We start from the raw sequence: 119,551 nt of genomic DNA on the forward strand, positions 1-119,551 counted from the left end.
CTACTAAAAACACAAAAATTGGCCAGGCGCAGTGGTTCACACCTGTAATCCCAGCACTTTGGGAGGCCAAGGCAGGTGGATCACTTGAGGTCAGGAGTTCGAGACCAGCCTGGCCAACATGGTGAAACCCCGTCTCTACTAAAAATACAAAAATTAGCCAGGCATGGTGGCAGGTGCTTGTAATCCCAGCTACTTGGGAGGCTGAGGCAGGAGAATTGCTTGAAGCTGGGAGGCGGAGGTTGCAGTGAGCCGAGATTGCGCCATTGCACTCCAGTCTGGGTGACAGAGAGAGACTCCCTGTCAAAAAAAACCACAAAAATTAGCCAGGTGTGGTGGAACGTGCAGTAATAATCCCAGCTATTTGGGAGGCTGAGGCAGAAGAATCACTTGAACCCAGAAGGCAGAGGTTGCGGTGAGCTGAGGTTGCGCCACTGCACTCCAGCCTGGGCGACAGAGCAAGACTCCATCTCAAAAAAAAAAAAAAAAAAAAAATTTTAGGCTGAGTGTGGGTTATAAGATTACACAGGATGAGGTGTATTAAGTAACTAGCACAAGATGGGTTAATCTATGCTAGTGCCCACACCTGGTAAATCATTTTGAGTTCAGCCAGCTTCTGGTCAGCCCTGTGCCCACCCATGATTCTTGATTCTTACTCTGTTCTTACTGAGTGCAAAATAATTCATAGATTTTTGTTTTTTGGTTTTACAGTTTTTTTGTTTTTTTTTTTTGAGACAGGCTCTCACTCTGTCACCCAGGCTGCAGTGCAGTGACACAACTGCAGCTCTTGTAACCTCAACTTCCCAGGCTCAAGCCATCATCCCACCTCAGCCTCCCAAGTAGCTGACTCCAGGAACACACCACCACACCCAGCTAATTTTTATATTTTTTGTAGAGATGAGGTCTCACTATGTTACCCAGGCTGGTCTCAAACTCCTAGGCTCCAAGTGATCTCTCACCTCAGCCTCCCAAAGTGTTGGGATTACAACCACACCCATCTGTATTTTCTTTTCTTTTCTTTCTTTTTTTTTAAAGACAGATCTCGCTCTGTTGCTCAGGCTGGAGGGGCAATAGCACGATCTCAGCTCACTGCAACCTCCGCCTCCTGGGTTCAAGTTATTCTCCTGCCTCAGCCTCCCGAGTAGCTGGGACTACAGACATGCACCACCATGCCTGGCTGATTTTTGTATTTTTTAGTAGAGACAGGGTTTCATCATGTTGCCCAGGCTGGTCTTGAACTCCTGACCTCCAGTGATCCACCCACCTAGGCCTCCCAAAGTGCTGGGATTATAGGTGTGAGCCACTGCGCCTGGCCTGTTTAAATCTTTGATCCGTTTAAAGGTATCCTGATATCAGTGTGAGAGATGGATTCAGCTCTCCTTTTTTCCAGATGACTACACGCTTGTCCAGATAGTATTTACTCACAGGTCCATCGGCAGCCCCCTGCGAGCAGGTGCGTTCTGTATAATGAGTGTCCATGTCCTCTGTATACTGGGGTCCTGTTTCTGGGCCTCTGTTACTCTGCAGTCTGTCCGTGGGCTAGTGCCGCACACTAAGTTTCTGATGTCAGATCGGCCATTCTTTTCCCATTGCTCTTCTCAGTATGTCCTGGCTCTTCTTGTTTATCTTTTCTTTCTTTCTTTTTTTTTTTGGAGACGGAATCTCGCTTTGTTGCCCAGGCTAGGGTGCAATGGCGTGATCTCGGCTCACTGCAACCTCTGACTTCCTAGTTCAAGAAATTCTCCTGCCTCAGCCTCCCGAGTAGCTGGGATTACAGGCACCCGCTACCACACCTGGCTAATTTTTGTATTTTTGTAGAGACGGGGTTCACCAGCCGGCATGGTGGCTCACACCTGTAATCTCAGCATTTTGGGAGGCCAAGGCGGGCAGATCACTTGAGGTCAGGAGTTCGAGCCTGGCCAACATGGTGAAACTCCGTCTCTACTAAAAATCCAAAAATTAGCCAGGTGTGATGGCACACGCCTATAGTCCCAGCTACTCAGGAGGCTGAGGCAGGAGAATCGCTTGAACCCACGAAGCAGAGATTGCAGTGAGCTGAGATTACGCCATGGCACTCCAGCCTGGGCAACAAAGCACGCCTCTGTCTCAAAAAAAAAAAAACGGCCAGGCGCGGTGGCTCATGCCTATAATCCCAGCACTTTGGGAGGCTGAGGCGGGCGGATCACCAAGTCAGGAGATCGAGACCATCCTGGCTAACACAGTGAAACCCCATCTCTACTAAAAATACAAAAAATTAGCTGGGCGTGGTAGTGGGTGCCTATTGTCCCAGCTACTTGGGAGGCTGAGGCAGGAGAATGGCGTGAACCCGGGAGGCGGAGCTTGCAGTGAGCCGAGATCGCACCACTGCACTCCAGCCTGGGCAACAGAGCAAGACGCCGTCTCAAAAAAAAAAAAAAGAGAGAGAGAGAGGAGATGAGGTTTCACCATGTTGGCCAAGCTGGTCTTGAACTCCTGACGACGTCATGATCCGCCTGCCTCAGCCTCCCAAAGTGCTGGGATTACAGGCATGAGCCACCGCGCCTGGCCTTGTTTATATTTTCAATGTAAACTTTAGCATCAGCTTGTTTCCTTCCAGAAAAAAGGCTCTTCGTGTTTTTATTTGGATCATGTTAAATTTGTAAACTAAGAAGAACTGGCGTTTTGTGATGTTGAGTCTCCCTATCCGAGGACTTGCCATGTCTTTCCAGTTTCATGTCCTTTGGGAACATTTTCCTTATGGAGATTTTGCATGTTTCTTGTGACATTTGTTCCCAGATATTTTATCATCTTTGTTGATATTTTAAAGCAGACCTTATCTTCTTCCATCTTTTTTTTTTTTTTTTTGAGATAAGGTCTTGCTCTGTCACCCAGGCTGGAGTGCAGTGGTGCGATCATGGCTCACTGAAACCTCCACCTCCTGGGCTCAAGTGATCCTCCCACCTCAGCCTTCCATGTAGCTAGGACTACAGACATGTGCCACTGCACCCAGCTAATTTATTTATTTTTGTTTTTAAATTTATATCTATCTATTTATTTATTTATTGAGTCATGGTCTCATTTTGTTACCCAGGCTAGAGTACAGTGGTGTGAACTCAGCTCATCCCAGCCTCGACCCTCTGGGTTCAAGCAATCCTCCTACCTCAGCCTCCTGAGTAGCTGGGACTATAGGCAAGTACCACAGAGAAATCAATACCTTCCCATAGACAAATGACAGCTAGCTAGAAAATGGGAGGCCGGGCATAGTGGCTCCCACCAGTAATCCCAGCACTTTGGGAGGCTGAGGCGGGTGTATCACTTAAGATCTGGAGTTCAAGACCAGCCTGGCCAACCTGTAGAAACTTCATCCCTACTAGAAATACAAAAAATTAGCTGGGTGTGGTGGCAGGCACCTGTAGTCCCAGCTACTCAGGAGGCTGAGACTGGAGAATTGCTTGAACCCGGGAGGCGGAGGTTGCAGTGAGCTGAGATCGCACCACTGCACTCCAGCCTGGGTGACACCGTGAGACTCCGTCTCAAAAAAACAAATAAAAACTATTTTGTTCTGAGTAAGGAATATAAGTTGTTTTTCAAATGCCTTCTGACCATAAGGCTGCTCTTCCAAACACTTTTGCAGCCTGAGAAAAGTAATCCATGGGAAGAAGACCTCTCCCCCTCAGCTGTAGAACTCAAAAAGTGCAGATGGGTGAGGAGCATGATCTCAAAAGAAAACACAGGGCAGCCAGGCCAGCACCGTGGGAGGCCGAGGCGGGGAGATCACTTGAGGTCATGAGTTTGAGACTAGTCTGGCCAACATGGTGAAACCCCATCTCTACTAAAAATACAAAAATTAGCCAGGCGTGGTGGCAGGCGCCTGTAATCCCAGCTACTTGGGAGGCTGAGGTGGGAGTATCGCTTGAGCCTGGGAGGCAGAGGTTGCAGTGAGCCAACATCATGCCACTGCACTCCAGCCTGGGCGACAGAGACCGTGTCAAAAAAAAAAAAAGAAAAAAAGCATATAGCACCTCTCCCTTCGCTCTCTTTCTCCTGCTCTGGCCGTGTAAGATGTCCCTTCCCCATCACCTTCCACCATGATTGTAAGTTTCCTGAGGCCTCCCCAGCCATGTTTCCTGTACATCCTGCAGAACCATGAGCCAATTAAACCTCTTTCCTTTATAAACTACCAAGTCTCAGGTATTTTATAGCAGGGAGAACAAACTGATAACACCATTGCATTGTGGGGTTAGGGCCTCAAAGTATGAATTTGGCAGTGGGGGGGTGCACAAAAAATCCCACAGACCTGGGTTCTTGGTCCTAGCTCCAGATCCTGCTAGTTATGTGACCTTGGGCGAGGTGGCTGATGCCTCTGAGCTTGTTTCCTCAGCAGTATGATGGAATGTGATGTTGGCCTCCTAGGGTTTTTGGGAGACATGGCTAATGTATATAATATCCAGCCTGGACAGGCACAGTGGCTCACACCTGTAATCCCAGGACTTTAGGAGGCTGAGGCAGGTTGATCACTTGAGGTCAGGAGTTTGAGACCAGCCTGACCAACATGGTGAAACCCCATCTCTACTAAAAGTACAAAAAATTAGCCAGGCCTGGTGGCCCATGCTTGTAATCCCAGCTACTCAGGAGGCTGAGGCAGCAGAATCGCTTGAATCCAGGAGGCGGAGGTTGCAGTGACCCGAATCGCATCATTGCACTCCAGCCTGGGCGACAAGAGCGAAACTCCATCTGGAAAAATAAAATAAAATAAAATATCCAGCCTAATGCCAGAGGAATCATATACTTCCTCAATAGATGTTTCTCTTCATCTATCCATCTGGGCAGACATGTTTTCTGCCACCTTCCCCCCTCTTCTTCCATAGTGGGAAAATGCCCAATTATTATTATTATTGACAAGGTCTCACTCTTTCATCCAGGCTGGAGTGCAGTGGCATAATCTTGGCTCACTGCAACCTCCGCCTCCCGGGTTCAAGCAATTCTCTTGCCTCAGCCTCCCAGGTAGCTGGGATTACAGGCACCCACCGCCACGCCTGGCCAATTTTTGTATTTTTAGTAGAGACGGGGTTTCACCGTATTGGCCAAGGTAGTCTCGAACTCCTGACCTTAAGTGATCCACCCACCTGGGCCTCCCAAAGTGCTGGGATTACAGGTGTGAGCCACCATGCCCAGTCAGAGAATACCCAATTTTTAGCTTGCATATGACTACCCAGAGTAAAGACCACCTGTCCCAGCTACTGACATTTAGGTGCAGCCATGTGACTCAGCTCTGGCCAATAGGATTCAAGTAAAATTTTCATATGACGGCCCCAGATAACCTTCCTGGAACCCCTTTCTCTTGCAATCGTGTCTCCACCCTGTTGCTTCACTACCCATGTGATGTCTGGAGCTCTGGCTGCTGACACTGAGGGCCACACCCTAGGGCAGCGGTCCCCAACCTTTTTGTCACCGGTTTCATGGAAAACAATTTCCCATGGTGAAGGGGGAATGGTTTTGGAATGAAACTGTTCCACCTCAGATCATCAGGTATTAGATTCTCATAAGGAGCGTGGAAGCTACATCCCTCGCATACGCAGTTCACGTAGGGTTCGTGCTCCTGTGAGAACCTAATGCCGCTGCTGATCTGACAGGAGGCGGGAATGCTTGCTCGCCCGCCGTCATCTCCTGCTGTGGGGCCCAGCTCCTTACAGGCCACAGACCCGTACTGGGTTGGGTCCTTCTGCCCTAAGGGTTGTGGCATGGTGGGCTGCAAGGGGCCAGTGCTCTGCTCCTGGGAAGTTGATGGAGACAGTGGCTGAACCAGCCCTGGTCAGCTTACTGTGGACTTTGATGAATTCAAGCCACTATTATTGTGGGGCTCTGTCACTTTTAGGGCAGCTGAATCTAGTCCTGATACCCCATCATTCATGCCTGTCTACCAAGCAGCCAATCCCCATAGTCCCTGACATCTCCAGAATCCCCACCGCAAAGGGGAGCAAAGAAAAGACGTCTGTGGACATTTCCCATCTTTCTCTACTCAACCCTGCTACGTACGTAGTTCTCCACTCCCACGATTCCCTGTCTATAAATACTTCCATGGGGTGGAGGCAGATGAGGATGTGGAAGGGGGAAATCACTTCACTCTGAGCCATGCTGGGTGGTGTGTCATCTCCATCCCTGCACTCTAGTGTCTACTGAGCCGTCGAACACAGGCCCAGGTGCTGGAGACAGAGATGCATAAGAAAGTTACCAAACACCAGCCCTCAGGAAGCCGGAGATACCGTGGCAGATACTGAGCAGTAATCCATCCCAGAAGGCAGCGGGGCAAGGAGAGCAGAGGGGAGGCCGACTTGGATGGGGTCAGGAGAGACTTCAGAGAGACGGTGACTCCAGAGCTGAGGCGTGGGGAAAGGAGGGAAAAAGGCTCATGCAGAAGCATGTGAGCCTCCACCAAAGAAAAAACATCGAGTGTTAGCGGGGATGGCGAGGAACTGGAACCGCAGACCTTGCTGGTGGGAATGTATTAATAAGATGGTGCTGGCCAGGTGCAGTGGTTCACACCTGTAATCCCAGCACTTGGGGAGGCCGAGGCGGGTGGATCACTTGAGGTCAGGAGTTCGAGACTGGCCTGGCCAACAGGGTGAAACCCTGTCTCTACCAAAAATCTGAAAATTAGCTTCATGTGGTGGCGGGTGCCTGTAATCCCTCCCCACCCTCGGGAGGCTGGGGCAGGAGAATTGCTTGAACTTGGGAGGCGGAGGTTGCGGTGAGCCAAGATGGTACCACTGCACTCCAGCCTGGGCAACAAGAGCAAAACTCTGTCTCAAAAAAAAAAAAAAAAGCTCTGGAATTGGATAGTGGTGATGATTGCACAATATACTTAACAAACCCCACGAAGCTGTGTATTTTTAAACATACTTTTTTTAATGTTTTTTAATATTATGTGAATTATATCTTAATACAAATAAGCTTTAAAAATCATTATGAGCCAGGTGCAGTGGCTCATGCCTGTAATCCAAGCAGTTTGGAAGGCTAAGACGGGACAATTGCTTGATCCCAGGAGTTGGAGACCAACCTGGACAACATAGGAAAACCTCATCTCTACAAATAATAAAATAAAAATTAGCCAGGCATGGTGGTACACACCTGTGGTCCCAGTTACTCAGGAAGCTGAGGTGGGAGAATTGCATGAGTCTGGGCGGTCAAGGCTGCAATAAATCGTGTTCATGCCACTGCACTGCCACTGGGCAACAGAGCAGGATCTCATCTCAAAAAAGAAAAAAAAGATCATGATACAACCAACAAAAGTTATACTTTATGAAAAACTTAAAAAACATGGAAAACATCATCATAGTACAATGTTAAACAAAAGCACATAATCTTACATGTACAGTAGGATTATAATTGTGTTAAAAACAAAAACACATCACTTAAATACAGGAAAAGCCCCGTGGAAAGAAATGTATCAATACTGGGACAGGAGAAAATCTGTTTCTGTCTTGGGAGTAATGACATGACCACCCTGCCTGATTTGCTATGGATTTGAGGAGGCTTTAGGCCCATTTTCTCATAGCCTGCTTCTTAGATTTGGAGATCCCAAAAGTAGTCATCTTTTTTTTTTTTGAGATGGAGTCTCGCTCTGTCATCCAGGCTGGAGTGCAGCGGTGCGATCTCAGCTCACCGCAAGCTCCACCTCCGGGGTTCACACCATTCTCCTGCTTCAGCCTCCCAAGTAGCTGGGATTACAGGTGCCCGCCACCACGCCCAGCTAATTTTTTGTATTTTTAGTAGAGACAGGGTTTCGCTGTGTTAGCCAGGATGGTCTTGATCTCCTGACCTCATGATCCGCCTGCCTCAGCCTCCCAAAGTGCCGGGTTTACAGGCGTGAGCCACCTTGCCTGGCCCATTTTTTGTTTTTGAGAGGGGGTCCTGCACTCCCAGGCTGGAGTGCAGTGGCATGATTTTGGCTCACTGCAGCCTTGACCTCCCAGGCTCAAGAGAACCTTCCACCTCAGCCTCCCAAGGAGCTAGGACTACAGGCGCGTGCCACACATCCGACGTTTTTTTTTTTTTTTTTTTTTTTGGTAGAAACAAAGTCTCACTATGTTGCCCAGGCTGGTCTTGAACTTCTGGGCTCAACTAATCCTCCTGCCTCGGCCTTCCAAAGTGCTGGGAGAGGTAGTCATCCTTGAGTCAGGAACTGTAAATTGTCAGGGAAGAAGACATGGTCTGTGGCTAGGCGCGGTGGTTCACGCCTGGAATCCCAGCACTTTGGGAGGCCGAGGAAGGCAGATCACCTGAGGTTAGGAGTTCGAGACCAGCCTTGCCAACATGGTGAAACCCTGTCTCTACTAATAATAAAAAATTAGCTGGGTGTGGTGGCGCGTGCCTGTAATCCCAGCTACTCAGGAGGCTGAGGCAGGAGAACTGCTGAAACTTTGGAGACAGAGGTTGCAGTGAGCCAAAATTGCTGCCACAGCACTCCAGCCTGGGCTACAGAGCGAGACTCTGTCTCAAAAAGTAAAAAATAAAAGAAGACATGGTTTGCGGTGGATGTGGGACATGTCAACCCTTCCACACACAGACACCTCTACCTTCACGACAGGGCTGCACTCTGTTCTCTGCGTGCATTTGATGGCAGGCAGGGTGAAGATGGGCTTCCCACAGACACAGCAAAAATTCCTTTTTTTTTATTTTTTGAGACGGAGTTTCGCTCTTGTTGCCCAGGCTCGAGTGCAGTGGCGTGATCTCGGCTCACTGCAACCTCTGCCTCCCAGGTTCAAGCGATTCTCCTGCCTCAGCCTCCCGAGTAGCTGGGATTATAGGCACCCTCCACCACCCCTGGCTAATTTTTGTTGTATATTTAGTAGAGAAGGGGTTTCACCATGTTGGCCAGGCTGGTCTTGAACTCCTGACCTCAGGTGATCCACCCACCTCGGCCTCCCAAAGTTCTGGGATTACAGGCGCCCTCCACCACACCTGGCTAATTTTTGTTGTATTTTTAGTAGAGACAGGGTTTCACCATGTTGGCCAGGCTCGTCTTGAACTCCTGACCTCAGGTGATCCACCCGCCTTGGCCTCCCAAAGTGTTATGATTACAGGTGTGAGCCACCGTGCCCAGCCAGAAAATTCTTTCTCACAGAAGCTCAGAAACAGGTGATGAGTGAGGAGGCGTGGTCACCCACAACAGTTGATGATCTGGTCAGAGAGAACCAAACGCCGAAAACCACAAAGCTGGAAGCCTTGAGACCCTTCAGCAAACTTGGGAACCCTTCTTCTCTGGCCTGGTATTGACATTTCCTGTAGCCTCTTTTTTTTTTTTTTTTGGGACGGAGTTTCGCTCTTGTTGCCCAGGCTGGAGTGCAATGGCGCGATCTCAGCTCACAGCAACCTCCGCCTCCCGGATTCAAGCCATTCTCCTGCTTCAGCCTCCAGAGTAGCTGGGATTACAGGCAGGTGCCACCACGCCCAGATAATTTTTATAGTTTTAGTAGAGACGGGGTTTCACCATGTTGGCAAGGCTGGTTTCAAACTCCTAACCTCAAGTGATCTGCCTGCCTCGGCCTCCCAAAGTGCTGGGATTACAGGCATGAGCCACCTCACCCAGCTAGTTTTTTATTATTAGTAGAGACAGGGTTTCACCACGTTGGCCAGGCTGGTCTCAAACTCCTGACGTCAGATGATCCGCCCGCCTCGGCCTCCTGAAGTGCTGGCATTACAGACGTGAGCCACCGCACCCGGCGCCCTGTAGCCTCTTGATGTTTGACTCCCCTGAGAAGAGCAACAGAAGAAAGTCAAAATGCATAAGAAATCAGCTATTGAAAGTTACTGGACAGTGAATCCTCTCTTTCTTTCTTTCTTTCTTTTTTTTTTTTATTTTAGTTTACTGGTGTTTGAGTCATTTGCTGAGTAAATCTGAAAGAACAAAAAAAAAAAGGAACTGTTGCCAAGGTGCCCCTATCTTTGGGGCTTGCAGCCTATCAGAACTTCCTCCAGAATCCTCCAGCAGTGGTTGGCTTCTCATTATTTCCTCAGCTCTTTAGCTCTATTAAGTTTTAAAAAATAAAATGGAGGCCGGCCATAGTGGCTCATGCCTGTAATCTCAGCACTTTGGAAGGCCAAGGTGGGTGGATTGCTTGAGGTCAGGAGTTCAAGACCAGCCTGGGCACACCCCGTCTCATTTAAAAATAAATAAAATAAAATAAAATGATGGAGATTTATATCCATGCAGAAACCTGCACATGAAGGCTTATGGCAACTTTATTCATAAATGCTAAAGCTTGGAAGCAACTAAGATGTCCTGTTTTTTTGGGTTTTTTTGAGACGGAGTCTTGCACTGTCACCTGTGCTGGAGTACAATGGCACGATCTCGGCTCACTGCAACCTCCGCCTCCCAGGTTCAGTCAATTCTCCTGCCTTAGCCTCCTAAGTAGCTGGGATTACAGGCGCCCACCACCATGTCCAGCTAATTTTTTGTATTTTTAGTAGAGACAGGGGTTTCACTATGTTGGCCAGGCTGGTCTCGAACTCCTAACCTCGTGATCTGCCCACCTCGGCCTCCCAAAGTGCTGGGATTACAGGCATGAGCCACTGCACCCAGCTAAGATATCCTTTAATAGGTGAATGGATAAGCACACTGTGTGCTGGAACCGCACAATGAAATGTTATTCCGCACCAAAAAGAAACACACTATCAGGCCAGGAGAAATTGTGGAAAAACCTTAGCTGCATATTGCTGAGTGAAAGAAAGTCAGATCCAAGAGGGCAAGAATTCTGATTGGTTCACTGCTGAATCTCCAACATCTAAAACAGTGTCTGGCCAAAACAGGCCCTCAATATTTGATGATTTTTTTTTTTTTAAGTCCAGGCATATGGTGGCTCAAACCCTTGACCCCAGCACTTTGGGAGGCTGAAGCGAGGCCAGGAGCTCGAGACCAGCCTGGACAACATAGTGAGACTCCATCTCCATTAAAAAAAAAGAAAAAAAAAGGCCGAGCACAGTGGTTCACGCCTGTAATCCCAGCACTTTGGGAGGCTGAGGCAGGTGGATCACGAGGTCAAGAGATCGAGACCATCATGGCTAACACGGTGAAACCCCGGCTCTACTAAAAATACAAAAAATTAGCTGGGCGTGGTGGCAGGCGCCTGTAGTCCCAGCTACTCGGGAGGTTGAGGCAGGAGAATGGCGTGAGCCCGGGAGGCGGAGCTTGCAGTGAGCCGAGATTGCGCCACTGCACTCCAGCCTGGGCGACAGAGCGAGACTCCGTCTCAAAAAAAAAAAAAAATGCAGATTATATTTTAGAACTGTGGAGGTGCAGAGGCAGCAAGGCTTGACCTACCCTGTAGTCCAACTCCATCTGAACAGATGAAGGAACTGCAGCCCAGAGAAGGAAAGTTACTTGCCAGAGACACACAGCAAGTTGCCTTCTGACTTTCAGGCCTCTTACAGAGAGCTGACCAACTCAGTTAGATGTTAAGAGACTCATTTGCCTCAGAAGCATCAGCTCAAGCAGCTGCTAAATACCAACTCTATTTGGTCAAGGCCAAGGAGATATTTACTCCTTCTTAGGAGGTGGGGGAAGTCCAAAGGAGCTTTTTATAGGCCTCTTTAGGGTAAGTGTTGGTGAAGTCACAGAAGGATTCACTTCCCCAAGCTGACGGGAACCGTTACTTTCTGGTTTCTCTTTTCATATTTACTAAACATATTTAACTTAAAATGAAATGGCCAAATTTGAAATATATAAAAACTACAATCCGGGTCAGCCCAGGAAAACTAGCATCTACCTCCAGTCTCATCTCATCCCAGCCACCAATTTGCCACCTGACCTTGAGGGACTGCAGGCACATCTCCCAGTCCTTCTGGGCCCCGGCCAGATGAAATGACCTCCATGAATCTTTCCAGTTCTGACCATCTGTGGTGCCCTGGGTCTAAGTCACTCTACAATTAGCCTGTAGTCAAAGGTCCTTCCTGGCTTATCTGCTGATTGGCCTTTGAAGAGGCCCATTCTAAAATGTGGGTTTGCTCTAGTTCAGGAAAACAAAGTAGGGCCAAAGATCTCCTTAGCCAAAGAGATGATCTGGAAAGAGGTTAGCAATCAGTTCACAAACTGACCTGGACAACAGAGATAAAACATGAGGGCTGCACTTGCATGGGGAAATAAGGCAATCCCTAAGCAAGGAGACAGAGGGAGTGAGGGAGGACAGTGCAGCCCAGAAGACCACAGGAGGGACGCTTTCGACTAGAACAGGAAGTCAAATTTCTTTTTTAGGTTCTGCCCATTATGGGCCAACTTAACATCTTTATTTTTATTTATTTATTTATTTTTGTTTATTTTTGAGATGGAGTCTTGCTGTGTTGTCCAGGCTGGAGTGGAGTGATCTCGGCTCACTGCAACCTCCGCCTCCCAGGTTCAAGTGATTCTCCTGCCTCAGCCTCCTGAGTAGCTGGGATTACAGGTGCCCACCACCACGCCCAGATAATTTTTGTATTTTTAGTAGAGGCGGGGTTTCACCATGTTGGCCAGGCTGGTCTCGAACTCCTCACTTCAAGTGATCCACCTGTCTCGGCCTCCCAAAGTGCTGGGATTACAGGCGTGAGCCACTGCACCAAGCCACCTTAACATCTTTTTTTGTTTTTTTGGTTTTTTTTTGAGATGGAGTCTCACTCTTGCCACCCAGGCTGGAGTGCAGTGGTGTGATCTCAGCTCACTGCAACCTCCGCCTCCTGGGTTCAAGCGATTCTCCTGCTTCAGCCTCCCGAGTAGCTGGGATAACAGACACCTGCCACCATGCCCAGCTAATTTTTGTACTTTTAGTAGAGATGGGGTTTCGCCATGTTGGCCAGGTTGGTCTTGAACTTCTGACCTTAGGTGACCCACTCACCTCGGCCTCCCAAAGTGCTGGTATTACAGGCGTGAGCCACCGTGCCCGGCAATATCTTTAACTATCTTTTTCCTGTGTGGACAATGCTTATCATTACTTGCATTGAGTGAAAAAAGAAAAAAGGTCATCATTTTGTGTACACATGAACTGATTTTCAACAAACATGAACAGAGCAGTTTAGTGGAGAAAGAATAGACTTTTCAACAAAAACAGAGTTCCATGTACTAGAACAATTAAATATCCAAATACAAGGAAAAAAACCTTCAATATCTCATACCAAACAAAAAATAACTAAAAATGGATCAGAGACCTAGATGTAAAACCTAAAACTATAAAATTTCTATTAGAAAACATAGGAGAAAATCTTTATAACCTTTGACTAGGCAAAGATTTCTTTGGTAAAGGCCAGGCATGGTGGCTTACACCTGTAATCCCAGGACTTTGGGAGGCCCAGGAGTTTAAGACCAGCCTGGGCAGCACAGGGAGATCCTATGCTGTCTCTACCAAAAATTAAGGCCAGGCGCGGTGGCTCATGCCTGTAATCCTAGCACTTTGGGAGGCTGAGGCAGGTGGATCACCTGAGGTCAGGAGTTCGAGACCAGCCTGACCAACATGGTGAAATCCCATCTCTACTAAAAATACAAAAATTAGCCGGGCATGGTGGAGGGCATCTGTAATCCCAGCTACTCAGGAGGCTGAGGCAAGAGAATTGCTTGAACCCAGGAGGCAGAGGTTGCAGTGAACCAAGATTGTGCCACTGCACTCCAGCCTGGGCAACAGAGCGAGACTGTCTTTACAAAAAAAAAATCAGGCCAGGCACAGTGGCTCATGCCTGTAATCCCAGCACTTTGGAAGGGCAAAGTGGGCAGATCACTTGAGGTCAGGAGTTTGAGACAAGCCTGGCCAATGTGGTGAAACCCCATCTCCACTAAAAGTACAAAAATTAGCCAGGTTTGGTGGCATGTGCCTGTAGTACCAGCTACTCAGGAGGCTGAGGCAGGAGAGTCGCTTGAACCCTGGAGGCAGAGGTTGCAGTGAGCCAAGATCACACTACTGTACGACTGTACTCCAGCCTGGACAACACAGGAAGATTCTGTCTAAAAAAAAAAAAAAAAAAAAAAGGCTGGGCGCAGTGGCTCACGTCTGTAATCCCAGCACTTCGGGAGGCCAAGGTGGGCAGATCATGAGGTCGGGAATTTGAGACCAGCCCAACCAACATGGGGAAACAACCCCGTCTCTACTAAAAATACAAAAATTAGCTGGGCGAGGTGGCACATGCCTGTAATCACGACTACTCAGGAGGCTGAAGCAGGAGAATCGCTTGAACTCAGGAGGCGGAGGTTGCAGCGAGCTGCGATTGCGCCACTGCACTCCAGCCTGGAGGACAGAGTGAGACTCTGTCTCAAAAAATAAAGAAACAAATTTAAAAAATCAGGCCAGGTGCAGTGGCTGACACCTGTAATCCTAGCACTTTGGGAGGCTGAAGCAGACAGATTGCCTGAGCTCAGGAGTTCAAGACTGCCATGGGCAACATGGCAAAACCCCATCTCTACAAAAAATACAAAAAATTAGCTGGGTGTGGTGGCGCGTGCCTGTAGTCCCAGCTACTAGGGGGTGAGGCAGAAGGATAGCTTGACCCCAAGAGGTAGAGGCTGCAGTGAGCTGAGATCGTGTCACTGCACTCTAGCCTGGGAGACAAAGTAAGACTTTATCTAAAAAAAAAAAAGTCAAACCCAGTCTAATCAAACCTCTTAGATCTAATTACCAATTAGCAGAGAACACAAGGGGCACAGGGGCCAGGTGTGGTGGCTCACGCCTGTAATCCCAGCACTTCGGGAGGCCAAAGCAGGCAGATCAGCTGAGGTCAGGAGTTCGAGACCAGCCTGGCCAACATGGTGAAACCTCATCTCTACTAAAAATACAAAAATTAGCTGGACATGATGGCGGGTGCCTGTAATCCCAGCTACTTGGGAGGTTGAGGCTGGAGAATCCCTTGAACCCAGGAGGCACAGGTTGCAGTGAGCCGAGATTGCACCATTGCACTCCAGCCTGGACAACTGAGTGAGACTTTGTCTCAAAAACAGCAACAACAACAACAAACAAACAAACAAAAAACACAAGGGACACAGGAAGATGTGGAAACAACTCCATGGGGATGCTATCAGCAAAATCCAGACTAGGGAAAATGCCACAGCATAAACCACTTAATTTCTTTCTTTTTAAAAATGTATTATTTAGTTTTTGTAGAGATGGAGTGTTGCTATGTTTCCCAGGCTGGAGCACAGTGGCTATTCACAGGCACTATTTTTGCGCACTACAGCTTTGAACTTCTGGGCTCAAGGGATCCTCCTCCCTCAGTCTCCCTAATATTGGGTATACAGGTGTGCACCCCCAGCCTGGCTCTATCTAGTTTCTTAAAAAAAAACAAATAAAATAAAATAGAGAAAGAAAAGAAAATGAAAGGAAATGAAAGAAAACAGATTTCAAGTAAAAAAAAAGTAAAGTGGAGAAAAACAATAGATTTTTAAAAGGACTTCCAGTTGCAATGTTCAGTTCAGATCTCAACTCTTTTTCTTTTCTTTGAGACGGAGTCTCACTCTGTTGCCCAGGCTGGAGTGCAGTGGCACGATCTCGGCTCACTGTAACCTCTCCCTCCCAGGTTCAAGTGATCCTCCTGCCTCAGCCTCCCAATTAGCTGGAATTACAAGCGCCTACCACCATGCCTGGCTAATTTTTGTATTTTTAGTAGAGATGCGGTTTCACATGTTGGTCAGGCTGGTCTTGAACTCCTGACCTCAAGCAATCCACCCACCTCAGCCTCCCAGTGCTGGGATTACAGGTGTGAGCCACTGCACCCAACCAAGATCTCAATTCAGACAAACATTTTTGTTTGTTTTCTGAGCTCTGTCACTTAGAAAAGCAAACTTGTGGCTGGGTATGGTGGCTGACGCTTGTAATCCCAGCACTTTGGGAGGCCGAGGCGGGCGGATCACGAGGTCAGGAGATCGAGACCATGGTGAAACCCCATCTCTACTAAAAATACAAAAAATTAGCCGGGCGTGGTGGCGGGCGCCTGTAGTCCCAGCTACTCGGAGAGGCTGAGGCAGGAGAATGGCGTGAACCCGGGAGGCGGAGCTTGCAGTGAGCCGAGATCGCGCCACTGCACTCTAGCCTGGGGGACAGAGCGAGACTCTGTCTCAAAAAAAAAAAAAAAAGAAAAAGAAAGAAAAGCAAACAACTTGTTTTAAGAAGGACATTTCAGCCAGGCACAGTGGCTCACGCCTGTAATCCCAGAACCTTGGGAGGCCGAGCTGGGTGGATCACTTGAGGTCAGGAGTTCAAAACTAGCCTGGCCAACATGGTGAAACCCCGTCTCTACTAAAACTACAAAAATTAGCTGGGTATGGTGGTGCAGGCCTGTAGTCCCAGCTACTCAGGAGGCTGAAGCAGGAGAATCACTTGAACCCCGGAGGTGGAGGTTGTAGTGAGCCGAGATCGTGCCACTGCACTCCAGCCTGGGTGACAGAGTGAGACTCTTGTCTCAAAAAAAAAAAAAAGTTTGAGACCAGACTGACCAACATGGCAAAACCCCATCTCTACTAAAGATACAAAAAATTAGCTGGGCATAGTGGTGCACGCGTGTAATCCCAGCTACTCGGGAGGCTGAGGCAGGAGAATCGTGTGAACCCCAGAGGCAAAGGTTGCAGCGAGCTGAAATAGCACCATTGCACTCCAGCCTGGGCGACAACAGCAAAACTGTCTCAAAAAAAAAAAAAAGAAGGACATTTCTTTCATTCAGAAAAGTGTAAACACTAATTCATATTTGATATTAAAAGTTTTTTTGGGGGGTCGGAGTGACAGTTTTGTGTGTGTATGAAGCATAATGTATACGTATTAAAAAGGGAATGCTTGTCCTTTAAAGACGCATACTGAAATATTTACTGGTGAAAACACATGATGGCATTTACTTCAAAATAACGCTGGGCAGCGGGTGCGAGGTGGGTGCAGAAATAGAGGAAACAAAGATTGCCCCATGAGTCGCGTAACTGCTGAGGTCGGAGAGCGACTCTACGCGGCTTCATCGGGTTATTCCACTTCTGTGTATCTTGAAATTTTCTACAATAAAAATGTCTTAAAATTGTGCGTCAAAATGATAACACGAATATAAAAATGCAATTAAAAAGTCAGGAGGCAATACTGTCGCGCAAAACCGTGACGCTAGTTGTGTGCGGGCGGTAGGATGAGTCATTTCCTCCTTCGTTTCTATATTTTCTGTCTACATACTTTTAATATTACTTTTATAATGAGAAATACTAAAACTCGGGGTGAGAGGGGGGGACACTCGTGTTTTTGCCTTCCCCGTCCCCGAGGGGACTGTCCTCATCTATTCTCTCCCCGACGTCCTCCAGCTTTTTGCTAGGCTTCCTGCCATCTTTACCAAGTTGAGATTATCCGGGTTCTGGCATTAACAGAGTTTGAGGAAAGCGGGTCAAGTCTACCGCGCCCTAACCTTGGACCCCGCCTGCAGGCTGACTTTCGAGTCACACGCCAGAGCACGGCGACCCCTAAGGTCGCAGCCCGGCTTCGCAAGCCGCCTCCTTCTAACTCGTCGGTCGAACTCGCACGCCCGCGAGCAGCCGGACTACATCTCCCAGGAAGCTGTGCGCCGTCCAGCGGACCTGCCCTTGGTCGCGAAGGACTACATTACCCGGTGATACCTTGCGGGAGGCGGTTGCCAGACCTCAAGCGCACAACCATTGGTCCAGCGTCTGGCGGGGAGCTGCACGGTGATTGGCCCAGGAGCCCGCCAGTTTCGTCCGAGCTCAGTAGAGTTTTGCTGTTAAGACTGCGCGAGGAGCTAGAGAGAGCGGAGCCCGCGGAGCCGGGCCGCACCCGCCGAGCCGTGTGAGTAACCTCTACCTCCGTCCTTCTCGCCGCCCTCTCGGGGACCAGCACCCTCGCTCCTCAGGGTGGTCGGGAGGGAGCACACGCACCCGGGCGCTCACGAGAGGGCGGGGACTGTGTACACACGTGTCACACCTGACCAGAGAAGCATCTCCAGGGACACCGGCGGCCGAGCCCCGCGCACGCCCTTGAGCACCTGAGCTCCAGGGCGTCCCCTCGGACTCAAGGAGAAAAAACACACCCCGAGGCACACGTGGACACCTAGGTACCCACACGGGGACCTCTGCAGATTTGCTCAGCTGAGCCCTTGGGCACATGGGCACCCGAACACCAGGAAGAGCCTGGTATGCTCCGGTCTCCTGACAGCGATCCAGGACACCTGCCACTCGGGCTTGCTCCTCCTTCCTGCCCAGATGGGCGGGAAACTGACGCTGCTCCGTGTGACCTGAGCGGTCCCTGGGTAACCCCTGGAGAGGTTTTGCCTCTCAGTCGCTTGCCGCGTGTTTAAACTTCCTCATGGGCGCCTGGGGAGGAGTTCCAGGGTGGGTGAGAGGAGAAAAGGAATTGATGTCTGGGGTGGAGGCTGCCATCCTGTGGGTAGTATCTCCCCTCCTCCCCCACCCCCACCCCCACTACTACAAGTATTCAAGAACTAGGGTAATTCTGAAGTCTAGTTTTAGGGATTTTTTTTTTTTTGCCATAAAAAATTCAAACAATGTAGAATTATCTACATTATCTACCTTCCTTTTTCCCTTCCCAGCCCCTTTCCCTGTGATCAATTACCAACTACCTGTTGATGTGTGTGGTTACAGACTTCTTTCTATGCTTTGTACAACTCTACAGACCGTATGTAGGTATTACTGGTTTTGTTTTTTGTTTTTACAAAAAAGGAAAAAAGTACATCTCCTGGAAGGGATGCTTTTTAGCTGAGCTCTAGTGGATGAGAGGAGCTAGCCTTGAAAAAGTGAGTAGGGGCTGAGAGTGGGGCTGCATTTCAGACGTAGGGAACTGGAGGAGTAGAGGCAAGGCAATTGATAGGAGTGCTCGCCGAGTTTTCCAGGAACTGGGCAGAAGCAGTCAGACCACTCTGGTTAAATGAGGGAAGGGGAAGAGTGGTCCAGAGTGAGGCTGAAGAGGTCAGTAGGTCTGAGTTAGGGGAGCCCAGGAGCGTCATTTTCTTTTTTGTTTTGTTTTGTTTTTTTGTTTTTGAGACGGAGTCTCACTCTGTAGCCCAGGCTGGAGTGCAATGGCGTGATTTCGGCTCACTGCAACCTCCGCCTCCCAGGCTCACGTGATTCTCCCTCCTCAGCCTCCCAAGTAACTGGGATTACAGGCGCCCACCACGACACCCAGATAATTTTTGTATTTTTATTAGAGACGGGGTTTCACCATGTTGGCCAGGCTGGTCTTGAACTCCTGACCTCAGGCGATCCACCCGCCTCGGCCTCCCAAAGTGCTGGGATTACAGGCGTGAGCCACCGCGCCTGGCCAGGAGCATCATTTGCTAGCGTAGCATGGCCCCACTGTGCTGGGGCGGTCTGAGGTGTGTGCAGGAGGGGAAAGGGAAAGGTGAAGGGGCTCAGGGTCTCAGGGCTCTTCCTTTGGACAGTGGGGGATTGTTAAAGAATCCCAATCCCTGTTCTCTAGCCCTGCACGTCCTTCAGTCCCTCAGCATTACACTTGAGTGGACTCACTCAGTGAGCAGGAGTTTGCTATAAAGTTGCCAGATGTCTTGGAAAACCAGTTGATCTCTGGGACCAACAATTGCCTATCAAGCCTGTTCATTCGATTCTCAAATATTATTAAGCACTTACCATGATGGGCTCTATTCCAGGAACCGGAAATTTACGAGTGAACAAATGAGACCAAGGTCGTGTTTCCACGGGCTTACATTCTAGTCAGGGAGAGAGACAAGAAACAAATGTACCGTATAAATAACCCATGGCGTGCCGGGCGCTGCGGCTCATGCATGTAATCTCAACAATTCAGGAGGCTGAGGCAGGAGAATCACTTGAGGCGAGGAGTTCGAGACCAGCCAGGGCAACATTGAGACCTTATCTCTACAAAAATAAAAAAACTTAGCCAGGCCTGCACCTGTAAGTGCCAGCTAATTGGGAGGCTGAGGCAAGAGAATCACTTGAGCCCAGGAGTTCAAGGCTATAGTGAGTTATGATGGCACCACTGCATTCCAGCCTGGGCAGCAGAGTGAGACCCTGTGTCTAAAAAAGTAAACAAATATGCCATAGTAATAAGTACTGTAAAGAGGAATAAAACAAGTGCTATTTTATTTTATTTTTAAATTTTTGTATTTTTTGTAGAGTTGGGGTTTTGCAGTGTTGCCCAGGCTGGTCTTGAACTCCTGAGCTCAAGCAATCCGCCCACCTCGGCCTCCCAAAGTGCTGGCATACAGGCATGAACCGCTGTGCCCAGTCCAAAAGTGAGTGCTATTTTAGACAGTCTAGTCAGGGAGGGCTGCTCTGAGGAGGTGATATTTGAGCAGAGACCATAAGAAACTTGCCTGGTGTTTATTCCGTATCTCTTGCATTTAGCTTGATACTGATGGACATTGTGTGGGCCAGAGGCAGGGATGGTTGGCTATGACCCCAAACCAGATGGCAGGAATAACACCAAGTTCCAGGTGGCAGTGGCTGGGTCTGTGTCTGGACTTGTCACTCGGGCGCTGATCAGTCCCTTCGACGTCATCAAGATCCGTTTCCAGGTACTGTTCCCCTTTTTCCATGCAATGGACTGGAGGACAAGTTCAGTCTTCCTTGCAAAAGCAGTTCCTAAAACTTGGAATTCTATCCAGATGAAGGGCTTGCCTTTTCTGAAAGTTCCCCTTCACATTCCAGCCCACCCCACTGTCCTGACCTTTTTTATTTTGATTCCTAGCTTCAGCATGAGCGCCTGTCTCGCAGTGACCCCAACGCAAAGTACCATGGCATCCTCCAGGCCTCTAGGCAGATTCTGCAGGAGGAGGGGCCGACAGCTTTCTGGAAAGGACACGTCCCAGCTCAGATTCTCTCCATAGGCTATGGAGCTGTCCAAGTAGGTGGCAGGGGACCTGGCCAGGCCTCTGGGGTCACATTGCTCAATGGAGGAGCAGAGGGAGGGTGAGGCAAGCAGGAATGCCGCGCAGGGCAGGACGGAAGAGGCAGGCCCCACGCTTCCCACCTGCCTCACCCGGGAGCCTTCCTGACCAGCAGTACCGTAGGCATTGCCCTCCGCCATGTCCCCGCGTCTATCCTGTGTGACTTAGGTGTTGCATCTTGGAGACCGATTTGATGTCATGCCTTCTGTGAGGCTTGGCGAAGGACGGCACTAATGCATTTCAGTTTTTGAAATACCACCTTCACATATGTGGTTCATCTGAACTTCACTGCACCGTCACGAGGAGGGCAGGGTAGGTGTCATGTGGATCTCAGGGAGGAGAAGTCAGCTGTCCGAGGCCACACAGCCTGCACATGGCGGGGCTAGGGTTAGAACTCACGCTTCGTTCAGTGGAGTACTAGTATAGTCATAGTGCACAGCATGTGATTCTATGCAGTAGATGTGTTTAAGAACCAGCCCTGTACAGTGCAAACCATGGGCCAGGCCCCTGTTGGAAGCACTTCACATATACTCTGTCACAGCAGTCCTTAAGGTAGGGGCTGTTGTCCCTCCCATGTCATGCATGAGAAGACTGAGGTGGACAGAGCTTACATAATTAACCCAACCAAAGTCACTGGCTAGAAAATGGCAGAGCCACGACCCCCACCTAGGCAGCTAGTGCCAGAGATGTCCCTGCCTACTCTTCCTGTGACATCACAGTGACCGCCCAAGTCAGGTGCTTACTGGCTGGGCATGCCCTGCGATCCTGTCTCTGCACTTGTCTGCAAACAGATATTGCAGCATGACGAATAAATACAGCAACAGGATAGTCTCAAGAAGCCAGGCGTGGGCCGGACTCAGTGGCTCACACCTGTAATCCCAGCATCTGAGCCCGGGAGGCGGAGGCTGCAGTGAGCCACGATCATGCCACTGCACTTCAGCCTGGGCGACACAGCCAGACCCTGTCTCAAAAAAAGAAAAGAAGCCAGGCCATCTTCAGTTGGCTGAAGGAAGATCTGAGCATAGCCCTGGTATAATGGCTCACACCTGTAATCCCATCACTTTGGGAGGCTGAGGTGGGAGGATGGCTTGAGCTCAGGAGTTTGAGACCAGCCTGGGCAACATTAGGGAGACCTCCTCTCTACTAAAAATAAAAAAAAAGTTAGCCAGATATGGTGGTACACACCTGTCGTCCCAGCTATTCCAGAGGCAGGAGAATAATTTGAGCTAGAGAAGTCAAGGCTGCTGTGAACTATGGTCGAGCCACTGCACTCCAGCCTGGGCAAGCCTGGGCAACTGAGCGCAACCTTGCCTCAAAAAGCAAAACAGGGCCAAGCTTGGTGGCTCATGTGTGTAATCTCAGCCCTTTGGGAGCCCAAGGCGGGCAGATTGCTTGAGCTCAGGAGTTTGAGACCAGCCTTGGCAACATAGTGAAACCCTGGTTCTACAAAAAATACCAAAATTAGCTGGACATGGTGGCATGCGCCTGTAATCCCAGCTACTTGAGGGGCTGAGGTGGGAGGATCACTGGAGCCCAGGAGGTTGAGGCTGCAGTGAGCCGTGTTTGTGCCACTGTACTCCAGCCTGGGTGACAGAGAGACACTCTTGTCTCTAAAAACAAAAACAAAAAAAGAAAGATCTGAATGTAAGGGGGTCGCCCTGTGGAACATGCTCCCAAAAGAATCTGCCCCAGAAAAGAATGATCCTCGAACAGTACGGCCACCAGGTGCCGCCGCCAGCTGCACTGAAGGGGTCCCTGCAGGAATCAGAGCATGGCCGTCTTTCCCAGTTCTCAGAAAACTAAGTTAGCCAGTGACATTTTCTGATATACATTGTTCTCATGTATCTTTTTTATTTTTTCTTGAGACAGAGTCTCACTCTGTTGCCCAGGCTGGAGTGCAGTGGCGCGATCTCAGCTCACTGCAACCTCCGCCTCCTGGGTTCAAGCGATTCTTCTGCCTCAGCCTCCCAAGTAGCTGGGGTTACAGGCCCACGCCACCATGCCTGGCTAATTTTTGTATTTTTAGTAGAGACAGGGTTCCACCATATTGGCCAGGCTGGTCTCCAACTCCTGACCTCATGATCTGCCCACCTCGGCCTTCCAAAGTGCTGGGATTACAGGCGTGGGCCACTGCACCCAGTCTTTTTTTTTGAGACCGAGTCTTGCTCTGTCGCCCGGGCTGGAGAGCGCAGTGGCATGATCTTGGCTCAATGCAGCCTCCGCCTCCCGGGTTCAAATGATTCTCCTGCCTCAGCCCCCCAAGTACCTGGGACTACAGGTGCCCGCCACCATGCCTGACTAATTTTTGTATTTTTAGTAAAGACAGGGTTTCACTGTGTTGACCCGGCTGGTCTCGAACTTGTGACCTCGTGATCTGCCTGCCTCGGCCCCCCAGATTGCTAGGATTACAGGCGTGAGCCACTGCACCTGGCCCCCATATATCTTCTTAACTCTTTGAGTGTCTGACTCTACTCAAGTATCAAATGGCATCTGAGTTTTGCATAGAATGTTATATTTATCATATGCTGTCACTGCTCAAGAAGAACATTTCCTGACCTTTTCCTCGCCCCTCCACCTGGGCCCCAGCCGGGTCACGGGTGATGTATTTGGGGAGTATTTGGTCCTCACCCTCATCCTTTGGGCTGTCAGTGACTTCTTCACTTACTCTTGCAGTTCTTGTCATTTGAAATGCTGACGGAGCTGGTCCACAGAGGCAGCGTGTACGATGCCCGGGAATTCTCAGTGCACTTTGTATGTGGTGGCCTGGCTGCCTGTATGGCCACCCTCACTGTGCACCCCGTGGATGTTCTGCGCACCCGCTTTGCAGCTCAGGGTGAGCCCAAGGTGAGTGGCCAGGGGCCAGACCGGGGAAGCCCAAATAAGGAAGGTGTTGTCACAGGGGTAGCATTCTTTATTATTTATTTATTTATTTATTTATTTTTGTTTTGTTCTGTTTTGTTTTGTTTGAGACAGAATCTCGCTCTGTCATCCAGGCTGGAGTGCAGTGGTGCGATCTTGGCTTACTGCAAGCTCCGCCTCCCGAGTTCAAGCAAGTCTCCTGCCTCAGCCTCCCGAATAGCTGGGATTACAGGCACCCGCCACCACGCCTGGCTAATTTTTTTTGTATTTTTAGTAGAGACGCGGTTTCACCATGTTAGTCAGGATGGTCTCGATCTCCTGACCTCACGATCCGCCCGCCTCGGCCTCCCAAAGTGCTAGGATTACAGGCGTGAGCCACCGCACCTGGCCTATATATATATTTTTTGAGACAGTGTCTTGTTTTGTTGCCTAGGCTGCAGTGCAGTGGCATGATCACTGCTCACTGAAGCCTCAACCTCCTGGGATCAAGTGATCCTTCTGCCTCAGCCTCCCCGGTAGCTGAGACTACACCTGGCTGAGTTTTGTATTTTTTTAGAGACGGGGTTTCGTCATGTTGCCCAGTCTGGTCTCGAACTCTTGAGCTCAAGCCGTCTGCCCACCTCGGCCTCCCAAAATGCTGGGATTACAGGCATGAGCCACCGCACTCGGCAGAGGTTGAGTTCTTGTCCTTGCAGAAAGCAAAGCTGGGAGAGGTTCAGGTTTTCAGTTTGTCTGGCAGTCGGTTTGTAAAACCCATGACTGTGGGCAGCACTGTGCGGGGTGCTCTATGTCCCTGCCTCAGAGGAGCTCACAGCCTCCCTGGAAGACAGAACCTACCGGTATGAAACAGAACAAATAATTACCCAGCAGTGGGCTGGATCAAGGACTGCCCACTCGAGAATTTATTGCTGGATTATTATGAGAGCGTCTTTGTTTTTTTGTTTGGTTGGTTGGTTTTTTGAGACAGTCTCACTTTGTCGCTCAGGCTGGAGTGCAGTGGCGCAATCTCAGCTCACTGGAACCGCTGCCTCCTGGGTTCAAGCGGTTCTCCTGTCTCAGCCTCCTGAGTAGCTGGGATTATAGGCACGTGATGCCATGTCCAGCTAATTTTTATATTTTTCGTAGAGACAGGGTTTCACCATGTCGGCCAGGCTGGTCTCAAACTCTTGACTTCAGGTGATCCCCTGGCCTCGGTCTCCCAAAGTGCTGGGATTCCAGGCATGAGCCACCGCGCCCGGCCAATTGCGAGTGTCTTTGGTTTCCACAAAGAATGGGGTGGTGGAAATGGGATAGACTCGAGGAAGAATTTACTGAGTGAAAACAAGGGATTAAATCCTGAAATAGACCTCCCCACCATGATCTCTGTTTCCTGGACATATTTAAGAGTAGCATCATATGTGTGTGTGTCTGTGTGTTCTCAACCAAGAAAGAATAATTTTATTGTTATATTTATATATATTTTTTGAGACAGGGTCTTGATCTGTCACCCAGGCTGGAGTACAATGGCTGCAATAGCTTGCCGCAGCTTCGAACTCCTGGGCTCAAGCAATCTTCCTGCCTCAACCTCTCAAGTAGCTAAGACCATGGGTGTGTGCCACCACACCTGACTAATTTTTTATTTTTTTATTTTTTGTAGGGGCAGGGTCTCATTATGTTGCTCAGGCTCAGGCTGGTCTTGAACTCCTGGTTGTTGTTTTTTTTTTTTTTTGGTTGTTGTTTGTTTGTTTTTGAGATGGAGTATGGCTCTGTCGCCCAGGCTGGAGGCACAGTCTCAGCTCACTGTGACCGCCTCCCAGATTCAAGTGATTCTCATGCCTCAGCCTCCCAAGCAGCTGGGACTACAGGTCCGCTACCATGCCCAGCTAATTTTTTTTTTCAGATGAAGTCTCACTCTGTCGCTGAGGCTGCAAGCTCCACCCCCGGTTTCAAGTGATTCTCCTGCCTCAGCCTCCCAAGTAGCTGGGATTACAGGCGCCCACCACCGCGCCTGGCTAATTTTTGTATTTTTAGTAGAGACAGGGTTTTGCCATGTTGGCCAGGCTGGTCTTGAACTCCTGACCTTGTGATCCACCCATCTCTGCCTCCCAAAGTACTGAGATTACAGGCGTGAGCCACCGCACCTGGCCATGCCCGGCTAATTTTTATATTTTTAGTAGAGATGGGTTTTTGACATGTTGGCCAAGCTGGTCTGGAACTGCTGGCCTCAAGTGATCCGCCCACCTGAGCCTCCCAAAGTGCTGGGATTACAGGCATGAGTCACCATGCCTGGGCTTTTTTTCTTTATTTTTAAGGCAGAGTCTCACTCTATCATCCAGGCTGAAGTATAGGGGTATGATTACAGCTCACTGCAGCCTCCACCTCCTGGGGTCAAGCAATCCTCCCACCTCAGCCTCCCAAGTAGCTGGGACCATAGGCACTTGGTACCACACCTGGCTAATTTTTGTATTTTTTGTAGCGATGGAGTTTCACCATGTTGCCCAGGCTGTTCTCGAACTCCTAGGCTCAAGCGATCCTCCTGCCTTGGCTTCCCAAAGTGCTGCGATTACAAGGCTGAGCCACCAGACCTGGCTTAGAAACAATAATTTTTCCACTGTCTCAACTCTGCTTTAGGATACTATTAGTGGGAAAGGAAGGATACTTTGTTTAAGAGTTTGATGTGGGCAACATGGCTCTCTACAAAATACAAAAAAATTAGCCAGGCATGATGGTGTGCACCTGTAGTCCCAGCTACTTGGAAGATTGAGTTGAGAGGATTGCTTGAGCCTGGGGAGTGAGCCATGATTGCACCATTGCACTCCAGCCCAGGCAACAAAGTGAGATACCCTGTCTCAAAAAAAACAAAGAATTGGGCTGGGCGCGATGGCTCTCGCCTGTAATCCCAGCACTTTGGGACGCCAAGGCGGGCTGATCACAAGGTCAGGAGATCGAGATCATCCTGGCCAACATGATGAAACCCCGTCTCTACTAAAAATACAAAAATTAGTTGGGCGTGGTGTCAGGTGCCTATAATCACAGCTACTCGGGGGGCTGAGGCAGGACAATCGCTTGAACCTGGGAGGTGGGGGCTGCAGTGAGCCAAGATTGTGCCTAGGCAACACAGCAAGACTTCATCTCAAAAAAAAAAAAAAAAAAAAAGATAATAGCATATTACCTCTAGCTTAAACTATTGACATGTTGGATTTTAGATTCTAGAATGATCAGAGAATATCTGGTCATGAAAGTGAGGGGAAGAGACCTGGTTAAAACCTACAAGACTCTCCACCTGCCTTAAGACTAGTCACAACCATATTGTAAACCTGATCTTGAACAATAAAAAATTTTACAACATATAAGATGTATCAAGGTTACAAAGACAGTTCTTCATGAATTATAATTTTAAAAAATACCAGCCGCTCCCTGATTCCGATCCCCAGAGGCGACTATTTTTACTACTTATAGTTGTTTCTTTGATTATTTCGTCCCATAATTCTAAGTAACATGCTTGGCCGGGTGCAGTGGCTCATGCCTGTAATCCCAGCACTTTGGGAGGCCAAGGAGGAAGGATCACTTGAGGTCAGGAGTTCGAGACCAGTTTGGACAACATAGCAAGACCTCCTCTGTACTTTATTTTTATTATTTATTTATTTATTTATTTTTGTTTTTGAGACAGAGTCTCCGCCTGTCACCCAGGTTGGAGTGCCGTGGTACAATCTCAGCTCACTGCAACCTCCACCTCCCAGGTTCAAGCAATTCTTGTGCCTCAGCCTCCCAAGAAGCTGGGATTACAGGCATGAGCCACCATCCCCAGCTAATTTTTGTATTTTTAGTAGAGATGGGCTTTCACCATGTTGGCCAGGCTGGTCTCAAACTCCTGGCCTCAAGTGATCTGCCTGCCTCAGCCTCCCCAAAGTGCTGGGATTACAGGCGAGAGCCACCGCGCCCGACCGCACCTTCCTGTTTTAACAGCTGCACTATGCGCTCGTGAGCTGGTGTCCCATAATTCACGTAACCAGCACCCACAAATGGACATCGCGTCTTTAGCTCTTCCCCAGGACGCTGCAGTGACTCCTGGACACATACTTTTGTGCACACCTGTGGATATAACAGTGGTATACATGTGTAGAAGGGGGAGTTTCTGGAAAATGCCATCCTTCGAATCTCTGTACAGCATTTCCCTTGACTGTCTTCCTGGCAGGAGGAGTTTTGCTCCTGGTAGCTGGTATTTTAGGCGAGGGGACAGAGCTATGATGGGCTGTTCCAGGGCTAAAACCACTTCACTGAGCTCATTCAAAGTGTGCGTGTATGTCCAGGTCTATAATACGCTGCGCCACGCCGTGGGGACCATGTATAGGAGCGAAGGCCCCCAGGTTTTCTACAAAGGCTTGGCCCCCACCTTGATCGCCATCTTCCCCTACGCCGGGCTGCAGTTCTCTTGCTACAGCTCCTTGAAGCACCTGTACAAGTGGGCCGTACCAGCCGAAGGAAAGAAAAATGGTGAGGCAGCCCTCACACGAGAGGGAACCCTCCCACCCCAGCCGCCAGAACGCCCCCTTCCAAATCACGAAGGAGCTGAAGTTCTCCTGTCCGAATCAAAGACCGCTGGTCTCTGTACCTGGCTCTGTAATGTGGCAAACAAAACAACTGCAGCTGCTTGGAGAGGACTTGATTTCTTCCAGCTCCTGCCACACCCATCACTGGCATTACTGAAATTTACTTCCAGTGATTGGTCATGGTTTTCATTTTTGTCAGAAGTCCAAATTGCAAATTGCTTGTTTTTTGGTTGAGGTTCTTCAGTTGCTTTTTCCAGGCAGGGGGAGTGGGAGATGGGGGCAGGGGGAGGCTGGGGAGGGGTGGGGCATCCTGGTCCCTCTCCAGCCCTGAACTGAGTCATGCTGCAGAGCCTGAGGCCCATGTTGCCTCCAGCTGGGGGACTGCGGCCTCCAGCCCTTCCATCCCAGATCACTCCACCAGAAGTGGCCGTGTCTGGCTCTTCTCCCCCTAGATTACATTCCTTTTTGGAATGGGAGGACCAGTGGAGGTCAGATAGAAGTGCGCTTGTGGGGTTTGGTTTGTGGTGGAGGATTAGCCCTGACGCCTTTTAAGTTGTCACCCATAAACTGCGTTTCTCTCATCCGTTCTCCCAATCCCACTTCTCTGGTTCAGAGAACCTCCAAAACCTGCTTTGTGGCAGTGGAGCTGGTGTCATCAGCAAGACCCTGACATATCCGCTGGACCTCTTCAAGAAGCGGCTACAGGTTGGAGGGTTTGAGCACGCCAGAGCTGCCTTTGGCCAGGTGAGCCGTTCACTCCCAGGCAGACAGCTCTGACCCTTGCCATCACTGGGCACATGAGGGAACCAGTAGTCACCTCCTACCCATTGGGCAACATCACCCCTGGCCATGGCCCCTTCACCTCCAGTCCATCCCTTGAGATCCCTGAGCATGTGGGAAAGCTGCATGCAAGCCCTGGGTCCTGAGCACTGTGGAAGGATCTGGGCCAAGGACATACAGTGTCTACTCTTTTTTTCTTTAAAATAGAGGCAGGGTCTCACTCAAAGGCAGGTCAGCACTTTGGGAGGCCAAGGCGGGTGGATCACGAGGTCAGGAGATCGAGACCATCCTGGATAACACAGTGAAAGCCCATCTCTACTAAAAAAAAAAAAAAATACAAAAAAATTAGCCGGGCGCGGTGGTGGGCACATGTAGTCCCAGCTACTCGGGAGGCTGAGGCAGGAGAACGGTGTGAACCCGGGAGGTGGAGCTTGCAGTGAGCTGAGATTGCGCCACTGCACTCCAGCCTGGGCAACAGAGCAAGACTCCAGCTCAAAAAAAAATATGTCCAGAGGCTGGGCGTAGACGTGGTGGCTCACGCCTGTAATCCCAACATTTTGGGAGGCCGAGACGAGTGGATCACCTGAGGTCAGGAGTTCCAGACCAGCCTGATCAACATGGTAAAACCCTGTTTCTACTAAAAATATAAAAATTAGCTGGGTATGGTGGTGGGTGCCTGTAGTCCCAGCTACTCGGGAGGCTGAAACAGGAGAATCGCTTGAATGTGAGAGGTGGATGTTACAGGGAGCCACGATCGCACCACTGCACTCCAGCCTGGGCAACAGAGCAAGGAAGGTCCCCAAATATTAAAGCACACAGAAAAGGGGTTTTGCTGTAACTGTTCTGGAATTGGGTGAATTTGAGCAACTAGGTTATATATATATGTATTTTTTTGTTTTTGTTTTGAAACGGAGTTTTGCTCTTGTTGCCCAGCCTGGAGTGCAATGGCATGATCTCAGCTCACTGCAACCTCTGCCTCCCGGGTTCAAGCAATTCTCCTGCCTCAGCCTCCCAAGTAGCTGGGATTACAGGCGCGTGCCACCACGCCCAGGTAATTTTTTGTATTTTTAGTGGAGACGGGGTTTCACCATATTGGCCAGGCTGGTCTCGAACTCCTGACCTCAGGTGATCCACCTGCCTCGGCCTCCCAAAGTGCTGGGATTACAGGCATGAGCCACTGTGCCCAGCCATATATATATATATTTTTGAGACAGAGTCTTGCTCTTTTGCCCAGGCTGGAGTGCAGTGGCGTGATCTCGGCTCACTGCAGCCTGCGCCTCCCTGGTTCAAGCGATTCTCCTGCCTTAGCCTCCGAGCAGCTGGGATTACAGGCGCCCGCCACCATGTCCTAATTTTTGTATTTTTTAGAAGAGACGGGGTTTCACCATATGAGACAGGGTTTCACCACATTGGCCAAGGTGGTCTTGACTCCTGACCTCAGTTGATCGGTCCGCCTCAGCCTCTCAAAGTGCTGGGATTACAGGCATGAGCCGCCACACCCGGGCCTAAGTTGTATTTTATGTGCACTAGGAGAGTTGGCCATTAAGAGAAGCCCCGTGCTAAGTCATGTTGTAGTCTTAGTAGTCACTCCTCAGTTGGTCAGATTTTTACATACTCCCTTTCTTTTGGTCAGTGGGTAGGGTTAGGGGTAGGCTAAAGATGGGCAATTCCAGGCCTTTCCCCTCTGTATCCTGGGAACCTGAGATGCGGAGGCGTGAAAAAATATGCCTGACAATGTCAGAGGAGAGGGATGGCATGGAATGGGAGGCAAGGTAGGGAGAGAGCATTCCTTCCTTGGGGGAAGAGAAAGAGCTGGGTTTATAGGTATAATGCATTTTCTTTGTAGGAAACTTTAGAAAATTTAAGATAGACAAAAGAAAGACCAAGCGAACTGCAGTGGATCACGCCTGTGATCCCAGCACTTTGGGAGGCCAAAATGGGAAAATCAGTTGAGGCCAGGAGCTTGAAACCAGCCTGGTCAACATAGCAAGACCCCATCTCTACAAAATAAAAATCAAAAAATTAGCCGGGCATGGTGGTGTGTGCCTGTAGTTCCAGCTACTAGAGAGGCTGAGGCAGGAGAATTGCTTGAGCCCAGGGGTTTGAGGCTGCAGTGAGCTATGATCACACCACTGCACACCATCTTGGGCGACAGAGTGAGACTCTGTCTCAAAAAAAAAAAAAAAAAAAAAAAAGACCAAAATCCCTTGTAATTTCACTACCACAGATAACCACATGGAACCTTTCAGTGTAGTTTTATTTCTTTTCATAAATACACATGTACATTTTAACAAAAATAGGGATACACTGTATACAAGGTTTGTAACCTCCCTTTTCCACTTACCAACTTGTCCTGAAGGGAGAGTTTGTTTTCTTTTCTTTCTTTTTTTAAATGGGATATCGCTCTGTTGCCTGGGCTGGTCTCGAACTCCTGGGCTCAAGCGATCCTCCCCTCTCAGCCTCCCAAGTAGCTGGGACTGCAGGCATGCACCACTGCACCCAGCATGAAGGGACAGTTTGAATTTGGACAGGGAGCGATGGTGAGAGCCCAGGATGGCAGAGGGAGGCCTTACTGCTAACAAAGACTAGTGTAACCCAGTTTGGCCGGAGGTGGGAAGGGCACGTGGGAGGACCAGTGGAGGTCAGATCAGGGAGGGAAATCAAGGCCAAATGGTGCAGTGCCTTGAACGGCAGATCTTGGGGTTTGGACTTGATTTCTCATGATGTCGTCACTAGGAGTTACTGCAGCTTTTGGAGGGAAGCCAGGCTTGAGGAGGGTTGTGCCTGGGGATGAATATCTGGCAGCAGTGTGTGAGGTCAGCTGGAGAGGGTGAGGCTGGAGGCAGGGAGGCCCAGCTGAGAGCTACTGAGGGCCAGGTTCAGATCTGCTGCCCAAGGGGGATCAGGTGGGATGGGATGAAGGGTCAGAGACGCCTCTGGGAAGAGGTTCTGGAGCCATTGCTGGATCCTTTGGAGCCACAGGCAGCCGTTCTTCCCGGGCAGGAAGGAGCGCTGTCCAGCTGCTGATTTCTAGGCCTGTCATCTATTCAGTCTTAACCCAATTACAGTAGAAAGAATGAAATTAATTTATTTGCTATTTTGAGCTGGGCATGGTTGTCCATCCCTGTAATCCCAGCACACTGGGAGGCTGAAGCAGGTGGATCACCTGAGGTCAGGAGTTCAAGGCCAGCCTGGCCAACATGGCAAAACTGCATCTCTACTAAAAATACAAAAAATTAGCCAGGCGTGGTGTTGTGTGCCTGTAATCCCAGCTACTCAGGAGGCTGAGGCAGGAGAATCACTTGAACCTGGGAGGCAGAGGCTGCAATGAGCCAAGATTGTGCCACTGCATTCCAGCCTGGGCAACAGAGTGAGACTCTGCCTCAACGAAAAAATAAAATAAAATAAAATAAAATAATTTGCTATTTTGCATTCATTTCTTTGTCCAGCAAGTACTTCTTAAGATCTGTGATGTGCCAGGGGCTGTGTTGACGGGAGCAGAGCGGGCATCCATATTTTCATCCCTTTCCTCTCCCCAGGTGCGGAGATACAAGGGCCTCATGGACTGTGCCAAGCAGGTGCTGCAAAAGGAAGGCGCCCTGGGCTTCTTCAAGGGCCTGTCCCCCAGCTTGCTGAAGGCTGCCCTCTCCACAGGCTTCATGTTCTTCTCGTATGAATTCTTCTGTAATGTCTTCCACTGCATGAATAGGACAGCCAGCCAGCGCTGAGCGCAGGAAGGACCCCAGGTCTTCCCTGGAGGCAGCCTCCTGAAGGAAGGAAGATTCAGTCTCCACTGAGAGGTGCCGTCTGGCCCTTCCCTGCAGGTCAGCTGCCCCGAGCGGGGTGGCAGCCTTGAACCCACCCAGCTGGGACACCACCAGAAGGTCCAGGGCTCTCCCCATGAGAGAATCAGAGGGAATGCAGGACGTGGTCTATGGTGAGCCAACGACACAGTGAGAAGGAGCAGGAAGTTGCTGTTTCTCCTCTGACCAGCCCACACTCCAAAGGAAACAGACGCCATCCTACACCTGTCAGCCCTGCCTGCCAGGAGAACAGAACACACTCCTGGTCTGGATGGGGCTGCTGCTTGAGTGCAGAGGGCTGCGGTAGGCCCTTTGCAGGAGTCAGGTGCCTACACTTGGCCTGTTTTTCCCAACCTATTTAATAGACATTAAAGCTAAACACACATTCCTTATTTTACTCCATCTCCCCTGGCACATCTGCCTACTCACAAAGTATGAGGGAAAGGACTCCTGCCTTCCTCAAATCCCATGTTCTCCATAGCGGCAGCCCTTGGCAGCTCTGCTTCTAGTGCTGGGGGAGACTCCAGGCTGAGCCAGTCACTTTCTGGGCCCCGTGCCCAGATCTTCCTGTCTGCAGACACACCACCACCCAGGCTGTCCTCTCCCAGGACCAGGCTGGTCATGGCCGTGGGGCTCCGTGGAAAGCAGATCCCAGCGCCCGTGCAGGAAGTGGATGGGCCATGCTGTGGGCAGGCGTGGGTGAAGGTGCAGCCTCTCCCCAGTCTACCTCGCTGGGTCCTCTTTCACCCAGAGCTGGGTCAGCCTTGCTGGGTGAAGAGCTGTCGGCAGGACAGGTGGCATCAGCGCCCACTGCCTGCTCCTCGGTGCAGAGCATGCTGCGGGTGCATCCTCCCCTGTAGCCCCAGAAGGGCCGTGGCTCTGAAGCAGCCCACTGATGGGGATGGCAGAAGGAAGGGGCGGGCACGTAGCCTGGTGAGGGCACAGCTGGTGCCTGGGGTGTTACCAGAGCACAGGGACACCCACAGGCGGAGAGGCAGAGGAGAAACCAGTTCCAGGCTGAGGGGAGGTCTCCCAGAACATCACCTGCACCCTTCCCTCCATCTGCCCGGCCTGTAGGGTTGCTCCGACCTGGGAAGCCCTCCATTCTGCCTCCCTCTCCAGCCTTGGAAAGAGGCACCCACTGGGAGCCGGCGCTGGTCCTGGCCCTGGCGTGTGGGTCCTGGGCTCCTCCTCGCACCATCCTTCCCTGCCTCTGGTCTGGGATTTTGGGGTCTGTCTGGGCCCTGAATGCTGGGGCTTCCTGGCTCTGGGCTGCTGGTTCCCAAGGTCCAGGCTGCGGCGGGGGCCACGAGGATGCAGCTGCCTGAATGCATTTTTTATGAAATTCCGTTAAAGTTTCTTTTCTTCATCTCTCCTGCCCATTGGTTTCTTTTGCTGCAGCTGAGCGTTCTCTTCCTCCTCCGTTTTCGGTGACCACTTTGGCGGTTCTTTTAAAAGGAGGCGAGAACGCGGGCAGCGCCGGCAGCGCTCCTCCCGGTCGCGCGGCAGGAGCGGCGGCAGTTCTTCCCCCACTTCTAGGTGCCCTCCTGTCACCCAGGGCAGACGCCGGGCGGTGGGGTCCGCGCCACTTCAGGGGCATTCGCAACAACCGACGGCCGCGAGTTGCCCATGGGGCCCCTTTCTCGGGGCTGCCCCTATGACCTGAAACTCGCTTCGCCCATGTCCTCCTTGGAGCGGGAGAGGGTTGTGGCTGGCCCCGGCCCTGCAGCCCCTGCCTTCTCGACCTGGGTTGGGGGAGCGGGGAAAGTGGTGCGACCAGGGCTGATGCTGTTCCTCCTGCCACCAGGTCCCCACCACGCCCTCTGCAGGCTCCTCCCACGCCGCGCAGCCCAGCGGTGTCCCCCGGCCCAGTGCACCTGAGCTCCGGGGAGGGCTGGGTGCGGGGCCACGCGCAAGATCGAGGGTCCGGCGGGTCCGGCGTGGGCCTGGACACGGCCCAGGCGCACCGGGTGAAGGGGTGACTAGCCAAGCGAGTTCCGCCTGCGGCCGGGTGGCAGCGTCGCAGGGTCCCACGCAGGCGGCGCGGTTTCCGGGGCGGCCTGGAGGCCTGGGCAGTGCCCCGGGGGCCCGGCAGGTGGCGCGGGCGAGCCGACCCTTCCCCGGCGCCGCGCGAGGAGATGAGCTCACGGCGGCCCGCAGCGCCGGACGCTGGTTGCGCGCTCCCAGGCGCCGAGCGGCCCCGGGCACGCGCGCGCGCCACCGGCCCGGCAGGTGGGTCCCGGCGCCCACGCCGCCTCTCCCGCCCGCGGGACCCTGGGCCGTGGGCTCCGCAGCCCGCCCTGTGCCTCCGGGAGGGGCGTTCCGGGCGCGGGGGAACGGCCGAGGGCTGGAGACCCTAAAGGCGCCTCCTACGGCCAGAGGGGAGCCTCCGGCGGGAGCCACCTCTCCGGGGCGCATCATCCTGGCCCCCAGTAAGAGGAAGGCTCCAGAATGGAGCTCAGGAATTAGGAGTCTCGAGTGCGTAGGGCCGGGTTACTGCCACTCGGGAGCCGATCCGACCAGCCTGTCCCGGGGAGAAGCTGGCACGGGTCTGGGGAGTTCAGGCTGCTCCCGGCAGGGGCGGCGGCGGACAGGGCGCCTGCGTCCCCACCCACGCAGGCCGGCCCCATCCGGGGGATGCAGCGGCGGGTGTTGAGACCGAAGGACTCGGCGAAAGCCAGAAAGAGAGGGTTGGGGAGAGGGGCTCGGAGACTTGCTGGGGACAGAGTCGCACCGCTTGGAGTTCCCAGCCTGGCCCTCACCCGGCATCTTCCTGGGCCAGCAACGTCAGGCCGGTTTATTTAAGCAACTGTAACGTCCGCCCGCACACACCCTGCCCCAGTCTACTCCTGCCTCCTGCTGGGACTGGAGGGTGGGCGCTTTCCTGCTTCAGCTTCTCGCTCTTGTGTAATCCCACAAGCGAGGGATTTCTAAACTGAGCAGCAGGTGCCTGGCTGATGCCCAGTCCCCACCAGAAGCCAAGCCTGGTGGGCCTTCAGCCAACCACCGCACGCCACGGACCGCCCAGGAGCCCCTGTCCCGAGGGCCGTCAGCCTCGTCTAGGGCCTGCAGGACGGAACCCGCCCTGCGCTCCACACCTGAGGCCGCTCCCTTCGCCTCTTCTCCCCAGGTGCTGTCCTTATTCCCAGCCCAGTCAAGAGCTACCGGGGCTGGCTAGTCATGGGGGAGCCCAGTAGAGAGGAGTATAAAATCCAGTCCTTTGATGCAGAGACCCAGCAGCTGCTGAAGACAGCACTCAAAGGTGAGCACGGGACCCCTCCTGAGCTGGGGTCAGGAGCCACAGAGAAGGGCCCCTGTGGGCAGCACCAGAGGCTGAGCCTGGTGAATGCCTCCACCCCTCCCCTCATTCTCTGACGATAGGAGTCGGCAACGTAATTCTTGAACTGGAAGACAAGCTACATTGAGGCCATTATTTTGGAGTATGAATCACAGTCACCTCTCAGACTGTAAAGACTTTTTAAAAAGTTTAACCATAGGGCTAGGCGCAGTGGCTCATGCCTGTAGTTCCAGCACTTTGGAAAGCCAAGGTGGGCAGATTGCTTGAGTCCAGGAGTTCAAGACCAGTCCCGGAAACATGGTGTAAACCCCATCTCTACAAAAAAAAAAAAAATTTTTTTTTTGAAAAATTAGCCGGGCATAGTGGCACGCACCTGTGGTCCCAGCTACTTAAGATGCTGAGGTGGGAGGATTGATTGAGCCTGGGAGGGTGAGGGTGCCATGAGCCATGATCCTGCCACTGCACTCCGGCCTGGCTAACAGAGCGAGACCCTGTCTCAAAAAAAAAAAAAAAAAAAGTTTAACCATAAAAAAAAGAACATGGCTCCTGCCCTTGAAGCGCTTACATTTGAATTGCTGGTTTCTGTGCTGCCATAGCCCCGTCTCTTGAATGCACAGTTGCCTGCTTTGAGACAGAAGATGGAGAATATTCCGTTTGCCAGAGGAGCTATAGTAATTGCTCTCGCCTGATGCCTTCCCGCTGTAACACGCACTACAGAGGTTTGTCTTCAACTAATAATTAGCAACACCCATCATGTGTCAAGCCGAGCCTGTTGGGAGGCCCTGTGTGGCCCTCTCTTGTCGGGGGTTTGCATGTGTGTAGTGTAAGAACACTTTTTCTTGTGAAATTGCTGTTGGAGGCATGTCCTGGTCAGTATTCCTTCCTCAACCTAGTGCCAGGAAAAGATGTGTTTCCTGAGAAACTACATTCTTACTTTGATTGGTCCCTACTAGCCACATAACCCTCCCCATTTTCTCTGACTGGGCAATCAGAAGACAAGACAGCTAAAGCTGTTTGTTTGTATGGTTACTGTCCTCTGTATGGTTTCTTTTCCCTTGTTTTTTTTTTGAGACAGTTTCGCTCTTCTTGCCCAAGCTGGAGTGCAATGGCACGATCTTGGCTCACTGCAACCTCCGTCTCCCAGGTTCAAGCAATTTTCCTGCCTCAGCCTCCCAAGTAGCTGGGGTTACAGGGGCCCGCCACCATGCCCAGCTTATTTTTTGTATTTTTGTAGAGACGGGGTTTCCTCATGTTGGCCAGGCTGGTCTTGACCTCCTGATCCTGACCTCAGGTGATCCACCCGCCTCAGCCTCTCAAAGTGCTGGGATTACAGGCATGAGCCACCACACCAGGCCCTCTGTATGATTTATTTTTCTTTTCTTTTTTTTTTTTTTTGAGACGGAGTCTTGCTTTGTCGCCCAGGCTGGAGTGCAATAGCATGATCTCGGCTCACTGCAACCTCCGCCTCCCGGGTCCAAGCGATTGTCCTGCCCTGGCCTCCCAAGTAGCTTGGATGACATGAGATGACGCATGAGCCACCACACCTGGCTAATTTTTGTATTTTTGGTAGAGATGGGGTTTCACCATGTTAGCCAGGCTGGTCTCAAACTCCTGACCCCAGGTGATCCAACCACCTCGGTCTCCCAAAGTGTTGGGATTACAGGCATGAGCCACCGCGCCCGGCCATGATTTCTTATAAGAACCATGCGCTAACCAATTGCACCGCTGGAGCCACTGTCCTCTGTATGATTTCTGATCTCTTTCACTTCAAGCATATGAGTGCTCTACTGTAAATATCTCAAATTCTTAGAAGCGGGTGGACACAAATGTGATAAAGCAGCAGCTCTAGACTCCCCTCCTATCTCTACCCCTAGATCCGGGTGCTGTGGACTTGGAGAAAGTGGCCAATGTGATTGTGGACCATTCTCTGCAGGACTGTGTGTTCAGCAAGGAAGCAGGACGCATGTGCTACGCCATCATTCAGGTTGGGGGTTGGGAGAGGAAAGGAAGCTGCTTTGAGGAAGGTGCTTCAGGAGTGGGCAGAAGGCCTGGCCTGCAGGACAGAGATGCACAGGGTCTAGCTGAAAGACAGAGAGAGGCATAGGATGGGTGGGGTTGCAGGGGCACCGCCCCCCACCCTTCACCTTCCTCTCCCTGGCTCACAGGCAGAGAGTAAACAAGCAGGCCAGAGTGTCTTCCGGCGTGGACTCCTCAACCGGCTGCAGCAGGAATACCAGGCTCGGGAGCAGCTGCGAGCACGCTCCCTGCAGGGCTGGGTCTGCTATGTCACCTTTATCTGCAACATCTTTGACTACCTGAGGGTGAGGCCCCGGCAGCCACCCTGGGAGGCAGACATGGCCTGTTTCCCGAGGCCCAGGTTGGACTGCTCCCCTTGGCCACTAAGCCTGGTGCTCTGACCTCTCCTCTTCCTCACAGGTGAACAACATGCCCATGATGGCCCTGGTGAACCCTGTCTATGACTGCCTCTTCCGGCTGGCCCAGCCAGACAGTTTGAGCAAGGAGGAGGAGGTGGGTGGCCCCAGCCCTGGCACAAGCACAGAAGGCTGCAGGATGGACAGTCCAGCTCAGCCGTGTGTCAGCCCACTGCTCACGGAGGTCTCTGAGGACTGTGTCACTTCTGGGGCAGGACTGTGGGGGTGGTTAAGGCCTGTCAGAGTTATAGGACAAGTTGCCAGGTCTGGAATTTATCCAATAGAGAGCAGCCAAAACCTACTGGCTCAGTAGCTTCCTTCTCAGTCAGAAAGCCAACCTATGATGGCAGCTGTGCAAGCCATGGCTAGCTGTGGGTACAGACGGCCCCAAAGCCAAACCAGGGTCAGGCAGTGTGTGGGAGGCAGGAGAGTGGGATGAAGAAGTGGTTTGGAGACAGGCTTGAGTGGAGCCTGGCCAGATGAGGGACCTCAGGCAAGTCCCGGAACTCATTTCTTTCTGTGTAAGATGTGGAAGTACCCACTGGATGGTAAGGAGGGAGCAAGGGAACGAGTGTAAAGGCAAAGCACAGCACCTGACACTTGGCAAATGCTGTGTGAGAGGCTGGCACTGCCCCAGTTCACTTGTGTTACCCACACTGTCCCCTGCAGGTGGACTGTTTGGTGCTGCAGCTGCACCGGGTTGGGGAGCAGCTGGAGAAAATGAATGGGCAGCGCATGGATGAGCTCTTTGTGCTGATCCGGGATGGCTTCCTGCTCCCAACTGGCCTCAGCTCCCTGGCCCAGCTGCTGCTGCTGGAGATCATTGAGTTCCGGGCGGCCGGCTGGAAGACGACGCCAGCTGCCCACAAGTATTACTACAGCGAAGTCTCCGACTAGGCCTCCAGATCAGGGCTTCCTCACCAGCACTGGCCTTTCTTCTACCCACCTCTAAAGCTGGCAGTGGAGTCTCTACCTCACCCAAAGACTTTTCCCTTCCAGACTTTGAGTGTCTTCGCTTCTAGACTTTCCCATCTCCTGGTGAGATGTTTCCCACTTATGCCGTGGTCCTGCCCTGAGCCCCTTTCCCCACCACAACCCACCAGGGCCAGGCAGAGAAGGGCAACTCCCAAGAGCCACTGCACTGTGTAACCGTTAGTGCAACTACTACCTTGGTGCCTCAGTTTACCCATCTGTAAAATGGGTAAGCATAGCCACTGGTGGGATACTCTGGGATGTCAAGGGGTGGAGGCAGAGCACAAGTCACACCAGAAACTGCTTTTTATACATTTTGTACAAGGACAACTCTGGAAACAAGCCCATTTCCTCCAGCCAGTTTCACTGAATGCTGCACCACATGCTACACCAGTTCAGTGTGAGAATTTTCTAATAAATCTTTTCTAATGCTAAAACTGCTTCCTTTATATATCCAAAGGTCCACCCCAACCTAAGGGAAGAGAAAACAGCCCTGAGTTTCCTGGAGGAAATTCCCAAGTCAATGTGCTCCCTCTTTACAAGGAAATGGGGGCAGAGAGAGCAAGTTCCAGCCTCAAAGAAAGAAGGATTAACGGATAGTGAATATGCTGCTACATCTTTCTTATGAGGCCTGCCCACCCTTACAAAGGAACTACATCCTTAACCCACAGGTAGTTTTCAGCGTGGCAGTAGCTCACACTGTTTCTTGCGGCAGAGGGCCCTGGGCTCCTCCTGGAGACTTTACCACCAGCGGTAGTGGGCCAGGGCACGGTTGGCCTCTGCCATCTTGTGCAAGTCATGCTTCCTCTTGATCACGGGGCCCTGGTTATGGAAAGCCTCCAGCAGCTTGTGTGACAGCTTCTCCGGCATCAGTGTCCGCTGGTGCTTTTTATCCCGGCACTCAGTGATCATCCACTTCATGGCTAGGAAGCGGCGACGCCGGTCGGGTAGGGGTACAGGGACCTGGGTGAGACAGGACATAGGCAAGTTGGTCCAAGAGTCTGCCAGGGTTTGGGGCCTCCTGCCTCCCTGAATTCTAAGGAGTAGCCACATGTTCTCTCTGGACCAGCCCTGGTCAGGCCTGGGGAGAAGGGCCTGTCTTTTCTTCTTTGAGCTTCCCTCACCTTCAGGTGACCCCAGTGTAGCAGACATAAGAGGCATTCATTCAGCAAATACTAATTAAGCACTGGCCTCTCCCGGCACTGTGGTTCACACCTGTAATCCTAGCACTTTGGGAGGCTGAGGCAGGAGGATCGCTTGAGCCCAGGAATTCAAGACCAGCCTGGTCAATATAACAAGACCCTGTCTCCATATATTAAAAAAAAAAAGGCCAGGCGCAATGGCTCACGCCTGTAATTCCAGCACTTTGGGAGGCTGAGGCAGGCGGATTACCTGGGGTCAGGATTTTGACACCAGCCTGGCCAACGTGGTGAAACCTCGTCTCTACTAAAAATGCAAAAATTAGCTGGGCGTGGTGGCAGGCGCCTGTAATCCCAGCTACTTGGGAGGCTGAGGTAGAAATGCTTGAACCCAGGAGACGGAGGTTGCAGCGAGCCAAGAATGCACCACTGCACTCCAGCCTGGGCAACAGAGCGAGACTTCGTCTCAAAAAAAAAAAAAAAAAAGAAAAAGAAGAAAAGCACTGGCCATTTTCCCTCCTAAATGGTAGTCCTACCAAGTTGTTATAAGAACCAAATAGGAAAAGCCCCATTAGCTGGGGTGACTAATCCACCTCAGACCATAGGTACCTAAAAACAAGACCCCTTCAGTCTTCAGACACAGCAAAACCCTGTCTCTACTAAAAATACAAAAAAATTAGCTGGGCATGGTGGCGGCCACCTGTAATCCCAGCTACTTGGGGTGGGCAGGGGCTGAGACAGGAGAATCTCTTGAACCCAGGAGGCGGAGGCTGCAGTGAGCCGAGAGCCGAGATTACGGCACTGCACTCCAGTCTGGGCAACAAAAGCGAAATTCCATCTCAAAAAAAAAAAAAAAAAGTTAAAAACAAAAAGACCCTATAAAAACAGTTAAAGAAAACCAAAAAACAAGACCCCGTGTCCAAAAATCATTTGTCAGGCCCTCACTATGCGCCAGTACCATGCCAGACACGAGAGTGCAGACAATAATGAAGAAGTCCCTACCCCATGCAGTTGATATTGAAAAAGGAGAACACAAGAAAACTCAGGACAATAAAATATAATTAAATGCTATGAAGGAGATACCTAGTACTGTTCAGCAAACACTGATGAAGCATCAGTTATCGGTCAAGCACTATGCCAAACACTGGCATACAAAGACAGGATATGAATAGTCCCTCACCATGAGAATTTTACAGGTTAGGACACACAGGATGCTTGACAGAAGAAGGCGAAGGGAGGTGGGCTCCCAGATGTCACTTAGATACTTCTTCACTCTCTTCCACCTTCTGCCTATAATTTTTACGCTACAGCACTCAGACGAGTGGACCGTGACAGTCTCAATTCTTTTTTTTTTTTTTTTTTTTTTTTTTGAGATGGCGTCTTGCTCTGTTGCCAGGCTGGAGTGCAGTGGCGTGATCTCGGCTCACTGCAACCTCCGCCTCCTGGGTTCAAGCGATTCTCCTGCTTCAGCCTCCCAAGTAGCTGGGATTACAAGCATGCGCCACCACACCTGGCTAATTTTGTATTTTTAGTAGAAACAGGGTTTCTCCATGTTGATCTCGAACTCCCCACCTCAGGTAATCCACCCGCCTCGGCCTCCCAAAGTGCTGGGATTACAGGTGTGAGCCACCGTGCCCAGCCGTTTTTTTTTTTTTCTGAGACAAGGTTTCTCTCTCTTGCCCAGGCTGGAATGCAGGGGCGCAATCATAACTCACTGCAGCCTTGACCTCCTGGACTCAAGTGATCCTCCTACCTCAGCCTCCTGAGTAGTTGGGAGCACAGGTGCACACCACCACACCTGGCTAATTTTTTTGTTTTTTTTGTAGAGACGGGGTCTCCCTATGTTGCCCTGCTGGTCTCTTAACTCCTGAGCTCAAGCTATCCTGCATTAGGCTCCCAAAGTGCTAAGATTACAGGTGCAATCCCACTGCACCAGCTAGAAAGCTATCAATCTTGACCCAACTCCCAAACACCACCTATCTTGTTTCACATGTGGAGGGCCTTGCTTTCTTGCCCTGGCCATTCATTCACCTGGTAGAAACGGCCTCCCTTGAGGATGGGTACCAGCCCAATCATAGGCTCACAGTTTTTCAGTGCTTGATGGAAGATGGTGTAGGGGTTGCGTTCGATGGTTGCCTGTTCCTCTGCAGAAGCGGCATGGTACTTCTCAAACTGCTTCCTTTTCACAGCTTCCAGAGTCTGCAAAAGAATATGGTGGAAGAGGCTGCCCCAGGCTCCCTAAAGGGTTTACCCAGCCAAGCTAGTACCTTGCCCTTTACTCCCATCCTCTGGTTCTGCACTGGCAATGCAGCTCCTCTCACAGCACATCCAAAACAAAGTTTTTAAGTGCCTCCCCCTTTGCTAGACTAGGACAGAAAGAGTGGATTGAGATTTGTGGCGTGGAGGGGGTGGGGGGTGAGATGGGGAATGGCAGTTGTTTTATTTTTTATTTGTTCCTTTTTTTTTTAATTGTGTGTTTATTTCCGAAACACCAAGGAATGGCAGTTGTTGACTCCTACAGGGCTTCATTAAAGCCCGTACACATGCAGGGAAGTTAATCTGAATAATAGATACATGAATCCATTTGCTCTTAAGCTACACTGAAAGTACCAAGTACAAGGCTACGGGGTAGGGGGGCAAGAAAGATGACTGAGGAGGGAAGTGCTGTTTACCTGAATCATGAGGGATCTGGCCAGTACTTTGTTTCCTCCTATCATCATCATGTTGGTGAATTTACTTCAAAGAGAAAAGCAACACGTTTAGCTCTCCAAGGCTGTATCACAGAATCCTCACCAGAAACCCTCCCTGGGATATCCCAGTTCATGTAACAAGTGTTTGTTTCCATCTAACCTGATGACTGGGTCTTCAAACACAGAACTTGTTTTCCCTGCTGGAGCAGCTTTGATGAGCTGAGTCTTCTTGAGCTCCCGATCATACTTCTCCTCCTCAGTTAGCTCCTCCACAGGCTTGCGGTAATATTCCTTGTCAATCAAGGGATCCTTGAATTCAGGACTATAGCGGCTCCATCTCACCTGAGTTAGCCTGGGAGGGGGGAAAAGGAGGAGGCAGGCAAAAGCTGACTCCACAAGCGAGTAGGTTTGACTTAACAATAGGCAGGACTGCCAACGCGCCGACGAGGGAGAGCGGCGCGGAGACCGCGAGCTAAACCTGAGCCACAACAATTCAGGCCCTTGTCCCAAGTAGGAGGACATTCCCCAAGCAGGCGGGTAAAGTCTCCTCCTGGTCAAGTGCTAACGGTAAGGATGGGCTTGGCGCCTACACACCCATCCCAATTCACAGGCGATCCCAGCTCTGAGCTCTTTAGCAGAACCGCACTTTCAGCTCCGCGTTAGAACCCTAGATCAGCCAGACTCCTTAGTCGAGAGGTAGTCACTAAACCTTCGGATTGGCCCAGGGTCACGCAGCTAACTTAGAAGCTTGAATCCAGATACTCCGGCCCCCAGGGCAGTGCTCTCTCTAGGGGCCCACGCGGCCTGCCTGTGGCCCCCTTCCTTCCTCGCAGCGCCCCCCCGCTGCCCGCCACCCTCTCACCCTGGAAGCTGCAAGACAGCCCGCCTTACGCCCAACGCCAGGCCCGACCATCCTCGGGCAACCTTCACTGCGGGGGCAGCCATCTTGGCTGGCCACGAGGACCCCCACAAGGACTGCCCTCGGCGCGCCTGAGCGAGTGACGGGAAACGGGTGAAAAAGACTCCTCAGGGTCCTAAATCTGCGTTTCTCTCCACTGATCTAGACGTTAGAGTTTTTCACTCCGGGGTCCAAAGGGAAGCGCCAAAAGGAAACACTTGCCCTCCCAGTATCCGTCGCAGTCTGGCGCGGCCCTCGGTGACGGCACTCACTCCTCTCAGGACCCCATGCAGGCCCCGCCCCGTCTCAGCTCGTGCAGACTCTCGCGAGTTCCGAAGCCGCGGGGCCGGGCGGCTGCAATATGGCGGAGGCGGAAGGGGAAAGCCTGGAGTCCTGGCTCAGTGAGTACCCGCGGCCGTTTCTGCCTGCCCTCGAGCCGCTGGGCTGCCCCTGTCTTCACCCCCACGTCCCCTTCCCGGGCTCCACGGCGTCGCCTCTTGGCAGCCCACGCCCGGGCTCGCCCTCGCCGCGAGCAGCCTGCGATCACGCCCCTTCCCTATCAGGGCGCGGGGGCCCCAGTCCGGCCCCCACTTCCCTCGCTGCGGCGCGTCCTCTTGCTCTGGCGCGCGGCGGCGTGAACTCGGGGTCCCGTCGGGCACCGCAGGCTCGGGGAAAGGCGACAGCCAAGATCTTCGGGCTGACATGCTTCGGCGCTTTGGGGAGATTGTGGTGGGGTCGCCGGCCGGCGGTGACTCCAGGAACCCAGCGCCCCAATCCCTGACTAAGGGAGAAGCTTCGGATTGGGGCTGAGTCTCCGGTAGTGGTGGGTGCTGCCGACTGCGTTCAGTCGCCTGGCAGCTTCAGAATTGTGACCATGTGTTGGAGAAGTGACGGCTTCGCTCAGGCAGAATGCTTGAAGTGAGAATAATATTCTAAAGAGAGCGACGATAGAGAACAGAGAGCTCTACCTTTTTCCTGCAGTGACCACAGAAGCATGGTGAAATCGGTGTCGGGAACTCCCCCCACACACACATACATATACCCCCTTGAACATCCTAACGAGTCAGTGTTGATAGCCTATTCTGAGTAAGGCTGAGGAGCACAGTCTGAAGCTGTAGTTATAGAAGCGTATTGCTGTCATTGCACTGTGAATTACAGTGCTACGAAGGAAATGTGTGTTAACCTGGTTAGCAGGTAGTACTCTGCCTGAGGGTTAATAAGTGAACTTTCCTGTAGGCTAGACCTGGAAGCCTCCTTTAAGTGGAGAAATTGGACTGGTAATGGGATAGGTGAGATACCTAGTATTGCCTTGTTCTGAGGTCTCTTATTTAGTACTGCTTCCGGGATCTTGGAGGTGATAGCTATTTCCTCAAATTGTCTGATTTTTCCTAGTAAGAAACCCCCTTCAGGAGGTTGAGCTTCAGTTTAAAGGGGAGCATATCCCAAAAGAGAGAAAAAGTAAGATCACGTTTGCAAAATCTGCAGTTGCAGGCAGGTCATAAGGCTTCTTTATATATGGAACTGTTCTCCAAGGAGCTCAAAGTACTTTACAGATATTCATTAAATTAGTTTACCAAGTATCCTAGCAAAGCAGGCACTACTGCCATAATTTCACAAAAAGAGGACATCCTGACTCCAATCAAACCACTTGCCCAGAAATGCCTAACTTGCTATAACCACAGTGGAATTAGTTTGCTTTGAAGGTATTAATATGGGTATTGAATAATTTAAATGATCTAAGCTGAGTTTAATAGGCTACATTTAGAGTTACATTTTGTTTTTGTTACTTGTTTTTGAGACAAGAGTCTCACGCGCTGTTGTCTAGGCTGGAGTGCAGGGGTGCGATCATAGCTCACTGCAGCCTTGAACCCCTGTGCTCAAATAAGTCTCCTACCTCAGCCTCCTGAATAGCTGGGACTATAGGCACACGCCACCGCGCTTGGCTAATTCTTTTGATTTTTAGTAGAGATGAGGTCTTGCTGTGTTGCCCAGGATGGTCTCAAACTCGAGTTCAAGTGATCCTCCCACCTTTCCCTTACAAAGCGCTGGGATTAAACACGTGAACTACCGCACCCAGCCTAGAGTCACATTATGAAATGAGAGGGACACACTTGGTGGGGGGGAGTCACATGGTATCTGTAGAGACATAAGCTTCACAGTTGTTATGACTTAATAATGTGAACTGTACCAGTTGAACAAACCAGCAGTTGGGGTTCAGCGTCGTCTCAGTCAGGGTCCTTGTCACCCCACGTTTGCCTGAATTGTTGCAGAAGCCTCTGCTTGGCCCGGAGACCCAGGTCTCTCCCGTCCTCACCTCTCCTCAGTCCATTCTGCTCCCAGAAGCGCACTTGTGTTGAATCAAGTCATTCCACTGTTGCCTGTAATCTGGCTTTGGTTGTTCCAGGCCTTTTTCTCTGTGGCTTCTACGTTTTCCTGCTCTACTCAGTCTGATGTTCTTGGTTTACCAATACACATTGCTCTCCTTACCTGGAAGCCCTGCTCCCCTTTCCTCAACTAAATGCTTGAAAACCCATCTCAGATTCTCTTTTTCACAAACCATCTCTTGATGACTTCAGTCTTCTTTCAAGTCCCACCATGATCAGTCAATCAATGTTTAATGAGTACCTGCTACGTGGGGTGTTATAGGAGTTAGGAAGTTTAAGAAGATTTTGCCTTTAGTTGGATGGAGGTGATGCTGGAGTGGATGAAGAACTCTTAAAAGATAAAGATACAAGGCAGTGCTGGCCGGGCGCGGTGGCTCACTCCTGTAATCCCAGCACTTTGGGAGGCCGAGGCGGGCGGATCACGAGATCAGGAGATCGAGACCATCCTGGCTAACACAGTGAAACCCTGTCTCTACTAAAAAATACAAAAAAATAGCCAGGCGTAGTGGCGGGCGCCTGTAGTCCCAGCTACACGGGAGGCTGAGGCAGGAGAATGGCGTGAACCCGAGAGGTGGAGCTTGCAGTGAGCTGGGATTGTGCCACTGCACTCCAGCCTGGGTGACAGAGCGAGACTCCGTCTCCAAAAAAAAAAAAAAGATACAAGGCAGTGCTAAAACGCAGGCATTCTCTTTAGGGAACTGGGGATGGGGGAAGAGATGATTCAGTGAGGATACTCCATTTGAGCTAGCCATTAAAGAATGGGAAAAGTTGGGAAAAAAACACTAGATGGTGATGTGGAGAGAGCAGACCTGTTTGGGGCACACAGTAACAGAGGTGTTTGGGAATGAGGGAAGATAAGGCTGGGAAGTTAAAACCAAATTCTACCAAGTCTCCAATTTCCAGCCCAAGAAGTTTATTTTATTTATTTATTTATTTGAGACAGAGTCTTGCTCTGTCACCCAGGCTGGAATGCAGTGGCACAATCTCGGCTCACTGCAACTTCCGTTGCTTGGGTGCAAGCAATTCTCCATCCTCAGCCTCCCAAGTAGCTGGGACTACTGGTATGTGCCACTACACCTGGCTAATTTTTGTATTTTTAGTAGAGATGGGGTTTCACCATGTTGGCCAGGCTGGTGTCAAACTCTTGACCTCAAGTGAGCCACCTGCCTCAGCTCCCTCCAAAGTGTTGGGATTACAGGCTTGAGCTACCATGCCCAGCCCAGCCGAAGAAGTTTAAATTTCTGCAGTTATCAGGCCCTCATTCCTTCTGTACTAGGTGAAATCGGTGTTTTGGTGTCTTAAGAGGCTTGATTTGATATAGGTTTCATGCGCGTCCGTGTGAAGAGCCTACCAAACAGGCTTTGTGTGAGCAACATGGCTGTTTATTTCACCTGGATGCAGGCGGGCTGAGTCCGAAAAGAGAGTCAGCAAAGGGTGGTGGATTATCATTAGTTCTTACAGGTTTTGGGATAGGCGGTGAAGTTAAGAGCAATGTTTTGCGGGCAGGGATGGATCTCACAAAGTACATTCTCAAGGGTGGGGAGAATTACAAAGAACCTTCTTAAGGGTTGGGGAGATTACAAAGTACATTGATCAGTTAGGGTGGGGCAGAAACAAATCACAATGCTGGAATATCATCAGGTAAGGCTATTTTTACTTCTTTTGTGGATCTTCAGTTACTTCAGGCCATCTGGATGTATACGTGCAAGTCATAGGGGATGCCATGGCTTGGCTTGGGCTCAGAGGCCTGACAATAGGGACTTTACATAGGATTAGGATGGATTAGAACAGAAGTTCTAGAAGCAGGTGAGAAGGAGTAGAGGGTAGGGATAAGGAAGGAAGGGATTTAAGAAGACATTGAGAAGGAAAGGACCACAAGACTGAGAGGAATGGATGAGGAGAGAGGGAAGAAGGAGTCAAAAAAGAGGTGGGGGAATAGGGGACTTTTGGAAGGTGCACCATTTATAGGAATAGTGACTTAATAGACCACATGCAGTGGCTCATTCCTGTGGTCCCAGCTACTCAGGAGGCTGAGGTGGGAGCATCGCCTGAGCACAGGAGTTGGAGGCTACAGTGAGCCATGATCGCCTACTGCAGCAATAGAGTGAGACCCCCATCTCTAAAAAAAGAACAAGCACACGCCTGTGGGTGGTCCCAGCTACTCAGGAGGTTGAGGTGGGAGGATCACTTGAGCCTGGGAGGCAGAGACTGCAGTGAGCTGTAAGAGCCACTGCACTCCAACCTGGGTGACAGAGTGAGACCCCGTCTCAAACAACAAAAAAGAAAAAAAAAAAAAAACGAAAGACGCCAGGCACTGGGACTCACACCTGTAATCCTAGCACCTTGGGAGTTAAAGGCAGGCAGATTGCTTGAGCCTAGGAGTTCAAGACCAGCCTGAGCAACATGGCAAAATTCTGTCTCTACCAAAAGTACAAAAAATTAGCTAGGTGTGATGTGAGTGTCTGTGGTCCCAGCGAGGCTGAGGTAGAAGAATCATCTGAGCCTGGGAAGTTGAGGCTACAGTGAAGCCATGATCGCACCACTGCACTCTTGCCTGAGTGACAGAGTGAGACCCTGTCTCAAAAAAAAAAAAAAAGAAGAAGAAAAAGAAATGGGGAAGTCAGGAAAAAGATGTGATGCTTTTTTTTTTTTTTTTTTTTTAAGGAGTCTCACTCTAGTCGCCCAGGCTAGAGTGCAGTGGCACAATCTCAGCTCATTGCAACCTCTGCCGCCTGGGTTAAAGCGATTCTCCTGCCTCAGCCTCCCAAGTAGCTGGGATTACAGGCACCTGCCACTTCGCCTGGCTAATTTTTTTTTTTTTTTTTTTTTTATTGATCATTCTTGGGTGTTTCTCGCAGAGGGGGATTTGGCAGGGTCACAGGACAATAGTGGAGGGAAGGTCAGCAGATAAACAAGTGAACAAAGGTCTCTGGTTTTCCTAGGCAGAGGACCCTGCGGCCTTCCGCAGTGTTTGTGTCCCTGGGTACTTGAGATTAGGGAGTGGTGATGACTCTAAACGAGCATGCTGCCTTCAAGCATCTGTTTAACAAAGCACATCTTGCACCGCCCTTAATCCATTCAACCCTGAGTGGACACAGCACATGTTTCAGAGAGCACAGGCTTTGGGGTAAGGTCACAGATCAACAGGATCCCAAGGCAGAAGAATTTTTCTTAGTACAGAACAAAATGAAAAGTCTCCCATGTCTACCTCTTTCTACACAGACACGGCAACCATCCGATTTCTCAATCTTTTCCCCACCTTTCCCCCCTTTCTATTTCACAAAACCGCCATTGTCATCATGGCCCGTTCTCAATGAGCTGTTGGGTACACCTCCCAGACGGGGTGGTGGCCGGGCAGAGGGGCTCCTCACTTCCCAGTAGGGGCAGCCGGGCAGAGGCGCCCCTCACCTCCCGGACGGGGCAGCTGGCTGGGCGGGGGGCTGACCCCCCCACCTCCCTCCTGGACGGGGCGGCTGGCCGGGCAGAGGGGCTCCTCACTTCCCAGTAGGGGCGGCCGGGCAGAGGCGCCCCTCACCTCCCGGACGGGGTGGCTGGCCAGGCGGGGGGCTGACCCCCCCACCTCCCTCCAGGATGGGGCGGCTGGCCGGGCGGGGGGCTCACCCCCCCCACCTCCCTCCCGGACGGGGCGGCTGGCCGGGCAGGGGGCTGACCCCCCCACCTCCCTCCCGGACGGGGCGGCTGGCCGGGCGGGGGGCTGACCCCCCCACCTCCCTCCCGGACGGGGCGGCTGGCCGGGCGGGGGGCTGACCCCCCCACCTCCCTCCCGGACGGGGAGGCTGGCCGGGCAGAGGGGCTCCTCACTTCCCAGTAGGGGCGGCCAGGCAGAGGCGCCCCTCACCTCCCGGACAGGGCGGCTGGCCGGGCGGGGGGCTGATCCCCCACCTCCCTCCCGGACGGGACGGCTGGCCGGGCGGGGGGCTGACCCCCCCACCTCCCTCCCGGACGAGGTGGCTGCCGGGCGGAGACGCTCCTCACTTCCCAGACGGGGTGGCTGCTGGGCAGAGGGGCTCCTTACTTCTCAGACGGGGCGGCTGCTGGGCGGAGGGGCTCCTCACTTCTCAGACGGGGCGGCCGGGCAGAGACGCTCCTCACATCCCGGACGGGGCGGCAGGGCAGAGGTGCTCCCCACATCTCAGACGATGGGCGGCCGGGCAGAGACGCTCCTCACTTCCCAGATGTGATGGCGGCCGGGCAGAGATGCTCCTCACTTTCCAGACTGGGCAGCCAGGCAGAGGGGCTCCTCACATCCCAGACGATGGGCGGCCAGGCGGAGACGCTCCTCACTTCCCAGACGGGGTGGCGGCCGGGCAAAGGCTGCAATCTCGGCACTTTGGGAGGCCAAGGCAGGCGGCAGGGAGGTGGTTGTAGCGAGCCGAGATCACGCCACTGCACTCCAGCCTGGGCGCCATTGAGCACTGAGTTAACGAGACTCCGTCTGCAATCCCGGCACCTTGGGAGGCTGAGGCTGGCAGATCACTCGCGGTTAGGAGCTGGAGACCAGCCCGGCCGACACAGCGAAACCCCGTCTCCACCAAAAAAATACGAAAACCAGTCAGGCGTGGCGGCGCGCGCCTGCAATCGCAGGCACTCGGCAGGCTGAGGCAGGAGAATCAGGCAGGGAGGTTGCAGTGAGCTGAGATGGCAGCAGTACCGTCCAGCTTCGGCTCGGCATCAGAGGGAGACCGTGGAAAGAGAGGGAGAGGGAGACCTTGGGGAGAGGGAGAGCTAATTTTTGTAGTTTTAGTAGAGACAGGGTTTCACTATCTTAGCCAGGCTGGTCTTGAACTCCTGACCTCGCAATCCACCCACCTCAGCCTCTCAAAATGCTGGGATTGCGGGTGTGAGCCACCGTGCCTGGGCCATACATTTGTTTTTACACTCATTTCTGTACCAAATTAGCCCAATTATCTACTGTCTTGTTTTTTGAACTGATTTTTTTTTTTTTCATGTATTGAACCAGGAGAGCACAGCCTCCTCAAGGGTAAAATCTGTGTCTGGAACTTTTTCTGTAGTCCCTCCAGGGTCTGGCATGCTGACATGCTGTTTACTTCATTGTCTGCGGGTGCTTAACAAAGACTTGGTGATTGACTAAGTTTGTGTTTCCATTCAGGACCCTAGTGAAGGTTGACCTTTACTCCCTTTCCAGCCCATGTTCTTGCTTCTGCTTATTTGTAAGTCATTTGTTACGTAGATTTATCTTTTTGGATATGGAGCCTCACTCTGTGGCCCAGGCTGGAGTGCAATGGCCTGATCTCAGCTCACTGCAACCTCTGCCTCCTGGGTTCAAGTGGTTCTCCTGGCTTAGCCTCCTGAGTAGCTGGGATCACAGGTGTGCGGAACCATGCCCAGCTAATTTTGTATTTTTAGTAGAGATGGGGTTTCACCATGTTGGTCAGGCTGGTCTCGAACTCCTAACCTCACTCAGGTGATCCGCCTGCCTCGGCCTCCCAAAGTGCTGGGATTACAGGCATGAGCCACCGTGCCCAGACCATATGTATATAATTTTTTTTTTTTTTTTTTTTTTTTGGAGATGGAGTCTCACTCTGTTGCCCAGGCTGGAGTGCAGTGGTACAATCATGGCTCACTGCAACCTCTGCCTCCTGGGTTCAAGCAGTTCTCCAGCCTCAGCCTTCAAGTAGCTGAGATTACAGGTGTGTGCTACCGTGCCCAGCTAATTTTAGTATTTTTAGTAGAGACAGGATTTCACCATGTTGAACAGGCTGGTCTTGAACTCCTGACCTCAAATGATCCACCTGCCTTGGCCTCCCAAAGTGCTGAGATTACAGGCGTGAGCCACCGCATCCAGCCTGCTATGTAGATCTTGTTTTCTCTGGAATGTTTGAGCCGTGCTGGAATGGGGTACCCAATGCTGCTGTTTCCATCCCCACATGACGTTTTAAGTCCCACGAGAGTAGGCTAGCGATGGAGTGAAGCTGAAAAATGAAAGCAGGAAATCCAGAGACACAGAAACAGAGGAGGCTTTCAACAGAGACTCGAAAATAGACAGAAACCATGAGTCAGAGCAGAGCCCGGAGGGGTGGTTCGGGAAGGCAAGGTCTATAGGGGAAGCTTGGGTGTCACCTCTATGCCAGGTGAAGGAAATGTTGAGTGGGTGGGAGGCTGTGTGCATCTGCTGGGGAGGCAGTAGGCAGATGGAAAGATCAAGTCACCCAGAATTATCCCCAGAGGTTCCTTCCCGTTCCTGTGGGCGGATGAGCTCTGCTTTCTGAGCTGCCCAGAGAGCTGGAGGAGATAGACATGGAACTGACCATTGCAGAAACTAGGGCTTTTTGTGCCCGTGAGTAGGCAAAGAGCTCCCTGTGGATTTGCCATAAAAAGGTCTATCAAGGTGGAAGAAAGTGAGATTCTAGAGAAATTAATACAAGTGAAAAGTGGGCAGGAGTGTTCCTGGAAGTAGAAATGCTGTTGGAAGTTTAATAGGCTTGGGAAGAAGATAACGTATGGTGAATACCAGTTGCTTCGGGGGTTGGGGGGATCCACATTTTACTCTGTACTCAGAAGATGCTTTTCCGCGTGCAAAAAGTGAAAGTGAGTGGGCCAATTTTTCTTCTGTCACAAGGTGTATGACTGTTCCCAAAATAATAGCCCTGGGGGATGGGGATTGCTTCTCAGACCATTCAATTTTTGTACCCTGCAGCCTTTTGGTGTTATGTGAGAACTTTAAGCACCTGATAGGAATTAGTAACAGAGCTACGCTAATGCCTGAGAAAGTTTCAGACAATTGGTGGGAGAGACTTGGCATTTGGAATGTGATAGCTGGTAGGCTACCATACAGTAATGCAGGATTGCCAGACATTTCTTTCCAAATGGCTACCCTTGATTACATTTAACTCCCCTCCTTTCAAGCTCCAGATTTTGAAGGACCTGTTAATTCTCTTTCAAGATTGAAGACAGACACCTTCTTTTCTTCTAAAGAGGAACCTAGGCGGGGTGCAGTGGCTCCCACCTGTAATTCCAGCACTTTGGGAGGCCAGGGCTGGTCTTGACCTCCTTACCTGAGGTCAGGAGGCCTGGCCAACATGGCGAAACCCCATCTCTACTAAAAATACAAAAAGTAGCCAGGCATAGTGGCGCATGCCTATAATCCCAGCTACTCGGGAGGCTGAGGCAGGAGAATAGCTCGAACCTGGGAGGTGGAGGTTGCAGTAAGCCTAGATCGCGCCACTGCGCTCCAGCCTGGGTGACACAGCGAGACTCAATCTCAAAATAAATAAATATGAACCTAAACCATCAGAATCTTCCCCTTGCAGCCACAACAGAAACACTGCCGGGGAGGCCGAGCCCCGACCTGGGAAGCAGGGTGATACACTGGGTGCCACGGGCCTTCCCTCTGCCTGGCAGCTGTCGCTACTCAGATCCCTGCAGCCCTGTTCCCAGTGAAGGAGCTGGAGTCTCTGTTATGATTTGTTCATCCAGCTGGTGAGTTTGTTTTTTTTTTTTTTTTTTTTTTTTAGACAGAGTTTTCACTCTTGTTGCCCAGGCTGGAGTGCAATGGCACGATCTCGGCTCAAGGCAACCTCTGCCTCCCGGTTTCAAGCGATTCTCCTGCCTCAGCCTCCTGAGTAGCTGGGACTACAGGCATGTGCCACCACGCCCAGCTAATTCTGTATTAGTAGTGATGGGGTTTCTCCATGTTGGTCAGGCTGGTCTTGAACTCCTGACCTCAGGTAATCCGCCTGCCTCAGCCTCCCAAAGTGTTGGGATTACAGGCGTGAGCCACTGCACCCGGCCCAGCTGGTGATTTTTTTTTTTTTTTTTCTGAGACGGAGTCTCGCTGTCGCCCAGGCTGGAATGCAGTGGTGCAATCTCAGCTCACTGCAGACTCCGCCCCCCGGGTTCACACCATTTTCCTGCCTCAGCCTCCCGAGTATCTGGGACTACAGGCGCCTGCCACCTCGCCCAGCTAACTTTTTGTATTTTTAGTAGAGAGGGGGTTTCACCGTGTTAACCAGGATGGTCTCGATCTCCTGACCTCATGATCCGCCCGCCTCGGCCTCCCAAAGTGCTGGGATTACAGGCGTGAGCCACCACGCCCGGCCCCGTAGCTGGTGATTTTTTAAGTTAACGAAATACAATTATGAGAAATCAGAATTCAGAAAGTAATGACAGAGAGGGGCTTGTCGGGAGGGGCTCTAACACCCTGCTTTGGGCCCTCATAGAGATCTGGGGAGGGAGCAGGAGTGTTTTAAGGGGTGTGCGTCTTCAGCCTTCCATTTGTCTTCGGAACCCAAAGCCCTAAATTTAGCAAACAGCTGGAGAGTGCTTTCTGAAGAGGGAGGCTCTGGATCTGAATCAGAGATGGGAACCCATGTAACCACCCTCAGCTGGGCTCTTCAGTGTAATCACAGGTTTGGGAAGGTAACTGAGGAGAGCCCATGCCAAATATCAGAACTTTGCATTTGGTGCCTGGATTTTAAATCCCAGGGGCCCTCTGAGAACTCTAGTACACTTGTGTTTGTGCTTGACCATGGAAGGCCATTAGAGCCTGGGGGTGCTAGATACTCAAGCTGCAATCCCAGGCAAGTTGCACGGTGACCAGGGCTTAGTAGGGGCTAAGTAAATTTTGTTGGCTTGACAATGATGAGCATTATGTGCAATTTCAGAAACACTTAAAGCATTATGGAAGGCTAGGTCTGGAAAAACCTTTTGACAGGTATGTGGAAAATATTCGCTGGGCGCGGTGACTCACGCCTGTAATCCCAGCACTTTGGGAGGCCAAGGCGGGCCGATCACCTGAGGTCGGGAGTTTGAGACCAGCCTGACCAACATGGAGAAACCCCGTCTCTACCAAAAATACAAAATTAGTTGGGCATGGTGGTATGCACCTGTAGTCCCAGCTACTTGGGAGGCTGAGGCAGGAGAATCACTTGAACCCGGGAGGCAGAGGCTGCAGTGAGCCGAGATCATGCCACTGTACTACAGCCTGGGCAACAAGAGCGAGACTCCATGTCAAAAAAAAAAAAAAAATTCATGGTTATAAATATGTATTTTTTTTATCTAGTTCAATCTGATTTCAGTTTCCCCAAAAACCCTTCTTGACCATCTCCACTTGCTCAACACTGAGCTCATTTTTAATAGCTGGAGTTCCCTTTATTATATTTACATGTTTCATGTAGGCATTTTTTTGGGAATATTTTAATTATTTGTGTTTGTCCTTTTGACCTTGATTCCACTCTAAGCTTCACGAGACAGAATTTGTTTTCTCTTTTATTTGTGACTTTCAAAATACTGGACAGAAAGCAGTATTTGTATTTGCTCTCCGACTGAACTTTTTTTTTTTCTGTCTCCTTGCTACTGACTGTTCTACTGAGGCTTCTCTATTAGAGAGTAGAGTTGAAAGCAAACTCTTAGTGCCTAAAACTTGCGAAGAAAACCTTCCATTGCATCCTCCTTGCTCTTCCTAACACTTGTCCTCTTCTTTGTTGTATTGCAAGATAAAGCCACCAATCCTTCCAACCGCCAGGAGGACTGGGAATACATAATTGGCTTCTGTGATCAGATCAACAAGGAGCTGGAAGGGTGAGTCTCAGCACTGTGGGGGCAGCTGAGAGGGAGCGGACTGGGAAGGGGAACAACCATGGCCAAGGAGGGCCAGCCAGGTAGCCCCAGGCTTAGTGCACTGGAGTGTGTTCTGCTTGTCCCCCAGGCCACAGATCGCCGTCCGACTGCTGGCCCACAAGATCCAGTCCCCGCAGGAATGGGAGGCGCTCCAGGCCCTGACGGTAGGTCCTTCACTCTCCGGAGGTGGAAACCGCAGCCCTTCACCTGCCCACGCCATTCCTCGTGTCCCCATAGCGGTTCTCAGGGCTCATGCCAAAAGCCAACAGAAAGTCCTTGATACAGACTAGATAGATCTCGAATCTGTTCAGCCAGCTGTTCCACAAATGTGTGTGCATTGTGCCAGGCCCTGAGGCCTCAGAGGTGACTGCAGTGCCGTCCCTGCCAGCACGGCCACATGGTTAGTGTGTGAGGCAGAGGGGCTAAGGAAAGCAGCCCAGAGTCAGGGCCCTGAGCCCCACGTGGCGCAAGAGAAGGCTTGGTGAAGAGATGCTGACAGGGCTGTGTTGATAGTTCAGAGCTGGCCAGCTGAAGAAAAGAGGGGTCGGTCCAGTTCATTCTGTAGTTAAACAGTGCCAGTCACTAGCGAAGGTGTCGCACTGATGGCTGAGGCCCCTAGGGCAGATCCTGGTGTCTGTTCAGACTGAGGGAATTTAAGGTGTGGAATGGTGCCTGGCCCTCAGTGCCTCCACATGCTCCGAAAACAAAGAGCAGCCGAGATCTGAGGAATCCGGGGCTCTAGCCTGACTGCATTCACGTCCTGGAAAGAGAAAAGAGGAAATATCATCTGGTTCACATGCACCCCTCAGTCATATTTGCTGTAGAACGAATTCCTTAAAACAGTGATTCTCAGCGGGGCACGGTGGCTTGCACCTATAGTCCCAGCACTTTGTGGGGCCTAGGCCGGGAGGATCGCTTAAGGGAATTCAAGACCAGCCTAGGCAACATAGTGAGACATTGTCTCTACAAAAAATAAAAAAATTAGCCGGGCACGGTGGCACACACCTGTGGTCCCAGCTCCTCGGGAGGCTGAGGTTGAAGGATGGCTTGAGCCTGGGAAGTTGAGGCGAAAGTGAGTGGTGATCACACCATTGCACTCTAGCCTGACCAACATAGCGAGATTCTGTGTCAAAAAAAGAAAAAACAAAAACAGGTAACAAAACCCAGTGATTCTCAACAGGGCCCTCCAGGGAACATTTGGCAGTGTCTGGAAACATTTTTAGTTGTCACACATTGGGGTGGGGGTCCTCCTGGCATCAAGTAGGCAGAGGCCAGGGATGCTGCTCGACACCCTATAAAGTGCAGAGTGGCCCCCCACAACGAAGAATGACCAGCCCAAAATGTCAGCCAGGCCTCACCTGAGAAACCTTGCTTTAAAATGCAGAAGCCAAGAAAGAGAGCCTGGACAGTGCACTCCCCCTTAGAAACCGCGGTGCCAGGGACCACAGGCAGCACAGGAAAGCCAAATCGTGAGTTAGGGAGATAAGCGGAGGGAGGAGAAATATCCTGTCATCTTTCCCACAGATAATAGGATTTAAACATCCCTACCATTCCCTGCACAATTGTTGGTGAGCTTGTGGAAAGAACCCGGGACACTGAGTCAGAGAAACTTTGTCCCTGGACCTCACCTCCCTCATTGTAAAACACGAGGCCAGAATCTTTAAGGAAGGCACCTTCCAGGACTGGTATCCAGGCCTTCTTGGGGTCGGGGTCTCGGGGTTTCTTGCTTTAGTCCCTGCCCAGCTTCCCCAGCAGAGGTTTGCAGTTGAAGGGACATGGTCTGTGAGTGATCTCGTTGCTTAATTACACTGTCCCCGGGCAGTGCACACCGCTTTTCGTGATGAGCTCCTTCCTGTGGGCGTGTTTATTCAGTACTCTCTGGGTGCCAGGGATCTTGCCAGTGCCAGGTTCCAGCCCCGAGCGTGCCCTCACTGAGCGCCTCTCCTCTGTGCGGCTACAGGTGCTGGAGGCATGCATGAAGAACTGTGGGAGGAGATTTCATAACGAAGTGGGGAAGTTCCGCTTTTTGAATGAGTTAATCAAAGTCGTCTCTCCAAAGGTCAGTCAGCGGCAGATTCCTCGCTTTTAGGGACTTCTTTTGTGTTCATTCCCATCTCCCATCATACTGGCTTTCACTGCCCATCCAACATCTCCAGGGAGCTGAGATTATTTGTGTCTTGTCCTTAGAGAGCTAGGCCCCGGAGGTAACGGGATGACCAAACAGGCCACAGGGACCGGCAGCTTTTTCTGAAGCGCCCTCAGCCCAAATCTGACAGGTGATGTGGTAGTGGCTGTGTGTTTGTCCAGGGTGAGGGCCCATGTAGTGTGGGACTCTAGGCGCCTGGCACACGGCAGTTGTGGGTTTTGTGGGTTTTCTTGGCCTGTGTCACGTGGATACGGGGAGCTGGCCTCCGTCATTGCTCCAATGCTCAGCTGGCCGTGTTCTGTTGCACGCTGGTGTGGCGCAGCTCTGGGCCCCCACTTAAAGCAGAGGGAATACTTTTCCATGCTAAAGACATTCTCATGAACACCCCCAAGATAAAATGCAGTTGTGTTTCTGGCAACTTGTGCGTGAAAATGCACTTTCCTCAGAACTCAAAATATCCACCCAACCATGGCCTGCACCACATGGGCATCAGGGTCACAAGGAAGCCTCTCTGTCTTGATGTCCCCAAGGTAGTAAGGAAAGGGAGAGAGCAGGGGTGAGCACCGAGGGCGTGGTCTCTGGTGTCAGACTCAGGTTTCCATCCGGCCCTTACACCCTGGGCAAGTCAGATGATCCCAGGCGGCAAATGGGGACGCCACCCCTACTGACGTGGCTGCTGTGCAGATGAGTAAGGTCATGAATACACTTACAGGACACTTCCTGGACAGGAGGTGATGACCTCCTGGCCCCCTGCCTATCCACAGACTGTATCCAGATGGACACAGCCACACCACAGGGAGTCCTTCCCCTCCCCACGCTGTCTCACACACACTTGGACACCTGCAGATTTTGAGTAGGACCATAGCTGCTGAGCAGCCACGCCATTGCTGTGGAGGGAGCCTTACACTTTCTCTGCCTCCGAACTGCACTTAACTAGGTCCTCTCATTTTCTTTTGCCATGTAGTACCTGGGGGACAGGGTGTCTGAGAAAGTGAAGACCAAGGTTATTGAGCTGCTGTACAGCTGGACCATGGCCCTGCCAGAAGAAGCAAAGATCAAAGACGCCTACCACATGCTGAAGAGACAGGGTACGTGTCTGCCTGCCCGCAGCCTCCAGGCAGCCCTCGAAGGCTGGCCCAGGCAAGGAGAGAAGGGAAGGTTTGGGATCCCCGGGGTCCCTCCTGAAGAGAACAGCATTTGTCCCCAGGCAAGGCTGAGTCGGAGTTGGATGGGATAAGGTGTAGCAGCCTGCCCTCCACCCTGCTACCCTTTGCAGGTCTTGATCACAGGGACGTGGCCCTTGGTGTATGAGGAGGGGTGACAAGGCAACCACAGCCTGAGTGCACGTGCTGCCATGTCCCCTTTCAGGCATAGTGCAGTCTGACCCACCAATTCCTGTGGATAGGACGCTGATCCCCTCTCCACCACCTCGTCCCAAAAACCCTGTTTTTGATGATGAGGAGAAGTCCAAGGTAAAGGACACCCTGGGCCTGGGATTTTCTCATATGAGAGTGGGTGGCAGCAGGGGAATGTGGTTTGCACTGTGCTGCGGGGAGCCTCTGGGGTTTCCCTGGGGTACAGGTGCTGCCTCTTCCCTTCACCTCTGATTTCCTCCTCTCTCAGCTTTTAGCCAAGCTGCTGAAAAGCAAAAACCCAGATGACCTGCAGGAGGCCAACAAGCTCATCAAGTCCATGGTGAAGGAAGTGAGTGGGCCCCGGTCCTTCAGGCACGGGGTGGAGGAGCCCATGGCCACACAGCAGAAGCCGCTTTGCCCCGGACACGGGCCTGTTTTGTTCTCCCCTGCTGCCAGCTGCCCTACCTGTGCCCCGGCGGCTGAGAGTGGGAGGAGGAGCACAATAGCTTCCACGGGAGCACGGAAGAGAGGAGTGGGTTGGGAGCAGTGTTGTGAAAGCAGAAGTATAGACTGGGCCTCAGGCACCCCACACCGAAAGGAGCTTCCGAGCCTCTGTACTTGTGTTGTGGGGTAAGGTGTGACCTGGCGGAAGTGGAAAGACAGTCAAGTGACGCTGTCTTTCTCTTGAACTTCTTCACTGGGGCAGGACGAGGCACGGATCCAGAAGGTGACCAAGCGTCTGCACACGTTAGAGGAAGTTAACAACAACGTGAGACTGCTCGGTGAGATGCTGCTTCATTACAGCCAGGAGGACTCTTCGGACGGGGACAGAGAGCTGATGAAGGTGGGACCGCCGACGGCAAAGGCTGCTTCCCGGGGCTGCGCTGCCCTCCAGGAGCTCAGCCAGCATTTCCTGAGCACGTGCCTTGTCAGAGACATGGGCTGTGCACTTGGCAGTGTATTCATGACCTTACTCATCTGCACAGCAGCCACGTCAGTAGAGGGTGGCGTCCCCATTTGCCTCCTGGGATCAGCTGACTTGTCCAGGGTGTAAGGGCCAGATGGAAACCTGCGTCTGACTCCAGAGACCACACCCTCGGTGCTCACCCCTGCTCTCTCCCTTTCCTTACTACCTTGGGGACATCAAGACAGAGAGGCTTCCTTGTAACCCTGATGCCCATGTGGTGCAGGCCATGGTTGGGTGGATATTTTGAGTTCTGAGGAACTTGCCAGCCTGGAAGGCAGGAGGGGACTGACTTCCCCTGACCCATCCTGGTGACTGCTACCTAGACAAACATCCTGGGTGATGTGGTGTGGTGGTGGTGGCTGGTGGCAAGAAGACGTGCGCTGTGATCCCAGCTTTGCTGGTAATTGACCGTGGCAATTGGCATATCCCGGTCATTTTCTGGGCATGAACCCTGAATGAATCAGATGATCTCTAAGGGCCTTTGTGGTTTGATTTTTATGTCTGAATCTCTTTCAGGAGCTGTTTGATCAGTGTGAGAACAAGAGGCGGACTTTATTTAAACTCGCCAGTGAGACTGAGGACAATGATAACAGTTTGGGTGAGTGAAAGAGCGACGGTCAGGGATAAGCCAGGCGTTTGGATATGTGGGTGGGAACTGTCACAACAGGAGTGAGAAGTCTCTCTTTCCTGCTCCAGGGGACATCCTGCAGGCCAGTGACAACCTCTCCCGGGTCATCAACTCTTACAAAACAATTATTGAAGGGCAGGTCATCAATGGTGAGGTGGCTACCTTAACCCTGCCTGACTCGGAAGGTGAGATGCTCTGGTCCCCAACTCCAGACTCCTCCAGACCAGCCTCAGGCCCCTACCATGAAGCTGCGGGTGTAGGCTGGCCAGCGTGGTGGTGTTGCACAAGGCCCAAGGGAGTTCTTTGCCATTCCAAGCAATCCTCCGGCTTCCCGGAGACCTGGAGATGTGGGTGGGAATTTCCCCACCTGCTTTCTCAGGCTTGCTTTGCAGCATCCTCTGGCGGAGATGCCATTGGATTAGGCCAGAGGCTGTAGCAGTAACCTCTGTGCCTAGGGTGCTGCCTCCTGCCACACAGCCACTAGAAGACCCCTAATTATTCCTGTTCTGCTCTGTTGACCCATCCAGGAAACAGTCAGTGCAGTAACCAAGGCACGCTCATCGACCTTGTGGAGCTGGACACGACAAACAGTTTGTCCTCCGTGTTGGCCCCAGCACCCACTCCACCCTCTTCAGGCATCCCAATCCTCCCTCCACCACCCCAGGCCTCAGGACCTCCACGGAGCCGCTCCTCTAGCCAGGCCGAGGCCACCCTGGGGCCCAGCAGCACAAGCAACGCCCTCTCCTGGCTGGACGAGGAGCTCCTCTGCTTGGGTGCGGCCCACAGGGGGCATCAGGGGCATCCCCTGACAGGGCTCTGGGAGGAAGGGTGTGTGGAATTAGGAGCCCTGAGCGGGGCCCCAGTGTGACTGTTGGGGTGGGCAAAGAACCCAGAGTTGGAGGTACTCAGTGAAGTTCAGCGACCCTGAGGGCCCCAGGGCCGTCCTCCCGGTGGACTCTGCCTCCTGCCCTGCACCCCGCCCCACAGGCCCCCCGCTTCTGCATCATGGACTGGAGGGCTCCATTACCCTCTGGAGGCTGCCTGCAGAACAGTTTCTCCCTGCGCCTTCACCCATTGATGTCACTTGTCACCTGACCCCTCCTCAGGCAAGGCGGGGCTAGGGCTGCCTAGCTCAGAGCCTCTTCTCATCCGGTTTTCTTCTCTATTGTCAGGCCTCGCCGACCCAGCCCCTAATGTTCCTCCCAAAGAGTCAGCTGGGAACAGCCAGTGGCACCTGCTCCAGGTAGGGGCACAGGATCGGTGACAGCACTACTGTGCCAAGGACCTCCACTTTCCAGCGTCATGTCTCCTGGGCTGCAGTTAGCTGTCCTTCCCCTCCAGAGCGTGCCAGCTGCAGCGGGGAACAATGAGTGCCTCCGGGGCTGTCTTCCGTGCAGTCCTTGGAGGGCTGCGCCCCGTTCCAGCAGCAGGCCCTCCCCACCCGCCCTTGGCTCACCACCCTTTCTGTTGCTCATAGAGGGAACAGTCCGACCTGGACTTCTTCAGCCCCAGGCCGGGGACCGCTGCCTGTGGCGCCTCCGACGCTCCTCTGCTCCAGCCCTCAGCCCCCTCCTCAAGCAGCTCCCAAGCTCCACTGCCGCCTCCCTTCCCAGCTCCTGTGGTCCCAGCCAGTGTTCCTGTCCCCAGTGCGGGCTCCTTCTTGTTTTCTACTGGAGTGGCCCCAGCCTTGGCCCCAAAAGTTGAGCCCGCAGTCCCTGGGCACCATGGCTTGACGTTGGGCGACAGCGCGCTGCACCACCTGGATGCCCTTGATCAGCTTCTAGAAGAGGCCAAAGTGTAATGAGTGGGAGGAGATGTGGGGTTGCTGAGGGTTGGGCCTGAATGTGTCAGAACCAGAGCTAACTTTGAAGGGGTGGGGGTGCCTTGTAGTCCCATCAGTCAGGCTGGAAGGCAAGGGGTGGGCCTGGGTAAGAGCATGGTCAGGGGCCTTGGGTGAGAGTCCTGCAGCTCTGGCTGGCTCTCTGACGTGCTTTCCATCCTTCCTGCCTCCCAGGACCTCGGGCTTGGTGAAACCCACTACCTCCCCTCTCATCCCCACCACCACCCCAGCCAGGCCCCTCCTGCCCTTCTCCACGGGGCCCGGCAGCCCGCTCTTCCAGCCACTGAGTTTCCAGTCCCAGGGCAGCCCCCCGAAGGGGCCTGAGCTCTCCCTGGCCAGCATCCACGTGCCCCTGGAATCGATCAAGCCTAGTAGGTGTTGGAGGATTGAGGTGGGTGGGGCGGTGGGGCCTACAGCCACAGAGCTGTAGGACATGCGACAGGGATGGATCCAGGCAGTCTTTGCAGGGGGGTCCCTTAAAGCCAGGCAGGCCTCCCTGCCTGCATTCTCAGTCTTAAGCTCCTCACTGAGTGCCTCTCCCAGATTCCGTTAGGAAGCACTGGACTCATCATGACCACGGAGTAGCCCTTTTCTCCTCACCGCCGGGGCTCTGTTGGGTGTCTCTGGTGCTGCTCCTCCCACACTCACATGTCACGTTCTTACAGGCAGTGCCCTTCCTGTGACAGCCTATGATAAAAACGGCTTCCGCATCCTCTTCCACTTTGCCAAGGAGTGTCCCCCAGGACGACCTGACGTGCTGGTGGTGGTGGTGTCCATGCTGAACACGGCTCCCTTACCTGTCAAGAGCATCATGCTGCAGGCTGCAGTGCCCAAGGTACCAGTGTCTCCCTGGGGCCAAAATGGCCTTATCTTGACCCTGTTGTGTAGAGGCCTTTGCAGCCAGCAGGTGGCAGTGTGTGTGTGCACTGCAGGTTCCATCTGGGGCACCTGCCAGTTCTCTTCAAAGGAGCTTCTCTCTCTTTAGTCAATGAAAGTGAAGTTGCAGCCACCTTCTGGGACAGAACTCTCTCCATTTAGCCCCATCCAGCCACCTGCAGCCATCACCCAGGTCATGTTGCTGGCCAATCCACTGAAGGTGAGCAGCAAAGAACCCAGGGGTCCCAGCCTGAGGCCCCAGCTGCCCCAGATTAGGACCTCAGGCCCACCACCTCCCAGCTGGAAGTGTTTTGACTGTAGGATTGACACATCCCTTTGCTGCCTTAGGTTAAATGTCTGAGCATGGTTGGGGGTTGCTGGGAAAAGGGACCATTCCTCTAGCACAGAGAGGGTAGCAGAATAGAGGGCGTCCTGCCGAGGGGCCGCCCGGGCTGGATCTCACTTGCTGCCCTCTGTCACAGGAGAAGGTGCGGCTTCGGTATAAGCTGACCTTCGCCCTGGGGGAGCAGCTGAGCACAGAGGTGGGCGAGGTGGACCAGTTCCCTCCTGTGGAGCAGTGGGGGAACCTATGACCCCAGAGGACGCTGTGATCTCCACCTTGAAGCCAGGCAGGCTGCCCTGAGACGAGGAGGGCTCTGGTCCTGTCACGCTCCATGCCCTGACAACAGTGCTTGTAGCTTTGATGTGGAACAGGGGCCCTGGGCATTTCTGCTGAGAACCAAACTGCTGCTGTGATAACCTCTCTCCTTTGGCCCCTAAAAGGACCTGTTTTTATCTACCTGTGTGACTTGAAGTGGCCATATGCTGTCAGGGGTGGGGAGTGGCCCCTGACTTCACTGCTGTCCCGGGAACATGGACCCCCAGGCTTGGCGTAGGTGTTTGCTTCCTTCTACTGGCATTCACTGAAGCCACTGGGGTGGGGGGGTGGGAGTCTCTAAAGAGAGACTGTCATGGGTCATTCCCCACAAGAGCCACATCCTCACACCTGACAGATGCACGGCCCAAGGGGCTGCAGCCCTGTTGCAATTCCATGCTTCCCCCGCCAACCAGCTCCTGCTGCCATCCCCAGGGAGGTGGCCCAGGAAGGTGCCTGGCCCAGAATAAGGAACTGGCATACTGCAAAGTCCCCAGCCTTGCCTCTGGTGGACAGCATTGTCCTGGAATGGCCATGGAGTGATGAGTTGTGTGCTTGTCCCTGGCAGTGGCAGGCTGTGTCCTATGGACATCTTGGCAGGACATGGAATTTGGCCTCATGACAGGCCCAACTAGGGATAGGAAAGAAAATGAAGAGAGCCAGTATTTCCCCTTCTCCAGAAGCAGGTACTCAGCTTTCTGGGAAAAGTGTGCCTCCAGCCATGGGGACAGGCCATCCTACTGACTACCTCTTGCTTGGCATGAAATAAACTGCTATCCTCCCCTTGGAATCTACCGCCACTCTACATCCTACTGCTTTGGCCTCCCTCTCCTCTCACCAGATGGCATGTGGTGTGGCACCTGTGGCTGGACACAGGAGGCCTCAGGATCACAAATGTTAACACTAGACATATGTCCTAATGTGCTGCCCAGAAACCTCAACTGTTCCCCAGCTACTGAGGGGCACTGTCAGCGAGATGTTGGGTCTGGAGGTGATGAGATCGGGCCACACTTGAGCTGAGTCACCAGACCCTATTGCTTCAACAGTGCTTGGCCCCCGCCAGCTTGTCCCGGCCACTCTAGCTGCTGGATGTGATCCTGGGACATGTACTCCAAGCCTCCCTCACAGAAAAAAAAAAAAGAAAAATCACCAGCTGCCATAGACACGGGGGAAGCTTGCGGAGCTCAGGTGAACAAGCTCAGCAATCGGACATCTCTGGAGAAAAGAAGGTGGCACAGACCACATTCCCTGGTTCCTCCCTGCCCCTTGCCAGGCTTCCTTATTCCTTACTATGGAAGAGGTCACATCCCTTCCCTGCCCCTCGCTGTCTTTAGCAAGCAGGTTTCACTGCTTCATTAGAAGAGGACAAGTCAAAAGTGAATCATTTTTCACTACTTAAGGAATAAATCCAAGAGCTTTCCAGAGACTGGCCGCTGCAGCCCTGGGAATGTCTGTGGAATTACTATGTGGAAATGGAACTTTGTGTTACGCTCTAGACATTACAGTTATTTGAGTGTTACTCGTTACTATTGAGGTCAATGCTTCGTGGCAAATGGCTGTACTGGATATACCAACTCTGCCGCCCTTGTTTTGCTGCATGTTAAATAAAACCATTTTCACTGTACTTGGAATCTTCCTAGTACAGACGCCATTCACCCTGATGGAGGAAAAGGTACCACCTATGAATTCTAGATATACATGAGGACAGCCTATGATAGAACTGCCCAAGGTTTTTGTTAAAAGTGCGGGTTCCTGTACGCTTATATTTTAAGGGAACTAAATAACCAAAATGTTAAGTGTTCCAGAAGAGGTGAGGTAAGATTTCAGAAGCACAAGTATACCACCAAGCGTTCTTGTTCAGATTTCCAAGACACTGCAGTCACCACAACTTTGGGGGTTTCTTTTTTTTTTTTTAACAGAAATGGAGTCTCCCTATGTTGCCCAGGTTGGTCTCAAACTCCTGGGGTTGAGGGATCCTCCCAAAGTGCTGGGATTACAGGACGTGAGCCACTGCACCCGACCTGGGGGTGATTTCTTATCTAAGGAGGCACAGGAAGGCAGTTGCGTGTCAGATAGAACATAAAACAAGGCCGGGTGTGGTGGTTCATGCCTGTAATCCCAGCACTGTGAGAGGCCAAGGCGGGCAGATCACAAGGTCAGGAGTTCGAGATCAGTCTGGCCGACACAGTGAAACCCCATCTCTACTAAAAATACAAAAAAATTAGCTGGGTATGGTGTGCACCTATAATCTCAGCTACTTGGGAGGCTGAGGCAGGAGAATCACGTGAACCCTGGAGGCGGAGGCTGCAGTGAGCTGAGATCGTGCCATTGCACTCCAGCCCAGGCGACAGTGCAAGACTCCGTCTCAAAAAAAAAAAAAACGTAAAACAAGCATTTTTTAATCTTACTACCTCAGGTTCAGACTAGACATAAAAAATTCCCTGGGTAGACTCTAAGAACCTACATTTGCAAAACAACATTTATTCTTTTAAAAAATCTATATACATTGCCATACAAAGATACCACATTGAAGCAGTTCTCAGGAACCTTCCAGTGAGCCTTCTCTTATAATTGCCCGAGCAAGATTTCGTGCCAGAGAAAGTCTCAGCATTTCCACCTTGGTGGTCTCTATGTCATCATCCTGCAAAGCAGAGAGCGCCAGCATGAGCTAAGAGCAGGAAGGAGCCCTTTCACACTCCCGAAGGTTCTAGCTAATCCAAAGGTAGAGGGCACTTAACATTCATAGTAGCTTCCAGCAAATGATTGATGTAAAAGAAAGCAATACCAAACGGCCATACTGGAAATGATGAACAGCAAAGAACAAAATGTAGAGATCAGAACACTAGAATCCCTGATTCTCTCCTAAAAGAAGGTGGTGTGTGAATTACACAGGTTAAGGGGAATAGAGGCACATGTGTCCATAGGAGCCAGTGTTTCTGGAGGGAAGGGGAAGCCTGAGATAGAGGGAGCCTTTTCCCACCTCCATGTAGAACCATCAACCCAAAAGTGAAAATGACCTGGAGCTGCTCGGTATCAGATTCTCCATGCACAGGTCTTCTTGACGTCAAGTCCTCCAGACACCGCATCAACTCATAAGTCTGTTCTGCTGAGAAAATCACCTAGGGAAGAGAGCCTGCCTTGCTTGGCTGCCCCCAGCCCTGCCCTGCACTGGTTGGGGCAGGGGCCCATGTTCGGACGTTCTTCCTTTCATGCCCTTCGCAATAGTGTGCTTTGTATACGAATACCTCATTTCAAATCAAGCAGTGCTTCCTGTGTGAGTCTGGAATTCCAGAGAGGGTGCTAAGGGGAATACACGCGCACAGACAGAACGACAAAGGAGGAAACACGCACATTGGCAACAGCTATACAACTAAGCTCCAGCAGGGACTGACAAGCAAAGAAAACCACCGCTGCTGCAACCTTCACCTGTTTCTGTTCCAAAAGGGGCAAGGCATCTGTCAGCAGAGTCATCCAGAAAGACCGAGGGGCAATCCGAGACGTCATCAAGGACAGAAGGAGAGAAGCTGCGTCGGCAAAACGCTTCTCCCCGTACATACGGTGGAACTCGCGATACTTTCCTATGGCGAAACAAGAGCACTGAGTAACCTGCATATTCCCCCAAACTGCCCAAGTGACACCTACAAAAGTCACCCTGGCCCTAAACAAGAAAAACCTCAGACCAGCCACTCCACAAAGCAGGAGATTTTTTTCTCTCTCCAAACTCATAGGTCCCAATGAGATGCAGACCAAGAGCATTCAAAGCAGACTTGGAAGAACTCCGAAGAGCCAAATCTGGGGAAACATCAGAGTCAAAATACATAACAAGAGTCATGGATTAAAAGAGATTGACTAGGCCAGGCGTGGTGGCTCATGCCTATGCCTGTAACCCCAGCACTTTGGGAGGCCGAGTCAGGTGGATCACCTGAGGTCAGGAGTTTGAGACCAACCTGGCCAACATGGTGAAACCCCATTTCTACTAAAAATACAAAAATTAGCCAGGTATGGTGGCATGCACCTGTAGTCCCAGCTACTCAGGAGGCTGAGGAGGAAGAATGGCTTGAACCCGGGAGGTGGAGGTTGCAGTGAGCCAAGATCACGCCACTGCACTCCCAGCCTGGGGGACAGAGTGAGACTCCATCTCAAAAAAAAAAAAAGAAGAAACATGGAGGCACTGGCCAGGCGCAGTAGCTCACACCTGTAATCCCAGCACTTTGGGAGGCCGAGGCGGGCGGATCACTTGAGGTCAGGAGTTCCAGACCAACCTGACCAACATGGTGAAACCCCATCTCTACTAAAAATACAAAAATTAGGCGGGGCGCAGTGGCTCACGCCTGTAATCCCAGCACTTTGGGAGGCCGAGGCAGGCGGATCACAAGGTCAGGAGATCAAGACCATTCTGGCTAACACGGTGAAACCCCATCTCTACTAAAAATACAAAAAATTAGCCGGGTGTGGTGGCGTGCGCCTGTAGTCCCAGCTACTTGGGAGGCTGAGGCAGGAGAATTGCTTGGACCCGGGAGGCGGGGGTTGCAGTGAGCCGAGATCACGCCACTGTACTCCAGCCCGGGTGACAGAGTGAGACTCTGTCCCCAAAAAATAAATAAATAAAATACAAAAATTAGCCAGGTGTGGTTCCGCATGCCTGTAATCCCAGCTACTTGGGAGGCTGAGGCACGAGAATTGCTTGAAGTCAGGAGGTGGAGGTTGCAGTGAGCCTGGCAGCCTGGGCCACAGAGCGAGTAAGATTCTGTCTCAAAAAAAAAAAAAAAAAAAGAGAAAGAAAGGAAGGTAAGAAAGAAGAGAAAGAGAAAAAGAGAAAGAGCAAGAAAGAGAGAGAATGAAAGAAAGAAAGAAACAAACAAACAAACAAACATGGAGGCACTAAGGAGATGTGACAGCCAAACTCATGATCCTGGACATGACGGAGGATGTTTCTGGGACCACTGATGCAATGGGAATACATGAAGGAAGAGCTGGGAGAAGTCTGATGTGATCCCTTCAACCTCCCCAACTACCCACTTGTGCCCAAAGCACAGGGCACAAAACCCAGAGACTCACCCAGGAATGTCAGTCGGTCACTGAGCATCATGGCTGGCCCCAGGTTGTCAATGAGATCCAAATCAGAAAAGCAGCCTCTCTCACAGTAATCCCTGAGGAACCTGCAGGGCCCAGCCCAGAGATCAGAGCAGCAGTCTCAGGCCCACCTCAACCACCCAGTCCCTGGGAAGCCAACACTAGCCGCACCCACCTGTCTGACACGAGCGTGGCAAAGGCGGCATCCTTAGCACGGATGCTCCAAGAGAGGGCAGAACCCAGGCGATTGTTGCGGACGGCTCTCATGGCTAAGATCTTACAAATGCTGCGAACTTTGCAGGGGAAAAGAAAAGGTAAACGGCTTTCACTCCACAAATCACCCTATTCCTGAGCCCTGTGGGGACCGGAGTGGCCTCACAGCCTCACTCCACCGCAGAGCCACTCTTTGGGCTCTAAATGCAGCTGGATCGGCAGAGCTAGAAACTCGGCTGATTAACAGTGTCTGGGAGCTGCTAAGAGTGTAAGTGCCCATCACGGCAAGACTGGCTCTATGAGTGTATGTGGCTTCAAGGATAGCAAAACGTTGCTCCTTACATGTCAGCTCTTCTATTTTTTTTTCTCCCTACGTGTTTCTCCCTACGTGTCAGCTCTTCTATTACCTCTCCAGATGCCTCAAATCACATCTTCCTGTGGATCGTGAATACCATATGCTTTCAGAAATGGTCGTGAACATGCAACTGCCTCTCTGCAGGGTAATAACTCATGTTTACATTACTCAGCAGTGAGGGGAGAAATGAAGGGGCAGACTTGGTCATCCTCATTCCACCCTCTCTGCTTTTCTGGAGCCACCTCCAGCACTGCTTCCCCACTGAGCCAGGCTGAGCTAGCAATAGCAACCCACCTGGACAGGGAAACAGCGCCAACCCCAGCCCTGACCTCGTGGAATCAAGTGTGTGAGAAAAGGGGCGGCTCAGGCCTTTCCAGATGGTGTGTAGATTTTGTCTGGGTTCCAGTGGATCCCTAGCTTTCCTGTCCCTCCCAAATAATTATCCCATCTCTTAGTTTACCTCTTGGCGTCCACAGCCCCAAGTCTCCAGTGTGGCTTGTGAGGAGAAGGATGGCCGGGGTAGGCATAAAGTGTGACCTCAGGATCCCCTGACTCCTGTGTCCCACAGATGGTAGGCTGGGAGCAGGGCCAGCTCACCTTGTTCAGTCATCTGCCGCTGCTCACAGATCCGCAGCACCTTCAGGGCTTTCTGCTCGGTGTTCAGAGGTATCCGCTCAATGTGCAGCTCCAGGGAGACTCGGCCCAGCTCGGGGCAGTAATCAAAGTAATCGACCCCCAGCTGCCACAGGCTGCAAAGGTTTGAGGAGGACAGACATGAGGTGCTGCCTCATGGCTCCGAGGACTGGCACCTGCAGCTCCCTTTCACTGACCCTTCCGAAGCCTTCAGGGAGCCAACTGGGAGAGAACAGTCCAAGCTCCAATGGCATCCGCATGCTGAAGAGCACCCGCATAGCCCACACCCATGGGGTCCTTCCTACCTGGGATGAGCAAACAGTCCCGAGGCGTACTCCAGCAGGAGGAACTCTCTCATGTTGGAACCGAAACTGGAATAAAACAACAAAAGACCAAGACTCCTGGCCTGCCCTGTTCAGGGCCCCCTTAGCCCAACCTCCCTTTCAGGCATTCAGTTCACCCCACCCTCGAGGGCCTAGTGGTAAAAAAAGGAGGATCGGCGCCTCCAGGCCACTTACTAGAGGTTGTGTGACTGGAGGAGCTTGCAGTGGTCCAGCAGGTCTGTCAGGTGGGCCACAAACCACCAGTTGCTCAGGGCAATGCTGCAAATTCAGACACCAAGGCAAGAAGGAAAATCAGGGCACAGGCCGCATCCCACAAGAGTGGGGGTGAGCAAGAACCCCACATGTCCTGTCCCTCAAAGAGATGGGGCTGGGCGTGATGACAGCTCATGCCCGTGATCCCAGTACTTTGGGAGGCCAAGGCAGGCAGATCACCTGAGTCCAGGAATTTAAGACCAGCCTGGGCAACATGGCAAAACCCCATCTCTACAAATACAAAAATTAGCCAGGCATGGTGGCACACACCTGTAATCCCAGCTACTCGAGAAGCTGGGGTGGGAGTATTGCTTGAGCCTGGGAAGCAGAGGCTGCAATCGGCCGAGATCACGCCACTGCACTCCAACTTGGGTGAGAGAGCACAACCATAGCCCAAAAAAAAAAAAAAAATCGCTCAGAAAGTAGTTGAGATGGAGTCTTGCTCTGTCACCCAGACGGGAGTGCACTGGTGAGATCTCGACTCACTGCAACCTCTGCCTCCCAGGTTCAAGCAATTCTCATGCCTCAGCCTCTTCAGTAGCTGAGATTACAGGCATGCGCTACCACACCCAGCTAGAAAGTAGCTTTTGAATGTTCTCACCACACGCACCCAAAAGGGTCACTATGTGAGGTGACAGATGTCACTAGCTTAATTTCACAATGTATACGTCTATCAAAACATGTTGTTGGCCGGGCGCGGTAGCTCACACCTGTAATCCCAGCACTTTGGGAGGCCGAGGTGGGAGGATCATGAGGTCAGGAAATCGAGACCATCTTCACTAACACGATGAAACCCCATCTCTACTAAAAGTACAAAAAATTAGCCGGATGTTGTGGCGGACACCTGTAGTCCCAGCTACTCTGGAGGCTGAGGCAGGAGAATGGCATGAACCTAGGAGGCAGGGCTTGCAGTGAGACGAGATCACGCCATTGCACTCCGGCCTGGGTGACAAAGTGAGACTCCATCTCAAAAAAAAAAAAAAAACAAAAACAAAAAAACATGTTGTACACCTTGGCCGGGTGCAGTGGCTCACTCCTGTAATCCCAACACTGAAAGGCCGAGGCAGGTGTATCACTTGAGCTCAGGAGTTCGAGACCAGCCTGGCCAAGATGGCAAAACCCCATCTCCACCAAAAATACAAAAGTTAGCTGGGCGTGGTGGCGTGTGCCTGTGGTCCCAGCTACTCGGAAGGCTGAGGCAGAAGATCGCTTGAGCCCAGGAGGCAGAGGTTGCAGTGAGCTGAGATCGTGCCACTGCACTCCAGCCTGAGTGACAGGGCAAGACTGTCTCCAAAAAAAAAAAAAAAAAAAAAAAATTTGTACACCTTAAATACATACTACTTTGTTAATCACACCTCAATAAAGCTGGGGAAAAAAATGGGAGGGAGTGGACTGGGCCAGGGGAAAGGACACCTCAGCTTCCCAAAACAGCTGTTGCTACCCAGATTTCTAGCTGATGGTTATGTCGAAACCATTGGAGAAGCCAGTGAAAAGGCTGTAGGGGACCCAGGCTAAGGGAGCCAAAGCCTTAGCCTGCACGAAAGCCACCAACAAGTGGAAGGAAGGGCTGAGACAGTGCCCGGTGTCTTCCCAAAGGATCCAGCAGCCTCCAAGGCTGGAAGGCAGCAAGCACTGAGAGCAGAGAACTAACAACACAACTCAAGTGACGGAGACCAGACATAGTGCTGCACAAAGCCACCACGGTCTCCCTACAGGGCCCAGCAGGCCTGAACCACACAGTTAGGTCTTAGATCACACACGCACACACTCCCACTCTCACTCTCTCTGTCTCTCTCACTCTGAAGGATTCTGAGTGAGCAGCCGAGACACAGAGCAGGTGGGCATCCTTAACATTCAAGGCGGGAAAAGCCTAATTATCAGCTCCAAAGTAGCCCTCTGCTGAAAACGAGAGAATGCTGCGGAGTTGGGAAGACCAGCTACGGTGAAGGTGACCCCTCTAAGCAACTGTAGCCCCAAATGAGCTGTTTGTCCTGTACTAAGGTCACTGTCAACTCCTTACCCCGGCCCCATCTTGCTTGTTGGGGGCTCTGGAGTAATCAAAGCTCCAGTGCCTCTACATGCTATTCTGGAAATGGGGTGTGAGGTTTGTAAACACTGCTGCACCCTGCATCCAAGATTGTGGGCTGGGCCAAAATACAAGTCAGAAGATTCTAGATTCAGCAGACATTAAGCTGGAACTCTTCTTGGTTATTGAAGGAAGACTTGTCACCTTTTAGCTCGATACTTTTGGAGGACTTGAAAGGCACCAGGAAACTGCTGACATCTTGCCCAACTCCCAGTGAAGTGCACCCCAGCTGTTTCCTCTTGCCAGACAGCAAGGAACTGGCCCGTCTTCAGAGGAAGCTGTAAGCCAGGAGGGAAGAAGGGACCCTGTGGAGGACTCCTGCCATCTCCTTTCAGCTAAGGGGTTAGCAGTCAAGCATGCCCACCCAGGCACTGAGAGACAAACCCCTGGCCCTTTAGCAGGGCTGACGAACTACAGCCTCTGAGTCAGGATCCCCTGGCTGCCTTTTCTGCCCCTTAGGGTCTGGCACGATTATTGACATAGGAGTAAATCAGGGGCCCACTTAGAAACCTCCCTTCTCCATGTTCATATGAAGGTGGTGTGAACAGGAAAGGAAAAAAAAGAAAGAAACCTTTTTTCTAATGCCTTTAAAAAGGCATGCCAACAGCTCACTGGCTCAAGTCCAGAAAGAGACACACTTCCCTGCTGCCCAGAATTGTGCATGGGTCTGACCGATACATCCCATGAGAAAACAAGTGCCCACAAGACCCCAATTCAACCTTTCCCCAGAGCCAGGAGGGCACACTTCCTAAAACTGCTACTGCCTCTGAAGACATTGCAGCCCATTTCACAATTCCTGGGACAAGCTCTGCTTTTCTGTTCCTCTTTCAAAACAGGATAGGAGGTAGCCTCGTGATCAGAGAAATGCAAACTCCAAGATTTCCCACTAACAGAGCTCAGATCCCTTCCTGCTTGTGAGAGTGGAGAGAGGCTGAGACTGGGGGACTGCAAGCCTAATCCTTCCTTGTCTGTGTCCGGCACGAGAGTGATGTTGTTCACCCCTCTTCACTGGTACTTCTCTTTCTCTTCTGCCACTGGAAACAGCAGGATGCTTTCCCCTTTTATACTCCCTGCATCCAACAGACTTCTGCTCAAATCTGTTTTATTCCTAAAAATCCAGATACAGGGCTTATAAAGGAAGCCCCGGTGAAACTCACTCACTGTTATAACACAGGAAATTTAGAATACTCAACTATGGGCAGAGACACCAACAAAGCCAAACGATGGTGTGTTTGTGTGTTTTTAAGTTATTCTCACTAATTCTTCCATGCAGGGACTTCTCACAATGTTTACAGGCCTGTGAAAATATTGACACAAAACTTGACTTTCAGGCCGGGCATGGTGGCTTATGCCTGTAATCCTAGCACTGTGGGAGGCCAAGACAGGCAGATCGCTTGAGCTCACAAGTTCAAGACCAGCTTGGGCAACATAGTGAAACCTCATCTCTCCAAAAAAAAAAAATAATTAGCCAGGCATGGTGGCGCACACCTGTAGTCCCAGCTACCTGGAAGGCTGAGGCAAGAGGATCACTTGAACCCAGGAGGTCAAGGCTGCAGTGAGCTGAGATCACTCCACTGCACTCCAGCCCGGGTGACAAAGTGAGACCCTGTTTCAAAAAAAAAAACTTGGCAGGGCGTGGTGGCTCACGCCTGTAATCCCAGCACTTTGGGAGGCCGAGATGGGCAGATCACCTGAGGTCAGGAGTTCCAGACCAGCCTGCCTAGGCAACATGGTGAAACCCTGTCTCTATTGAAAAACACAAAAATTTGCTGGGCGTGGTGACGGACACCTGTAATCCCAGCTACTTGGGAGGCTGAGGCAGTAGAATCGCTGGAACCCAGTAGGCGGAGGTTGCAGTGAGCCAAGATCACACCACTGCACTCCAGTCTGGGTGACAAGAGCAAAACTGTCTCAAAAAAAAAAAAAAAAAAACCCAGAAACAAACACACAAAAAACTTGTTTTTCATTCCCCAAATCTAGTATCATTTTCTTGAAGCCCTGGCATTCTTTTGGCCAAAACAAGAAGAGCAGGTAGGGCGAAGGAAACTCTTCCCATGCTCAGATCTACAAACAGCCAGTTGAGGTCAGTGAATCTGACACCTGATCAAGGCCATCTTCTGCCATTACCCACTTCCTCCCTTCCCAGCACGTCTTCAGTGCAATGCCTACCATCCAGGGTGCACAAGAAGGGGACCTTCTTTCTGACTTACCATATATGGAGAGTTCTGGAAAGGTTTACCTTTGATTCATTATGTTTGGCACTCCCTTTCCTGCCTTGCTAAAGATTCAGTGCAATCATAGAACACCCTCTTTTGGATAGAGGGCTGGAAATTCTGAATAATACCCAGCCTGAAGCCCAGTGGTTCGGTAGCTCACGTCACTGGAGTGAGACTCTTGGAACACGCCATCCCATAAGGTGACTACGTGTCCATTAGGTGCCAAGAAACAGGCTTGCTGGCTTTTTCTAGATTTTAAATGTCAAAGTAGTTTCCCGCAATGTTATTTTAAATAAACATCCCTGAAATGGAAACAGTTATGTATATGTGGTAGCCCTCAAGCCTCCAGGAAGTCCCTAAGCTCACCCAGAGAAAAGCCATTATCTACCTGTGGCAAGTCAAGCAGGGGAGCAGATGCTATGGTTTGAAGGGATCCCCTCTAAAACCCCAGTTTTGCCAATGTGATAGTATTAAGAGGTAGGGCCTCTAAGAGGTAATTAGGCCAGGAGGTGATTAGGCCACATCCTCCCTCATGAATGTGATTGGGTGCCCTTATAAAGCGACTTGACGAAGGGAGTTTGTCCTTCTTGCCCTTCCACCACATGAGAACACAGTGTTCAAGGTGCCATGTTGGAAGCAGAGAGCAGCCCTCACCAGCAACATTGCCAGTGCCTTGATCCTGGACTTCCTAGCCTCCAGAACTGTGAGAAAATAATCTTTTTCTTTATAAATTACCTGGTCTCAGGTATTCTGTAATATCAGCGTGAGATGGACTAAAATAGCAGGTCTGAGGGAAGAAGGGTAAGGAAGGAACAGGCCACTCTAGAAACGCAAGGTGGTGATATTTGTAAACCTAAAAATGGTTACAGTGGGGGGTGGGAGAGATCCTACCTGCACTCTTTGATTACTTGATGGATGTCAAACTCAAAGGCTGCCAACAAGATGTTGTCCAGGGGTTCTGGGCTGCTCTCACCTCCCAGAAACAGGTCCAGGCTGGACTGTGGAAAGGTGATGAGACACTCAATCCCGAGGACGGAAGCAGAGACTCAGGGGGCAGGCAGGGCTGCTGTATAAGGAACCCCAGGGAAGGTGCCTTGTTCTTTCACTAAGGGCCAAAGGAAAGGGTCTTCCTGTTCCTCAGGGAGGAATTCAAAGAGAATGACCCATCAGGGCGCCCCCAGGACTCCTACCCCCACCCTTGCCCACCCCGAGCTCACTCACCTGGGCGTAGTAGTGCAGATCAATGGGTTTTACTGTGGGATTGGAGTACAAGAGCCGAGTCACTAGGAAATGATACCAATTACTCAGAAGTTCCTTCTGCTCTAACAAGGCAGCTTCGTCTCCCAGCATAATCTGAGGAGAGACATTTGTGCTGAACTCTGTCCTCCTCTCAGGGGTACCTTCTCCATAATGCTCCTGCTCTCAGCTAAGGGCACTGGATTTCAACTAGTCTGAAAGCTCTCGCCATCATGGCAGAGCGACAGACAGCCCTATCCAAGGAGGACCAAGCTCCTGCCACTGCTGCACTGGATGCCACAGCCCCCATAGGAAGCCAACATGGATGCAATCTGAACTGCTTCCCAGACCTTCAAGAGAGACTCCAGGTGAGGGCTGGTGGCGAATGTGCTGTCCTGGAGGTACCGCTCACATTCCTCGTGCCAGTGCTGCCACTTCAGCTCCAGCTCTGTCAGTGTCTGGGTGTTCCCGGGCTAAGAGAGAGACCAGCCATGAGACGTCATCCCATCCACACCCTTTATATTTAGTGAATCATGCATCTCCTGTGACCCAGCAGAGCAAAGCTACCCCCACGTACACTGAGAATGGGCATTGTCCTCATCAGGTCCCCCATGATTCGGCATATGCCTGCAGAGGCGGGGCTGGCATCGGCTTCCTTGGAGAGCATCTGTCGGGCCTCATCCAGCCGGCCCTGCAGCACCAAGATGGTCACCTGGGAGGAGATCCGGGCCCATGAGCATTGGCAGGAGGCCTGGCCCTGCCGAGGCGTGAGGAGGCCAGTCCCCTCACCCCACACTTTGGCTTTTTAACTCTTCACACACAGGCTTCTTTCTGCCCCTGAGTCTGCCCTGGGAAGAATGATGGCTCTTTCCCTCCAGAAGTAATCCATCACATCCAATCTCATGGCTTTGTCACCTCCACTATGTTTTTCAAACAGCCAGCTGTAGTCCATTATAGCCTGTGACCACCTTTTTTTTTTTTTTCAGAGTTCCGCTCTTGTTGCCCAGGCTGGAGTGCAATGGCATAATCTCGGCTCACTGCAACCTCCACTTCCCGGGTTCAAGCGATTCTCCTGTCTCAACCTCCCGAGTAGCTGAGATTACAGGCGCATGCCACCATGCCCAGCTAATTTTTGTGTTTTTAGTAAAGATGGGGTTTCACCATATTGGCCAGGCTGGTCTCGAACTCCTGACCTCAAGTGATTCCCCGCCTCGGCCTCCCAAAGTGTTGGGATTACAGGCGTGAGCCACCACGCTCAGCCCCAGCTTTTCAAAAATAAAAGAAACAGAAAAACATGTTCCTCTACCTGCTTCCCCCCACCCCTTCTCCACCATCATGGTGTGTGCTGTTGATTATTTCTCCCACCATCTTCTCACAAAACGTCCAGGATCATGCAATTCCTGGCCAAGAAACAAAAGCAAAATCGTCCCATTCACCAGTGGATTCAGATTAAAACTGGTAATACAGGGCTAGGCGTGGTGGCTCATACCTGTAATCCCAGCACTTTGGGAGGCCAAGACGGGCAGATCACAAAGTCAGAAGATCGAGACCATCCTGGTTAACATGGTGAAACCCCATCTCTACTAAAAATACAAAAAATTAGCCAGGCGTGGTGGCAGGCGCCTGTAGTCCCAGCTACTTGGGAGGCTAAGGCAGGAGAATCGCTTGAATCTGGGCGGCAGAGGTTGCAGTGAGCTGAGATTGCGCCACTGCACTCCAGCCTGGGCGACAGAGTGAGACTCCATCTCAAAAAAACAAAACAAAACAAAATAAAACAAAACTGCTAATACAGTTAGCTATAACCCCAAGAGGAAGGACTGGAGAAGAACCAAGCTGGGTCTGCCAGGAATTACACATGAGATGAGTCTACACGTAAGACTATCATCTTATCACATCAAGCTGAAACTGTCACCACTATCTGGAAAGGTGGACATACTTTGTTGAGAAAATGGTTTTTCTCTGATTATAAGCTCTACAATAGTAGGTTGGTTCAATAATAAATATGTGAGAAGTTTTGTTTGGAAAAAAATTAAAATGAAATAATAGAAAATATCAGAATGCATTAAATAAAATGGTTCACAAAAGTTTCAGTTCAAATATAAATATGTAAAATAAATACACTCAGGCCAGGCGTGGTGGCTCACGTCTGTAATTCCAGCACTTTGGGAGGCCGAGACGGGTGGATCACCTGAGGTCAGGAGTTCGAGACCAGCCTGGTCAACATGGTGAAACCCTGTCTCTACTAAAAATACAAAAATTAACCGGGCGTGATGGTGCATGCCTGTAGTCCCAGCTACTCGGGAGGCTGAGGAACAAGAATCATTTGAACCCGGGAGGCAGAGGTTGCAGTGAGCCAAGATCACGCCACTGCACCCCAGCCTGGGTGACAGAGTGAGACTCCATCTCAAAAATAACATAACATAACATAAAATAAAATATACACTCAATGCAAACAGTCTTCACTGTTCAGTCTTTATCTGTGAATCTGCCTACTCACTAAAATTTATCTGTAACCCCCAAATCAGTATTTGTGGTACTTTCAAATCAAAATTAAGAGTGGCAAGAATATTGAGTTGCTTGACACACACTAAACAAGGCTTTATCGTGATGCCACATTTTTTTCATTTTTGTACATTTTGTACATTTTCTTGGGTCCCCACGTGTAGTACTGAAGTGCTTTCTAGTGTTGCTAAGTGCAAGAACTATGGGAGGTGTTAGATAAGCTTCATTCAGACACGAATTATAGTGCTGTTGGCCCTGAGTTCTTTTTTTTTTTTTTTTGAGACAGAGTCTTGCTGTCGCCCAGGCTGGAGTGCAGTGGCGCGATCTCGGCTCACTGCAAGCTCCACCTCCCAGGTTCACGCCATTTTCCTGCCTCAGCCTCCCGAGTAGCTGGGACTACAGGCGCCTGCCACAATACCCAGCTAATTTTTTGTATTTTTAGTAGAGATGGGGTTTCACTGTGTTAGCCAGGATGGTCTTGATCTCCTGACTTCATGATCTGCCCGCCTTGGCCTCCCAAAGTGCTGGGATTACAGGCGTGAGCCACTGCACCTGGCTGACTTCACTGTTAATGAATCAACAATATTATGTCAAGTAAGTTGTCTCTAAACAGATACACACATAAAACAAGTGATCGGTTATATATTGATTGGTTGAACAAAATATGACCAGAGGCTTGCAGGAACCTAACCCTGTATTTCCCCTAGGAGCAATGGTTCGATATTCACTAATTCAGTATTCAAGGCACTGCACTCCAGCCTGGGCAACAAGAGCAAAACTCTATCTCAAAAAAAAAAAAAAAATCACAAATATATATACATATACATACGGATAACTCCCAACTTTTCCTCTCTAGCCCAAACTTCCTTGTCTGAATTCCAGCTTTGTATATCCAAGTGCCTAGTCAACATCTCCACTTAGATCTTGAATAGGCATCTTAAAACGTAACATGTCGGACAGGCATGGTGCCTCATGCCTGTAATCCCAACACTTTGGGAAGCCAAGGAGGGTGGATTGCTTGGGCCCAGGAGTTTGAGACCAGCCTGGACAACATGGCAAAACCCCGTCTCCACTACAAATACAAAAATTAGCTGGACATGGTGGCACGCCTTTGTAGTCCTGGCTACTTGGGAGGCTGAGGTGGGGAGGATCACCTGAGCTTAGGCGGTCAAGGCTGCAGTGAGCTGTAATCTGACCACTGCACTCCAATATGGGCAACAGAGACTTTGTCTCAAAAAAAAAAAAAAAAAAAAACCACACACACGAGAGAAACATGTCTAAAATTAAATACCAGTTTGCCTCCAATTCACCAACCTTATCCTCCCACATTCTTCTATTTCTTGCATGCCCACATCAAATCAATCCATCAGCAAACCCCATCAACTCTCTTCAAACATATCTAGCCTACACCACCACCATCTTTTACCTGGCTTAGTACAGCAGAATCCAGACTGGCCTGTTTCCATCCTTGCTGTAGTCTCAACATGGCAGCCAGGACAGCCTTTGGGAACCTAAGTAAGATCTCGGGCTTCCTCTGCTCAGCTCTCCAATGCCCCCTCACCCCATACGGCTTAGAAGTAAAAGACTAGCTTTTACTGTGCATCAACCATGTCAACTACCTCACCCACATTTATGTCCTTTAACTAATTTAATGATCACAACAGCCCCATGGGACAGGTATTATTATCTCCACTGGACAGATGAGGACCCTTAAGGCCGTTAAGTAGCTCACTCAAGATCTCACACCTAGTGACCGGGCACAGTGGCTCACACCTGTAATCCCAATACTTTGGGAGGCCAAGGCAAGAGGACTGCTTGAGGCCAGGAGTTCAAAAAATAAAAAAATTTGGCTGGGCATGGTGGCTCAAGCCTGTAATCCCAGCACTTTGGGAGGCTGAGGCAGGTGGATCACTTGAGGTCAGGAGTTCGAGACCAGCCTGGCCAAAACAGCAAAACCCCATCTCTACTAAAAATAAAAAAATGAGCCAGGCAAGATGGCGAGAGCCTATAATCCCAGCTGAGATCGCCCCACTGCACTCCGGCCTGGGCAACAGAGTGAGACTCCGCCTCAAAAAATAAATAAATAAAAATAAAAAATAATTGGGTTAGCCGGGCGTGGTGGCTCACGCCTGTAAACCCATCACTTTGGGAGGCCAAGGCAGGCAGATCACGAGGTCAGATCGAGACCATCCTGGCTAACATGGTGAAACCCCGTCTCTACTAAACAAAATAAAAAAATTAGTCAGGCGTGGTGGCGGGCGCCCGTGGTCCCAGCTACTCGGGAGGCTGAGGCAGGAGAATGGCATGAACCCGGGAGGCGGAGCTTGCAGCGAGCCGAGATCGTGCCACTGCACTCCAGCCTGGGCAACAGAGCGAGACTCCAGCTAAAAAAAAAAAAAAAAAAAAAAATTGGGATGGTGGGATGGAGGGAGGCAGGCAAATCACTTGAGGTCAGGAGTTCAAGACCAGCCTGACCAACATGATGAAACCCCATCTCTACTAAAAATACAAAAAACAAAACAAAACAAAACAAAAACCAGCTGGGCATCATGGCGTATACCTATAATCCCAGCTACTCGGTAGACTGAGACAGAACTGCTTGAACCAGGGAGGCGGATGTTGCAGTGAGCTGAGATAGTGCCACTGCACTCCAGCCTGGGCAACAGAGAAAGACGCCATCTCAAAAAATAAATAAATAAATAAATAAAAACTTTAGCTGGTGGTGGTAACACATGTCTGTGGTCCCAGCTACTTGGGAGGCTAAAGTAGGAGGACCACTGGAGACCTGGAGGCCAAGGCTACAGTGAGTGGTGATTGTGCACTGCAGCCTGGGGAACACAGTGAAACTGTATTTAAATAAAAAAAAAAAAGGCCAGGCATGGTGGCTTATGCTGATAATCCCAGCACTTTGGGAGGCCAAGGTGGGCGAATCACGAGGTCAGGAGTTTGAGACCAGCCTGGCCAACATGGTAAAACCCCATCCCTACTAAAAATACAAAAATTAGCTGTGCATGGTGACGCGCGCCTGTAGTCCCAGCTACTCAGGAGGCTGAGGCAGAAGAATCACTTGAACCCCGGAGGCAGAGGTCGCAGTGAGCTGAGATCGCGCCACTACACTCCAGCCTAGGTGACAGAGAGAGACTCTGTCTCAAAAAAGGAAAAAAACCCACCTCACAGCTAGTAAAAGGCAGAGCTGGAATGCTAACCCAGGTAGTGTGGCACCACAGACCATGTTGTTAGTCACCCTGCTATGTACGCTGCAAAAAGCTAAAGTCTCAGTGACAGCCCAGGGGGCTGTCTCAGACCTGGCCTGGTATCGCTCTGTCTTTATCTCCCCAGCTCATCCCTCCCACCTACCCCTACACAGCACAGCCCCTCCTGCCCCACCCTGGCTCTAGAACACAGCATCTACAGGCCCTGCTATCTGGAATGCTTTCTTCAGCCTAGCTCTCCTCACCTCCTTCAGGTCTCACCTCCAATCTCTCATGAGGGAGGCCTTCTTTGACGCCCCTCCAGCACTTGCAGCCTCCCTCCCTTCTTGGCACCTTGCCAGAGCATTTCACTATGTGCCAGGATACATGGTACTAGCCTATGTGTTGCTGTTCTTTCTCCACACACAGGATATAAACTCCATAAAGGCAGGAATCTTTGCCTGTTTTAGTCATGGTGTCTCCTTGGTGCCTTGCAAATAGTAGGGACTCAATAAATACTCAGTGAATGACCAGGAATGGTGGCTCACACTTGCAATCCCAACACTTTGGGAGGCCAAGGTGGGAGGATTGCTTGAGCCCAGGAGTTCAAGACCAGCCTGGGTAATACAGTGAAACCTCACCTCTACAAAAAATAAAACTAGCCAGGCGTAGTGGTGTGCGCCTGTAGTCCCAGCCACTCAGGAGGCTGAGGTGGGAGGATTGCTTGAGCCCAGGAAATCAAAGGTGCATTGTGCCATGGTCGCATCACTGCACTCCAGCCCAGGCTGCAAAGCGAAACCCTGTCTCTAAACGACAACAACAAACCTTAGCGAATCAATCAGAGACTCAAACATTTGGCCCACTACTTCCTGTGAGCCACCGTGCCGGGCCGAATTCCAGGTTTTCTTTTCTTTTCTTTTTTTTTTTTTGTCCTCACAATCTGTTCTCAATTTCAGGCTTTATAAGTTTAGTTGACTTTCCATTAGCCCAGTCAACTAGCCGTCTCCTCCCTGCCACCTCCCAATTGGGTCAGTCAGCAGAGGTGAATGGAAATACCTAACACATAGAAAATACATCCATATACACACATACAACATGCTGACTTCGAAAATGATGATCCAAAGTAACGTGCAAGCTCATTTACATCCAACCCTGTATGCACCCCAGCCCCTGTCAATTGGTTTTATATCATTAGCCAGGCATGGTGGTTGGCACTTGTGGTCCCAGCTACTTGAGAGGCTGAGGTGGTAGGACCGCACAGGAGGCGGAGGTTGCAGTGAGCAAGATCAGGCCACTGCACAACAGCCTGGGGAACAGAGTCGGACTATCTTTTCTCTTTTATATTTTTATTTATTAATTTGTTTTGAGATGGAGGGTCTCACTTTGTTGCCCAGGCTAATCTCAAACTCCTGGGCTCAAGAGATTCCTGATTTGGCCTCCCAAAGTGCTGGCTGGAATTACAGGCATGAGCCACCGCACCCAGCCGAGACCCTGTCTCAAAAAAAAAAAAAAAAACGGTTTTGTATTCCTTTTTGTGTATTCTCTTCCTTAGATCCACAAAGAAATCAAATTTCCTTTTACCCTGGAAAGTCTTCAAAGCATTATTTTTCTTACATGGTACCTCGGTTTTAGACTCTCCCATAGAGCAGGGAAGAAAAGATCCAAAAGAGTCTCCATAGTAACAGACTCCAAAAGCCAGCCTACTGCTGGAGGCTCAGTGGGTGTCCTCAGACCCACCCGGCAGCACCAGGGACAGTAGGACACATGGTGTGAGGTGGGGGCCCGGCCTGTCTTACCAAGTTCCAGAAGCTGTCATGTTTGCTTGGATTCTCACTGCCCAGAACATCTGCCGACAAACTGTCCACCTCGCACACATGGAGCCGGACCCAGTCAAGGAGATGGAGGAGGAGAGGGCCAGCTGGGAGGAGAGACTCTCATCACACACAAAAGCCTCAGCTTCATCTGCAGCAAGTTCCTTTATCCAAGGAACAGAGAACTTTAAGGCAGACAAGCTGACTACATAGGTTTATCCCTTTTAAGCAGTCACACACATGGTCCTGAATGAAGGACTGTGCTAGGAAAAAGCAAATGCACTTTCACCAAATATTACTACTGTGTCAGGCAGCTCCATCTTTAACTGACCCCAGAAAGGGGTGAACATGGAATGCAGACCTCACTACCCCACACTCCAGATTCTTCACAAATACTTAATAGCTACATAAGTAATGGCCGTTTAGGAACCAACAATGACTAGCTAGCAAGCAGCCAGGTATGCAATGATGATAAAAACATATGGCCAGGGGGCTGGTGGTGCACACCTGGAATCCCAGCACTTTCGGAGGCTAAGGCAGGTGGATCATCTAAGCTCAGGAGTACCAGACCAGCCTGGACAACATGGTGAAACCCTGTCTCTACTAAAAATACAAAAATTAGCCGGGCGTGGTGGCGCATGCCTATAATTCCAGCTACTCAGTTGGCTAAGGTAGAACTGCTTGAACCCAGGAGGCAGAGGTTGCAGTGAGCCAAGATCGCACAACTGCACTCCAGCCTGGGTGACGGAGTGAGACTCTGTCTCAAAAAACAAAACACAACAAAACATATGGCCGGGCATGGCAGTTCATGTCTGTAATCCCAGCACTTTGGGAGGCTGAGGCAGGCAGATTGCTTGAGCCCAGGAGTTTGAGACTAGGCTGGGCAACATAGGGAGACCCCATCTCTACAAAAAAAAATAAAAAATTAGCCGAGCCAGGAATGGTGGCTCACGCCTATAATCCCAGCATTTTGCGAGGCCAAGATGGGCAGACTGCTTGAGCCCAAGAGTTCAAGAACAGCCTGGGCAACATAGCGAAATTTCCTCTCCACAAAAAATACAAAAATTAGCTGGGCGTGGTGGTGCAGGCCTGTGGTCCCAGCTACTTGGGAGGCTGGGCAGGAGGATTGCTTGAGCCCAGGAAGTCGAGGCTGCTGAGCTGTGATCACGCCACTGTACTCCAGCCTGGGTGACAGAGCAAGACCCTGTCTCCCCTCCCCCAGCATATACACATAAAAAATTAGCCTAGCATGGTGGCACGTGCCTGTAGTCTCAGCTACTCAGGAGGCTGAGACAGGAGGATCGCTTGAGCCTGGGAGGTCCCGACTGCAATAGCCGTGATTGTACCACCACACTCCAGCCTAAGTGACAGAGTGAGAACTTGTCTCAATCAATCAATAAAAATAAAATGAAATAAAATGGCAGAGTACAGCCAGCACTCTGTATCCATGATGTAGAACCTGCAGATACAAACAGCCAACTGTAACCTCCTCAAAAATCCACTGGAGAAGGGAGGCCTCTGAACAACCAACTCTAATTTCAAGTTCCTCACTTCTTTAGCGAGAGTATGAATAAAATGCTAGGGCTACACAGAGGTTACTACTCATTTATGGAAAATAGCAAACATAAATCCTTAAAAGAAATGCAAAAAAGCTGCAGCAGATCCACAGAGAGCTCATACAGGCCATGACACTATACTGACCACAATTTAATTCAAGATTAACAGAAGGCTGGGCACAGTGACTCACACCTGGAATCCCTGCACTTTGGGAGACCGAGGCAGGCAGATCACCTGAGGTTGGGAGTTCGAGACCAGCCAGACCAACATGGAGAAACCTCGTCTCCACTAAAAATACAAAATTAGCCAGGCGTGGCAGCGCATGTCTGTAATCCCAGCTACTCAGGAGGCTGAGGCAGGAGAATCGCTTGAACCCAGGAGGTGGAGGTTGCGGTGAGCTGAGATCACGCCATTGCACTCCAGCCTGGGCAACAGGAGCAAAACTCTGTCTCAAAAAAAAAAAAAAAGATCAACAGAAAAATTCCCATTGGCAGAGTTAATAACCATTGGCAGAGTTAACACACAGAGTTGCCCTGTCCCAATGATTCATGACAGAATTCCCAGTGTGACTTTGCCTCTCACCACCTAATCCTACCCCACATTCATAAAACTTTCTTAAGCTTGGCCAGTCCACGATGTTAACACTGACACCCCCTTTCACACACTAGTTTAATATTTCTCAGTACTTGTCAGGGTTTAGGTTTCTTGGAGGCACTCTGCATGATTCTTTTTGCAGCACCTGACAAAATGGTCAGGTTTCTTTGGGTGTTTTCTAATGACTTCCCGTGGTTATAATGATGGAAAGAACATTCTCAGGAATAAAACACTCATCACCATGCACAGGAAAGATGAGGAAAGAGCAGAAGATGGAAGGGGACACCTATGACATTATGGTGAGATATTCCACGCTTACCTGGGGCCACTTCAATAAAAAGAATCTCACACAGGTTCCAGATGAGCTCCATTGCTGACAAAATGGAGACCTAAGGAAGAAATGGGGACAGGTTTCACCTGAAATGATTCCTGAGCTTTGCTCTCAGACCCAAGGGATAAAGCAGACTTTGACTCACATGACAGTCATTCCTTAACCCAAAGGTTACTGCAATCCTACTGGAGGATTTCCCACAGGGGAGCCAGCGTGAGGATGTTAGGTGGTGGGATGGAGACCAACACTATTTTGTTTTAGTGGTTGTGATTTTATTTTACTGTGCATTACAAAAATAACTTGGCCAGGTGCAGTGGCTCACGCCTGTAATCCCAGCACTTTGGGAGGCCAAGGCAGGTGGAATGCTTGAGTCTAGGAGTTTGAGACCAGCTTGAGCAACATGGCAAGATCCTGTCTCAACAAAAAATATAAAAATTGGCCAAGTGTGGTGACATATCCCCTCAGTCTCAGCTACTCAGGAGGCTGAGGTGGGAGGATCACTTGAGCCCAGGAAGTTGAGTCTGAGTGAGCCATAATCGTGCCACTATTCCAGCCTGGGCAAGAGCGAGACCTTGTCTCAAAATTTAAAAAAAGAAAAATATATAACTTGCATGTCACCAGTTATTATTTATTTATCTTTTGAGATGGAGTCTGGCTCTTGCTGCCCAAGCTAGAGTGCAGTGGCATAATCTTGGCTCACTGCAACTTCCGCCTACCGGGTTCAAGTGATTCTCCTGCCTCAGCCTCCCCAGTAGCTGGGATTACAGGCGCCTGCCACCACGCCCAGCTAATTTTTTGTATTTTTAGTAGAGACGAGGTTTCACCTTGTTGGCCAGGATGGTCTCGATCTCCTGACCTCGTGATCTACCTGCCTCGGCCTCCCAAAGTGCTGGGATTACAGGCTTGAGCCACCGTGCCCAGCCAACACCCAGTTTTTTATTTTTTTTTTTTGTTTGAGACAGAGTCTCACTCTGTCAGTCAGGCTGGAGTGCAGTGGCATGATCTCGGCTCACTGCAACCTCTGCCTCCAGGGTTCAAGCAATTCTCCTGCCTCAGCCTCCCAAGTGGCTGGGATTACAGGTGCACACCACCACGCCTAGCTAAATATTGTATTTTTAGTAGAGATGGAGTTTCCATGTTGGCCAGGCTAGTTTCGAACTCTTAACCTCAAGAGATCCACCCACCTCGGCCTCTCAAAGTGCTGGGATTACAGGCGTGAGCCACTGCGCCCAGCCTATCTCGATGAACTGATGCTTTAGCAAGGTGCTTCATTTGAGTAAAAAGAAGAGACAATATTTAGAAGAATATTCAGTAGATGACACGAAACACGTAGACAGAGCAAGAATTGTGAAGTTGGTATTCAAAGGACCGAAGTTTAGGAAACAGTCTATTAACGGGAAAGCCCAATGTAAGACCCCGAAATAAATCAGACCTGGACCTTGCCCTTAGGAATACGCAGGCTTCCCTTCCTTACCATCCTTCAGTCCACAGATACCACGATGACTTGTTCATAAGGGTACTTCAGAGACAGTGAATTACTACCTAGTCACTACTGACTTTGAAAAGTATCTAATATGAAGCATCTACTAAGGAAAAAGATACTGTAAGTCATCTTCCAGCTCCAAGTAAAGTAGAGCCACTTGCAACTCAGTAAAAATGTTGAGTTTAGCCGGGCGCAGTGGCTCACACTTGTAATCCCAGCACTTTGGGAGGCTGAGGCAGGTGGATCACGAGGTCAGGAGATCGAGAGCATCCTGGCGAACACGGTGAAACCCCCTCTCTACTAAAAATACAAAAAATTAGCCAGATGTGGTGGTGGGCGCCTGTAGTCCCAGCTACTCGGGAGGCTGAGGCAGGAGAATGGCATGAACCTGGGAGGTGGAGCTTGCAGTGAGCCGAGATTGCGCCACTGCATTCCAGCCTGGGCGACAGAGCGAGACTCCGTCTCAAAAACAGAAAAACAAAACAAAAAAAACTTGAGTTTCGCCAGGTGTGGTAGCTCACACCTATAATCCCAGCACTTTGGGAGGCCAAGGCAGGAGGATCACTTGAGCCCAAGAGTTCGAGACCAGCTTTGACAACATAGAGAGACCCTGTCTTTCAAAAAAAAAAAAAAAAAAAATGTTGAGTTCAAGAAGTGAGTAGTGTTTATGAGACCGAGCAGTGATCTCACAAGATTACTTCTCCATTTCAGGTGACAACCCCTCAACACAATTTGGTCAGGACATATATGTTCCATAAGAACGGAACATTCAGGGCCAGCACGGTGGCTTACACCTGTAATCCCACCACTTTGGGAGGTCGAGGCGGGTGGATCACTTGAGGTCAAAAGTTCAAGACCAGCCTGGCCAACATGGTGAAACCCCATCTCTACTAAAAATGCAAAAAGTAGCTGGGCTTGTTGTGGCATGCACCTATAATCCCAGCTACTCGGGAGGCTGAGACAGGAGAAATGCTTGAACCAAGGGCACTCCAGCCTGGGTGACAGAGCAAGACTCCATCTCAAAAAAAAAAAAAAGGAACCGAACATTCACTCAAGTATTTAACAAGCACTTCCTTGTGAGCTACACCTTGAAGGCGGCAAGACAATCACTGTCACCCAAAGGAGCTGCCTATCTACCTGAAAAGAAGAGACTTCTGCCATAACAGGAACTGCAAAGCCACCCCAGGTGGGCGCCCAGGACACAGGACACAGTGGTGCTAAAACAATAAAGGTGACTCCCCTTACCTGGCTGCTGAACTGGCGGCCATTGGCTGGATCTTTAGCAGCAACTAACAAAACACAAAACATTTTAAGTGAGCAATGGAACTCTTAGGCTTATTGTCATAGCTGAATATTCCAGGGTCTATGGCTTGAGCCTTTGTTTATTTTAATGAGAAAAATTAAAAGACATTATAATCTCTTTTAATTATGGATTTTTTTGTTGCTGTTAATGCTTCATATCCCTTCAATTCTCAAATCAAAAGCCCTCAAGTTACAAAATGGCACTTTCAACTGCAACACAGCCACCATAAAGGTCTCTGACATGCCAAGCACAGTGGCTCACACCTGTAATCCCAACACTTTGGGAGGCTGATGTCAAAGGACTTCTTGAGCCCAGGAGTTCAAGAACAGCCTGGAAAAATTAGGGAGACCCCGTCTCTACAAATAATTTAAAAATTATCAGAACAAAGGTCTCTGAGGAAAAGAGGGGACAAAAACTGTTTAAATTAGCTGGGCATGGTAGTACACACCTGCAGTCCCAACTACTTGGAAGGATGAGGTAGGAAGATCACTTGAGCCCAGGCGGTGAGCTCATGACTGCAGTGAGCCATAATGTGTCTTTGCACTCCAGCCTGGGCAACCTTGTCTCAAAAAAAAAAAAAAAAAAAAAAAAACAAAAAAAAAAAACGTCCAGGCACAGTGGCTGACTCCTGTAATCCCAGAACTCTGGGCTTGGTGGTATACAACTGTAGTCCCAGCTACTCAGGAGGCTGAGGCTAGAGAATCGTTTGAACCTGGGAGGTGGAGGTTGCAGTGACCTGAGTTCACGCCACAGCACCTCAGCCTGGGCGACAGAGCAACACTCGGTCTCAAAAAAAGAAAAAAAAATACTCTAAATGATTACCAAAAAAGTAAGGATTATGAAAGATGGAAAAATAAGTTTTGGACTGGAATATCAATCAAACTTTACCTCACAGTATTTATGCATAGACAAATACTCAAAATACCAACACACACACACACACGCACATGCGCACACAGTCCTTACTTGCAACCTGGTGCATTTCCTCCATACATGCTCTGATGACTGATCGGTAGTTTTTACTCACTCGAACCAATCTACAAAAAATGAAATAACACACAAGATGAGCCTGGAACATCTTGTAGTGCCACAAAGGAAGGAAACACTCAAATAAATGCAGAAATTTGCTGAAAGAAAGAGGAGAGCCATTGTGAAGGAGCTCCTAACCTTCTGAAGCTGGAACAACTTGGACAACAAAATAAAACGCCACAAAACAACCCATGGGCTAAAGTTAATATCCACAAACCCATACTGACATTAATTGTTGCAGATGAAATCTACTGGTCAGACCTTGTCCCAAAAAAATAAAAAAGATACATAAAGATATTTACTGGCCGGGCCCGGTGGCTCAGGCGTGTAATCCCAGCACTTCGGGAGGTGAAAGTGGGCGGATCACCTGAGGTCAGGTGTTTGAGACCAGCCTGGCCAACCTGGTGAAACCCTGTCTCTACTAAAAATACAAAAATCCCAGCTACTCGGGAGGCTGAGGCAGGAGAATCTCTTGAACCCGGCAGGCGGAGGTTGCAGTGAGCCAAGATCATGCCATTGCACTCCAGCCTGGGCGACAGAGTGAGACTCCATCTGAAAAAAATAAAAAAGAATAAGACAGGGTCCCCTGCCAGCAAGGAATTACAGGACTTTTGACATGTTTTTTTCCTAGAAGTGACAATAGATTTCTCAAACTCACCAATATTCTCCACCAGAGTCCCTTAAAACCAATAATCAGGCCAGGTGCAGTGGCTCACTCCTATAATCCCAGCACTTTGGGACGCTGAGGTGGGCAGATGACTTGAGGTCAGGAGTTCGAGACCAGCCCGGCCAAAATGAAGAAACCCCATCTCTACTAAAAATGCAAAAATTAGCCAGGCATGGTGTCACGCACCTGTAATCCCAGCTACTCAGGAGGCCGAGGCAGGAGAATGGCTTGAACCCAGGAGGCAGAGGTTACAGTGGGCCAAGATTGCGCCACTGCACTCCAGCCTGGGTGACAGAGTAAAACTCTCTCAAAAAAAAAAAAAAAACAGGGCCAGGCACAGTGGCTCACGTCTGTAATCCCAGCACTTTGAGAGGCCGAAGCAGGTGGATCACGAGGTCACAAGATCGAGACCATCCTGGCTAACACGGTGAAACCCCGTCTCTACTAAAAATACAAAAAATTAGCCAGATGTGGCGGCAGGCGCCTGTAGTCCCAGCTACTCTGGAGGCTGAGGCAGGAGAATGGCGTGAACCCAGGAGGCAGAGCTTGCAGTGAGCGGAGATCGTGTCACTGCACTCCAGCCTGGGTGACAGAGCGAAACTCTGCCTCAAAAAAAAACAGAAAAACAACCAATAATCACTCTTGCACACACTCACACAGAAGCTGACCTGGGTCTTGTCCAGAATGATTCATTTGTGAAAAGCTTATCAAGGAAGTAATATACCAACACTGCCTGTTTCCTAGCCATCCATGTGAAGGGACGCTGACAAAAATCTAACACAGGAGTTCTTAAACTTCAGTGTGCTGGAGATTTTAAGATCCAACCACGGAGATTTTGATTTTGATGATCTGAGGTGGGTCCCAAAAGTCTACAATTAACAAGTACCACTCTGATAATGATGAAGTTATGAACTACAATTCAAGAAAATCCTAATCTATAAATAGTACAAGAGTTTTCTGGTCTGTTGTCAAATAACATCTGAATCGTAATTTTTTAGAGACAAAACTGTTAGGTTTATATTAATTTTCAAATCTCCCAACAATGTGACCTCATTCAACGACTCTCACATGCTTGTGTGGCCTAAATTTTCTTCTTTAGAGGGTAAGTAAAATATGAATATAAATAAAGCTTGTCAAGCCAGCCCATCAATAGCATTTGCATATTCCCGCTAAGTCTTCCCATCACTGCTAATGTACACTGTCCAGTACTCATGCCTCAACTAGAACCAGGAGTCTCTTATTTCTTTACGCAACCCATAAAACACACAAAAAGACAACAATGTATTTCATTTGGCTTTCCACAGTGTAGTGTGGGCTTCAACACCAAACAGCAACCAACTTACTGAGATTTTCTGGATTTTCCAGTCAACTCTTCGTCAATTCTCTGGAGGCCCAGAAAGATTCCATGGGATTCATTGAAGAGTTTTCTCAAGATTTGAGAGTAAACATCTACATCCTTACGGATGATATAGATAAAGGGGCAACTTGGCACCATCTCTGATTTTTCTGAAACCAAACAGAAAAAAAAAATTTAATATCTATTATGATCATCTCCAAAAGTGAATCTACCGTAAAAAAATTTTCTGTGGCCGGGCGTGGTGGCTCTTGCCTATAATCCCAGCACTTTGGGAGGCCAAGGCAGGCAGATCACGAGGTCAGGAATTCGAGACCAGGCTAGCCAACATAGCAAAACCCTGTCCCTACTAAAAATACAAAAATTAGCTGGGCGTGGTGGCGCATGCCTTCATTCCCAGCTACTCAGGAGACTGAGGCAGGAGAATTGCTTCAAACCGGGAGGCAGAGGTGGCAGTGAGCCGAGATCGCACCACTGCATTCCAGCCTGGACAGAGCGAGACTCCATCTCAAAAAAAAAAAAAAGAAAGAAAATCAAATGTCAAGATTCCAGTTTTATCATTCTACTGGAAGGAGACTGTATCACTGTATCAGGAAAAGAAAAAGATTCACATCCTATCCAATAGCTGATGGAACTTAGGAAAATCAAGCCAAGGACAAGCTATGTCACTCTCCAGCTCCATCTGTGCCTTGGATGCTACGGCTCAGCTCAGCCTACAGAACTATTATTCAGCTGAATCCATGCTGTGGACACAAAAGTGATGGCCAAGCATCTGCAAGGTTCACAATAAGGGAGCTACTGATAGGAATTTGGTCACTTTGGACAAAGAAAAAGGGATAAAAAGCTTGACATTTTAAATATGAAGAAAATTTTTCATGAAAACTATTAATTTTTTTCCGGGATTCAACATCTTCAAGATCTCAAAAATCAATGAAAATCTAAAATAGCTAACATTTCAAAAATAAAAATGCCGAAATGCAACAGGATCGCTTGAGGCCAGGAGTGTGAGACCAGCCTAGGCAACAAAATGAGACTCCCATCTCTACAAAGAAAAAAAAATTAGCTGGGCGTGGTGTCATGGTGACCTGTAGTCTCAGCTACTAGGAAGACTGAGGCAGAGGATCACTTGAGCCCAGGAGGTAGAGGCTGCAGTGAGCCATGATCACACTGTACTCCAGCCCAGGTGACACAACAAAACCCTGTTGTATCTTGAAAACAAAATCGAGAAAATTAAAATAGTACAAAATAAATTCAACTGTTTCAGTCCACAACTAGTAAAATCTGAGGTAATAAACAGAAAAACAACCAAATGTGCCAAGATGGATAATCTGGAAGAAAAAAAACCCTACCTTTTTTGTTGAAGGAGGTTTCACATACCAGCATCTCCCCTGGACCCCAGTCAAAACACATTTGGTTCTTCTTGGAATTCACGCCTGGAATCAACTAGTAAAATAAGGCATAGAAATCTAAAATGAAAAATGTTCTTCGTACTGAAGTTGTTCCATTCTTTTTTTTTTTTTTTTTTTTTGAGACAAAGACTCACTCTAACAGGCTGGTGTACAGTGGTGTAATCTCAGCTCGCTCCAGTCGCCGCCTCCTGGGTTCAAAGGCTTCTCCTGCCTCAACCTCCTGAGTAGCTGGGACTACAGGTGTGTGCAACCACACCCGGCTATTTTTTTTTTTTTTTTCATTTTTAGTAGAGACGGAGTTTCACCCTATTGCCCAGGCTGGTCATAAACTCCTGAGCTCAGGTGATCCGTCCGCCTCAGCCTCCCAAAGTGCTAGGACTACAGGCGCGAGCCACCGTGCCCGCCCTGCTGAAAAACACTTTAAGTGAAGAGCACAGCTGGTCCTCTAATAACACTGTATCCTTCAATAACATTTCCTTATAACACTGGTAAGAAAAATTCATTTTGGGCCGGCAGCGGGGTGCCAAGCACTTTGGGAGGCTAAGGCGGGCAGATCATCTGAGGTCAGGAGTTCGAACTCTTGTTGCCCAGGCTGGACTGCAGTGACGCAATCTCGGCTCACTGCAACCTCTGCCTGCTGGGTTCAAGTGATTCTCCTGCCTCAGCTTCTTGAGTAGGTGGGATTACAGGCATGCGCCACCAAACCAGGTTAATTTTTGTATTTTTTTAGTAGAGACGGGGTTTCACCATGTTGGCCAGGTTGATCTCGAACTCCTAGCCAAGCGCGGTGGCTCATGCCTGTAATCCCAGCACTTTGGGAGGCCGAGGCAGGCTGATCACGAGGTCAGGCTTTGGAGACCAGCCTGACCAAGATGGTGAAACCCCATCTCTACCAAAAATACAAAAATTAGCTGGGTGTGGTGGCACGCACCTGTAATCTCAGCTACTCAGGAGACTGAGGCACAAGAATCGCTTGAACCCGGGAGCCAGAGGTTGCAGTGAGCTGAGATCACGCCACTGCACTCCACTCTGGGTGACAGAGTGAGAATCCGTCTCAAAAAAAGGATGAGGCCAGGCGCAGTGGCTCACACTTGTAATCCCAGCACTTTGGGAGACAGGCCGGCAGATCACCTGAGGTCGGGAGTTCCAGACCAGCCTGACCAACATGGAGAAACCTCGTCTCTACTAAAAAAATACAAAAATTAGCCGGGCATGGTGGCACATGCCTGTAATCCCAGCTACCCAGGAGGCTTAGGCAGGAGAATTGCTTGAACCTGGGAGGCGGAGGTTGCAGAGAGCCGAGATCGCACCACTGCACTCTAGCCTGGGCGACAAGAGGGAAACTCCGCCTCAAGAGAAAAAAAAAAAGGCCACATATCTCCCCAGAGAGCTTCCCTCACAAATTGCTCACAAGGAATTTCCTTGTGAGCCTCTAAAATTTTCAGGATACACATCGCCCCTATAAACTAGTCCTAAAATCAAGATCTGTTGATTCTGACAATGTCAACTACCAGCTTATCTTCACAAGTAAAAGACCAGAAATCGGCCGGGTGCGGTGGCTCACGCCTGTAATCCCAGCACTTTGGGAGGCCGAGGCGGGCGGATCACGAGGTCAGGAGATTGAGACCATCCTGGCCAACACGGTGAAACCCCGTCTCTACTAAAAATACAAAAAAGTACAAAAAATTAGCCGGGTGTGATGGCGGGCACCTGTAGTCCCAGCTACTCAGGAGGCTGAGGCAGGAGAATGGCGTGAACCCGGGAGATGGAGGTTACAGTGAGCCGAGACCGCGCCACTGCACTCCAGCCTGGGAGACAGAGCGAGACTCCGTCTAAAAAATAACAATAACAATAATAATAATCCCTCTACCTACCCTGAGATAAATGCATACATAAAATTTTCCTCTGCTCCCTCTTTTCACAGGTAAAATGCAGATTTACTGAGGCTAATCACCGACTCACAAGAATGTAATCATTTGCCTCCTCACTGCCTAACCTCCCTTTTTTGCCCCTCCTACTAGCTCTAGCTCCTTCCTCTTTAACTGGTGATGTTCCCAAAACCATCTTTGGAAAAAGCACAGGTCTCAGATCCTCCTGTGACCTGTGCTTTTTCCCGGTTGGATCCTCAACCTTAGCTAATTAAACCTTTATCGGTTGAGACCTGCCTCAGTCACTTCTGGTTAACAAGAGGGAAAACAAGAGCAATCCAAGTAGCAGAAACGGTAGGTATCTCGTACATAAAGCGCGTGAATTTTTTTATACACATCACAGATCATCCACAGTTGACATACTGTCTTCAAAGTTCAAATGGAATTGAATGCACAGCGATAAAACAGGAATAGTCTCCTGAGAGAATACGTTGAATAAACCTTAGGCCACACAGGCAGAAGCTCAATGTGCCGCGATGCAGAGCTTAATACGGCTGGAATAAAAATATAAATTCCTCTGCTTGGGCTGAACCCACTCTAATGCCCAAGAGGAAAAGCAAGGGAAGTAAAAAGGCCAGGAACACAAAGGAAGGAAAGGGACGGAGTGGGACCTTCGAGGCCGGGGTTTGTGACTGGTGGCAGAAACCCCGCGACCACTGCGACCCTAGGGCGGGCACCTCGTTAACACTGCGACCTCCGGAAAGTGGCAACTGAGTCGAGGGAAGGGGACGAGCGCCTCGCGACCACTAGGGAAGCAGACAAGCCTGAAGTAACTAAGCAGACGCAGTTCTCAACCCGCAAGGACGAGCAAGCCTGTTCGGGGTACCCTTACAGTGACTGTTGGCTCGCCATCGAGCTCCTCCATGGCGCCGAACCCCAGCCTCCTAGAAGTCGCTCGGACGCCAATGCTTCCCGCTCAGGCCTCCCGCTCAGAGCTGGCTGCGAGACAAGACTCCGCCTGGGCGTCTCCTGCAGCGCCTGCAAGCCCAAACCCTCAGTGCTGCGGCGCTGTCTCCTCTCAGCCACGGCCACCCCTCTGCGGTCCTCTGCACGCGTCCTTCCTTCCTGGCGTCGACAGCAAATCAGGGAAAACAGCGCCGAGGACTGACTGCACTCACAGTACCGCGCTAACAGGATCAGGCGGCGCCGCGGACACCCTGGTGCAGAGCGGAGAAAAGGCCCCCGGAGACGGCGGGAGGGGCAGGAGGACCCCGGGGCCGGAGACGGTGCGAATGCGCGTGCGTGGGCTGGGGCGGCGGCACTTGGGTGGGAACTCGTGCGGGATTTAGGTCCCAGTAAGCGTACAACGTCTCCCAACTCTGGGAGTCCTCGCTCCATCCCGGTCTCCACCTAAGTGTCGTCGCAGCCACTTGTCCAAACCCCGACAGTCAAACGGGCTTGTGCTGGAAAGCAATCGCCTCCACTTCCCCACTAGAACACACACAAGAGGCACGGGAACAAAATCGATACCCCTGAAGGCCCGGCGCTGTGGCTCAAGCCTCTAATCCCAACACTTTGGCAGCCCAAGGTGGGTGGATCACTGGAGTTCAGGAGTTCAAGACCAGTCTGGCCAATATGATGAAACCTCGTCTCTACTAAAAATATAAAAAATTAGACGGGCGTGGTGGCGGACACCTGTAATTCCAGCTACTCGGAAGGCTGAGGCAAGAGAATTGTTCCAACCCGGGAGGTGGAGGTTGCATTGAGCCAAGATCGCACCACTGCACTCCAGCCTGGGAGACAGAGCGAGACTCCGTCTCAAAAAAAAAAAAATTAGCTGTGCTTGGTAGCGCGCCTGTAATCCCAGCACTCCGGGACGCCGAGGTGGTTGGATCACCTGAGGTCAGGAGTTCAAGACCAGCCTGGACAACATGGCGAAACCCCGTCTCTACTGAAAATACAAAAATTAGCCGGGAGTGGTGGCGGACACCTGTAATCCCAGCTACTCGTAAGGCTGAGGCAGGAGAATTGTTCCAACCCGGGAGGCGGAGGTTGCAGTGAGCCAAGATCGCGCCACTGCACTCCATCCTGGGCGACAGACTGAGACTCCGTCTCAAAAAAAAAAAGAATTATTTTGCTGAGTCTCAAAAAAAAATTATTTTGCTCTTTTTCTCTTAATAAGTTTCCGTTATACCTCAAGTTGGAGTTATCGCCTGTGTAATTGAAAACTTTTCCAGAGTTAAATACAGTTTGAGAGTTAACCACTCTAGAGAGAGGAAGGGGAAAAGAGAGGGGAAGGAGCCACACTCTTTTAGAGAGAGGGGAGGAGAGGAAAGAGAAAAATAAGTTGTAAGATAATTGTTTCATTTTTCCAACCGTTTTCCATTAGGATTAACTGAAAAAGAAGGATACATAAACTACTTCATCAAAACCTTATTCTTAGAAATCTATAGAAAGGTTGAGGAAGGAAAAGGTCCATATATAGTATGCGTAGTCAGTATATAGAACAAGGATAGGCCGGGCGCGGTGGCTCACGCCTGTAATCTCAGCGCTTTGGGAGGCCGAGGCGGGTGGATCACGAGGTCAGGAGATAGAGACCATCCTGGCTAACACGGTGAAACCCCATCTCTACTAAAAATACAAAAAAAAAAAAAAAAAAAATTAGCCGGGAGTGGTGGCGGGTGCCTGTAGTCCCAGCTCCTCGGGAGGCTGAGACAGGAGAATGGCGTGAACCGGGAAGGCGGAGCTTGCAGTGAGCCGAGATTGCACCGCTGCACTCCAGCCTGGGCGACAGAGCGAGACTCCGTCTCAAAAAAAAAAGAACAAGGATAGCTCTATTAGCTGTAGTTTTCCTTTTTCGCCCTTGTATTACTAAGCCTATTTGAATGATTGGGTTAAATGGTTGGTATATAGCAGTATTAGACCAAAGAATATTGCCAATACTTTTTCCTCAATGTTATCTAGCTCTTGGTCAGGCAATTTAACTACTTTTATTATCTTAAATGGCATTTTGTCAGCCTTAAAATAAAAATAATCAAGGAAATATAGCACTAAGATCTAACAAGCTCTCTCTCTCTTTTTTTTTTTTTTTTTTTTTTTTTTTTGTCTTTTTGAGACAGAGTCTTGCTCTGTAGCCAGGCTGGAGTGGAGTGGCACGATCTCGGCTTACTGCAACCTCCGTCTCCCGGGTTCAAGCGATTCTGCTGCCTAAGCCTCCCGAGCAGCTGGGACTACAGGCACACGCCACTACGCCGGGCTAATTTTTTATTTTTTAGTAGAGACGGGGTTTCGCCATACTGGTCAGGCTGGACTCGAACTCCTGACCTCAGGTGATCCACCCGCCTCAGCCTCCCAAATTGCTAGGGTTACAGGCATGAGCCACCAAACCCAGCCTGGTAAAGTCTTAAGTGGATACATTTCATGCAGCCTAATAAAACTAATGCTCCTGAACCGGGGGCAGTGTACATTATTAAACAAAATCTCTGGCCTCAGCCTGGGCAACAGGGCAAGAGCAAGATGCTATCTCAAAAAATAAAAAATAAAAAAACGCCGGGCGCGGTGGCTCGCGCCTATAATCCCAACACTTCGGGAGGCCGAGGCGGGCGGATTACCTGAGCTCAGGAGTTCAAGACCAGCCTGGGCAACAAGATGAAACCCTGTCTCCACTAAAATACAAAAAATTAGCTGGGCATGGCAGTTGTGCGCCTGTAGTCCCAGCTACTGAGGCTGAGGCAGGAGAATCGTTTGAACCCTGGAGGCGGAGGTTGCAGTGAGCCAAGATCATACCACTGCACTCCAGCCCGGACGACAGTGTAAGACTCCCTCTCAAAAAAAAAAAAAAAAAAAACTCTAGCTGGGACTAGTGGCACATACCTGTAGCCCTAGCTACAGCAAGAGGAAGGAGACTGAGGCCAGAGGATTTCTTGAGCCCAGGAGTTCAAGTCAAGGCTGCAGTGAACTACGATTGTTATAGCACTATACTCCAGCAAGACCCTGTTTCAAAAGCAACAATATGGCCAGGCGCAGTGGCTCACGCCTGTAATCCCAGCACTTTGGGAGGCCGAGGTGGGCGGATCACAAGGTCAGCAGTTCGAGACCAGCCTGGCCAACATGGTGAAACCCCGTCTCTACTAAAACTACAAAAATTAGGCATGGTGGCAGGCACTTGTAATCCCAGCTACTCCGGAGGCTGAGGCAGGAGAATCACTTGAACCTGGGAGGCGGAGGTTGCAGTGAGCCAAAACCATGCCATTGCATTCCAGCCTGGGTGACAGAGGGAGACTCCGTCTCAGAAAGGAAAAAAAAACAAAAACAAAAAAACAGGCTGGGTGCGGTGGCTCACACCTGTAATCCCAGCAGTTTGGGAGGCTGAGGTGGGCAGATCACCTGAGGTCAGGGGTTCGAAACCAGCCTGGACCAACATGGTGAAACACAGTCTCTACTAAAAATACAAAAATCATCTGGGCTTTGTGGCATCCGCCTGTAATCCCAGCTACTAGGGAGACTGAGGCAAGAGAATCGCTTGAACCCAGGAGGCAGAGGTTGTGGTGAGATGAGATCACGTCATTGCACTCCAGCCTGGGCAACAAGAGCAAAACTCCGCCTCAAAAAAAAAAAAAAACAAAAAAAAAAAAACACCCCACCAAGAACAAGAACTCCAACTTCTGACCTTTACCCACTAGATGCCAATAACATCCCACAATTGTGAAAACTGAAAATATCTCCATATATTCCCAGTGTCCTCTAGGGGGCAAAATCACCTCTGTTAAGAGCTGCTGGTATGTATGTTCAACCGTAGAAGGTAGCTAAATAAATTATATCAGTGAGATGTTACTTTACTCACCTGTTTAAAATAACTATGAAGACTGACAGGACATGAAAAATTCTTTCAAAAAGTTCGAAAATGTTCATCTTTTTGTCCTCATAATTACACTTCCAAGAAATAATCAAGAGAGATGTGTTTTATGTAAGCACCAAAAAGGAGATTTAAATGAATAAAAGAAGTGCCTCACAAATAATTTTTATGCAGAATTCTTATTAAAAGGTTATTTGGGGCTGGGCACGGTGGCTCATGCTTGTAATCCCAGCACTTTGGGAAGCCGAGGCTGGCAGATCACCTGAGGTAAGGAGTTCAAGACCAGCGTGACCAATATGGTGAAACCCTGTCTCTACTAAAAATACAAAAAATAGCCAGGCATGGTGACCCATGCCTGTAGTCCCAGCTACTCAGGAGGCTGAGGCAGGAGAATCGCTTGAACCTGGGAGGCAAAGGTTGCAGTGAGCTGAGATCATGCCACTGCACTCCAGCCTGGGCGGCAGAGCACGACTCCGTTTCAAAAAAAAAAAAAAAATGCCAGGCACGGTGGCTCACACCTGTAATCCCAGCACTTTGGGAGGCTGAGGTGGACAGATCACCTGAGATCGGGAGTTCAAGACCAGCCTGACCAACGTGGAGAAACCCAGTCTCTACGAAAACTACAAAAATTAGCCAGGCGTGGTGGCGCACACCTATAGTCCCAGCTACTCAGGAGGCTGAGGCAAGAGAATCACTTGAACCTGAGAGGTGGAGGTTGCAATAAGCCGAGGTCATGCCACTGCACTCCAGCCTAGGCGACAGAGGGAGACTCTGTCTCAAAAAACAAACAACAACAACAACAAAAAATGCTGTAGAGACAAGATCTCATTATGTTGCCCAGGGTGATCTCTAACTCCTGCCCTCAATCGATCCTCCAACCTTGGCCTCCCAAAGTGCTAGGGTTATAGTCAAGAACCACCTCGCCTGGCCTATTTAGAGACAGAGACTTGCTCTGCTGCCCAGGATGGAATTCAGTGGCTCAATCATAGTTCACTGCAGCCTCATACTCCTGGATACAGTGTGTGTAATCAATTATTGAGAGAAGATAGAAGAGTACAGATAATATCTATATTCACACAAATCTGCAAAATATAGCTTTATTCATATTGTTTCTGTTCATTTTATGAAACAAACAGCTTCAAGTCATTGGGCCTCATTTCAGTGCCCTATGTGAATCCACTAATGTACAGAGAGGTAGGATTTGAGCATTAATCGGCCTAGAACTTGAAATTGTCATATCAATGTTGAAGCTGTGTAACTGACAGGCATTTGGGAGACCCTGTTTAAGCATTTTTGGCCTTCTCATAAAAAGTACTGGCTGGGTGCGGTGGCTCACACCTGTAATGCCAGAACTTTGGGAGGCCAAGGCGGGCAGATCACTTGAGGTCAGGAGTTTGAGACCAGCTGGCCTACATGGTAAAACCCTGTCTCTACTAAAAATACAAAAAATTAGCTTGATGTGGTGGCAGGTGCCTGTAATCTCAGCTACTAGAGAGGCTGAGGCAGGACAATCACTTGAACCTGGGAGGCGGAGGTTGCAGTGAGACAAGATGGTGCCACTGCACTCTAGCCTGGGTGACAGAGTCACCAGACTCTTGTCTCAAAAAAAAGAAAAGTACTACACAAAGTTATTGCTGCATCAATAAGTCAATGAACACTTATTGATTACTGGCTCTCAGGACTTTGCTATTTGCTGAGACTACAAAGGTGAAAGGCAATGATACCTGCACACAAAAAGCTTACAGGACTGTTCTCTTAAGTTATGTTTGTACAATATGTATATCAATAGGCAGTGAATATAAAGTATCGTGTATGTCAGTGTTCAGTGAATGTATAATATTGTGAAATGTGACACTATTTCCCTGCATTCGATATCCCAACTGACATATTAGACGGACTGTATATATATAATGAGACCTCATCACTATAGAAAACAGCAAAATTATCCAGGTGTGGTAGCACGTGCTATAGTTCCAGCTACCCAGGAGGCTGAGGTTGGGGTGATCGCTTGAGCTCAAGAGGTAGAGGTTGCAGTCAGCCGAGATCCTGGCACTCTGATGACAAAGTGAGACCCTGTTTCAAAAAACAAAAAAAGAAGAGAGAGAGAGAGAGACAGAAAAGAAAGCAAGAAAGGAAGGAGGGAGGGAGGGAAGGAAAGAGAAAGAAAGCAAAGGTGGACTGGGTGCTGTGGCTCATACCTGTAATCCCAGCACTTTGGGAGACTGAGGTGGGAGGATCGCTTGAGCCCAGGAGCGTGAGACCAGTCTAGGCAACGTAGTGAGACTGTCTCTACCAAAAATAACAAAATTAAGAAAAAAAAAAAAAAAGAGCTGGGCGCAGTGGCTCACGCCTGTAATCCCAGCACTTTGGGAGGCCGAGGCGGGCGGATCACGAGGTCAGGAGATCGAGACCATCCTGGCTAAAATGGTGAAACCCCGTCTCTACTAAAAATACAAAAAAAAGTTAGCCGGGCGTGGTGGTGGGCGCCTGTAGTCCCAGCTACTCAGGAGGCTGAGGCAGGAGAATGGCATGAACTCGGGAGGCGGAGCTTGCAGTGAGCCGAGATCGCGCCACTGCACTCCAGCCTGGGCGACAGAGCGAGACTCTGTCTCAAAAAAAAAATTAAAAAAGTAAAAAAAAATTTTAAAAATTAAAAAATTAGCCGAGCATGGTGGCACATGCTTGTGGTCCCAGCTACTTGGGAGGATGAGGTGGGAGAATCGCTTGAGCCCAGGAGGTTGAGGCTGCAGTGAGCCATAATGGTGTCACTACATTCCAGCCAGGGCCAAAGAGCGAGACTCTGTCTCAATACAAAATAAAATAAAATTTAATTAAAAAAAAAAAAAAAGGCCAGACACGGTGGCTCACACCTATAATCCTAGCACTTTGGGAGGCCAAGAGTTCAAGTCCAACCTGGCCAATATGGTGAAACCCCATCTCTACTAAAAATACGAAAATTAGCTGGGCGTGGTGGCACGTGCCTGTAGTCCCAGCTACTCGGGAGGCTGAGGCAGGAGGATCATTTGAACCCAGGAGGCGGAGGTTGCAGTGAGCTGAGATCATGCCACTGCACCCCAGCCTAGGCGACAGAGCGAGACTCCATCTCAAAGAAAGAAAGAAAGAAAGAAAGAAAGAAAGAAAGAAAGAAAGAAAGAGGCCAGGCGCGGTGGCTCACGCCTGTAATCCCAGCACTTTGGGAGGCCGAGGCAGGTGGATCATCTGAGGTCAGGAGTTCAAGACCAGCCTGACCAACATGGTGAAACCCTGTCTCTACTAAAAATACAAAAAATTAGCCAGGAGTGGTGGCAGGCGCCTATAATCCCAGCTACTCAGGAGGCTGAGGCAGGAGAATCTCTTGAACCCAGGAGGCAGAGGTTGCAGTGAGGTGAGATTGCGGCATTGTACTCTAGCCTAGGCGACAAGAGCAAAACTCTGTCTCAAAAAAGAAAGAAAGAAAGCCAAGGTATCAAGTGTGGAATTTTCCACTTGTGGCATCATGTTGGTACTCAAGAAGTTTTGGAATTTGGAATATTTCCCATTTCAGATTTTCATATTAGAGATACTCAGCCTGTACTAGGTTCTTGGCATTCACTGTGAGTACAATCTTGGGTCCCATCATTTTTGCCATGACACTGGTAGAAAGGGTTTCTTTCCTTTTTTTTTTTTAATTACTTTATTTATTTTTTGAGATGGAATCTGCATTGTCGCCCAGGCTGGAGTGCAGTGGCAGGATCTCAGCTCACTGCAGCCTCTTCTTCCCATTTTCAAGCGATTCTCCTGCCTCAGCCTCCTGAGTAGCTGGGACTACAGGCACACACCACCACATCCAGCTAATGTTTGTGTTTTTAGTAGAGACGAGATTTCACCATGTTGGCCAGGCCGATCTCGAACTCCTGACTTCAAGTGATCTGCCCACCTCGGCCTCCCAAAGTGCTGGGATTACAGGCGTGAGCCCCAAAGCCCAGCCAATAGGGTTTCTACAATATCATCACCATTCTGCCTCCAGGCTTCCTGCAGTATTGAGAAATTCATGATTTTTTTTTTTTGAGACAGGGTCTCTCTCTGTCACCCAGACTGGAGTGCAGTGGCAGGATCTCAGCTCACCACAACCGCTGCCTCCCAGGCTCAGATGATTCTCCTGCCTCAGCCTCCTGAGTAACTGAGATTATAGGCACATGTCACTATCACCTAGCTAATTTTCATATTTTTAGTAGAGATGGCATTTGGTCATGTTGGCTAGGATGGTTTTGAACTCTTGACCTCAAGTGATCTGCCTGTCTCAGCCTCCCAAAGTGGTGGGATTACAGGTGTGAGCCACCGCACCCGGCCAGAATTCAGTATTTACATTCTTACAGTATTCACAAACAGCTGAAGTACTCAACTAAACTATGTTATAGAATGAAGGAAATTTGATGGTATAAAGTACACAAGTTTAGTCACCTGTATTATAAATTTGGTATGTGTTCAGGGGTTCTGGCAGGGACTTAAAGCTCTAAACGAACTCTGTGATTCTTGTTCTCCTACCCCTTTTAGATTTTATTTTGTTTATTTTTATTTTCTTTTCTTTGAGACAGAGTCTCACTCTCTCACCCGGGCTGGAGTACAGTGGCATGATCTCGGCTCAATGCAACCTCCACCTCCTGGCTTCAAGCAGTTCTCTTGGCTCAGCCTTTCCAGTAGCTGGGACTACAGGTGTGTGCCACCATGTCTGGCTAATGTTGTTTTTTTTTTTTTTTTTTTTTTTTGAGATGGAGTCTAGCTCTGTCGCCCATGCCAGAGTGCAATGGCACGATCTCGGCTCACTGCAACCTCCGCCTCCCGGGTTCAAGTGAGTCTCCTGCCTCAGCCTCCTGAGTGGCTGGGATTACAGGCATGGGCCACCACACTTGGCTAATTTTTGTATTTTTAACAGAGATGGGATTTCACCGTGTTGGTGAGACTGATCTCAAACTCCTGACCTTGTGATTCTCCTGCTTTGGCCTCCCAAAGTGCTGGGATTACAGGCATGTGTCACCATGCCCAGCCCTCTTACCCCTTTTAGGAATGATGTATTTTTCTTTTTTTTTTAATTTTATTATTATTATACTTTAAGTTTTAGGGTACATGTGCACAACATGCAGGTTTGTTACATATGTATACATGTGCCATGTTGGTGTGCTGCACCCATTAATTCGTCATTTAGCATTAGGTATATCTCCTAATGCTATCCCTCCCCCCTCCCCCCAAGAATGATGTATTTTTCTTTGGCAGCTGATCCTGCGGAATTCTGGCTAGTTCACCCCCCCTTTGTGTGTGTGTGTGTGTGTGTTTGATGGGGTTTCACTCTGTCACCCAGGCTGGAGTGAAGTGGTGCAATCTTGGCTCACTGCTCATTTTTTTTTTCTTTTTTTTTGTAACATACATGGGGTTTTGCTATGTTGCCCAGGCTGGTTTTGAACTCCTTAGCTCAAGAGATTCTCCTGCCTTGGTCTCTCAAAATCCTGGGATTACAGGCATGAGCCACTGCACCCTGACAGTTCATTCTATTCTTACTCTGCATTTCTTTTTCCTTTTTTTTTTCTGAGACAAAGTGTCACTCTGTTGCCCAGGCTGGAGTGCAGTGGTGCCATCTCGGCTCACTGTATCCTCTGCCTCCCAGGTTCAAGTGATTTTCCTGCCTCAGCCTCCCAGGTAACTGGGATTACAGGCATATGCCAACATGCCAGGCTAATTTTTATATTTTTAGTAGAGACAGGGTTTCATCATGTTGCCCAGGCTGGTCTTGAACTCCTGACCTCAAGTGATCTGCCTGCCTCAGCCTTACAAAGTGGGATTACAAGCGTGAGCCACCATGCCCGGCCCTTACTCTGTAGTTTTTTTTTTTTTTTTTTTTTTTTTTTTTCTGAGACGGAGTTTTGCTCTTGTTGCCCAGGCTGGAGTACAATGGCACGATCTCGGCTCACCACAACCTCCACCTCCTGGGTTCAAGCGATTCTCCTGCCTCAGCCTCCCGAGTAGCTGGGATTACAGGCATGCGCCACCATGCCTGGCTAATTTTGTATATTTAGTAGAGATGGGGGTTTCTCCATGTTGGTCAGGCTGGTCTCGAACCCCCAACCTCAGATGATCTGACCACCTTGGCCTCCCAAAGTGCTGGGATTACATGCGTGAGCCACCGCACTGGGCCTCTTACCAGAGTTTCTAGTTAACCGTTAATGGTACAAACTGCTCACTGCACAACTCTCTCCCCATTGATTCTTTTATTTACCTAGTAGGACCCAGAAACTGCTTGCTGCTGGAAATAAAAGTGTGGTAACACAGACAGACCTCTGCTTCTGTGCAACTTCTATTCTACTGGAGGAGACAAAACACACACACACACACACATACACACACACAAACACACACACAAATTTAGGTCACAACAACTTGACTGGTGCTCCTGGTACTATTCTAGGATTTTTTTTCCTTCCTTCGGTATGTTTTCTCTCCGTGGCTTTCCACAGCAGCGGTTCTACAATAATTAAGCACTGGGCTCTGAGTCAGAAGATCTAAATTCCGTACTGGCTCTGCCACTTCAAGTGAGGTGACCAATTTAACCATCCTCTCTCTATCTCACTTTTTTCATCTGTAAAATGGGGATAATTATAACAGAGGCTTTGGGCCGGGCGCGATGGCTCACGCCTGTAATCCCAGCACTTTGGGAGGCTGAGGTGGGCAGATCACGAGGTCAGGAGATCGAGACCATCCTGGCTAACACGGTGAAACCTCGTCTCTACTAAAAATACAAAAAATGGCCGGGCGCGGTGGCTCACGCCTATAATCCCAGCACTTTGGTAGACCGAGGCGGGCAGATCATGAGGTCAGGAGATCGAAATCATCCTGGCTAACACGGTGAAACCTTGTCTCTACTGAAAATACAAAAAATTAGCCGGCCGCGGTAGTGAGCGCCTGTAGTCCCAGCTACTCGGGAGGCTGAGGCAGGAGAATGGCACAAACCCGGAAGGCGGAGCTTGCAGTGAGCCAAGGTCGCGCCACTGCACTCCAGCCTGGGCGACAGAGCGAGACTCTGTCTCAAAAAATAAAATAAAATAAAATTATAATAGAGGCTTTGTGAGGATTAAGGGTTTAGCCCAGAGTTCCACTTAGTAATTACTCAGTTCTGAGGTGGGAGAATCACTTGAAGTCAGGAGTTCAAGACCAGCCTGGGCAACAAAGTGAGAGCAACACCAACTCCATCTATACAAAACAGAAAAAATAGGCCGGGCACGGTGGCTCACACCTGTAATCCCAGCACTTTGGGAAGCTGAGGCGGGCAGAGCACTTAAGGTCAGGAGTTCAAGACCAGCCTGGCCAACATTGCAAAATCCTGCCTCTACTAAAAATACAAAAATTAGCCAGGCATGGTGGCAGGTTCCTGTGGTCCCAGCTTTTCGGGAAGTTGAGGCAGGAGAATCCCTTGAACCAAGGAGGTGGAAGTCTTAGTGAGCCAGATGGTGCCACTGCACTCCAGCCTGGGCAACAGAGCGAGACTCCATCTCAAAAAAAAAAAAAAAAAAAAATTAGGGCCGGCATGGTGGCTCACACCTATAATCTCAGCACTTTGGGAGGCTGACACGAGCAGATCACGATGTCAGGAGTTCAAGACCAGCCTGGCCAACATAGTGAAACCCCGTCTCTACTAAAAATACAAAAATTATTCGGGCATGGTGGCATGCACCTGTAGTCCCAGCTACTCGGGAGGCTGAGGCAGGAGAATCGCTTAAACCCAGGAGGCGGACGTTGTGGTGAGCTGAGATCATGCCACTGCACTCCAGCCTTGGCAGTTTTATTGTTTTTTAAGAGACAGGTTCTTGGCCGGGCACAGTGGCTCATGCCTTTAATCCCAGCACTTTGGGAGGCTGAGGCGGGTGGATCACGAGGTCAGGAAATCGAGACCATCCTGGCTAACACAGTGAAACCCCGTCTCTACGAAAAATACAAAAAAATTAGACGGGCATGGTGGTGGGCGCCTGTAGTCCAGCTACTCGGGAGGCTGAGGCAGGAGAATGGCGTGCACCCGGGAGGCAGAGCTTGCAGTGAGCCGAGATGGCGCCACTGCACTCCAGCACTCCAGCACTCCAGCCGGGGCGACAGAGCGAGACTCCATCTCAAAAAAAAAAACAACAATAAAATTGGCCTGGCCCGGTGTCTCATGCCTGTAATCCTAGCACTTTGGGAAGCCGAGGCAGGCAAAGCACAAGGTCAGGATTTCCAGCCTGACCAACACGGTGAAACCCTGTCTCTACTAAAATTACAAAAAAAAATTAGCCAGACATGGTAGCGCTCGCCTGTAATCCCAGCAACTCAGGAGGCTGAGGCAGGAGAGTCTCTTGAACCCAGGAGGCAAGGTTGCAGTGAGCAGAGATCACGCCACTGCACTCCAGCCTGGGCAACAGAGGGAGACTCTGTCTCAAAAAAATAAGATAAAATTACTCGGGCTGCGCACAGTGGCTCACGCCTGTAATCCCAGCACTTTGGAAGGCTAAGGCAGGTGGATCATCTGAGGTTGAGAGTTCGATACCCCAGCCTGACCAACATGGAGAAACCCCATCTCTACTAAAAACACAAAATTAGCCAGGTGTGGTGGCACATGTCTGTAGTCCTAGCTACTCAGGAGGCTGAGGCAGGAGAATCGCTCGAACCCGGGAGGCAGAGGTTGTGGTGAGCCGACATCGCGCTATTGCACTCCAGCCTGGGCAACAAGAGCGAAACTCTGTCTCAAAAATAATAATAATAATAATAAAATAAAATTAATTAATATCTGCTTTTTTTTTTTTTCCATGTATGCCTCTCCTTTCCCAACCTGGTCTTGAACTCCTGGCCTCAAGTAATCCTCCTGCCTCAGCCTCTCAAACTTTTGGGATTACAGGTGTAAGCTATCTTCCTTGTTCTTTTCCTTACAAAAATAGTTTTGGCCATGCACAGTTGTGGTGAGGCAGAGGTTGTGGTGAGCCGAGATCACACTATTGCACTCCAGCCTGGGCAACAAGAGCGAAACTCCGTCTCAAAAAATAAAAATAAAATTACTCAATTAATATCTGCCATTGTTATTTTTTTCCATGTATAACTCTCCTTGCCCAACCTGGTCTTGAACTCCTGGCCTCAAGTAATCCTCCTGCCTCAGCCTCTCAAAGTTTTGGGATTACAGGTGTAAGCTATCTTTCTTGTACTTTATTTTCCTTAAAAAAAAAATTTTTTTTTTTTTTTGGCCATGCACAGTTGCTCACGCCTGTAATCCCAGCACTTTGGGAGGCCAAGGTGGGCGGATCATTTAAGGTGAGGAGTTCAAGACCAGCCTGGCTGACATGGTGAAGCCCCGTCTCTACTAAAAATACCAAAATTAGCTGGGCATGGTGGCACACATCTGTAATCTCAGCATTTTTGGAGGCCAAGGTGGGTGGATCACCTGAGGTTGGGAGTTTGAGACCAGCCCAGCCAACATGGTGAAACCCCATCTCTACTAAAAATACAAAAACTTAGCCAGGTGTGGTGGTGTGCACCTGTAATCCCAGCTACTCAGAGGCTGAGGCTGGGGAATTGCTTGAACTCAGGAAGTGGACGTTGCAGTGAGTTGAGATCGCACCATTGCACTCCAGCCTGGGCAACAAGAGTGAAACTCTGTCTAAAAAAAAGAAGGTCAGGCGTGGTGGCTCACGCCTGTAATCCCAGCACTTTGGGAGGCCGAGGCAGGCGGATCATGAGGTCAGGAGATTAAGACCATCCTGGCTAACGTGGTGAAACCCCGTCTCTACTAAAAATACAAAAACAAAATTAGCCAGGCGTGGTGGTGGGCACCTGCAGTCCCAGCTACTCGGGAGGCTGAGGCAGGAGAATGGCGTGAACCTGGGAGGCGGAGCTTGCACTGAGCCGAGATCACGCCACTGCACTCCAGCCTGGGCGACAGAGCGAGACTCCATCTAAAAAGAAAAAAAAAAAAAAAGGCCAGGCACGGTGACTCACACCTGTAATCCCAACACTTTGGGAGGCCGAGGCAGGGAGATTGCGAGGTCAGGAGTTCGAGACCAGCCTGGCCAACATGGTAAAACCCCATCTCTACTAAAAATACAAAAAAAAATAAAATTAGCTGGGCATGGTGGCGCGTGCCTGTAGTCCCAGCTACTCGGGGGAGGCTGAGGCAGGAGAATGCCGTGAACCTGGGAGGTGGAGCTTGCAGTGAGCCAAGATTGTACCACTGCACTCCAGCCTGGGTGACAGAGCGAGACTCCGTCTCAAAAATAATTAAATAAATAAATTATTTGGGTGTGGTGACACACGCCTGTAATCCCAGCTACTCGGGAGGCTGAGGCAGGAGAATTGCTTGAACCTGAGAGACTGCAGTGAGCTGAGATTGTCCAGCCTGGCAACATTGCAAGACTCTGTCTCTAAAAATAATAATAATAATAATACAAAAATTAACCAGTCATGGTGGCATAGCCTGTAATCCCAGCTACTCAGGAGGCTGAGGTGAGAGAATCACCTGAACCCAGGAAGTGGAGGTTGCAGTGAGCCAAGAGGCCACCATTGCACTCCAGCCTGGGTGACAGAGCGAGACTCCGTGTCAAAAAAATTTTTTTTATTCTTATTTTTATTGATTTTATTTTTTATTTATTAGAGACAAAGGTCTTGCTATGTTGTCCAGGCTGGTCTTGAACTCTTGGCCTCAAGTGATCCTTGTGCCTTGGCCTCCCAAGGTGCTGGGATTACTGATATGAGCATATGAGCCACCGTCTCCTAGTCCACTTTCTTTTTCTTTTCCTTTTTTTTGAGATGGGGCCTCATGTCATCCAGGCTGGAGAGCAGTAGTGCGATCACAGTTCACAGCTCACTGCAGCCTTTGCTTCCTGGGATCAAGTGATCCTCCCATCTCAGCTTCTTGAGTAGCTCCGACCACAGGCAAGCGCCACTATGCCTGGCTGATTTTTTGTATTTTTTTTTTTTTTTTTTTTTTGAGACGGAGTCTCGCTCTGTCACCCAGGCTGGAATGCAGTGGCACCATCTCGGCTCACTGCAAGCTCCGCCTCCCAGGTTCACGCCATTCTCCTGCCTCAGCCTCCTGAGTAGCTGGGACTGCAGGTGACCGCCACTGCGCCCAGCTAATTTTTTGTATTTTTAGTAGAGACGGGGTTTCACCGTGTTAGCCAGGATGGTCTTGATCTCCTGACCCCGTGATCCGCCCGCCTCGGCCTCCCAAAGTGCTGGGATTACAGGCGTGAGCCACCGCACCCAGCCTGATTTTTTGTATTTTTGATAGAGACGAGGTTTCACCATGTTGCCTAGGCTGGTCTCGAACCACCCAACTCGGCCTGCCAGGCATGCCAAAGTGCTGGGAATCCAAGGGTGAGCCACTGTGCCCAGACCCACTTTATTTTTCCAAAGCATCCTTTTTCAGTGCACAGCTATCCCTTTCCTCCCACCCCTATAAAAATGATGGAGGGAGAGATGCAGTGGCTCACGCCTGTAATCCCAGCACTTTGGGTGGCCGAGGTGGGCGGATCACAGGGTCAAGAGATCGAGACCATACTGGCCAACATGGTGAAACCCCATCTCTACTAAAAATAAAAAATTAGCTGAGCGTGGTGGCGCGCACCTGTGGTCCCAGCTACTCGGCAGGCTGAGGCAGGAGAATTGCTTGAACCTGGGAGGTGGAGGTTGCAGTAAGGTGAGATCACGCCACTGCACTCCAGCCTGGCTACAGAGCAAGACTCCATCTCAAAAAAAAAAAAAAGATGGAGGGAGAATATTAATAGGAAATTTCTATCTCTTCACAATTTTTTCCTGGAAATTGCAAAAGGATTTTCAGAATATAATTTCAGTACATTGCCTAGACCCAGCTCCCAGAATTTCAATGTGCCCTTGAAATATATATTGCTCAGACATTTGAACATGTATTTTTTTTTTTTTGAGACGAAGTTTTTCTCTTGTTGCCCAGGCTGGAGGGCAGTGGAGTGATCTCAGCTCACTGCAACCTCTGCCTCCCAAGTTCAAATGATTCTCCTGCCTCAGCCTCCCAAGTAGCTGGGATCACAGGCGCCCACCACCACACCCAGCTAGTTTTTGTATATTTAATAGAGACGAGGTTTCACCATGTTGACAAGGTTGGTCTTGAAGTCCTTACCTCAGGTGATCCACCTGCCTCGGCCTCCCAAAGTTCTGGGATTACAGGCGTGAGCCACTGTGCCCAGCTATTTTTTTTCTTATTTTTTTAGATGAAGTTTCGCTCTTGTTGCCCAGGCAGGAGTGCAATGGTGTGATCGCAGCTCACTGCATCCTTCACCTCCCAGGTTCAAGCAATTCTCCTGCCTCAGCCTCCTGAGTAGCTGGGATTATAGGCGTGCACCACCACACCTGGATAATTTTTGTATTTTTAGTAGAGATGGGGTGTCACTATGTTGTCCAGGCTGGTCTCGAACTCCTGACCTCAGGTAATCCACCCGCCTCAGCCTCGCAAAGTGCTGGGATTACAGAAGTGAGTCACTGAGCCCGGCCTTGAACATGCAGTATTATTATTATTATTATTATTATTATTATTATTATTATTTTTAGATGGAGTCTCACTCTGTCGCCCAGGCTGGAGTGCAGTGCGGGATCACGGCTCACCACAACCTCCGCCTCCTGGGTTCAAGTGATTTTCCTGCCTCAGCCTCCCAGGTAGCTGGGATTACAGGCGCCTGCCACCGCGCCCACCTAATTTTTTGTATTTTTGGTAGAGATGGGGTTTCACCATGTTGACCAGAATGGTCTCGAACTCCTGACCTCGTGATTCTCCCACCTTGGCCTCCCAAAGTGCTGGGGATTACAGGCGTGAGCCACCACCCCCGGCCGAACATGCATCTTATACGAATTCCTCCTTTGCCTGAAGGTGATTTTGTAATTTAGTGTAATAGGTTGTCAGGTAGTTTTGTTTTGTTTTGTTTTGTTTTCTTTTGAGACAGAGTCTTGCTCCTCTCGCCCAGGCTGGAGTGCAGTGGTGCAATCTCGGCTCACAGCAACCTCTGCCTCCCAGGTTCAAGTGATTGTCCTGCCTCAGCCTCCCGAGTAGCTGGGATTACAGGCGCCTGCTGCCACGCCCAGCTGTTTTTTGTATTTTTAGTAGAGACCGGGTTTCACCATGTTGGCCAGGCTGGTCTTGAACTCCTGACCTCAGGTGATCTGCCTGTCTCAGCCTCCCAAAGTGCTGGGATTACAGGTGTGAGCCACTGTGCCCGGCCAGTATCTCTTTGTCTTTTCCCCAGCACACAGCAGGAGCTCAGTTAACACTACTTTCTAGCTGTGTGATAGCACGTTTACTTAACCCCTTTGAGAGTAGCAAATAACTACTACACCTGCTTGCAATCATTTGTGTAAGAGGAAAATGAGCTAACATTAGTAATGTCCCACTTAGTGCTTGATAGGTGGCAGGTATTCAACAATTGTTGGTTCTCTTTCTCTTTCACTTCTTGTGTATTTCCTCCTCCCCCAATCATAAGTTATATGAGTCAGAGATTTTGTCTCCCCTTCTTGGTATCTCCAGTGTCATAGTATCTTACACATAGTAATGGGGTTGTTTTGTTTTGTTTTTGAGACAGGGTCTTGCTCTGTCACCTAGGCTGGAGTGCAGTGGCACAATCTTGGCTCACTGCAACCTCCACCTCCCGAGTTCAAGCGATTCTCCTGTCTCAGCCTCCCAAGTAGCTGGAATTACAGGCATGCACTGCCGTGCCCAGCTAATTTTTGTATTTTTAGTAGAGACAGGGTTTTGCCTGTTGGCCAGGCTGATCTTGGAACTCCTGGCCTCAGGTGATCCACCCGCCTCGCCTTCCCAAAGTGCTGGGATTACAGGCGTGAGCCATCGCACCTGGCCCAGTAATAGGTTATTTTTGTTGTTTTTTGAGGTAGGCTCTCACTCTGTCACCCAGGCTGGAGTGCAGGGGCACAATCATAGCTTATTGCAGCCATAATCTCCTGGGCTCAAGTAATCCTCTCACCTTGTCCTCCCAAAGTGCTGGAATTACAGACATGAGCCACTGCAACCAGCTGATAGTTTCAATTCATTCATTCATTCATTCATTCAGTGAATCCTCGAACGCCTACAACGTACAAAAGCTTGGAGTTGAGAGAGAACATTTAGGAACCCCAAGTGATTGAATATGACCAAAGCAGAGGCTTCAGGATGAGAAACAAGGCTATAGAGTGGTTAATTTGGATTAGTTCTCAAAGGGCGCGTAGGTCGTATCCTGTGAAGCAGATGATTAGTGAGGAACCAGGGAGTATCAGAAACTTCTTTTGGTATATTTTTTATTTTATTTTATATTTTTTGAGACAGAGTCTTGCACTGTCGCCCAGGCTGGAGTGCAATGGCACAATCTTGGCTCACTGCAACCTCTGCCTCCCGGGTTCAAGCGATTTTCCTGCCTCAGCCTCCTGAGTAGCTGGGACTACAGGTAGCCGCCACGATGCCCAGCTAATTTTTGTATTTTTATTTATTTATTTACTTACTTACTTATTCTGAGACAGAGTCTCGCTGTGTTGTCACCCAGGCTGGAGTTCAGTGGCACCATCTCGGCTCACTGCAACTTCTGCCTCCTGGGTTCAAGTGATTCCCCTGCCTCAGCCTCCCGAGTAGCTGGGATTACAGGCACCTGCTACCATGCCCAGCTAATTTTTATCTTTTTAGTAGAGACAGGATTTCACCAGGTTGGCCAGGCTGGTCTTGAACTCCTGACCTCAGGTGATCTGCCTGCCTTGGTCTCCCAAAAGGCTGGGATTCCAGACGTGAGCCACAGTGCCTGACCCTTTTGATTTATATTTATTTTATAATGGCTTGTGTTCTCAAACTTTATTATTTATTACTTTTTTTTTTTTTTTTTGAGGCAGGGTCACACTCTGTCACCCAGGCTGGAATGCAATGGTGCAATCTCAGCTCATGGCAACCTCTGCCTCCTGGTTTCTAGCAATTCTCCTGTCTCAGCCTCTGGAGTAGCTGGGTACGCCACCATGCCCGGCTAATTTTTGTATTTTTAGTAGGGACGGGATTTCACCATGTTGCCCAGGCTGGTCTTGAATTCCTGAGCTCAGGTGATGCCCTCACCTCGGCCTCCCAAAGTGCTGGGACTACAGGCATGAGCTACCGTGCCCGGCCTCAAACTTTAGTGTGTTTAAGAATCACCAGGGCTGGGCATAGTGGCTCCCACCTATAATCCTATCACTTTGGGAAGCTGAGGTGAGAGGATCTCTTGAGCTCAGGGGTTTGAGACCAGTCTGAGGAACATAGAGCCCCATCTGTACAAAAAATTTTAAAAAAATTAACCTGGTGTGGTGGCATGCACCTGTAGTTGAAGCTACTTGGGAGTCTGAGGCAGGCGGATCCCTTGAGCCCAAGAGGCAGAGGTTGCAGTGAGTTGAGATCACACCAATGCACTCTAGCCTGGGCAACAGAGTGAGAACTTCCACAAAAAACAAAACAAAACAAAAAAAAAACAGGCAGATTTGGCAGGGTACAGTGGCTCATGCCTGTAATCCCAGCGTTTTGAGAGGCTGAGGCTAAGGCTGGAGGATCACTTGAGCCCAGGATGCCATTTCTTTCTTTCTTTCTTTCTTTCTTTTTTTTTTTTTTGAGATGGAGTTTCATTCTTGTTGCCCAGGCTGGAGTGCAGTGGCGCGATCTTGGCTCACTGCAACCTCTGTCTCCCGGGTTCAAGTGATTCTTGCTGGGATTACAGGCATGAGCCACCACGCCTGGCCAGGAGATGCTATTTCTATAAAAAATAAAAATAAATTAGGTGGGCGTGGTGGTGCCTGTCTGTAGTCCTAGCTACTCAAGAGGCTGAGGTGAGAGGATGGTTTAAGCCCAGGAGTTCGAGGCTGCAGTGAGCTATGACTTGCGGTACTGCACTCTATCCTGGGTGGAAAGCAGACCTTTCTTAAAAAAGAAAAAAAAAATTAGGTGAATTCCAGAGCCAACCTTCCAAGGGGCCCAAAAATTTGTATTTAAACCAGCCCTTTAGATGATTCTGACTCATTTAAATATCCATGCATAATGGAGGTACTATTTATTTTTTTTGAGACGGAGTCTCGCTCTGTCGCCCAGACTGGAGTGCAGTGGCGTGATCTCGGCTCACCGCAAGCTCCGCCTCCCAGGTTCATGCCATTCTCCTGCCTCAACCTCCTGAGTAGCTGGGACTACAGGCACCCGCCACCACGTCCGGCTAATTTTTTGTATTTTTAGTAGAGATGGGGTTTCACCGTGTTAGCCAGGGTGGTCTCGATCTCCTGACCTCGTGATCCGCCCGCCTCGGCCTCCCAAAGTGCTGGGATTACAGGCATGAGCCACTGCACCCGGCCTGGAGGTACTTTAAAACAGATGGGTTAGGCTGGGCGCGGTGGCTCACGTCTGTAATCCCAGCACTTTGGGAGGCCAAAGTGGGTAGATCACCTGAGGTCGGGAGTTCGAGACCAGTGTGACCAACGTGGAGAAACCCCGTCTCTATTAAAAATACAAAATTAGCGAGGCATGGTGGTGCATGGCATGCCTGTAATCTCAGCTACTCAGGAGGCTGAGGCAGGAGAATCGCTTGAACCTGGCAGGCGGAGTTTGCAGTGAGCTGAGATCTTGCCATTGCACTCCAGCCTGGGCCACAAGAGCAAAATTCTGTCTCAAAAAAACAAACAAACAAATAAACGGCCGGGCGTGTTGGCTCACGCCTGTAATCCCAGCACTTTGGGGGGCTGAGACGGGCACATCACGAGGTCAGGAGATCAAGACCATCCTGGCTAACACGGTGAAACTCCATCTCTACTAGAAATACAAAAAATTAGCTGGGCGTGGTGGCACGTGCCTGTAGTTCCAGCTACTCAGGAGGCTGAGGCAGAAGAATCGCTTGAACCCGGGTGGCAGAAGTTGCAGTGAGCCGAGATCGTGCCACTCCAGCCTGGGCGACAGAGCGAGACTCCGTCTAAAACAAAACAAACAAACAACAACAACAACAACAAAAACAGATGAGTTAGGAGGGTATTTCCATATTGCAGTATCTTTGTGTTTTTTTGTTTTTTTGTTTTTTTTTGAGACGAAGTCTTGCTCTGTTGCCCAGGCTAGAGTGCAGTGAGTGGTGTATCTTGGCTCACTGCAACCTCTACTTACTGGGTTCAAGCGATTCTCCTGCCTCAGCCCCCTGAGTAGCTGGGAATACAGGCGCCTGCCACCATGCCTGGTTAATTTTTGTATTTTTAGTAGAGACACCGGGTTTCACCAGGTTAGCCAGGCTGGTCTCAAACTCCTGCCCTCAGGCAATCCATCTGCCTCGGCCTCCCAAAGTGCTGGGATTACAGGCGTGAGCCACCAGAGGGTTTCACCATGTTAGCTAGTCTGGTCTCAAACTCCTGACCTCAGGTGATTTGCCCACCTCGGCCTCCCAAAGTGTTGGGATTACAGGCATGAGCCACCGTGCCCGGCTGATATTGCAGTATCTCTTGAGAGTGTTTTTTGTTTGTTTTTTTTAACGGAGTTTCGCTCTTGTTGCCCAGGCTGGAGTGCAATGGTGAGATCTCAGCTCACCACAACCTCCTCCTCCCGGGTTCAAGCGATTCTTCCGCCTCAGCCTCCCGAGTAGCTGGGATTACAGGCATGCGCCACCACACCCAGCTAATTTTGTATTTTCAGTAGAGACAGGGTTTCTCCATGTTGGTCAGGCTGATCTCAAACTCCTGACCTCAGGTGATCCTCCCACCTCGGCCTCCCAAAGTGCTGGGATTACAGGCATGAGCCACCATGCCCGGCCTCTTTTGAGAGTGTTGATCTGAACTAGATAGTCTTCCTGCTTTGGCCTATCACACATCTAAGGTCTTAAGTCTCTTCCTCCCCAAAGAGAACCTCCAGAAGGCCAGCAAATGCAGCTCCATCCAGAGGCCAAAGAAATTAGATTTGGTAAGAAGGTGGAATAGACAAGATTTGGCCAAGATTGATTGGATGAGGAGTGTGTGAAGGAGAAGAAGTCAGGAATGTTGCTGGCCTTTCCAGCTTGGGGCAGCTGTTGTAGTGGTGTGTCACTCAGTTTAAGAGTGGCAGGTCAGGAAGAAGGACCCATGTGGAAGGTAAAGTGAGGAGTTTTAGTTGAGAGTTGCTGGGTTTGAGGTGCCTCTGGGATATCCAAGTGGAGATGTTCAGAAATCAACTGGAAACTCAGAAGAAAGACGTGGACTAGAAATAATGGATTTGAGGATCATTAGCAAAGAGATGGTAATGAAAGTCGGTGAAATCGTCCTTGGAGAGGGAATGGAGTGATAAAAGGATCTTGAAGAAAACCCTAAGGAACAGTTAAGGGAAGGAGTGAGTAAGAAAAAAAATTGCAGAGAGAACAAAGGACAGGCTAGAGATGAGAGGAAAACCTACCTCCTGCAAAGTTCAAGAGGAGTGACAAACTGAGAAGCATACTGGATTCAGCAAAGAAGTCTGCGGTGACCTTGTGGAGAGCAGTTTTAGTGGAACTTTGGGGACAGCACCAGATTGC

General features: G+C 50.2%; 5 protein-coding genes, 1 long non-coding RNA gene and 1 pseudogene across 34 annotated transcripts; 4 read left to right on the forward strand and 3 right to left on the reverse strand.

The window, feature by feature from the left end:
* The first annotated feature begins 17,253 nt into the window (after nt 1-17,253).
* Nucleotides 17,254-33,203, forward strand: SLC25A19 (solute carrier family 25 member 19). 16 transcript variants are annotated; one of them, XM_063706106.1, is made up of 10 exons: nt 17,531-17,744; nt 17,902-18,009; nt 18,505-18,594; nt 20,294-20,463; nt 20,637-20,792; nt 23,509-23,679; nt 27,984-28,167; nt 28,837-28,967; nt 29,937-30,054; nt 32,543-33,203. In XM_063706106.1, the coding sequence occupies exons 4-10, from the start codon at nt 20,332-20,334 to the stop codon at nt 32,677-32,679; spliced, it is 1,029 nt and encodes a 342-aa protein (XP_063562176.1). In that variant the 5' UTR covers nt 17,531-17,744; nt 17,902-18,009; nt 18,505-18,594; nt 20,294-20,331; the 3' UTR covers nt 32,680-33,203. The 16 variants fall into 16 exon arrangements, with proteins under 16 accessions (XP_004041038.1, XP_055244945.1, XP_063562176.1 ...); XM_055388970.2 differs by lacking the exon at nt 17,902-18,009 and having other exon boundaries at nt 17,530-17,744; nt 18,505-18,598; XM_055388974.2 differs by lacking the exon at nt 18,505-18,594.
* A 95-nt stretch (nt 33,204-33,298) lies between these two features.
* Nucleotides 33,299-34,907, reverse strand: LOC134758494 (uncharacterized; annotated as a pseudogene).
* Nucleotides 34,908-34,919: 12 nt separating this feature from the next.
* On the forward strand, nt 34,920-39,945 carry MIF4GD (MIF4G domain containing). 10 transcript variants are annotated; one of them, XM_055388977.2, is made up of 7 exons: nt 34,920-35,038; nt 35,937-36,068; nt 36,701-36,823; nt 37,979-38,088; nt 38,270-38,425; nt 38,541-38,633; nt 39,206-39,945. In XM_055388977.2, exons 1-7 carry the CDS (start codon nt 34,945-34,947, stop codon nt 39,431-39,433), a joined length of 936 nt encoding a protein of 311 aa, XP_055244952.1. In that variant the 5' UTR covers nt 34,920-34,944; the 3' UTR covers nt 39,434-39,945. The 10 variants fall into 10 exon arrangements, with proteins under 10 accessions (XP_055244952.1, XP_018882557.2, XP_055244953.1 ...); XM_019027012.4 differs by having other exon boundaries at nt 36,722-36,823; XM_004040987.5 differs by lacking the exon at nt 34,920-35,038 and adding an exon at nt 35,039-35,238.
* Nucleotides 39,797-44,328, reverse strand: MRPS7 (mitochondrial ribosomal protein S7). The gene is made up of 5 exons (XM_004040992.5): nt 44,200-44,328; nt 43,498-43,689; nt 43,320-43,383; nt 42,679-42,846; nt 39,797-40,471 (listed from the first exon to the last, which is right to left on the reverse strand). Exons 1-5 carry the CDS (start codon nt 44,280-44,282, stop codon nt 40,250-40,252), a joined length of 729 nt encoding a protein of 242 aa, XP_004041040.1. The 5' UTR covers nt 44,283-44,328; the 3' UTR covers nt 39,797-40,249.
* Nucleotides 44,329-44,537: 209 nt separating this feature from the next.
* GGA3 (golgi associated, gamma adaptin ear containing, ARF binding protein 3) lies at nt 44,538-66,310 on the forward strand. Of its 3 annotated transcripts, XM_063706103.1 has the most exons (18): nt 44,548-44,636; nt 53,912-54,080; nt 56,096-56,180; nt 56,308-56,383; nt 58,180-58,278; nt 59,330-59,453; nt 59,734-59,837; nt 59,989-60,069; nt 60,427-60,564; nt 61,204-61,285; nt 61,384-61,500; nt 61,843-62,088; nt 62,488-62,558; nt 62,793-63,112; nt 63,330-63,526; nt 63,821-63,990; nt 64,141-64,251; nt 64,514-66,310. In XM_063706103.1, exons 5-18 carry the CDS (start codon nt 58,195-58,197, stop codon nt 64,622-64,624), a joined length of 1,956 nt encoding a protein of 651 aa, XP_063562173.1. In that variant the 5' UTR covers nt 44,548-44,636; nt 53,912-54,080; nt 56,096-56,180; nt 56,308-56,383; nt 58,180-58,194; the 3' UTR covers nt 64,625-66,310. The 3 variants fall into 3 exon arrangements, with proteins under 3 accessions (XP_004041042.2, XP_004041043.2, XP_063562173.1); XM_004040994.5 differs by lacking the exon at nt 53,912-54,080 and having other exon boundaries at nt 44,538-44,636; XM_004040995.5 differs by lacking the exons at nt 53,912-54,080; nt 58,180-58,278 and having other exon boundaries at nt 44,538-44,636.
* An 837-nt stretch (nt 66,311-67,147) lies between these two features.
* NUP85 (nucleoporin 85) lies at nt 67,148-97,422 on the reverse strand. 3 transcript variants are annotated; one of them, XM_004040981.4, is made up of 19 exons: nt 97,086-97,422; nt 94,266-94,359; nt 92,906-93,068; nt 90,833-90,903; nt 89,809-89,852; nt 87,069-87,138; nt 84,584-84,705; nt 77,672-77,806; nt 77,445-77,567; nt 77,080-77,211; nt 76,750-76,856; nt 71,479-71,562; nt 71,266-71,331; nt 70,925-71,076; nt 69,935-70,052; nt 69,745-69,845; nt 68,113-68,264; nt 67,704-67,805; nt 67,148-67,327 (listed from the first exon to the last, which is right to left on the reverse strand). In XM_004040981.4, the coding sequence occupies exons 1-19, from the start codon at nt 97,116-97,118 to the stop codon at nt 67,226-67,228; spliced, it is 1,971 nt and encodes a 656-aa protein (XP_004041029.1). In that variant the 5' UTR covers nt 97,119-97,422; the 3' UTR covers nt 67,148-67,225. The 3 variants fall into 3 exon arrangements, with proteins under 3 accessions (XP_004041029.1, XP_018882560.1, XP_063562174.1); XM_019027015.4 differs by lacking the exon at nt 97,086-97,422 and adding an exon at nt 94,460-95,887; XM_063706104.1 differs by lacking the exon at nt 94,266-94,359 and having other exon boundaries at nt 97,086-97,334.
* On the forward strand, nt 70,049-72,875 carry LOC134758495 (uncharacterized). The gene is made up of 2 exons (XR_010133719.1): nt 70,049-70,472; nt 70,896-72,875. It is a non-coding gene; the product is annotated as an uncharacterized lncRNA (long non-coding RNA).
* Nucleotides 97,423-119,551: the final 22,129 nt, after the last annotated feature.

The sequence above is a fragment of the Gorilla gorilla genome, chromosome 4 (assembly GCF_029281585.2).
Source record: "Gorilla gorilla gorilla isolate KB3781 chromosome 4, NHGRI_mGorGor1-v2.1_pri, whole genome shotgun sequence".
NCBI lineage: Eukaryota > Metazoa > Chordata > Mammalia > Primates > Hominidae > Gorilla > Gorilla gorilla.

What these genes read in the sequence shown, in the direction of transcription:
- SLC25A19 (XM_055388970.2), top strand. Translation starts at nt 20,332, where the DNA reads ATGGTTGGCTATGACCCCAAACCAGATGGCAGGAATAACACCAAGTTC. An exon ending in AGCCGAAGGAAAGAAAAATG is followed by an intron (nt 28,168 to 28,836) that starts GTGAGGCAGCCC and finishes TCTCTGGTTCAG; the next exon opens with AGAACCTCCAAAACCTGCTT. An exon ending in GCGCGTGCCACCACGCCCAG is followed by an intron (nt 30,055 to 32,542) that starts GTAATTTTTTGT and finishes TCCTCTCCCCAG; the next exon opens with GTGCGGAGATACAAGGGCCT.
- MIF4GD (XM_055388977.2), top strand. Translation starts at nt 34,945, where the DNA reads ATGAGCTCACGGCGGCCCGCAGCGCCGGACGCTGGTTGCGCGCTCCCA. An exon ending in GCGCGCCACCGGCCCGGCAG is followed by an intron (nt 35,039 to 35,936) that starts GTGGGTCCCGGC and finishes TCTTCTCCCCAG; the next exon opens with GTGCTGTCCTTATTCCCAGC. An exon ending in TGTGCTACGCCATCATTCAG is followed by an intron (nt 38,089 to 38,269) that starts GTTGGGGGTTGG and finishes CCTGGCTCACAG; the next exon opens with GCAGAGAGTAAACAAGCAGG.
- MRPS7 (XM_004040992.5), bottom strand. Translation starts at nt 44,282, where the DNA reads ATGGCTGCCCCCGCAGTGAAGGTTGCCCGAGGATGGTCGGGCCTGGCG. An exon ending in GCTGTCTTGCAGCTTCCAGG is followed by an intron (nt 43,690 to 44,199) that starts GTGAGAGGGTGG and finishes CCCCCCTCCCAG; the next exon opens with GCTAACTCAGGTGAGATGGA. An exon ending in TTTGAAGACCCAGTCATCAG is followed by an intron (nt 43,384 to 43,497) that starts GTTAGATGGAAA and finishes TTCTCTTTGAAG; the next exon opens with TAAATTCACCAACATGATGA.
- GGA3 (XM_004040994.5), top strand. Translation starts at nt 44,597, where the DNA reads ATGGCGGAGGCGGAAGGGGAAAGCCTGGAGTCCTGGCTCA. An exon ending in TCAAGTCCATGGTGAAGGAA is followed by an intron (nt 60,070 to 60,426) that starts GTGAGTGGGCCC and finishes TCACTGGGGCAG; the next exon opens with GACGAGGCACGGATCCAGAA. An exon ending in CTTCTAGAAGAGGCCAAAGT is followed by an intron (nt 63,113 to 63,329) that starts GTAATGAGTGGG and finishes CCTGCCTCCCAG; the next exon opens with GACCTCGGGCTTGGTGAAAC.
- NUP85 (XM_004040981.4), bottom strand. Translation starts at nt 97,118, where the DNA reads ATGGAGGAGCTCGATGGCGAGCCAACAGTCACT. An exon ending in ATGACAGCTTCTGGAACTTG is followed by an intron (nt 77,807 to 84,583) that starts GTAAGACAGGCC and finishes ATCTCCTCCCAG; the next exon opens with GTGACCATCTTGGTGCTGCA. An exon ending in GGACTGTTTGCTCATCCCAG is followed by an intron (nt 71,077 to 71,265) that starts GTAGGAAGGACC and finishes AAACCTTTGCAG; the next exon opens with CCTGTGGCAGCTGGGGGTCG.